Below are 121,896 nucleotides of genomic sequence, written 5' to 3'. Positions count from 1 at the left end.
GAGCTGCCAGGGAAGGTAGTTGAGGCAAGTATAACAACATGTAAAAGATATATGGATAGAAATGTTTTAGAGGGATATGGGCCAAATGCAAGCACGTGGGACTAGTGTAGATGGGGCATCTTGGTCAGGCCAATGGGTCTGTTTCCATGCTGTATAACACTGTGATTGTGCAGGCGTCAAATGAAATGGGAGTGATTAGAATTGGGGAATTATCTAAAATATTACACTGGCTGAATTCTAAAATAAATTAGCTTAGTTCTGAACATTTTTTAGACCTCTAATCAGTTCTGTAGAAGCACAAAGCATCATTGTTGATGAAATAATCTATCCACTGTCTGGAGTGATGGCTATTTCATGATTGTTTCTTCTGATCAGCTTTAATTTAACGTTTCTCCAACTTGGTTCAAGCAAAATTTAATAACAGACAATGGGCACATTTATAAGATGTTGCTCAAACACAGTGAAGATTGTGGATAAAAACTCCGCACTTGAATTCTTGCCCAATATCCTCCAAGTGGAACCTGGGAGTCTCTGGGCAGCATTTATGAGCATCAAACATTGCACTAAACAGCTTTCAAATGAACCTTTATTTACCTCTTGAACATTCCCCCTGCATCGCTTTTCCACCTCAGACGTTGTGACACTTTTGTCCAAGATTCATAGAGCAGACATAGGCCATGGCCCATGCCACACACAATTGACATAGTAACTATTTTACAAACCTTTCCAAAATCTTGGCTTTGCCCCCCCCCCCATCTATCAAGCCCTCACTTTCCACAGCAGTCAAATGGCTCATTTATCACCATTTAAAAACCTCAAGCTTTATTATATTAATTATATTTCTGCAAACGTTCTGCTCAGTCTCTCCCCTAAAATGGCTTGCATTTTTCCCCCGTTTAGTTTATTATTGTCACATGTACTGAGTACAGTGAAAAGCTTTGTTGCATGCTGTCCAGTCAAAGAAAAGACTATACATGATTACAATGAAGCCGTCCACACTGTACAGTACAAATTCCTCGCATGTCGAAAAACATATTTGGCAAATAAAGTATTATGATTAGTGCAAGATAAGGTCCGATAAAGGTAACTCAAAGGTCTCTGATGATGTGGTAGATGGTTTCACTTGATCAAAGGAGCTTATTTGAAATGCAGTTAGTTTGTGAATCACTTTGTGGATCTTTTGTATCTGAAAGTTGGCTGGCTGCCAGACCCCACCCTCAGCTGCTGCACCTGTGACATTTCCTCAGTTACTGAATGTCACAGGTGCCATTTGCGTTTGTGTGAGAACTGTTGCTAAATCTGCCTACGTGTTGCCTTTGTAAGGGAGATGAATATCAAAATTGTGGCCTCGTGGCAATGTCAAGTCAAGTATTAATCGTCATTTGCACATAAAGTGCAGTGAAATGAATTTGCCAGCAGCGGTACAATAAAAAAAAACACACACTACACAATAAAAATTTAACACAAACATCCACCACAGCATTCATCACTGTGGTGGAAGGCACAAAATTTGGTCAGTCCTCCTCCATTTCCCCCCGTGGTCGGGACCACAGTCACTGCTGCGGGCGTCCAGATGTACAGACAAGGTAAGTCCAGGTAAGTCCTGAATCGGTGCCTCCCCACCGGAGACTGCGGCTTCAAGATGGTGTAGGCCGCAGGTCGCAGATCTAAAGTTCCCGCCGCGCCTCAGCAAGAAGCACCGCAGACCGCAGGGCCGGCGGTCGGAGCTCCTCTCCAGGGATCCCCGGCGAGGGATCCCGCTCCGGATGTTAAGCCCCCGCCGAGCTCGCGGTAGAAGTAGGCCGCAGGCCGGCGGTCGGAGCTCTTCTCCTCCGAGGTCCCCAACGAGGGATTCCAGGCTCCGGACGCCGCACCAGTTGGAGCTCCGCAGTCCGCGCGGTCAGCAAACGGAGCGCTCCCCTCCGGCGACCCCCAGCGAGGGTTCGCCCGTTCCGCGTCAAAAGAGTCTTCTCTGCGCCTGCGGCTGAAGCCCCGGGCGCATCTCCGGGATAGGCCGCACCGATCCTCGATGTTAGGCCACGAGGGAGGCGACGTGGAAAAAGTCACCTCTCTGTGGAGGAGGCGAGCGAAGCTTTGAAATCCACAGGATCATTAGGGAACATAACAACACGTGTAGCAGGAAACACCTGATGGGGAGGTAGTTTGTGAAATGGTGTTATCGTCTTCTGTCTGCCTGCCTGCCTGGTAATCTCTTCACGTAATAGAGCTTTTGTATTTCCGGTGGCGCTGGTGCTATCTGCCTCCATCTTCAGTCCGGTATCTTTTTTTAAATTTTTTTATGTTGAAATGCGATTTTTGTGTTTTTTTAATGTCTTTATTTGGGGGAAGAGGGTACGGTAAGGGGGATACCGTCCTTCAGTCGCTTCCTGGAGAGGATGCGACTATTATTCGAGTCGCATCCTCGCCACCCACCCCCCCCCCCCCCCCCCCCCCCCCCCCAGTGTCCTACCTACTGGATTGGCGCGGCCTTCCTGCCGGGACCGACCAGACCTCTAGCAGCAGCAGCGGTGCAGCGTTGGATTCATCGCGGCGATGCCTAACCAGGGACTGCCGTTTGGAGCCCCGGAGTGCTGGGCCTGCTGCACCAACATCGCGGAGCTCCCAACGCGGACGGCGCTGATCAACATCGCGTAGTCCTGCGACTCCGCCCGGCTCGGCCTGTGGACTCGGGAGCCGCGGACTCCAGTGGGAGGTAGCTGAACTGGTGGTCCGGGCCGCTGAGGATGTTCTCTGTCGGGGTTCGGTGTCAGTGTCCCATCATCTCGGCGTGAGGGCCTGAGCATCGGGCCGCCCATGGCGGCGACTGCGGGTGCTCGGGAGGCCCCGACCATGGGTGAACATCTGGGAGGATCAGCGGGGAGGCTGGCTGGACTATGGTACCTTCCTCAACTTTGGTGCCACTGTGTTATGGTTATGTTGTGTCGTGGACTTCTGTGTTTGTGCTTTTGTTTTATTTAATATGTTTTATTTATTTATCTTTTATGATACTTGACTGTAAGGAAAATTCATTTTGTTGTCTCTAATATGAGATAATGACAATAAATTGAATACAATACAATACTTAGACTGAAAAGGCTGTTTTATTTGTCTGGTGTTGTGCATGCAAATAATGTGGCCTGCCCGATACAGCTGACTGTGGAACCATATTGTTTAGTGTCAGGTGTGACGTCTTGATATACGGCCTTTTTCCCAACCAACCAGATGTGCTGTTGTATTGAAGAGTAAATTTCTTCATTGCCATCTGCTGTCATGAGAGGTGGTTTCTGAGGTAGGAGAAGTGGCTCATTTACTTGAATCTTACCATGAATTTTTGTAGAAGGGCTGGGTTGCAGAGCTGATGCTGGTAGGTGCGGTTGGTAAATGGACCTGTAAATTGCAGAAGTTGAATCCTCATTCAGAGGACTCCCCCTACTGACAACCATGAGTCATGGCAGGGTCCTCCTCTACTAATTCCTCCCGGTGGTTGAAGATATTTCTTGAATCAGTGTGTGGATTCCAGCTATTGTGATAACGTGATGGAATTTTTCACCAGCCTCACCAAAGCTTTTGACTGCATCAATCGGGAGAGTCTATTGAGCAGTCCTCAAAATTGGACTCCCCATGGCACTGTCTTTATGTTTGCTTCATGACGCCATACAAACATAGAAAATAAGTGCAGGAGTAGGCCATTCGGCCCTTCGAGCCTGCACCACCATTCAATATGATCATGGCTGATCATCCAACTCAGTATCCTGTACCTGCCTTCTCTCCAGACCCCCGATCCCTTTAGCCACAAGGGCCACATCTAACTCCCTCTTGAAAATAGCCACGATTCAAGCCACAATTCAAACTAATGGGTCACAAACAGAACCAATATGAGTGAAGATTTGTGTCAAACAAGGCTGGCCTGATGTTTTTGTTTCTGATAAATCTTCATGTAAGCTCCAGTGTATTGCAACACAGTGTAATGGGAGAAACATGGAAGAGTGAAACAAACTTTCCCAGTATGACCTCTGTTATGTGAAGAGATTACCAGGTAGGCAGACAGCAGAGGGGGGACACTATCTCAGACAACTTCCCCATCAGGTATCTCCTGCTGCATCTGTGGGGATGAGAGTAATGGGAGAAACATGGTTGAATGTGACGAAGGGTCCTGACGTTTTGTCTTCCATCCATGTTCTCCAGAGATACTACCTGACCGGCTGGGTTACTCCAGCACTTTGTGTCTTTTTTGTTTTTGCAACTAGTGGGGAACTGTTTACTCTACCATGACTACTATCTAGAACCTCATTGGTTCTGCTACAGTGTGCAAGGGAAGATTACGTTAGTGCCTTCGGAGGCAGATTCCAAACAATCAGTAATTTCTTTACTGAAATATGCATGATGTCTGGTAGTTGTTGGCAATAGTCCTATGCTTGAACCATTTATTTAAATACACTGAGGGATGGTACAAAAATAGGTACTATTCGTACAAAAGGATGAATGATTTTAGTTGTAGACTATTATTTGTTTAATCCTGATGTTGAAGGTTATGGTTTAATTACAATGGCCTCGGTGATAAAAGCATAAATGATCGCACTTTACCAATAGATAGATATAGATATGCCATTTATTGTCACTATACATGTACAGTGAAACTGAAAGTTGCTCGTACTCAGTGCATACATACAATTTAGCACAAAAAACAAGAAACAAAAAAACAAAAAACAGAAGGGAGAAGGGGGGGGGGGGGGGGGGTGGGGGATAGGTGCACAATTTCTGCGGCGCTACATACATATATACATATATACAGATGGAAGTCCGGGTGTTGGGCAGTGAAGTCAGTGCATGTGTGAATTTGAATTAATAGTAGTTATAATTCTCGGAAAGCAACTATTTCTGAGTCTATTTGTCCTGGATTTGATGCACCTATAGCGCCTTACAGAGGCGATATGAATATGTTTGCATTTCAAGGCCAATGTATTCCTATGCCACAATACCAAATTAAGGTATTGGACAAAACATCCTAAAGGCAATGTCATAATTGTTAAAATTGTTTCTGAAACTTAAATTATTAAAATGGAAAATAATTCATCAGGTTAACTGTGAATTGCTGCTTTGGATATTTTCCAGCACCAGCCTTTTCACAAAATAGTCTGGTTGTCTTGTTTCAGGATTAATACCAGTCTCTAAAAGCCGGGGTTCATCAAAACAATTTATCATAATGTCAAGTAATTCCATTACTTGCTAAAATAAAAGATTGTTAGCACAAGGCAAGAACAAATGTGCCAGTTAAACTACAATATTTAATAAAAAGCATGTAAATGATTGGAATTGTGTTTGAAAAGTGCAAAGCTTTGACTAAAAAATGATGGCATGAATTGTACTGACAAGGTTGGTATTTATTCCATTTATAACTTGAAAATGAATATAGAATATCAAACAGTACAGCATGGGACCAGGCTCTTGGCATCATGTTCGGCTTGAACGTTGTAGGCATAAGTTAAACTAATCTCCTCTGCCTGACGTGATCCATATCCTACAAATCAATGTGCTATCTAAAAGCCTCTTAAATGCCAATGTCGTATTTGCCTTCATCACCATTCCTAGCAGTGTGTTCCAGGTACACAAAAAATCTCGTCCCGCATATTTCCGTTAAACTTTACCCCTCTCACCTTGAAGCTATGCCCTCCAGACTTTGATATTTCCACTCTGGGAAAAATATTCTGACTGTTTATTTTATATACTTCTATACGGTATCTCCTCAGTCCCTCATGCTCCAGAAAAATCAATAGTTTTCAGGATTCCCCAGCTGTGATTACCACAGCACTACCATTCAAAGAACTTGTGGGGAAAAAAACACCGTATTTCACCCTCAGCCTTCTTACAGAAGCCTCAGCACTTACCCTACAACTCAACACACAACCTCTCCCACATGGTAGCTCCACTGTGCCCTTGTTTCTTATTTACTGCGGTGCTGTTCAGTGAGCCAAACAATGGTTCTTTTTAACATTGTCCTGCCCCTGCTCTTTTCTACTTCTGGGCTGGAAACTGACCATCTCAGCAACTCTGTTTTTAAACGGTCTCATCACTGCTCTTCTCCCAGGCTGGAAACTAACTTTAAAACTAACAAGTCATCTTCAATTTCCCAAAGTCATTCCAATGTTGATTCTCTCACTGCATATTAGGTTAGGAAATTCTGTGATTATCATGAAAAAATGGATGCGTCACTCAGCCCTGTCTATCACCTCAAAACAGTGTCAAAGTATTGCAGAGATTATAAAGTAGTAACAAGGAAATGCTGATGCTGGTTTACCAAGGAAATGTTAGGGAAACTCAACGGGTTAAGCAGTATCCCTGGAGAACATGCAATGTGTTGTTTCGGGTCGACTGAAGAAGGGTCTCATCCTGAAACATCACTATATACGTTCTCCAGGGATGCTGCCTGAACCCCTGAATTACTCTTTCCAGCATTTCTTTCCAAAGATTATAAAGGTCCTTCAAAAATACTGTCCAAGCCACTTAAATATACTCAAACTTAAAAAATTACATTTATGTTTTATTTTTATATCTATTCAGTTAGACAGGTTTCAGATAGTCAAGTTGGCAAATAAGATAATTGAACAACAGGTTTGTTTTCTGTATAATAATGTTTAAGGGCATTAAAACAATGCAAAATCTGTACTCTAAATTTTACAACAAATACATTCCACAGGTTTGGACCAAGCAAAAATCAGCATCGATACACATTTGAGTTGATATTTTGCACTCATGGAATTCCTCAACAAGGATCCATTTACAGCTTTTATTTTATTTTGTATGTAGTTGTATTTAGTTTGCACGAGGAAATCTGTAAACAGATATGACAATTTACCTGAATGAAAACATTCAAAAGTTTCCAAGTACTTTTTCTTGACAGATTGCATACCATACAAGTCTTCATTAGAAGTTGGAACCATTTGGTAATCAATAAAATCGCCAGTATAAATGAGTTTATTTGCCTGTATCCTAACTACAGCATTTTAGAAGCAGTTGATAGTGATTGAAATTACCAAAAAAAAGAACCCTGTAGATTTTATGCATAACTAGGGTTATAAAAGCAAACAGAAAATAAGTGACTAACATATCTAAAATTATTTTTTTCCCGTTTCATAAATATACAGTTCTGTGTAATTTTCTCAATACAGCTTGTAACCATTAAGTACCCTGTAAGATGTCAACATTTATTAATTTAATTGATATCAGAATAATCAGATTCTCAGCTAAACATTGTCCTATTTTTATTCCCTCAGGATTAAAACTTTACAGGCAAAAAAACTGGCAATAGTCTGCATACCGTTGTAACATTTAACTAACCATTTATAAATATATTTTGCTTTTTTTTGCTGGTTAATTTTATCTCCTCCCATTCAATAGCCTCAAATTTAGTCTCTTGAAAATGAAACTCATGTCAGTGCATATTTTATCATCTGCACCTCCACTGAAGTGCTGGAATTGCAATTGAAATGAATAAGCATTCACACCCATTATTATCCTATTTAGCTGGCTAGAATATATTTGTTGGCTCTTTTCCAAATTCAAGGAAATGTGAATTCAAACTTTAAAGCTATAAATATTTAAATCAATGTACACTGACAAATATTTGAAGAGGGTAGCAGATATATATTCTGTTCCTTATCCCTCCATTGATCGGTTGTAATTTCTGGCGCTATTGAGGTCAGTCTGCCAACCAACCAACCATTAATCATCCATTTACTGAAGATTCTACCGCTCATTTTCTCACATGGGGCAATTTAGTGGCAAATTAACATACAAGTCCACATGATCACAGAGACAGACAGTAGTCAACATTGAACCTGGCCGTTCAAGTTGTGCCATGGAGTGTACAGCAAAAGCACAAGGGCAAATCCCATCTATAATGCCAATCTCAAAGTGCAGCCAAAATACCACAATATTACCGTCTCTTTCTTCTGTGCATCTTAGTTACCACCATTACTTATACCATCCCACTCACTTAAATTTACAATTACATAATAATGCAAATTAGATAATCTTAGCTTGAACTGAAGCACAACATAATCTCAGAACAACAGGAAGCATCCAACCTAGGAGTGGATATTTAAGGGAATTCATTCAAAATATCTCAAAAGAGAATGATTGAGTAAACATCATACTCAATTGTCCATTATTCAAGCGTTCCTCTAACACATAAATGTTGGTAGTTCATTTTTTGAAGGAGAAGGGTATTAGCTACATAGTTTCAAGGCAAAATCAGGCTACCTGCCAATACATGAAGCCTTTATAAACATTTATGGAAGAAACTAAACAAACTAGTACACTATGTTTACAATACATTAGCATCCTGTATAATATTCTATTTTTAAAATCACTAAAGATTGTGAGCAATTGCAACAAGCCCTTAGAAAGTATTAAAAGATAAAATAAAATAGCATTTCAACCTTTCTTGATATCAAAACTAGCAAGAGAACTGCAACGGTTAATTGTTTGGGTGAAAACTTAAGTTCAGGAGTTCCAAACTTTAACTCTGGACTGCATCCTTGCAAGTTACATTCATGTGCAAAGTAATGGAAAGGTAAATTCCTTATGCCCACCTAAGTGTGAATAATACATTGTTCTGTATATTGGAGCTAATGCGATATTCATCTTTGGAGCGCATAGGAAGGCCACAACTGTGTGATCTCAGTGCAGGAAAGCGATAGATAGACGAGCCCACGCTCCTCTCCGTAATAAAGAAACACAATCGGTTACTCAGTGGCAGGCTTAACTTCCTCAGTACTATCAGCAAAAGGCCTGAAATGTAAACAAACAAATAATGATCAACTAGAAAATGGACTTGCCAACATTGCCTAGCTGTTATTGTGAAAGTATCTTTACACATACAATTAAAAATATATATTTTTTAATCAAAGTAAGCAATTCCAAAATGTCAATTATTTACAAAGCTATATAATTCGGTAAAAAGATAGAAGAGTTACAAGAGACTGGAGATGCTGGAATCCGAGAGCAAGAAAGAACTCAGTGGGCCAGGCAGCACCAGAGGAAGGAAACGGACATGCACATTCAGGTCAGGACCCTTCATTTGGACTAAGAGTATAGGGGAGACAGAGAGGTGTGGATTCATGTGAGGGGTGATTGGTTAACATAGTACAGCACAGCCCCATCATGCTGAACATTATGCCGTTAAACTAATCTCCTCTGCCTGCATCTAGTCAGGTAGGGGAGGGAAGGGTGGAGATAGCGACAAAGACTGGGAAGGGTTGTGGAGACAGTAAAAGGATCATGGAATCTGATGAGTGGAACTGAATAAATGAGGGATGTCAGGTAGATGGGAATAGCAGGATAGAGAACCCTGTGGGAGGAATGTGTGGGTGATGAGATAGCAGAAAGTAGTTGGATAAGAGTTGGAGAATTTAAAAAGGGATTGTGCAAGAAGACTTGGGTAGATCATAAGGAGGGAGAAAGAGACAAAGGGGGAGTGGTTTACCTGGAACTGGAGATGTAATATTCATGCTACTGTGCTGTAAACTATCCAGGCGGGTTATGAGGTGCAGATGCTCCAGTTTGAGCTGCATCTCACCTGGGTAGTGGAGGAGGCTGAAGATAGACGTGTCTATGGAAGGGAATTAAAATAGCTTGCACTCTATGCTCTATGTGATCCTGGCAAACAAACTGCAGTTGCTTGACAAAGTGGTCACTTAATCTGTGCTTGGTCTCACAATACTGCACCATTGTGTATAAAAACACAGTGTCCTGGAGTAACTCAGCAGGCCAGACAGCATCTCTGGAGAACATGGATAGATGCCTTTTGGGGTCAGGTATATTTTAGGCTGAAAATATTCAATGCAGTATATAAATTTTTCGCACTGTTTTGGATTGACTCTAATCTTGCGCCATTCTGTTTTGCATTCGTCACTGTTTTGATGTATCAATTATGTACGCTGAGCTATGAACTTCATGCGAATCGGGAATGTCATTGCACCCTTGTATAAAGTAACAAATAGAAGTGGAGAACAGGGCTGAAATGATGGAGCGGAGGCAGGGTACGAAGGATGGTACATTTGGATGACGTGATGATAGTGCGGCAACTGTAATTCTTGAAAGGGCAAAAGGAGAATAAAATAGTTTGATTCCAGCGATCTGCAATATATTGAATATATCCATGAAACATATTGAGTGTAACTTGTAACTTGTCTTAATCCAGTTAATATGCCAAACCATTAAATCCACGTCCACAATAGACCTATACTGGATCATCTTCTTACTGGCTATATATGACAAGCACAGCAGGTCATGGATTCATGACAAGGTCGTTTGGAAAGTGGAGTTTTTAATCAGGACATTGGTTATCACTAGAAAAGTATATACTTGGATGCATTTAGATTTTCCAAACTGAATTCGTGCACAAAGAGCTATACTGGAAAAATAGCTTTCACTTTAAGTTAAGACTGGATTACAACAACAATATATTATTTAAGAAGGAACTGCAGATGCTGGAAAATCGAAGGTACACAAAAATGCTGGAGAAACTCAGCGGGTGCAGCAGCATTTATGGAGCGAAGGAAATAGGCAATGTTTCGGGTCTGAAGAAGGATTTCGGCCCAAAACGTTGCCTATTTCCTTCGCTCCATAGATGCTGCTGCACCCGCTGAGTTTCTCCAATATTTTTGTGTGCCTGCAACAACAATATAATTGGATAATGTTCAGAATCATCTTTAATGGGAACTGTTGCTGTACCTTTTTGCTAAGGTTTAGATGTAGGCCTGATAAGATACCCATTTTACTCACCATTACCCCTTTGTTCTAATGGATGTAGCACGCAGGACCCAAGCAAAGAACTATATTAAATCTTATAGAAAATTAGTGCCCCTTATCTCCCATTGAAATCAATTTAACCCCGGACACAACATTCAAATCAAGAATTAAAAATAAATAGTTAAATACTTATGAAATTTAAGCAACAATACTTAATAAATCTATATATTCTTAAATTCAAGTCTATTAAAATAGATGTAAGGATATTTTTATGGACACAGCTTAGAGAGAAGCCATGGGATCAATTGAACTTACCGATGTATTTGCAATGGCCAAGGAGTCTGGGAAGGAGTTGGTAAGCCAGTTGAAGGACTCATCAACATAGCAGTGTATATGTTGGAGGCAACTACAAGGATGCACAACAGTATAGGTCCAATGATTGCACCTTCTAGGCCAAGGTAGTAAGCTCCCCCTGCTACTGCCAAGCCAGTGAGATATGGATGACCACCCCTGTGGGAACAACCAAAGATAACATTTTAGGAGATTAAAATGCTAACATTTTAGTTTTAATGAAACATTTTAGCTTTTTTTTTAAATCTCAGTGATGGGAAGGTGGAAACAGGACTCTGATGAGTTGGGAAGAAGGGTGTGAACAAAAGCCTCAGTAAGTTTGAACAGAGAGTGGGAAGTAGAACCATGCGAGTCAAATGTCAGCCCATTAATATTTCTGAAAAATATTGAATCATAATTTTAATGTGTTCTTTAAATAATATGTCACCCCCTTACTTTTCAAGTTCAAGTTACATTTATTGTCACATGCACCAATTGGTACAGTGAGATTTGAGTTACCATACAGTAGCAATGTTACAAAATTTTGAGATTTTAAAAATCAAGTCTGCAATTTATCCCATCAGATAAAGCATAAAAAGTTTAATTTGACACCTAATTCACTTTGATATCTTCAGTATTAAAAAAGTTATGGCCATTTTCATACTCGCATCTTGTTCCCTATTGCTTTTCCATTGACTTAACACAAAAGCTGTGACCAAGGACAGTCAAAAGCCCATAACTTTCTTAAAAATTAGGAGAACTGAAAGAAATTTTCAGTTATTATTGATTGAAGCATTCTGAAACCAATAGAAAGTCGGAACAATTTTTCTGCAGCAGCTGGCAGGCCGAGACAATATATCTCGGACAGGCAGGAGAAAACTGCATTTTAATCCCACCCCCCCCCCCCCCCCCAAAGGCGCCAAAGCCGCGCACACGGCCAGTGGCAGAACTGCAACGCCGCTGAAGGTAAGTATTGTAACATACAGCCATATGAATAAAAAGAACACAATACACGACAGAATTTAACATGAACATCCCACACAGCGGAATCAACGTTTCCCACTGGGAGGGAAGGCAATAAAGTTCAGTCATCTTCCTCTTTGTTCACCTGTGGTCGGGGCCTTTGCGCCCTCCGCAGTTGCCGCTACGGGCGGCGCGTTGTTCACGCCGGGATGATCGGAGCTCCAGCATCGGAACGGAAGAACACTCTCAGCGGCTCGGAGTTTCCGGATCGGCCACTTCTTATCGGAGACCGTAGCTTCCGAAGTCCACAGGCCAAGCTGGGCGGCGATTCAACACTGGCGACCCTCGGCAAAGGATCCCAGGACTCCGCGATGTTAGAGTCAGCGCCGCCCGCAGCTGGAAGCTCCGCAAACCACAGCTCCACGATGTTAAAGCAGCAGGCCCAACACTCCGGAGATTCAACAGGCGATCCCCGGTAAGGCATCGTCCCGCTCCGCGATGGAATTCAGTGCTGCTTCGCTGTTGAAGCTCTGGCCGGTCTCGGCAGGAAAGGCCGCGCTAATCCAGATGTAGGCCGCAAGGGGGGGAGGGGGGCGAAGATATGACTCAGAGAAAAGTCACATCTCTGACCAGGTAATGACTGGGAAACGGTTTCCTCTGTTCCCTTCTCCCTTCAAGAGGTCCCCCCTCAACCTTCTAAACTCCAGCAAGTACAGACCTAGTGCTGTCAAAAGCTCATCATATGCCAACCCACTTATTCCTCGTAATTCCTAATAATTCACGTAAACATCCTCTGGACCCTCTCCAGAGCCAGTACATCCTTCCTCAGATATAGGGCCCAAATGTGCTCACAGTACTCCAAATGCAGCAATAACCAGCACCTTATAGAGCCTCAACATTACATCTCTTAGCCTTGCATAAGCATTCTTGGAAGGATGTAATGAATTTGGCGATCTGAATTTGGCAAACAGGCAAGCTCAAATACAATAAATGGCAGAATATTGAGAAATGTAGCAGGAAAGAAAGACCTTGTGTTGGTATCCACAGATCCTTTAAGGACCAGATGAGTAAAAATCATACTTTCACTTATTAGCAGAAGCACTGAATAAACGTGCAGAAATGTTACGCTTAAATTACCCGAAGAGCTCTATCTAACTTTTGTTTAAATTAATCCAGTGAATTGGCCTCCACTGCCTTCTGTGGCAGAGAATTCAACAAATTCACAACTATGGGCGAAAAAGTTTTTTCTCATCTCAGTTTTAATTGGCCTCCCCTTTATTCTTAGACTGTGGCCCATGGTTCTGGACTCCCCTAACATTGGGAACATTTTTCCTGCATCTAGAAGATTCAGATTCAATTTTAATTGTCATTGTCAGTGTACAATCTAGCTTGTCCAGTCCTTTTTATAATGTTATATGTTTCTATAAGATCCCCTCTCATCCTTCTAAACTCCAGTGAATACAAGCCCAGTCTTTCCAATCTCTCCTCGTACGATAGTTCCGCCATCCCGGAGATTAACCTCATGAACCTACGCTGCGCTTCCTCAATAGCAAGGATGTCCTTCCTCAAATTAGGAGACCAAAACTGCACATAATACTCCAGATGTGGTCTCTGTGACCAGGGCCCTGTACAACTGCCGAAGGACCTCTACTACTATACTCAAATCCTCTTGTTACGAAGGCTAACATGCCATTAGCCTTCTTCACTGCCTGCTGTACCTGCACATTTACTTTCAGTGACTGGTGTACAAGGACACCCAGGTCCTGTTGCCCTTCCCCTTTTCCTAATCTGACACCATTGAGATAACAATTTGCCTCCTTGTTCCTGCCGCCAATGTGGATAACCTCACATTTATCTACATTATACTGCATCTGCTATGCATTTGCCCACTCACTCAACCTGTCCAAGTCACCCAGTAACCTCCTAGCATCCTCCTCGTAGTTCAGACTGCCACCTAGCTTTGTGTCATCTGCAAATTTGCTAGTGCTACTTTGAATTCCATCATCTAAATCATTAACATATATTGTAAATAGTTGCGGCCCCATCATCGAGCCTTGAGGCACTCCACTTGCCACCGCCTGCCATTCTGGCAGGGACCCGTTTATTCCTACTCTTTGTTTCCTGTCTGCCAACCAATTCTCTATCCACAGCAATACCCTACCCCCAATACCATGTGCGCTAATTTTGCCCACTAATTTGTGTGGGACCTTATCAAAGGCTTTCTAAAAGTCCAGATACACTACATCCACTGGCTCTCCTTCATCCATCATATCCTCACAAAATTCCGGAAGATTAGAAATGCAGGTTTTTCCCTTCATAAATCCATGCTGACTTGGACCAATCATTTTAGATGCATAGTCCTTTATTTAACAAGAAGGATACATCATTTTACCTACATCTCATTTTGAATGAAGAACGCCCAGAAAAACAGATGTGGTAACCAATAATAGTTCTTCAGAAACCTGTTACAATGCAACACCATTTTTGTGTCTTACAATTTCAAAATGTCACAACTCTTTTAACACTCACCCAGAAATATCAGAATAAATGGCTGTGTCCACAAAGTAGGTTGGCAGCAAATGGCAAACGAGGAGCAGGATGGCCATTAGGTTCTCCCCTTGTGTCAGCCAGAGATCTATCACTGCAGGCATTGCAGCCCAATAAGTTCCCAGAAACGGGACTGCCCCAAGAGTAGCCGCGAGTGCTGACAAAAAAGAAAACTTTTTTTTTTAAACAGAATAAAATCAACTTTCCCACTTCAAGTTGTAATCAAATGTGATCCATATCCCAAGGTTGATTATTATTCGTTGCAAAAGTGAAAAACGATAGATACCCAAGGCTTTAAGTAGTGAAAGCCTTTTTAACAGCAGACACTATTTTGAATGTTACAGATGTTTTAAAACTTACACTGCTACTGGTGCAGATGGTATGTCTCTACATAGGATTTGCAAAATGGACATCAATATGTTAATTAAAATGTATTCTTCTTGGGTTCAATGCGGCGAAATTCCAGCTGGTGATAAGAACGACTTCCACACTCACACTACAAGGGGGGGGGGGGGGGAGGGGGAAAGGGGGCAGGGGTCACCAGCAGACCCACAGTAGCTAGCAAATCCATCCTGCCGATCTACCAAACAGTTGTTCATATGTACGGCGGTACAGAGGTATTATCTGGGGATGACCTGTACTTTTCTAAGTTACCAACCTTTTGTGTTTAATGCATCCAAATTTAACCCCAAAATCACATTTCTAGAACTTACAATTTAGCACAATTTTTTTCTTATAAGCATAATCCATGTAACCTCCATATTACAACCATCAGAATATTAGAAATTCATCTCCATGTAATTCATAAATGGATGCCCGTTACTTAGTAAAATTTGATCTTATGAAATTTATGTAGAAAAAAAGACAATTTATTTTTCTTTCAATGCACTTTCCTTGGTACATGTGCATATGAACTGCAAATAATAATAATAATAATAATAATAATAATAATACATTTTATTTATGGGCGCCTTTCAAGAGTCTCAAGGACACCTTACAAAATTTAGCAAATAGAGTAAAAACATGTAAGCGGAATGAAATAAATAGTAAAGACATCACCAGTACACAAATTAAAGACAGGATTCAATCCAAAGACAAAAATCAAAAACACAATATGAAGAGAGAGCAGCGGCAGCTAAAGCGCACCAGCGTCCACTCTCCCTTTCGGCAGCCATCTTGGACACAGATTAAAATAATCATTTACACACAAAAAATCATCCCCCCACAATGGTCACCACTGTGGGGGAAGGCACAATGTCCAGTCCCCATCCCCAGTTCTCCCATAGTCAGGACTATTGAGGCCTCCACAGTTGCCTCTACGGAGGCCTGATGTTCCTGGTCGTTTTCGCCGGGTGGTGTTGCTCCAGCGTCGGGAGAGTCCTCACAGCGGCTGGGATGGTTGGAACGGCCGAATCCCTACCGGAGTCCGTGGCATTCCGAAGTCGACAGGGCCGCGTCGGTTGGTGCACCGAGGCTCCCGATGTTAAAGTCGGCGCCGCCACCCGCGGCTGGCCGCTCCACAGTCCCGCAGCTCGACGGTGTTGATCACGGCAGTCTCAGCATACCGGAGCTCCAGCGCAGCGACCCAGCGCGGCGACCCAGGCAAGGCATCGCCAGCTCCGCTCCGCGATAGCGCTCCAGTGCTGTGCCGCCACCGAAGCTGAAGGTGCTGGGCGGTCCCCGCCAGGAAAACGCCGCTCCACTCCCGCTGGAAGGCCGCAAGGACGGGTCGACGGTGCAGCCCGGGGAAAAAGCTGCCTCACCGACTAGGTAGGGACCTAGAATATAGTTTCCCCCTTCCCCCTCACATAAAAAAAAGTCAAATTCCCCAACAAACATAGGACAAAATTCACTAAAAACTAATTTAAAAAAAAGTGAATTGAACGGACAGCTGCTGTTCCCCAGGATATGGCTCCTCCTCTGATGCCACCACCCCCAATCATGGTAGTTGTTAGTTCAAATAATGAAATATGTATCCATTCTGGTAACATTCTTGTAATTAGACATGTTTCATTCAAGGTGGGTAGTTCCATTGGTTGGCAGGCAGGTTTTTTTCTAAACACCCTTTAACTCCTTAATAACTTTCAGGTGTTTTTTAGCTTCATAGGTTGCTTGCAACCTATTTCAATTTCGTAAGATCTCAATGTGGTATTTCTAAACAGACAAATCAGTCAAGGCGAAGTAATTGATATTTCCCATCTCTCCCACATTACTCAAATTCCAACTAAACTGAAAATACCAGTCACAAAAAGATTGTACTCATTCTAAGGAGTATCAATTTTTGGTTTATTTGGTGGCACATACAAATAATGTTATTACATTTGTCGGAGTCCACTAAAATTATTCTTACTATTCTTTGGCCCAGCCCTAACACTTGGAGCTGTTATTTTATAAAATAATTATTTACAAAGGCATATCCAAGCGTGTGAAAAACTACTGCAGAACTACAAACAGCCCACAAAATGGTAATTTTCAAAACTATCAAAAAACAAGCATACCTGATGGAATGAAGACAATATTGATTCCAAATACAGTATGAGTCAACCAAGTGTAAAGCCCATAAAAGGCAGCCATCTTGAGGGAAGCATCAAACACACCACTGTAGATGATATAGGATTATACATTATTTTGCTCAAAGTCAAATGAAGAAAGTAATTAAAATGTAATTCATAAACCTCTGTGATAACAATGTAAACACAAAATGTCATACTTCTTTTATACATTTCTAAATAGTTTTCAAAAACGACTATACCAGACAAATAGAATAATAGACTAGCAAGTTAATATTTCCCAGTTAGTATTGAGAAGCTTTAGCTTGAAGTCCTGTATATTACAATCCGGTGTAAAGTGTCCATCTTGGAGACCTATTGCAATTCTCTTTACTTGCATGTTGATGGCAGTTTCCAATATACAGCGATTAAAGCCTGACAACTTGCTTGTAAAACAGCTCCCTTCAATGGGTTGTATGTGTATGTGCCACATACACATGTGATTGTTTGTATGTACCGCATTAAACATATTTAAAGATGTGGTGATTTAGTTCCCATTACCCTACATTAGTTGTAATGATTGCACTGCCTGGATAAAATCAATGTCAAGTGTCATTTATAATTTTTTATTGCCAAATTTATTTTGTTTTGAACATTTATATTATAAAAAAATGAGTGTTAAATCAATTGACCTTTGCATGCACTAATTTTCGTCTAACAGTATCATCTGCATGGACTTAATTGGCAAAACTTAATTTGCTTGTTACCATTCTTTCATTACTTATGCACATTAGCCTGCATCTGCAGATGGTGTTGGGTGTATAGTCGGAAGTATATTTATACTTTATTTTTATGAATACATCAAATAAAGTTTGAAAATGGATACTGAAAAGCAATACTTAACTAAAAATGCAATAGGCATTTTTACACATCATTATAATGAAAGTTGACCATAAACAACAAAAATCACACAGCAAAAAAAAAAAAATGTAATTAGGAGGGCAGAAGTCAAAGAGCTGCAGAAAAGCTAGTTTAAGAAACCACACACTTTTATATTGACTAAATCCAAGAAATAAAGGTTTGCTTCTTCCATCCACCTAAATCTTCATAATGTTACTGGAAAACATAACTGCACTGTCCCCTTAGGTATTGGAAATGTGCTGTATTAAATCTAAATTTTGGGTTGCCCCCATTTTGCCCATCATAGGAAGATAAAAGAAAATCTCTAAATTTGTAAATTTAACAAAAAGAAACTGACAATTGTTCCAAACTGAGTTGTTCCTAAAAGAGCTGTTAGTCTGTAAAAAGAGTGAAAATTTATTAGGTTACTAAACATATGTGTCAATGATTGCAAAAGAGAAGTTAAGGCATGTAAAGCCAAGTTCTCATCTGTACAGTATCATTTCATACAATAGAAGACAAGGTGCAGTAATTCTGACAACCAATACTGATATATCAAATCGTAGATGAACTGTCACCTAATGAGAGCTATAAAAAAAGATCCATGCGAAACAAAATTATTAACTGCACTTTGAAATTGTGAACATTAATGTGCAATACCAAAGGTGTTTGCAGATGCACAGAATGCATGTCATATTGCATGGGGATGGATAGAAACTTGGCTTCATGGAAGGAAACAGAGGGTGATGGTGGAAGGTACACAAAAATGCTGGAGAAACTCAGCGGGTGAAACAGCATCTATGGAGCGAAGGAAATAGGTGACGTTTCGGGCCGAAACCCTTCTTCAGACTGATAGGGGGTGGGGGGGGGAAGAAGGAAGGAAAAAGGCAGGAGGAGGAGCCCGAGGGCGGGGGAATAGGAGGAGACAGCTTGAGGGTTAAGGAAGGGGAGGAGACAGCAAGGGCTAGCAAAATTGGGAGAATTCAATGTTCATGCCCTCTGGACGCAGGCTACCCAGGCGGAATATGAGGTGCTGTTCCTCCAATTTCCAGTGTTGCTCACTCTGGCAATGGAGGAGACCCAGGACAGGGAGGTCGGATTGGGAATGGGAGAGGGAGTTGAAGTGCTGAGCCACCGGGAGTTCAGGTAGGTTCTTGCGGACTGAGCGGAGGTGTTCGGCGAAACGATCGCTCAACCTCCGCTTAGTCTCACCGATGTAAATCAGCTGGCATCTAGAGCAGCGGATGCAGTAGATGAAGTTGGAGGAGATACAGGTGAACCTTTGTCGCACCTGGAACGACTGCTTGGGTCCTTGAATGGAGTCGATGGGGGAGGTAAAGGGAGGTGTTGCATTTCTTGCGGTTGCAATGGAAAGTGCCAGAGGAGGGGGTGGTACGGGAGGGAAGGGAAGAATTGACAAGGGAGTTGCGGATGGAGTGATGGTGGAAGGTTGCTTCTCGGACTGGAGGCCTGTAACTAGTGGTGTGCATCAGGGTTCAGTGCTGGGCATGTCAGTGTTGTTATCTATATCAATGATTGTGGTGGAAGATTGGAACCTTCACGTGGTCCGCCCTGTTTTGACAAATGCAATCAACACGGCATACACAATCAAATAAGATCAAATAGAGCAAGTTGTCCAACAATTTTAGGCTGTGCACGCCAAGAAGAAGATATCAATGATTTGGATGAGAACATACTGGCAAGATGAGCAAATTTGCAGATTATACAAAAGTGAGTGGTTTTGCAGATAGTGAAGATGGTTGTGAAAAATTGCAGCAGGATCTTGGCTAAGTGGGCTGAGGAATGGTTAATGGAATTTAATTCAGAAACATGTCAGGTGTTACATTTTGGGAAGTCTAACATGGGCAAGACCTACACAGTGAATGGTAGGGCTTTGAGCAGTGTTGTAGAGCTGAGGAATCTAAGAGTGCAGGCTCATAGCTCCCTGAAGCACCAGTAGACAATATGAATCCTTGAATCTGTTGTACTATTCAATAAAATGATAGCTAATCTGATTTTTGCCTTGGCCACTTTTTTGCCTGATTCCCATAATCCTCAACTTCCCTGCAGTCCAAATATATCTTTTAACCTTGATAGGATCACGTATGGCTCTTCCATGGTACTGAGTGCAGAGCATTCCAAAGCTTTACAACCCTCAGAAATCCATCTATATCTTAATCTTAAATGGACAACTTAAAATGGACAACCAAAAAACAGAAATGCTCAAAATTAGCAAGTTAATCAGGTAATGTAGAAAGAGAAACAGTCAATGTTTTTGGTCTGTGATCCTTCATTATAACTCAATCTCAAATGGACAGTCCCTTATTCTGAAATACATATTGACACCCAGATCCAAATTACCTCACAATATCTTCTCACCATTTACCCTGTTACTTGCACAGAATCTTATTTCAATGAGGTCACCTCCAAACTCTAATTATCCAATCTCCTCTGATGTTCCATGTAAGATATTCCTCCATCATCTCAGGACTAAACATAATGAATGCTCTCATACAAATATATCTCTTCTTAAATAACATGACCAAAGTTGTACACACGAATCTAGGTATTAACCTCCAGCAATAAGGAGGAACATTCTATTAATTGTCCCAATTACATGCTGTGTCTTCATGTTAACTTTGCATTTCCAACACAACGATACCTAGGTCACTCCTTGAAGCAAGTTGAACAACTTTCTGTTTTCACCTATATTTCCCCACATTATACTCAATTTGCCAAAGATACTCCCAGTTATTTATATCACTTTGCAAACTCTTTTTAGCCTCCACACAACTTTCTTTCTCACATTTATATACTTAGTAAATGGTGTCACAATATACTTGTTATTTTAGATTATAAATTATTTAATGCCCTGACACTAATCCTTATTGCACCCCACTATTTTGTGGATAAATATGCCACTAGCACTTGACCTGATATGATAACAAAACCAGTACTGATATTCCAAAGATCACTAGATGACCTAACACTTGCCTCAAAGCTTTATATCCTTAGTAAATCTCAAATGGACCAGACTGATTCCTGGGATGACAGGACTTTCATATGAAGAAAGACTGGATAGACTCGGCTTGTACTCGCTAGAATTTAGAAGATTGAGGGGGGAACTTATAGAAACTTACAACATTCTTAAGGGGTTGGACAGGCTAGATGCAGGAAGATTGTTCCCGATGTTGGGGAAGTCCAGAACAAGGGGTCACAGTTTAAGGATAAGGGGGAAGTATTTTAGGACCGAGATGAGAAAAACATTTTTTACACAGAGAGTGGTGAATCTGTGGAATTCTCTGCCACAGAGGTAGTTGAGGCCAGTTCATTGGCTATATTTAAGAGGGAGTTAGATGTGGCCCTTGTGGCTAAAGGCATTAGGGGGTATGGAGAGAAGGCAGGTACAGGATACTGAGTTGGATGATCAGCCATGATCATAGTGATTGGCGGTGCAGATTTGAAGGGCCGAATGGCCTACTCCTGCACCTATTTTCTATGTTTATCCCACATGGTCAGAAACTCTTATGTAGGGCACTATATTTGTATTTATCATGCAAAGGAATTTAATCTTAAATCTAAATTAAACCTAAAACCTAGTTCTTGAGCTTACACTCTGGAGATGGCAATATATTGCTGAGGTGGCGGTAGGGTTTGGGGAAAATGGGATTGTCTGCCAAGCACAAAACAGAGCTTATTAAACATGCATGATGCATAATGTTTCTTGATTCTGGTACTTCTGAATTTACAATTATACATCACCAGTTAAACATTGATATGGAATATGGAGTCAATTCAAAGAGCAAACTATTTTTGAAAAGAAACTGACATTTGCTGATGGGATGAGAATGTTGATCAGAAGTGATTTAAATTTAAAGAACAATGATGTGGATCTTAACAAAATGGATCTCAAAACACTAATTGAGCAATGAGCATTTATCTATTGCCACAAGATGCAGTCACACCAGTGTGCATGCACTCACATGAAAGTATCACACACATCATGCTGCACGGAGGTTCTCACAACATGCAACTTGGTAGTGTGCAATGCCTCCAATAGAGCAGGCAGAATGGGTACTCTAGGTGAAGAATGAGGTGGGCTTGATCTTTTCAGCCCAAGATACAAAACTACATGCTTATTGACAAGGAAAGGATGTCAAATGAATTTTCACATGCTCATGCAATACATTTAATACTTGACATTGGTTCTATTACAAAAATAATTTCAACAAAGCACACACAACATACTGCTCACAATGTCACAAGATATGCAGTTACACAAATTATCTGAAAATGGCTTATCAATATTTACATATTGTTAAGCAATTGTGATGTCATTACTCCAAGGTCAAGAGAAAACAAATGAAATACTGAATGCTGCCAGACAGGATTGTTAGTTTGTTACAATTTAATAGTTAGAAAAATGGCAGTCTGGCCAATGAAGCCTTTAAAAGGATGAGGTTAATAATTGGGCTTGCCTACCGTATAGCTTCTTCAACAGACTGCCCCACGATGTTGGAGGAAGGGCCTGCCTGGGAAAGTGGTGTCAGACCAATTACCCATTTCACTGGTTTGTAGCATTCATCATTTGAACTTATGAGATAGAAGAGTGTGGTCAAGAAAATGACCTGCAGGGTGGGAATTGTGGGGCAAGGGAGGAAAAAAGAAAATCAGAACTGAACCTTGTGGGGGCATTAAATAAAACATTCCGTAAATTAGGTTCAAATTTAAATCAGGGGAATGGGAAATGAGAGATATAGACAGTGATGTAGAGAGAGATAGTTCTCTATCTCTTTACCTCACTGTCTATCTCTCGTTTCCCTTTCCTGACTAGTCTGAAGAAGGGTTTCGACCTGAAAAATCACCCATTCCTTCTCGCCAGAGATTCTGCCTTTCCCGCTGAGTTACTCCGGTGTTTTGTGTCTATCAATGAGACAATATGCTCTCTGCTGTACACCTGTAGACGTTCAAGAGATTATTTGTAGACAAACCAAAACTCCTCAATTTTCTAAGGAAGTAGAGGCAAAGCTTTATCAAAATGTGCATCAAAATGCTGTCCAGGACAGATGTTCAGAGATATTTAAAGTTTTTGACTCCACCTCCATTCCGACAATGAAGACAGGTTTGTGGATCATGATAAAATAGGCCGAAGTCAGCATGGCTTTGTGAAGTGGAGGCCTTGCTTGACAAATTTCCTGGAATACTTTGAAGATGGTTATATGGTTATGTAAATAGCAGTACAGACAAAGGAGAGTCAGTGGTTGTTGTTTACTTAGATTTTCAGAAAGTTTTTGATAGGGTGCCACACGTGATGCTACTAAGGAAGATGAGATGTCATGGTATCAAAGGGCAGATACAAGCATGGATAGCAGGTTGGCTGGACGGCAGAAGACAAAGTGTGGCAATAAAGGGGAATTTTTCTGGTTGGCTGCCAGTGACTAGTGGAGTTCTGCACGGGTCGGTGCTGGGGTTGCTTCTCTTCACATTGTATATTAATGATTTGGACGAGGGGATTGAAGGCTTGGTGGCCAGGTTTGCGGAAGTTTACGTAAATAGGTGGAGGGGCAGGTAATGTAGAGAAAGCAGGGACTCTGCTGAAGGACCTGGACAGGTTAGGAGAGTGGGCATAGAAGTGGCAGAGCGAATATAGTGCAGCAAAGTGTGGAGTCATGCATTTTGTAGGAATAATGGTGTAGACTATTTTCAAAATGGGGAGAGAATCCAGAAATCGGAGGTGCAAAGGGACTTGGGAGTGCTGGTGCAGGATTCCCAAAAAGTTAATCTGCAAGTTGAATCGGTAGCAAATAAAGCAAACTCAATGCTAGCATTCATTTCAAGTTGGCTTGTATACAAAAACGGGGATGTAATGCTGAAGCTCTATAAGACGCTGGTAAGGACATTTGGAATATTGTGAACAGTTTTGGGCACCATATCGGAGGAAGGATGTTCTAGCTCTGGAGAGGGTCCAGAGGTTTACAGGAATGATTGCAGGAATGAGTAGGTTAACCTATGATGAGCGTTTGTCGGCACTGGGCGTGTATTCACTGGAGTTTAGAAGAATGAGGAGGGACCTCATTGAAACACAGAACAGTGAAAGGCTTGGATAGAGTGGATGTGGAAAGGATGTTTCCACTAGTGGGAGAGTTTAGGACTAGACAATAGACAATATACAATAGGTGCAGGAGTAGGCCATTTGCCCCCTTGAGCCAGCGCCTCCATTTAATGTGATCTTGGCTGATCATCCCCAATCAGTACCCCTTTCCTGCTTTTTCCCCATATCCCCTGACGCCACTATTTTTTAAGAGCCCTATCTAGCTCTCTCTTGAAAGCATCCAGAGAACCTGCCTCCACCACCCTCTGAGGCAGGGAATTCCACAGACTAGAGGTCATAGCCTCAGAATTAAAGGATGTTCTTTTAGGAACGAGGAGGAGAAATGTCTTTAGTCAGAGGGTGGTGAATATGTGGAATTCTTTGCCATAGACGGCTGTGGAAGCCAAGTCAGTGGATATTTTTAAGGCAGAGATAGATAGATTTTTGATTAGTACAGGTGTCAGAGGTTATGGGGGGAAGGCAGAAGAATAGGGTTGGGAGTGAGAGATAGATCAGCCATGATTGAATGGTAGAGTAGACTTGATGGACCGAATGGCCTAATTCTACTCATATCACTTATGACCTTATGAGCCTCGACCTTCCTCTTCCAAAGACAACAATCGTCGGCGAAGTTGAAACTACATTTTGTTTGAACCTCATGATTATATTGTATTGTATTGAGTTGAAACCATGTCAGGATACCGTTATGTGTATAGAGTGAGTAGAGCAGGGGACCAAGCATGCAGCCCTGAGGTGCACTTGTGATGATGGTTATTGAAGAGGAATGTCACTGCCAATCCATGCAGATTGTGGTCTGTTGATGAGGAAGGTGGGATGTGTAGAGACCCAGTTCAATGAGCTTAGTAACCAGTTTGGAGGGGATGCTGGTGTTGAATGCTGAGCTGTAGTCTATGAACAACATCCTGACGTGTGTTTTTATTGTCCAAGTGATCCAGTACAGACTGGAGAGCCACTGAGATAGCAGCCTTCATTGACCTGTTGTGGCAGTAGGCAAATTGGAGTGGGTCTAGGTTCTAGTTGAGGTAGGAATTAATATGTACCATATATGCACCATAACCAACCTCTCAAAGCACCATCACCACAGACCTTAGTACCACCTATCGGTAGTTACTGAAGTACGTCACCTTACTCTTCTTGGGCACTGATATTATTGATGCAGGTGGGAACCTCAGACCACCCGAGTGGAAGATGTCCACAAAAACTCCAGTTGGTCTGTATCAGTTTTAAGAACACAACCATCAAGTCCAGAAGCTTTCCGAGGTTCCACCCTCCTTAAGGATCTTCTGACATTTGCCTCTGTGACTGTAATACCATCAGGGGCAATGGGGACCCTATCAAAGCATGCGTAGAACACATTGAGTTAGTCTGGGATTCATGCTTCGTGGTCGCACGAGCTGCCCCCTTGTTGTGTCACTAGGAAGTGATGGCGTGCAAGACCTGCCGCAGCTGTTGAATGTCTGCATCATTCTCCAGTTTAGAACGAAAATCCCTTTTAGCCATTTTGATGGCCTTATCATGGTCATGCAGGAATTTTCTTTTGCCCTTCCCCACAAGACACTAGGAGAATTCCAACCGAAATATCATAGTTGTTATAAATACTTCAATGCTTTGTCCCAGAAATATCCCCAAATTTCCTCCGGTTGGTGTTTCTCAGGGGTGAAAAAAGTGGAAGGTCAGAAAGGGATACAAGAATCAATGATTTTCCATGGGAATTTTTTTTAAGCAATGTGATGTAATCTCATTGAATCAAAACCTGCAAATAGTGTGATATATATCAGTTTGTGTCCACTATCACTAAAATAAAGCCATCGCCCTAACATACACAGTATCATAAGTATCATAATTGTCTTAGCTAAGTGACATTTTTGGGTTCGGGCAATGATTAACCAAATTTGATTACCATTGTCATTACATTTTCAGCAATGGGTTTAAGTGGCATAATTTAATCACTAAGGAGTGATTCTTGGAGACACTCTTGGAGACACTAACATAAGAAACAGGCATGAATAAAATATACAAAAGACATACTCTCATAATGCAAATTATGAAATTAGATGAACTACACAGCATATAACTAAAAACTGAACGGGATTTTTTTTTTAAAGCATAAAAATGTTTTCAAAATGTAAAGAATGTAACTAATAAACTTAAAGTAAATTGGAGTAGATGTGTTTAAAATATTAAGTCAAGTTTATTGTCACTTGCTCAAGTACAGTGAGGCACAGGTTCAATGAAAAACCTTGCTTGCTGTTCAAAGGCAGGTAGACTCAGACAAACGCACAAACAAATTATACACAAATTCCAACTAAACAACACATAACATTTCTGAAATAAAGACCATAAAACAAGACATTAGACACAAGACAAGCAAAACCATAATTAGAAAAAAGTCAAAACATATTCTTGATTACTCAACTACACAAGCTTTTATCAAAAACCTAAAGCACTCATTATATCTTTGATATTCAACATCTTGCCGGAAATTCTTTTTTCCACGTCATCACAGAACAGTAATTCTGCACATGAAACATGTATGTATATTTTAAATATGGTCCATGAGGAGAAACAACATTTTTGTGCACTAAACTAGATTTACAGCATACAGAAAAATGTAAAAGGGAAGACTGAAAATGGAAATTAATTTGTGCATTTACTTAGTTTATTCTTAATCACGCCTCCTGTAAGACACTGCTAATTAAAACTGAATCTTATGGAACTGACGGAAAATAATTAACCTGGTGAGGAAATTGCTAAGTGGCAGGAGCAGGAAATGCATGGTCTGGGAAGGTACAATGTGACAGATGGCATTCTTTATAGGGTCTGGATCAGGGTCAAATCTAATGACAATATTGATAAATTACTTCTGTAATGGGATAGAGCGCTATAAATCCAAGTTTGCTGATAACATGGATAATACAGGTAATCATAAGATTGTTGCCGCTGGACACAAACTAGAAAGAATAGAGCACTTTCTAAACGATCTAAAGTTAGAAACAAGAAGTCCAGAGATTAGGGGATAGTATGCTGATCTTTATATGTTATGTGTAGGAAGGAACTGCAGATGGTGGTTTAAACCAAAGATAGATACAAAAGGCTGGAGTAACTCAGCGGGACAGACAGCATCTCTGGAGAGAAGGAATGGGTGACTTTCGGGTCAAGAATCTTCTTCCTTAATGTTATGTTATGCCAAACAAATAGAGCATTGGAAGTACTTCAGCGCATCAAACCGTAGGAAGGATACATGTCCTTGGAAAAAGTGTAGCATAGATTTATCAGGATACCTGGATACTAACGATTAAGTAACAATAAGACATTTCACCCATTATATTTGCATTTCTAAGAATGGGAAAAGTTAAGACCATAAGATCTTATTGAAGTATTCAAGAACGGAAAGAAAGATGACCAGAAACTTTATTTTTTCTGGTAGCTAATGTGCTAAGGATTAAGCAGCATAGGCTTGAGATTGGAAACTTCTCTTTCAGAAGTAGAACATTGGAGAACATTTACCACCCTATCCTAGTAATAATAAATAAATAAATGGCACAGGGAACTGTAATAAACAAAAAGAGCACAAATAAACCAATTGGTTGTAAATGTATCATAGTCATATGAAAAAAAGCATCGCCCTCACAGCACCCATGTTATTGGGCATTCTTTCCCAATCTCATGAAATTGTGATACTATTTCAATGTTCTGCACATCGCAGCAAAATCAAGCACAGAATTGAAAGTTTGTGAATATTAAAAACTGAAAATATAGTTTACTATTACTTTTCTGTGATATATAAGAAACATATACAATTTTATTTATTCTAATATTATTGTGTCATAAACAGATCTTCATTAATTTACTCACCAAAGAAAGAATGAAGTTGAGAAGTGCTGTGCCACTGTGAAACAGAACCGTCAGCAATGTGGTGGCAGTTGTGAACAATAAACTCACATTTCGACTCATCACAATCCAGAGAGACTCCAATATCTAAAAAAACGCAAAGATACAAGGTGAGAAATATTTGGTTCATTTCCCTTTATTTCAAACAATTCAATTGATCTCAAATGGCACCAACAGAATTACCGGCAGACTTCCACACAATTGACTGGGCATAGACTATCTATACGTAACTAAACTCTGATCTTGTCCTCTTCCGGTTTGGGGGTTTTTATATTTGCACAAAAACGGTGCGCGATAGCGCTACGATTTTTAGCCAGCTAACTCACCCTTCTGTCCTGTGAGTGCACCAAGTTGCGTTCCGATCAGCAGTATATTGTAAAAGTTATTAAAAAGCGTTAAAAAACGGGCATGCATAGATTGCTGTCGGGACAGCAGACGCGGCTGCACTGATTGGTCAGCGCCCCCGCCTCGCCCGACGTTGCACGGAAGCGGCCGCTGCCCAGCATCCGCGGCCCAGCTTCCCCGTGGCCTGGCTTCCCCAGCTTCCCCGTGGCCCCACAGCAACAGCCGTCGCGGCCCACGGCCTCGCAGCTGCTGCATTGGCACGCAAGGAAGGAAAGGAGCGGCAACCTCGAGATCCTGGGGATGTGAGGAGGGAGGGTGGGTGTGTTGGGGGACCAGGCCATCCGTGTGACAGCGTCCCATTTAGTCTAGTTAAATGATAACAGATGTTGAGGACATTTTTTGTGGACGTTTGGTCTAAAAGATTTAAATCAGCATGTTAATCAGAACAAGTTTCCCCATCAGAGGCCTGACCCAAACGTCGCCTTTCCATTCCCTCCACAGCTTGATCTGCGGAGTTCTTCCAGCGCATTGTGTTTTACTCAAGTTTCCTTGTTATTCCTTTAGTATAACTATCTACTTATATAGAAAAGATTCAAATAACTGTGAGGGTTATCTTAAATGGCATTAAAGTAGTAAAATATGGGCGGCACAGTTTCAATTGTTAGAGCTGCTGCTTCAATGCCAGAGATCCGGTTCAATCCCGACTTTGGGTGCTGTCTGTGTGGAGTTTGCACGTTTCCCCTGTGACTGCATGGGTTTCCTCCGGGTGCTCCACTTTCCTCCTACCAACTCTAAGTAAACCCAGAGTCATTCCTCCGCCTCCTTTGACCAGCTCTGTGCAGCCTTCACCACTGGGGGTGCGCTCTTCAGTCACTGCCTATATGCAGGAAGTAGCAGCACAACCAAGTGATCAGATTTCCAACAGTAAGGGTGAGGGATGGAGTGATCGGCATCTTTGATAGTGGAATAGCAGTGGTCGAAGGTGTTTGATTATCTAAATATGTTCAGAATTGTTATATCCTGTCCTGTTGTGCTGCTAGCAAAATGTCACCAGAGTTGCATGATAAAAACAGGTACTATTTTGGAAAGAAGGCTTTTTTTTTGTACACCTGTGATAGACAGCAATATTTCATACTGTTTGTGTTTTAGTTTGTTTTAGGACCTATTGTCAGCATGAGACATATGCTACATAGGTCTAAGAAATGACATTTTTTCCATTGCTTCCAACCTTGGAGCACTGCCTGGGAAGAAAAATATAAAATTTCCAAACACAATAAGTAATATTTTAATGAAGCAATTAACAGAAAATGCACTTCAATTTCCAACAATTTGTTGTAATTTTGTAAATTTGTTGTAAATTCACAAAATTATAATTGTTTAAACCGCCTATTTGTTAAAATAATTCACAGAAAATGCTATAACAAGTTTGCCTCCAACAAACACCAGAAGGGACAATCAAACTTGCTGACAGATAACAAATAGATTCAATTGTAGCTCATGGTACAGAACCATATCAAAAGTCGACAAAATCATGCAGCACGGAAACAGGCCATTCAGTCCACCATGGGCGTGTCAATCAGTGGAAACCTATATACGTTAATCACATCTTTCAGAACCTGTTACGCATCCTTCTGTGATCACTAAATACTGTTAAACACAACCTTCCCAGGTACCTTCCTCGGTAGCCACAAGAAGAGGTACAGGTACTCTATACATCTTCCGTCGACTGTCCAGGGACCACAATAGACCTTTCAGGTTAGGCAGATGTTCACTCATCCCTTCCCACCCAAACCAGCAGTATGATGTTGATTTCTTAAACTTCAATTAAGACTTGTATCCCCTTCTCTCTCCGTCCCTCCCCCACCCAAGTCAAGTCACTTTTATTTATTTATTTAACACCCAAGTCATTGTACTAGCTCTAAAACAGTCTTGTTGAGTCTCATTGTCTGTAACTTGTTTTGACCCAGCCCACAGCTAACAATGGCCCGTTTCCTTTATCATCGTTACTTTTTACATATCTTTCATTCATTCATTCTATATCTCTCTATATCACCATCTATATCTCTCATTTCCCGTTTCCCTGACTCTCAGTCTGTAGCAGTTCTCAACCCGAAACGTCACCTATTCCTTTTCTCCAGAGATGCTGTCTGACCCGCTGAGTTACTGCAGCTTTTTGTGTCTATCTTTGATTTAAACCAGCATCTGCAGTTCCTTCCTACACACTGCTTAACTGTCAAGACTCTGTTTCCACAAATCTCTCAGAAAGTACAAGAGGCAGTCACCACTAACTGGCTGAATCCCCTCAAAGATCCCCTAATTCTCTCACTCTAAATCTATTTTTTTCTAATATCATCTGTCTCTGATGTGAGGAAATGCAGCATGCAGAAGAGGCGATTGAAGTCAAATCAGCAGATGTTTTTCATTATTCTACCAGCACCTTTTGGTCCTATCTCTCTACAGCTTGATCTCCAATTTGAATATTCAACCATGAAGAAGGGAGATCTTCTATTGATGCAATGTCTTCTGCCACAAAATCATAAGGCAGGTCGTTCCTAGGTATCAAATAAGCAGGTCATGTTTCGAAGCATTTCTTGTTTTTGTGCATAAAAATATTAAGGTACACTTATTAACTGGAAGTCAAATTATTTCCATTCAATTACAATGGAAACATCAGAAAGCACAGAAGCAAAACCAGACAAAATCTGAGAACAAGATAATTGGAAATTTGAAGGTCAAAATAAAATGCATTGCAGTTAAAATCAGATCATGTATTTGAACGGCAAACAGTTCAAATACAAGTGTACAGTTAATGGCAAGACCCTTAACGGCTTTGACGTGCAGAGGGACCTTGGAGTTCAAGTTAGATACAAAATGCTGGAGCGACTCAGCTGGTCAGGCAGCATCAGCGGAGAAAAGTCGACGTTTCGAGTCGAGACCCTTCTTCAGACTGAATCAGGGGAGAGGTATGAAAAGGTACAGAACAACCATAAGGCAAGTCATTCCTAGGTATCTGATAAGTAGGTCATGTTTCAAAAGCAATTCTTGTTTTCCTGCATAAAAATATTAAGATACATTTACTAACTGGAACCTCTTCTCGATAACTGCCTCTTTGTAAGTATGTCAAAGAATCCATGTTCCAGGCTATCTCCGAACTCTATCTCCGCTACATTGAGGACTGCATCGGAGCTACCACCTGTACCCACGCAGATCTCATGGACTTCATTAACTTCACTACCAATTTCCATTCTGCACTCTAATTCACTTGCACCATCTTTGACACCTCCCTCCCCTTTCATGATTTAATCGTCTCCATCACAGGAGATAAACTATCAACTGATGTCTATTACAAACCTATTGATTCCCACACCAATCTAGACTACACTTCTTCCCATCCTGCCTCCTACAAAGACTTTCCCTACTAAATCTTCCGTCTCTGCTGCATCTGTGCTCAAGATGAGATGTCATCATTCTTTAGGGAACAGGGGTTCCTCTTATCTTTGGAAAGAACTGCAAATATTGGTTTAAACAGAAGGTAGACACAAAATGCTGGAGTAACAGCAGGGCAGGCAGTATCTCTGAAGAGAAGGAATAGGTGACATTTCGGGTTGAGACCCTTCTTCAGGCTGAAGTTACCCGCTGAGTTACTCCAGCATTTTGTGTCTACCTCCCTCTCATCTTTCATAGATGAGGCCCTCGCACGTGTGTCCACGGTATCCCGTAGATCCCCCCTTGTTCCCCCTCCTCCCAGTCGCAACAGGGACAGAGATCTCCTGGTCCTCACCTTACCACACCAGCCGTATATAATTTCCTGACACTTTTTCCACCTCCAACGGGATTCCACCACCATGTCTTCCGATCTCCACCCCTTTCTGCTTTCCGCAGTGACCTATCCCTCCACAACTTCCTAGTTTACTCATCCCTTCCCATCCAAACCACCCCCTCCACAGTTACTTTGGATAGATTTGGATTGTTTTCTATGGAATGGTGGAGGTTCTGTAAGATCACCCCTCAGCCTCCTGAGCTTTAAGTAATAAATTACTAACCTGCCCAACCTTTCCTATAACTGGCCCTTGAGCATTGGCAACATCCTCATAAATCTTCTCTGAACCCTTTGGGCTTAATGAAATACTTCCTATAACTGGGTGACTAAAACCGAACATAGTACTCCAACACCAACATATTGTACAACTGTAACATAATGTCCCAACTTATGTATTCAATACACTGACTGACGAATGCCAATGGACCAAAAGCATTTTTTACCATCCTATCTACCCATGATGCCACTTTTAGAGAACTATATAACTGATCCCTAGATCCCATTGGTCTACAACACTCCTCAGGGCTCTACCAATCGCTGTCCTGCCCTGGTTTGACTTCGCAAAATGCAACACCTCACATATATTTGCATTAAACTCCTCGATTGATCAAGATCCTACTCTAATTCTTGATAACCATCATTACCATCTACATTAGTGTCATCTGCACAATTAATAATCTTGCCTTGTACATTCTCATCTAAATCGTTAATACAAACCACAAAGAGCATCAATCCCAGATGCACACCATTAGTTACACTTTCCACCTCCACCCTCTGCCTCCTTCCATTGTCAATTCTGAACTGAGTAATCTCTTCTTGGATCCCATGTGATTTAACCTTCCATAGCCGCATACCATCTGGAACCTTAATCACCTTGCTAAAGAACATATAGACAACGTCTGTGGCCTGCCTTCATCAACCTTTGAGTTTATGAGATGAGTTTAGTTTATGGTTACTTCTTCATAAAACGTAATCAATTTCGTAAGACACGACATCCCTTGTCCAAAACCATGCTGCCTATTCCTAATCAGCCCTAGTCTATCCAAAACACACACAAATATATATTTGTACAATACAAATATATATATATATATATATATATATATATATATATATATATATATATATATATATATATATATATATATATATATATATATATATATATATATATATATATATATGTGTGTGTGTGTATATATATATATATATATATATATATATATATATATATAGGGTCAGGTGACTGGAAGGTGGCTAACATAGTGCCTCCTACTTAAGAAGAGCTGCAAGGAAACCTGGGAACTATAGACCAGCGAGCCTAACATCTGTGGTAGGTAAGTTACTGGAGAGGATATATACTCTCCAGTAACTTACCTACCACAGATCTTGGGCTCGCTGGTCTATAGTTCCCAGGTTTCCTTGCAGCCCTTCTTAAGTCGGAGGCACTATGTTAGCCACCTTCCAGTCACCTGACCCGTCACCCGTGTCTAATGATGATTCATGTTTCTCAACTAGGGTCCTGCAATTTCCTATCTCGCTTATCCTCAGATATATCTGATCAGGCATAGGAAATTTATCTATTAATATATATATATTAATATTGATCTATTATTAATATCACATGCAATATTGGAATTAGCAAAATGAATGTTGCAAAAAAAAGGGGAATAGATGCAATGGAAAAGTATGAGCTGTGCAAATATATTTGTGGAATGCTCAAAAGGCTGTGTTTTTTGCAGATTGCTGACAAATATATCAATGCAAACTTATGGCTGTCAAATTATAATGAAATAATGCAAACTCAATTCCCTTCAGTACTTTTCCATTATTTCCCCTCATCATTTATTGTCTATAAAAGAAAATATCTATTTCATGCAAAATGTAATTATCTGGATTTAGTTTTATAGCATTCCAGATTCTAACAATCTCCTTAGAGGCAAGATTATTTGCACCAATTAAAATGTGCCCAATATATTACCCACATTTAAAATATTGCAATAAATCACAGTTACAACTGTACTGTTAAAGAGTATAATATCAATAAATTAAAAAATAATTTTAATGATGCTTAATGCATTTTAATAGTTTAAATTGAATCAGCCGTTAATCTAATGCACAGCAATTAATTTTTCAACATTGGCAGTCAGCAAATTCAGAGGGTCTAGCTTAGCTAACTATCAAAGTATTTAACTGGCTATTTTGGTGCTCCACCCCAGTCTGAGGTCCTGAACGCTCTGGAGCAGGTTTTCATCAAGGATCTCTCTGTACTTGGCTCCATTCTTCTTTCCCTCGATCCTGACTCATCTTCCAGTTCCTGCCGCTGAAACAAATCCCCACAGCATGATGCTGCCACCACCATGCTTCACCGCAGGTATGGTATTAGTCAGGTGATGAGCGGTGCCTGGTTTCCTCCAGACGTGATGTCTGGAGGAACTCTTTAGCATTAAGGCCAAAGAGTTCAATCCTGGTTTCATCAGACCAGAGAATCTTGTTTCTCATGTCTTTTGACAAACTCCAAGCCGGCTGTCATGTGCCTTTTACTGAGGAGTGGCTTCCGTCTGGCCACTCTACCATAAAGGCCTGATTGGTGGAGTGCTGCAGATATAGTTGTCGTTCTGGAAGGTTCTCCCATCTTCACAGAGGAACTCCACTAGGGCCGCCGCATTGAAGGCAGCCTCTGCCTACAGTGTGTCTGTTTTTTCTATCTTTTTTTAAATTTTAGTTTGTCTTAACAGTACGTTTTGGAGGGTTATTTAGTTTTTCTATGTGGCGGAGGGGGGTAGGGTAAGGGGGAAACCGTTTCCCAGTCACTTCCTGGCGAGGATGCGACTATTCTCCGAGTCGCATTCTCGCCCCCCTCCTCGCAGCCTACCAACTGGATTGGCGGGGACCGGACCAGAGCTTCAGCAGCGGCAGCGCAGCCTACCTGGATCGCCGTTTGAAGCTCTGGAGCATTGGGCCGGCAGCATCAACATCGCGGAGCTGTGGTTCGTAGAGCTCCCAGCGCGGGCGGCGCTGACTTCAAAATTGCAGAGTCCTGGGATCCCTTTGCCGAGGCCTGCCAGCGTGAATCTCCGGCCAGCGCGGCCTGTGGACTCCGGTGGACTCCGGAAGTGGCCGATTCGGAGGTCCAAGCCGCTGAGATTGTCCTCCCGTTCCGACGTTGGAGTCCCATCATCCCGGCAAGCAGGCCTGAGCTGCGGGCCGCCTGTAACGGCGACTGCGGAGGGCTCGGGAGGCCCCGACCACGGGTGAGCATGAAGAACATCAGAGGAAGAGGACTGACTTTGGTGCCTTCCCAAACAGTGTGAAACTTTGTTTCTGCTGTGTGGGGATGTTTTATGTTGGAGTCTATCATGTGTGTGTGTTCTTTTTTTATTTGTATGGCTGTATGGTGACCACACATTTCACTGTACCAACCGGTACATGTGACAAATAAATGTATCTTGTGTCTTGGAGCTCTGTCAGAGTGACCATCGGGTTCTTGGTCACCTCCCTGACCAAGGCCCTTCTCCCCCGATTGCACAGTTTGGCAGGGCCGCCAGCTCTATGAAGAGTCCTGGTGGTTCCAAAGCTCTTGCATTTAAGAATGACGGAGGCCACTGTGCCCTTGGTGACCTGCAATGCTGCAGAAATTGTTTTATACCCTTCCCCAGATCTGTGTCTCGACACAATCCAGTCTCGGAAGTCGACAGCCAATTCCTGCATTTTCATGGCTTTGTTTTTGCTCTGACATGCACTGTCAACCGTGGGACCTTATGTAGACAGGTGTGTGCCTTTCCAAATCCAATCAATTTAATTTACCACTGGAGGACTCCAATCAAGTTGTCGAAACATCTCAAGGATAATCAATGGAAACAGGATGCACCTCTCAATTTGGAGTGTCATAGCAAAGGGTCTGAATATTTATGTAAATGTGATATTTCAGTTATTTCTTTTTAATTACTTTGCAAACATTTCTAAACACCTGTTTTCACTTTTTTATTGGGTATTGTGTGTAGATTGATGATTAAAAAAAAATGAATGTAATCCATTTTAGAATAAGTCTATAACGTAACAAAATGTGGAAAAAGTGAAGGGGTAAGAATACTTTCTGAATGCACTGTAGATCAGCCATGATTGAATGGTGTAGATGATGGCCGAATGGCCTAATTCTGCTTCTATTATTTATGATCTTACAGCGCCAGAGACCTGGGATCAATCCCGACTACGGATGTTTGTCTGTACGTAGTTTGTACATTCCCCCTGTGACCTGCGGTTTCCTCCCACACTCCAAAGACATACGGGTTTGTAGGTTGATTGGCTTTGTAAAATTGTAAATTGTCCCTAGTGCGTGTCGGGTAGTGTTAATGTGTGGATCGCTGGTCGGCACAGACTCGGTGGGCCGAAGAGCCTGTTTCCGCGCTGTATCTCTAGACCAAACACCTCCCCACCACTCAACATCTTGGGGATGATGCCAACATTGTTGCATTGCCAAGGACTCAAACAGTTTGGGAAGGAAGCTCTAGCCACAAGATTTGCAACAGTAAGACACTGATCACCAAATTTGGTGGTTTAATTATCCTCATCATTAACATCTATGTCAAAATGTTTTAACATCTGTTTTTATACTAAGTTTGAATAACAGCCTGGAAAGTGCAGATTTACAGAAGCATCTACAGTGTAGATGCTGCTGAGTGCCCCCCATCCCCCCTGGACTGTCTCCCTCGGATGGTCACGTCACACAGCTTATTTATTTATTTTACTTTTCTTTTACATCGGTTGGAAGCTGCATACTAAATCTCGTTGCACTGATGTGCAATGACAATAAAATATATATTATTATTATTAATCCCTTAAGCACCACAATGTAAAAAAAAATCTATAGCACAAGTCAATCTATAGCTAACTGCTGCACCCTACTGGCACTACTGTCATCAAATGTGAAACAAAACAAATTTGAAATGCAATACCAGTATGGGAGATTCTTCAGTTAAGTAAAAATCAGCCTTTATTGCCAAATTTGAAATATAGTTTTTTATCTTTCATTTTTTTAATGGCAAAAACAAGGGGGAACTTAAATATGATGGAAAAAAATGCAATGCTGACGGGTAACTTAAGAGAAAATCAGTTTGTACTCTGTGTAATGCTAAACCCCAACAGGAGTGGGCGAGTTAACTTAAGGTAAACTGGGGTCATCAAAACAAAAACCTGGCTCAGGGATTACCAAAAAAAGGGTCACCAATGACCCAAAACATAACTGTGGCTACAGAGCTTTCCCCTAATTACAAGTGTGTCTGGTGTACAATAGCATATTCTTCACCCACCTGGATAAGAACTGCTCTGATAACACTTAGCAATCTTTATACCTTTGGAAGTTCAATATGCATAAGGATAAAAAATCCTAATAATTATATATTAGCATACCATTAAAATTAATGTAGTCACAACATAATTGATCGCATCGCTGAAAGCCACGACTTAAATTGCCCTGATCTAAACTGATGACACCATTACCTCCATGCAGTTGTGACACAACACACTGACTTGGAAATGTATCACTGATCTTTCATTATCTCTGCCTTAACATACTGGAACATCCTACTTATTTCTTAGCACAGCTTTTTCACATTAACTGCTGCAGATCAAGGTCTATCCAGATAACCAAAGTGCCTCCTCATTATAATCATTTTTAGCATATCTCTTCTACACCTTCATAAAAGGCTTTATATATCATTCTAAGATTTGATTCCCAGAAATGAACACAATACTACAGCTGTGACAAAACCAGTGACTTATAGGTGTTGGTCATGACTTTGCAGTGCTATTGTACTCCACGCTTCTATTTTTAAAGCAAGGTTCCTGCATGTTTTTTTCAAAAACGATTTTCTCAATGTCACTTTCTCAATGCTGTGTCACTTTCAAGGAGTACAGGGAGTAAAGAAGGGGGCTAAGAATGCATCCTTGTGGAGCACCAATGTTCAGAATTATCATAGAGGATGATTTGTCCACCCCCTATCCTCACAAATTGGGGTTGATCATTAATCAAATTATAACCATATAACCATATAACAATTACAGCACGGAAACAGGCCATCTCGACCCTTCTAGTCCGTGCCACATAATCTCCCCTAGTCCCATATACCTGCGCTCAGACCATAACCCTCCATTCCCTTCCCATCCATATAACTTTCCATTTTATTTTTAAATGATAAAAACGAACCTGCCTCCACCACCTTCACTGGAAGCTCATCCACACAGCTACCACAAATTATCCGAGCCGGAGTCTCATTATTAACACAGACAAAGACACAGAGGGTGGTGAGTTAATGGAATGAGTGCCAGAGGAAGTGGCTAGGAAAGGTTTAGTGAGAGGTCCGACGGGTCTCCCAGAAAGGGCCCCCGGCCACGCCCAGGCATCTTGAACAGCATGGAAGAATTGGGTCAAAGCTCCTGTTTCCGATGTGTATTACTCTATCTGACCTACCATCAATCTGACACATTGGACACAGATGTCTATTTAGCCAACTGTCCAAACATCTGGAAATACATGGTAGAAACATAGAAAATAGATGCAGGTGCAGACCATTTGGCCCTTTGAGCCAGCACCACCATTCAATATAATCATGACTGATCATCCAAAATCAGTACCACGTTCTTGTTTTTTCCCCATATCCCTTGATTCATTTAGCCCCAAGAGCTAAATCTAACTCCCTCTTGAAACCATCCAGTGAATTGGCCCCCACAGATTCGCAACTCTCTGGGTGAAAACATTGTTTCCTCATCTCAGTCCTAAATGTCCTACCTCCTTATTCTTAAACTGTGATCCCTGGTTCTGGACTCCCCCACCATCGGGAAAATTTTTCCTGCATCTAGCCTGTCCAATCCTTTAGTTATTTTATATGTTTCTCCAAGATCCCAGTCTCATCCTCCTAAATTCCAGTGAATACAAGCCCAGTCAATCCATCCTTTCATCATATGTCAATCCCACCATCCTGGGAACTGACCTGGTAACAACTTACAGACATTTAAGTAAACTGTTAAAAAGCTTCAAGTAGAGCTAATAGGACTTGATGTTTCAATCCATGTAGTAAGTCGGAACATTTGATATTGGCAGCGGGATTGGAGTGGTGAAAGGTAGGGCAAGTACGTCATCAGGGTCATCAGGTGGGCACCCTCCTTCTTTGACGTTTCATTGATAAGCCCACAACGTCTCCAGAGGGTTCAACGGTGATACCTGGTGTCCCAGTTCCATACCCTCCTATTTTCATCTTGCGGCCCATTTGTTATCTTTCCTTTTAATCCAAAGCCAAATGCTGCTTTTTTATGATGCATTTGACAATGACGATTGCTTGTTGTCGGAAACGACTCCTCATCCCTATTTTCTTCAATAGATTGGTCATAGATGTAGCAACAAATCCCCTGCATGCCACTTCTACAGGGAAAATCTTAGTCCCAGCCATTCTGGGCAGTTTCTGTTGCCAGTTCAGAGTACCTGGTCTTTTTCCTCTCATAAGTTTCTTCAACACCATCTTCCCATGGAACTGTCAATTCCACAACGTATGGGCTGGAAAGACAACAAATGGGCTTCAAGATGGCGGCGCTGCCTTAGCAGCTGCGGCTCGCCTGCAGTCCGTTTGTTTTTTCTCTTTTTGTTTGTTCTTTTGTCCTGTTTTAGTTCATTTTGGGTTTTATTTTATTATGTTGTGTATGGGTATGGGGGGTGGGAGAAACGTGTTTTTGGTCTCTTCCTTCGGGGGGATGCGACTTCTCTTGTCGTATCCCCCGTGTACGTCTCTGCCTGCGCCGAGGCCTAATGGCGGAGCTGGCGGCCTCGGAGCTGTGGCGTTCCAGCGGCAACATCGGAGCTGTGGCGTTCCAGCGGCAACATCGGAGCTGTGGCGTTCCGGCGGCAACATCGGAGCTGTGGCGTTCCAGCGGCAACATCGGAGCTGTGGCGTTCCGGCGGCAGCGGAAGCGGCAACCCGACAACGGAGCTGTGACGTTCCGGCGGCTGCGGCGACCTGACCTCGGAGGATCGGACACGGGTGGTCAGGAGCTCACAGGTCGCCTCGGAGCAGAGGGAGAACAAGGAGGGAAGAGACAAGGACTTTAAGATTTTTGCCTTCCATCACAGTGAGGAGGTGCCTGGTGAACTCACTGTGGTGGATGTTCAATTTGTGTTTATTGTGTGTTTTTGTCATTTTTGGATATATTGGATCCAAGATGGCGTCGCGTGCACAACGCGAGGCTCTGCGTCCCCGTACTTTTTGCAAAACGCTAAACTGCATTTCGTTGTACCCATACTTGTATCTGTGCAATGAGGTTTATTTGCCGAAACTGTTCGATGGTGAACACATTTATTTCTTTTGGGATCAGCACTCCCCCCCCACTCTTTGCCGGGCTTTGGGGATAACTTGCTTTTCCCACGCAACCCTCATGTTCCTCCGGAGGAATTTCAGAACATTCGGGCATTCTTGTAGACACAATACGGAACACCATTAAGGCCTGGTTCAGAGGCCGTTCTTGCCTTCCTCACTACTTCTTTTACCTCACTCAGCTTGTGAGGGCTGATGTCAAATTGATGTTGTGGGGGTGAGATTGGTGAGATATCAGCGGGGACAAGTATTGGTTCATCTTTTAGCTCATAAATGTGGATGTTTCTGATGAGTGCTTCAACCTTTTTTTGACGCTTTCAGGCATCCGCTTTTCTCTTTCACAAACTTAAGGGGGTCTTTGTAGGTCTGTTCTTGCTTTTTCCTTCTTTTTGCATTGTTTCTTTAAATTCTCCACTCTACGCATTCGAGGGCCTCTGTCAGGTCCTCTTGAAGGAGGTTGATGCCCTCACCATCTTCTGCTGTTGCCTTTTTCCACAACTTTCTCAGGCCTCTTCTTTCTTTAACAAGTCGTTGGATTTCCTGGAGACGACGGGGCTTGGGGGAGGTGAAGGAGGCCTATCTTTCCTGTTGAGTTGTTCCTTTCCTCCAAATTTCTCCTTTCCATAGCTGTAGACTAGATCACCCATCTTCTCCAACTTCTTTTCTGCTGATCCCTTGATTCCACTTAAGATCAGCTCACATCTGCATTAATGGTTTCCCATTCCTTGCTGTTAAACTTTGGCCATTTCACCAACGGCTTACGTCCTTGCACGTTCTCCACTTTATGTTGTGCCTGGTTGTGTCTTGGACTTCTTCCACATCCCGGAGGGTGCTGATGCTCTGCGGACTGTGGATTTCTTCCTGCTGCTGAGTTTCATCTAACTGATTTGACCTTTCTCTTGACAGAATCTGGCCTATGCGGGATCCTGGGTTGGAGATTTTCAAGCATTTCTTCTGTCCCTGATTAATTTTAAGACCATGAGTTGATGTTACTTTAGTCCAGCCACACTTACAGGTCTGGAGAACGTGTCCAGCTGCTCGTTTTTCAAGAGTTTTGCCACTTATTTGATTCAATGTCGTGTCCTTTCCAAGGTTTGTTACCAGATGATCAGTCGATGAGTCATCTCGCAGACTCTGGGGGTATTTTTCTCTTTGAACTTTTTATAGCCAAGTGAGGGTGGCTCTTGTGCCCTAACAAGGTGACAGAGCCTGCTGTTATGGGTAGCCAACCCATAACAGTCCCGTTGGGGTCTATTTCCTCCTGTCAGCTGTCACATGGTCTTTCCCTTGTCGTCATCTGCAATTTCACAGCAGTCACTGGTTTTTCTTCCAGAAGATCAGTAGAGCTAATAGGACTTAATGTTTCAATCCCTGTAGTAAGTCAGCACTCTTGATATTGGCACTGGGATTGGTGAAAGGTAGGGTAGTTACGTACAAACAACTTTACTCCTAAAAAGAGAACTTAAGAAACTGCTGGTTGCACATCTATAATATCATTTATTGTTTTGTCCATGACAGTGAAATAATACTGGAACTAGAGAAGACAAAAAAGGAGTCTGGAACAACCCTGACAATGTCATCATACTCTCAAGACAAAGGGGGAGCTCCATTGTAAAATTTGCTGCACTGATCTCCAATTGCTAGCTTTTTGACACCTCCTTATACCTTCCCCTGGTCCATGACCATTAACTAACACCAGGTTAGCATCTCATAGACCGCTGCAGATCTCACCACATCAAGAGATCTTCTCTCCACAGCCCTGAATCTCAACATGCTGCAACTCCACAGTGCCTGCTATTTTTTAAACTCAAGATCCATAAATAGTACTGCCCTGTTTGCCTGCTCATTCCTCACTGAACGTATATCTTCATGCCTGGATTTCTCCCTCTTTCCCCTGGTCTCATCTTTACCGTGGACCTCAATTTCGATACATCTGTATCCTTCAACAGGACTCTCTTTCTTTCAAACACATTCTCCCAAGCAACATAAATTCTAAATTTCAACAACTAAACAATGAGGAAACTCGCACTTGGAGACCTTAAATGTAAACTGTTTATCCCAGAAATCTGAAGTTCTTTCACTGGTGATCAAATCTCCAAAGATATTCTGAGAGATAAAATCAGAAGCTCCCACTGCTTTGCAACAGCATCCTCACCAGCAGTTCAAGTTACTCATCCTCGTGATCTAAGAACAACACCTCATTAATTAACACCAGGTTAGCATCTCATAGACCGCTGCAGATCTCACCACATCAAGAGATCTTCCCTCCACAGCCTACAAAAAAAACCCCCAAAAAAACTTCTCTTTAAGCTTGGTGTTGGCAGAGAGATCAGAAAGGCAAGGACACAATTTTAAACAATTAGAATGCATGGATACTCACAGAAAGAAAGGTCTCAATGTTCTCATGAATAAAGGAGACAACGTCCTGCCAGTCTAACATGTCTCCCAGCCAACTATTCTGCCGATTGATCATGAATTTGTGCCCTTTATGTCTTCCAGAATGAGTTACGTTCTAAGTAGAGAAATAATATAAATGTAATTTTCTGAAAATGAATTAGCAACATTTACATCTATGTATGGATCTCGCAAATACATGGCAAATTAATATGTGAAGAATTAGTTAACTGGACTATCCAAGGTTGGGTCAGTGACACCTGGGAGGGGGAAAAGGCTCAGAGAACAGATAGAGAAGCTCTGCAAAAGGAGGCAGGATGCCCACTGGAAATGGTAAAGACAAGGATAAGAAAAAGTGACTAAGGAGATGAGCAGTAAAGATCCTAAGAATAAGCAGTAGGAATACCCCAAGGATAATTATTAGGTTAGAATTTTTCAAAAGTAGTAGGCAGTGAAACAAAGAGAAGGCAGTGGAAGGGATTGAGACTATGACAGAGCAAAAGAGGAGAAATACAGTGATCACAGGTGTAGCTTTTATTTTATTATATTTCATCAACTGTATTTAAAAGTACTTAGAGGTAATTACAACAGATATAAATTTTCAGTTTTCAACACTCACCTTTACAAACCAATTTTGATATAACCTATCCCAAAGCTCTAAGACTTGCTTCTCTATAATTGTGGTGTTGTTCATCTTGTCTCCTAACATCTTATGAAGCTAAACAAAATACAAAAATGCTTATCAGCATATAATCAAATTTTATATCAAATACTAGTAGAGGCAGGGTTATTCCAGAGAACTGTCCATAAGCAATTTCTCTACGTCAGAAACGTCTATTTTCTATAGGTGCCCATATCACATCACTCGTTGTACACATGCTAAAATTCTTTCATTTCATTGAATAATTACCTTAATACTAGCCATAATTAAACTATTGGAATATATACTGATTCCAGTCATTAATGAATACCATGAAATATTTAATTATTATTATTGCAGGTCCACCACTGATTTTCCGGCACCCTTGGTTCCAGTGCCTTTATGGATTATTCGTTTTGCCGGACCAAGAGGTCATGGCCTCCCAGGGAAGCGTAAAGGCACCGGAATGGTCCGCTGACGCAGCAGAGGGCTGAGGTACCAGCACGCAAAGTCGACTAAGGGACTACATCTGCCGGCTCCGGTCGGGCCAGTTCCAGAGCCCTGGCTACAGGTGGCAAAAATGATCCGCTGATCAGAGCAGAAGTCCCAATGTGGTTGGGATTGACCACGTTACTGGGCATAGGCGCCACATTTTCAAGGGGGCTTCCGGGGGGATTTCAAGTGCGCTTTCATAATTTTGCCCGGATTAAAGGTGGCGGAAAATCGGTGGTGGACCTGTACCAGCTTGACAAATGGTATGAAAATATAAACAATTCTTATATATATCATACATATACCATTCTTTATCTTGTAGATAGACCTCAAGGCAACACAAAACATAACTGGAGAATTTAGCTAAAGTTGGAATTTTGTAAAGCAGTTCATTTGTAACCGAGAGATCCCGTGTAAAGAATTTAAACATTAGCCTAAACTTTCATGAAGCATCTGAATGCATGTCCCCCCTCCCCCTCAATGACAAGCAAAAGGATTTAAGAAGGGTGAAGGGTTCAAACAATTAAAAACATATTATGGGTGGAGGGGGGGGGGGGAAGAGAGGAAATAATGGATAAATAATAAAACAAAGGGAGATAAGTAAAGCCCCAAAATCTGATGTTTCCTCAGTTTAGAGAGATGCTACACATTGCATAATAACCTTGCATAACTTTAAATCCAAAACCTCATCCATTGAGTTATGTCAAAGTATTTAGAATCTGAAACAGAATCTGTTTTTTTCCTACAGATGCTGATTAACCTGCTGCGTGTTTCTAGCGTTTTCTATTATTATTTAAATTTCCAGCATCTGCACCCCACCCATCATGACTGATTTGTTCACTCTTCCCAAAATAAAGGATTTCTGAAGTCCGTAGGTGAAAGAAAGAACTCCCAATTCCTGATTATCCTTTCACCAAGTTTCCATACATCTTTAAACATTTTCCATTTACAAAAATTTAGCATAAAAAGATTCACATTTAAAGCACATTTACATTGTTTTTTTCCTCCAGCCAAATCATCAATCAGATAACTGTACTTAAATAAAGCCATCTTTCTAGACCACAGGGAAGATACTGCTCTGAAACCAGAAGCCAATTTGTACTAAGATTAGTGATTATGCCTTGGATTAAGATTCAAGAAAAAACTGGGATCAATGAGGGTCGGAAGCAGTCAACTATCCTATCCTTCCAGTCGACTATTCAATCTTTGATGTTGAATGGACTAAAATGAGAGAGGAAAGCTTGGTATAATATAATCCAAGACCTTCAGCCTTAATACTTTATACTTTTGTTGATTATGAAACTTTAGGATAGAGAGATTATACAGTGCCCTTCATAATGTTTGGGACAAAGACCCATCATTTATATATTTTCCTCTGTACACCACAATTTGAGATTTGTAATCAAAAACAATCACATGTGGTTAAAGTGCACATTGTCAGATTTTAATAAAGGCCAATGACTGCTTGAAGTCTGCGATTCATGGACATCACCAGTTGCTGGGTAACTTCTCTGGTAATGCTCTGCCAGGCCTGTATTGCAGCCATCTTAAGCTTATGCTTGTTTTGGGGGCCAGTCCCTTTCAGTTTTTTCTTCAGCATATAAAAGGCATGCTCGATTGGGTGATTGACTTGGCCACTCAAGATTGCCCATTTTATTTAGCTTTGAAAAACTCCTTTGTTGCTTTGGTAGTATGTTGGGGTGGGGGATTGCAACCTTCACGTGGTTCAACGAATGTAACCTGTTTCAACGAATGCAATCAACCTGGCGTGCACAATCAAATAAGATCAAATAGAACAAGTTGTCCAACAACTTTAGGATGTGCACGCCATACGCAGGAAGAAGAAGCAGTATGTTTGGGATCATTGTCTTGCTGTAGAACCGCCGGCCAATTACTTTTGAGGCATTTTGTTTGAACTTGAGCAGATAGGATGTGTCAATACATTTCAGAATTCATTATGCTACTACCATCAGCAGTTGTATCATTAATGAAGATAAGTGAGCCAGTACCTTCAGCAGCCATACATGCCCAGGCCATAACACCCCCCACCTCCGTGTTTCAAAGATGAGGTAGTATGCTTTGGATCTTGGGCAGTTCCTTCTCTTCTCCATACTTTGCTCTTGCCATCACTCTGATATGTTAATCTTCGTCTCATCTGTCCACGCCCTTTTTCCAGAACTGTGGTTCTTTTTTTAAGTACTTGGCAAACTGTAACCTGGCCATCCTATTTTTGCGGCTAACCAGTGGTTTGCATCTTGCAGTGTAGCCTCTGTATTTCTATTTATAAAGTCTTCTGCGGACAGTGGTATTTGACAAACCCACACCTGACTCCTGAAGATTGTTTCTGGTCTGTTAACAGGGAGGTTTTTCTTTACTATAGAGAAAATACTTCTGATACGATATCAGCTGTAGAGGTATTCCTTGGCCTGCCTGTCCCTTTGTGATTAGTAAGCTCACCAGTGCTCTCTTTCTTCGTAATGATGTTCCAAACAGTCAATTTTAGTAAGCCTAATTTGGCTGAGACTCTAACAGTTTTATTCTTGTTTCTCAGTCTCATAATGGCTTCTGTGATTTTAATTGGCACAATGTTGATCCTCATGTTGATAAACAGAAATAAAAGTTTCCAAAGGTGATGGAAAGACTGGACGAAAGACTAGGTGCTGAGAGCTCTCTAATACCTGTATTAAGGAGGCAATTAAACACACTTGAGCAATTACAAATGCCTGTGAAGCCATGTGTCCCAAACATTGGTGCCCTGAAATGGGGGGGGGGACTATGTATAAACACAGCTGTGATTTCTACATGGTGAAACCAAAATGTATAAAAATACCCTTTAATAAAAATCTGACAATGTGCACTTTAACCACATGTGATTTTTTTTCTATTACAAATCTCGAATTGTGGAGTACAGAGGCAAATAAATAAATGATGGGTCTTTGTCCCAAACATTATGGAGGGCACTGTAGCAAGGAAGCAGGCCCTTCAGCCCAGCAAGTTCATGTCAACCATCTATTTTACAATAACCCTACATTATTTCCATTGCTTTCATTCTCCCCACATGCTCATCAACTCCATCAGATTCTATTACTCACCTATACACTATTGGCAATTTACAGTATCCAATTAACCTACCAACATGCACTCCTGAGAATGAGGTGGTGTGGGGTGGACACTGGAACCCTCAGATGAAACCAAAGTTGTATATCAGACCCTTGTTCTGACTGAAGAAACAGTAGTCGTTAGTTTATTTATCCATTTGTTTGCAGACAAAAGTCAGCAAAACAGGTAAACCATTGATATTTATGGCCAATGGAGGCCACAATTAAGACAAATAGGTGGCCTAGATGTTTGCTCTGCTCTTCCCCACCTCTAAAATTCTAATCTGTTTCATTTGGAATCATCATTGACAATAAAGGCAATAAAATAATTTGATATCTCAATTTTTACTTTTGTTTCTCCTTTTTGGGGAATGTGAAGAATGATAAAGGTGCATAGTAACATGAAATTCGAAGAAAATAAAGCTTACTGCAATACTATTCAAGAACTTCATATGGCTATTTATGATTGTACTCCTCAACAGGTTAAGGTTACCTACAGTTCTGCTCTTAAACTGTTCATCGGCTTCCTCTACACCAAATGATCAAAAGTTAAATATCCGTGGTAGGAATCCAAGTTAATACCACCGAGGAATGCTGTTTGTGACAATATTTGATGAAATTAAGCACACATAAAATTCAGATATAAGGAATCAGAATTGCACCTTGTGTGTTATCCACTCTCTCCCATACTGGTACACATTGTTAGCGGCAGAATTTAGTGCCTTCTGTATCACCTGGGCCTCAGGTAGCCAGCTGAAACAAATGAAGGTATCAAAAAGTGACATAAAATTTTTAGAACACTCTTAATACACAAAAATAAAATCACATCACTCAGTGTTGCACACATCCATCAATATTAGCAATTCTAAGGTTCATTATATAATCATATATTATATATCGATTGACCAAATACAAGAAAATTATATAAAGTCAGATGATATCAAGCAAGATTTATTAGTTAAAAAGTTATTTGTTAAAATTACCATCACATCTTACTTTATTTGGGAAATGTGCTCTCAACATTTCCAATATCTCAAAAAAAATTAAAATTTAAATGCACATCTCTTTTTGGTTACTAACTGCCACACAGGCTTTTCATGACTTTTTGGTTACTAACTGCCAAGCAGACAGGCTTTCTCATTTCCTTCACGACTTTCATTCAGTTAATTTCATGTTGTACGCTTGGTGAGACCCTTTACCTTCTCGGTCTCCAAATCTGAGGAAGGACATTATTGCCATAGAGGGACAGAGACGGTCCCAGACTGATTCTCTCATTGTCTTTCACGATACCTCTAAACTCTTGAGAGGGGATCTTATAGAAACTTACAAAATTCTTAAGGGGTTGGACAGGCTAGATGCAGGAAGATTGTTCCCGTTGTTAGGAAAGTCCAGGACAAGGGGTCACAGCTTATAAAGGGGAAATCCTTTAAAACCGATGAGAAGAACTTTTTCACGCAGAGAGTGGTGAATCTCTGGAAACAGAGGGTAGTTCCAATCGGAGTCAAATCTATACTCCAGTCAAAATCCAACCTGATTGGAAGATTTAATAACTTTCTCACTTTGCAGCTAATGCCTCTTATAGATGCTTAGATCATTTTTTATTGCCAATAGGCTATTTTCTTGCATCTCTAAAGCATTATAGTACCTGTACCTTGTACTAAATGTCTATTTTGTTTTCACAATTTAATAACATTTATCAATCATAATTCTTCCTTTGAAGACTCGTGCTACTTATTTACTGAACAAATGGCAGTTTCACACTGAGTTAGAAACTTCAGACATCTTTTTAGTTTAGTTTAGAGGTACAGCGCGGAAACAGGCCCTTCAGCCCACTGGGTTCGCGCCGACCAGCAATCCCCGCACATTAACACCATCCTACACCCCACTAGCGACAATTTTTACATTTACCAAGCCAATTAACCTACAAACATGTACGTCTTTGGAGTGTGGGAGGAAACCAAAGATTTCGGAGAAAACCCATGCAGGTCACGGGGAGAACGTACAAACTCCGTACAGACAGCACCGGTAGTTGGGATCGAACCCGGGTCTCTGGCGCAGCTTTCGCTGTAAGACAACAGCTCTACTCTGCACCATGTTGCTAACAAAGATAATGAAAATTGCAGGCCAATTTGTCGCCCAAATGTTTACCACATTTGCCACTCTGCACCTGTGTCAGAATTCCAACATACAATCTTCTTATGTTTAAGACTATGACAATTTCTTCCCTCACTGCCCCGAGAATCATAATTTGCTCCTGGAGCTTTCATCTTCCTTCAGCTCAACCAACTTGCCAACACGTTATATTTTAGAGACCTTGATAAATTATAAACCCCATCTGTATCTAGGATTATGCTGATGGAATGGAGAGACAGGAAATACACAATTATAAATAACTAAAAAGTGTGTTTGATTTTGTTGTTATTGATTTTATTGCTTACTTTGCCCATTCTGGATGGTTAGCAACAGTCTCATTTATCAGATTGCTGGTGACTTTGATCATGTGAACACTTTCTTCATGAACCTGCAAAAGTATAGTAACTTTCAGAGCCAGAAGTAAATAAAACAAAAATTCAAGATTCTAAAATTAATTGCTAATTACTTTTTCTTATAAATGAAACCATGACCAAATTTGTATTTATTCACTTTGATCACATTTAATGAAAACACTGCCTTAAATTTGATATCTATTTGTTATTGGTATAAACAATTGGTGCTTTCGAGAGTCATTTAAAGTTGAATTCTACTGGCAGATAAAGGTCTTAACATGACCTGGAAACTTGTGAAGAAACCCGTTGCTTAAGATTAAGTTAAAAACACTAGGAAAATTAGGAAGAAGAAATCTCTTTCGTGCATGTAAAACAAAAGGGTTAAATTGGGAAGAATATGTCAAAGCTTATTTAAACAGAAGGTAAAGAGCCATGATAAGACAGCATTAACCTGAGAGACCTAATGGATTATTGGTTTTTCTTTTAGTAAACAGAAACTTGGCAGGACATCACATTGAATATGCCATGTGGGAATCTACAAAACTTCTGGCATGCTGGACACTCACAGGTGCAGTAAATATCTTCTTCTGAAAGAGCTCAAGTTCTAGATTTTGGCTCCCAAGCAGCAGCTAGTATTCAAACAGTGCATCCACAAGGTTGAGTGCCATAGGCAAAGCACATTTCTAGAGGTGGGCATCCCAAAGGAGGCAAAGACAGAATGGGTGACCACTAGATAGTTGATGTAGATGATGTAATACAGGAGTTCTGTATTTCTAACTGGAATTCTGCTTTGAATACTGTGAGGGATATTCTACTCCTTCGGGTGTATAGATAGAACCAGGGCCACAATACCATGGATGGAGGTGGAAGGTTGGGGAAAAGTATTGGAAGGGTCATGAAGGTGATTTGCAAAACAATGAACTGTTCCCAGTTTGACTCCCTGATCCAGTCTTCATTAACACATCAATTTTCATATGACTTTGCCATACGACTGTGGAAGATGCAACACTTAAATTTATATCTTTTTCCCCCCCCATCAACTTTCCAAAGAGAGATGCCTCACAAACACAGTTTCAGCAGATAACCTTTGATACTAGAAGCATTCACAAATGATCCCTTGGTTGTTAAACAGGAGATGCACATTAGAAGTTTGGATATCTTACTAAATTTGCCCCTTACCCTTGAATGTACTATTAAAATACTTCCCCAAATCAACTCACATTATTATCATAAGCTGTTCTTTGCAGATGAAATAAAATGAACATTTGATGTGATAAAATATTAAAAGCACTGCTTAGGGACAAGACAACATCTGACATCATGTGCCATTGGGAACATTTCAGATTGACAGCCTGAATGCTCAGTTATTGAGTACATTCAAAGTGGGGTCAATAGAATTATTGGCTAAGAGAATTAAGGGATGGAAGAATTCAAATGGGGGTCCACATTCAAAACACATCATCTTCAATCTCATTAATTTTTGTGAATTTAACAAAGATGCAGAATAAATTCAACTGGCCAAATGGCCTACTACTATTTCTTATGTTTTCAAGAATTATAGTGGATTGCAAAGCAAGGTTTAGCCAAAGCCTGAAGGGATTTAGACAAAAGGTTGAACATTTTAAGATAGATTGGTTGATAGCCTGATAATCAAGATCAGAGGGATAAAGGCTGGTGGATCAAGATGATGAGGGATTGGATAGTTTTGGGAGCGCTGTTGTTGAAGGATGAATATAGGTTTAAGACAGTATTGGAATAGTTGAGTCAGCAGGTAACAGAATCATAGATCAGGGTTTCATCAGCAAATGACTAAGGTAAGTTATTGGTCAATCTTATGATTGGTTTACTAATTTGATTATGATAGGCAAAATGTGGGAAAATAACTGGTAAACCAATCATAAGAGAGCTTGCCTTGGTCACTTCCTGTGATTTACTTATCCAGGCTGGAGATTTTGTAAGTAAGTTGATCTTTTAAATATTGAGACATACATTAAGATCCAGGATTTCTACCACTACTGTGGATAAAGAAAGAAACAATATTAGAGGAAGAGTTTATATACTTTAGTACAAAAAGGTAGAATGTATATTCAGAATGCCATATAAATAAGGAATAGATTACCAAACTTGTCTTTATTGCACATCCCCTTCTGGATTTACCAAATTCCCCCACCCACTTGGCAATTTGGTTTACATTGTAATCCCTTAAATGGCAATTATCATCTGTTTACACTTTATTCCGATCATTGGTTTAATCAATCACATGTTCAATCGTCCAACCACCCTTGCCCTGCAATCTTATGTCCTTTCCCGGTCCCAGCAGCCTCTCTTCTTCACAAGTAAACACGGCTAATAAATTCCGATTGCGCAATTTATTTTGCATAACTACAAGATTTATCTTGCACGCCCTCAAGGTACATGTGCCACAGTTTAGAAATCTGAGATTTGAAGAATACAATGTTTCCCATGTATTTTTGACAAAGTGCATGTATCTTTACCTTTGCAGTTAAGAGTAGAGCCAAGAGTAATGTTCCCATAACCAGTAAAAAGATGATAAAAATGCTGATCAGTTTATCCAATGATTTCTCGAGGCAAAAAAGAATCTGAAAGAAAAAACAAAGTAATATGATCGGTGACTATTGAGAAACAATTTAAATACTGTTTTTAAAACATGCAGAAACTTGTGCTATAACTATGCAATTTATGTTTGTAGATCATGTAATGAATTGTACAGCCTAAACTCACTATTCCTCTCGGAAATAGATAATGATCAGGGAAGAGCCAATTTTGGATAAAATTTGATGATAACTTTAACAAATGTCGGGTGGCAGTGACACAGCTGATAGAGTGCCAGAGACCCGGATTCAATCCTGACTTCGGGTGCTGTTTGTGTCGAGTTTGCAGGTTCCCTGTGATTGTGTGAGTTTCCTCCAGGTTCCTCGATTTTCTCTCACAACCTAAAGACATGCAGGTTTGTAAATTAATTAGCCTCTCTAAAAATTGCCCCCAGTGTGTAGACAGTGGATGAGAAAATGAGGTGACATAGAACAAGTGTGAATGAGAGATCAATGGTCAGCATGCACTTGGTGGGCCGAAGTGCCTTTTTCCATGCTGTATTTCTAAGCTAAACTAAATGACTAACAAAGCAATGACCTTTGATAGTGATCTTGGGGAAACCAGGCTGATGAAAACAAAATCACACACAAGCTACATATTATACACAAAATCTGTCCTCCATAAAAGGAAAAAAAGACAGTGCTGGAGTAACCCATAATAACTCAGCAGGTAAGGCAGCATTTGTGGAGAACATGGATTGGTGATGTTTTGAACCGGGACCTATCTTCTGACTGATTGAGGTGGGGAGTGAAGATAGCTGGAAGAGAGGAGGGGCACTAGCCTAGCAAGAAATAGGTGGATACAGGTTAAGGGAGTTTTCTTGATTGGCAGATGGTTGGACAAAGGCCAGAGATTAAAAGGCGAAATATGTAAGATAAAGATTGAAGTGTTGCAAATTGTGAAGCCAGCGGAAGGAATGTCTTTGGAAGGGGAGAGGAGAAGGGAGGGATTTTGTTAATTACCTAAAATTGGTTAATTCAATATCACTGACTGGACGACCACAGTATGTCAGGCTACAGAACTGTGTCTCGCACATGGTAGTGAACAACACAGGGGCCCCATAGGGAACGGTCCTCTCTCCCTTCCTGTTCACCATCTACACCATCAGATACAACTCGGTCTCCTGCCACCCCAGAAATTTTTGGATGACTCTGCAATTGTGGGCTGCATCAGTGAGGGGGCCCCTGTCCCCTGTCTTCATCAAGGGTGTGGATGTGCAGTTTACCAAGGAATACAAGTACCTTGGAGTTTACCTGGACAGTAAACTGGACTGGTCCAGGAACACTGAGGCATGTATAAGAAGGGACAGAGCAGTCTGCACTTTCTGAGGAGGCTCCACTCTTTCAACATCTGCCGTAAGATGCTGCAGATGTTCAATCAATTGGTGGTGGCCAGTGCCATCTTCTTCGCTGTCGTGTGCTGGGGTAGCAAGGTGAAGGCCACGAACGCCAACAGAATTAAGAAGCTCATCAGGAAGGCTGGCTCCGTCCTGGGGGTGGAGTTGGATTCATTGGAAATGGTCTCGGAGGGGAGGATGCTTATCAAACTGCGGAGCATCTTGGACAATACAGCTCACCCCCTCCATGACACACTGGGAAACCTGACGAGCACCTTCAACAAAAGACTGTTTCCACCAAGATGCAGCACCAAATGCCACAGGAGATCCCTTTTCCCTGTGGCTATCAAACTATACAACTCCCCCTTCTGTCATGGGGTAGACTGACACTCTTCCCCCACCCCCCCTCACCCTCCTATCTTTGCACATCCCCAATCCTCGTCACTTTAATTTCATGTTTCATGTGTCTTGTTGTGATTTTATGACTGTTGGAAGACCAATTTCCCTCCTGGGATAAATAAAGTTGTATCGTATCGTATTCATACTGTTGGGTTGTAAGCTACGCAAGCGGTATATGAGGTGCGGCTCCTTCAGTTTGTGTGTGGCCTCACTCTGGCAAGACAAAAAGATCATTTAGGCAGGGAATGCAAAGGGGAGTTCAAATGCTTAGCAACTGGGAGATCCAATAAGCCTTGGTGGACTGAGTGCGTGTTTGGTGAGATGGTCACCGAGTTTACGCTTGGTCTCGCCGATGCCAAATTGGGAATCCCGGATATAGTAGCTGAGGTTAGAGGAGGTGTTACTTTTAACAAGTGCTCTTCCATCCGACATACATATCAAGTATATTAACCAAATGAGTGGATATGTTTGCCTTAATGTATTCTAGGATTGTACAACAATGTATCTCCTATATGTAAATGATTCTGAGGCATAAACTAATTTGAGATATATTTTTCAACACCATAATCGACAGTTTCACTTGCTTTTCAAATAGCACAGGTTTCGTCGTGTTGAATCAGTCAGTATCATAAACAAAACAAACTATCACTATTTAAGGCTGCTAGAATGTAAGGGACAAATGTCAACAATTAACAATTAAAGGAAGTAGAACATTCATGCACATCAGCAATGCAAGCAGAAAGTAAAAATTTAAAATCTAAAGTGCATGAAAATAGTCAAATCTATTTCCCTAGCATGGTAACTGTTATTTATTTGAAATAAATCACTGACTCAGTACAGTTCAAATGTGTACTCAACTGATAAAATAGAATACATTACATTCCAGCAAAATTTGCTGAAGTTACATTAGATAAGCATTTAACAGTTAGAGATAAATGTTAGTCTGTTAATATTTGCCCTTCTTGTAGGCAACTAGCCCTTTAATAGCAAGTACTAATTTTCTGGAAATGCTGCTGGATGCATCTGATCTTAAACATTTGCCCAAAAATCTAACAGGAAATACTTATGACTTGATAAAAGAACAATGAGAATATTTTTAAACTGTTCCAACACAAGGATGGGAAAAAATCATGAACAAAGGTGTATCAGTCAAAGTCTTGAACCACCTCTAGCTTAAAACACCTTAAAAAGGCTGTATCATCAAAGACCCATTCACTCTGACCATGCGCTCATTAGGAAGAAGATATAAGTCAGTAAACTGTGACCACAAGGTTCAAGAATAGCTTCCCCCAACAACCATCAGACATTTGAATACTATAGAACACTAACCTCAACTATGAACTTCTATGGTTGCACTAAGGACTTCAGATATGTTTTCACTAATATTGTAGTTATTAATTTATTGAATTTGAATTCATTATATTATCTATTGGTATTACATTTACAGGCCCGTTATGCTGCTGCACCTAAGAATTTCATTGTTCCATTTTTCTTACATATGACAATTAAACACTCTTGACATTAATTTCAGACATTCTACATTTTTCTTTGGTAGAAATATATACATATTAAACCTCCCATGATTTAAATCAAGACAATCTCTTGAAATGTACTTGGAAACTTTGCTGCAAACAATGAAAAAGTACTTGAGTCCAATAAAAATTTCAAATTACACAATCCATGCTTAAATCAATGAGCGAACAAATTGAAGCAGCAAGCGTTGAATCTGATACAGCAGCCTACTAGTTACCTGCTTATTAAGCCAATGCCACAGCTTTTGGAAGAAGAACAAATTGGAGAGTTACTGATTAAAACAATTCACATTACAAAAGACAATTAAGGCAGTTTAGGTCAATGAAAATCTTACCTATTCAACTTGCACAAAAGTATTTTTTGTAATCACTGCAGAAAGGGAGTATTAACCAAGACCAGGCAAGTAGCTCATATAACAAACTAAACGTTGTATGGAGATAATCAGGACAGGTGAGCCCTGTATCTTTCCCATTTCTTTCACATTATATAAACATAATACTTGGGGAAAAAAAGTGGGAGAAGTGATAATCGTCTTTGGTTGCTAAATGTTTCTGGTTAATCCCTTGACATTCAATTCTATTGATATCTGCTACTGCAGAGAATGGAATGGAAAAAATAATCATGAGTCCAACCTCTGGCTAATACTCTTGCTTCCAGTTAACACTTGCAATCAAAGAATGGTTTCTTCCCAAAGGTGGGAATAAAGGAATAGCAACATGCAGTTTGTCTTTTACTATCCCAGTAGTCACATGGTTATAAGAGTTGTAGATAATCCCAGTCAATTAATTTCTAACAAACCTAGCCAAGAAGCAAGTAAATCCCAGGTTCAAAACCACTGTTCATTTCAAACATCTTTGCCTTATATCCACTTAGTTTGACTTGGTAAAGATGTTACCTTGGACTAATGGGAAAACATTTTGGTCTAAGAAATTTACTACACTCACGAAAATGTACCTGTTAAAAAGAGATGTACTTGTCACGTTATGATTTTAGATTGTAGTAACAGTCATGATAACTTGACAAACAGAAATGTAGGAAGATTAATGGCAAGCTTTGTGATGAGGCTGAACCAATAGGTCACTATGAACGGAACTGCAGCAACCTACATTAGTTAAATTCCTTTGCTGGTATGATACTCATGGAGAGAAACTGAAGTGCCTGCAATTGCACCTGATTCTGAAAATCAGAGGTGTGACAAATACAAACACAAAGAAAATAGAGGAAATACATAGGTTGAGACAAGTAACTAATGAATAGGGAAAGTTAGTTAATGTGGAAACATGCACAGCAATTGAACTAAGGAAGGGAAGAAAAGTAGTAGCATCATCTAAATGGTACTAGGTCCTCCAAAATATTCCAAATGGAATTTAAACTGGAGGTGGTGAAGGGAGGGCTTAAGCCAGAAAAGGTTATTGGGAAGAAAGAGCTACTTTAAATTTAGTTGCATCTGGTTGGGTAACTATAGTTGGGTGGAGATTATTCCATGCTTTAATTGTGCGGGGGAAAAACAAATTGCTGTATACATCTGTCTTTGTAGCTGGGATCACAAATTGGATCGAATGCCCTCGTCTGCCCTTAATTGGTTTGGGTTTGGTGTAGGTCTTGTAGTATATGTCGAGCTGACCATTTAACATTTTGTAAAAACAGGTCAAACAGTGAGCTTCACGTCTGTCTTGGAGAGGGTTACAGTTAAAAAAAATAATCAGGAAAGAGTAATTAGAGTATATATCTGAACAAGGCACAGATTTAATCATATTTAGACATTTTCTGTTTATGATATTGGGTGGCATACTATGGTAAAAATATTCACATTTAGAAACAGCACGGGTAACAGCAACTGAGTTCCTTCTTCCTGACAGTTCCTTCTTAAACACTTTGTCTACTCAGTTCCTTTTTCTTCTTCTTTTTTTTGTTTATTTTATTAGAAGTTAATACAGTACAAAACAATACAGTGGTACCTAATTTTAGTGCCAACTATGTCATAATGTAATACATTCTATGTACAACCTCTAGTTTTATGTATTTGAAAAGGAAGTAAAAAAAACAAAAAATAGAAAGAAGAAAAAGAGGAAAAATAGATAGTAGAAAATAGAAAAACGTGAAGTGTGTATATAAGAAAAGAAAAAGTAGAAAGTAGAAATAGGAGAAAAAGACCCTTAAAAAAGAAATTTTCAAATCTTTGTTCGGAGATGTAAATCTATCCACGACCTGACCTAAAATCAGTAATCTTTACGGGACTGCTGCATCACATGATTCCAAAAAGTCAATGAAAGGGGACCAACTCCTTAAGAATAGAAACATAGAAATTAGGTGCAGGAGTATGCCATTCGGCCCTTTGAGCCTGCACCGCCATTCAATATGATCATGGCTGATCATCCAACTCAGTATCCCGTACCTGCTTTCTCTCCATACCCCCTAATCCCCTTAGCCACAAGGGCCACATCTAACTCCCTCTTAAATATAGCCAATGAACTGGCCTCAACTACCCTCTGTGGCAGAGAGTTCCAGAGATTCACCACTCTCTGTGTGAAAAAAGTTCTTCTCATCTCGGTTTTAAAGGATTTCCCCCTTATCCTTAAAGCTGTGACCCCTTGTCCTGGACTTCCCTAACATCGGGAACAATCTTCCTGCATCTAGCCTGTCCAACCCCTTAAGAATTTTGTAAGTTTCTATAAGATCCCCTCTCAATCTCCTAAATTCTAGAGAGTATAAACCAAGTCTATCCAGTCTTTCTTCTCATAAGACAGTCCTGACATCCCAGGAATCAGTCTGGTGAACCGTCTCTGCACTCCCTCTATGGCAATAATGTCCTTCCTCAGATTTGGAGACCAAAACTGTACGCAATACTCCAGGTGTGGTCTCACCAAGACCCTGTACAACTGCAGTAGAACCTCCCTGCTCCTATACTCAAATCCTTTTGCAATGAAAGCTAACATACCATTCGCTTTCTTTACTGCCTGCTGCACCTGCATGCCTACCTTCAATGACTGGTGTACCATGACACCCAGGTCTCGCTGCATCTCCCCCTTTCCCAATCGGCCACCATTTAGATAATAGTCTGCTTTCCCGTTTTTGCCACCAAAATGGATAACCTCACATTTATCCACATTATACTGCATCTGCCAAACATTTGCCCACTCACCCAGCCTAACCAAGTCACCTTGCAGTCTCCTAGCATCCTCCTCACAGCTAACACTGCCCCCCAGCTTAGTGTCATCCGCAAACGTGGAGATATTGCCTTCAATTCCCTCATCCAGATCATTAATAGATATTGTAAATAGCTGGGGTCCCAGCACTGAGCCTTGCGGTACCCCACTAGTCACTGCCTGCCATTGTGAAAAGGACCCGTTTACTCCTACTCTTTGCTTCCTGTTTGCCAGCCAGTTTTCTATCCACATCAATACTGAACCCCCAATGCCGTGTGCTTTAAGTTTGTATACTAATCTCTTATGTGGAACCTTGTGGAAAGCCTTCTGGAAGTCCAGATACACCACATCCACTGGTTCTCCCCTATCCACGCTACTAGTTACATCCTCGAAAAATTCTATAAGATTCGTCAGACATGATTTACATTTCGTAAATCCATGCTGACTTTGTCCAATGATTTCACCACTTTCCAAATGTGCTGCTATCCCATCTTTAATAACTGACTCTGAATATGAATTGGTCATATTTATCTATTAGGCGGAGTCTCATTTCTTCAAGGTGTGCTATGTCCGTCATATTCGTAATCCACATTTTATAGTTGGTATAGCTGTATTTTTCCAAAATTTAAGCATCAATTTCTTTCCAATTATTAACCCATAATTAAAGAATACTTTTTGGTCTCAGTTCCTTCTTAAACACTTTGTCTACTCAGTTCCTTCTTAAGCAACTGAGTAACTACTTGGTTTAAGTTATCCAAGCACTGTGCAGATTAAAAATCAAAAGTTTGTTCACTTTAGAAAAGGAGGCTTAAGGAAGATGTCAATAAACTGAACCTAGAAAATATGCCATCATGACATAAACTTGAAACCAGGGGAGGAAGCGCAAGTTCATAAAAAAAGGAAAATGAGTCTAGCTCAAAGTTAATTAATTTAATTGATTTTCAATTATGAACAATATGGAGGCTGTATAGGAGGTTTTGAGAGACCTGAATGGATCTTCAAGTTAATGGATAACAAAAGGTCAGTAATTATTAAGATAATCCAGGTGAAAGCATAATTTAAGCTAATGATACACAGAAAATAAAGATCTAATATACATCCACATATTGAACTTAGAATGCGCACGTGTGCAATAACATCCTGTGAACGGCTACATTGACTCATCAACAAATGCCCTTCAATAGATATTTTGAATGTTGGAAAGAGAAATCAGAGACAAATATTTAAGCAGAAGTCATTAATTCTTGGCGATAACAGAATGATCGATATACAATCCTATATGCTTTCATCAAAATAGGCTAAGCTATCTATCAATTCTTACTTTAATAAACAATAGAAAGATAAAACTGGGAAGCATATGCCAAACTAAAGTAAACTCTGAAATGCTCACATTATAGTAATTCATATAACCATTTCATTATTGTTCACCAGAGCCTTATATAGATCTTTTACTTTAAAATTAATTTGATTTTGAACCACTTAGACATGATTAAAATCACTTGCAGGTAGAAATGGCAAGTGGTTTAAACCAATCAGGAATTTAGTTCTTGTGCTTAAGTGATTTCCTCTAGAGCAGTAACAGAAACTTCCTACTTGTTCTGGTCAGCCAGGCAAACAGGTTTACAAGCTAAAATATTCTTGTTAGAAGAATACGTTGTGCAAAACGTACCTTACTATCAGCTTTTAGAACAATTCTTCCAAGTCCTCGTATAGGTCCTGGAGCAAGAGCATCTTGTCTGTCTTTAGCAAAGGATGACAGAATCTTCCAATAACTATTAATGTGTCTCTCCGCAAAGTTAATCAATCCAAAATGTAGGATCAATTTCTTAAGCCCCCAAACTATAAAAAAAATGAGAAAACACCATAAACATTACAATGAACATGATAAACAGTATCCAACAATGTCAGTTTTTTTAATATACAAATAGTCTTCTATTTCAATCATAACTGCAATTATAAGGGCAAGGCAACTGGGAGTAAGGAAGCATGGATGACGAGAAAAATTAAGGCTATGGTCAGTGGAAGCATGGCCCAGGTATAGGCAGTCAAGATCATGTGTATCCCTAGAGAATTTAGGGGTCTATGGAGCATATTTAAGGAGGAAATTAGGAGGCCAAATGGGGGCAAGAGATAGCTCTGGCAGATAAGATTAAGGAGAATACAAATATATTTTATGTAAGTGAAAGGTTGCTAGAGAGACTAGGACCCCACAGAAACCAGAGGTCATTATGTGAGGAACCACATGAGATGAGCTATGTCTTCAATGAGTATTTCTCATGAAGACTGGGGAACCTAGGAAATAGAATAGAAATAAGTTGAGGACAGCCTGTATTGTGGCTGAACATCCTATGGTGCATTAAAGTAGATTAATCCCCAGGACCTGATCAGATATAGAAAATGACATCATTGGACGCTAGAAAAGAAAGTGCAGAAGCCCTGACGGACAGAAATTGCAGAAGCCCTGACAATCATTGTTAGACACGGGTGAGGTGTTGGATAACTGGAGGGTAGTTAATGTTATGCCTCTATTTAAGAAGGGCGACAAGGATAAAGCTGGGAACTAGATACCAGTGAGCCTAACATCTGTGGTAAGTAAGTTAATTACTGGAGGGGATTCTAAAGGATAACATGTATACACATTTGGATAGACAGAGGCCGATTAGGGATAGTTATCATAGTAGGCTATGACAGGAATTGGAAGGCCAATGTATTCCGAAGGTGGCAGTCGGCAGTCTTTACATAGGAAACAATGGAAGTTTATCTTTGAGTTAATAGCAAAGAGCAATCAATTGAGCTGGATCTGAAACAACAACTGTGAAATTGATGTGATGATCATAGACTTTTTACTAATTAAATAGAGAAAAATGGGGCTTATCTAGGATGGTTGAAAAGACGGCATGGAAGAATCAAGAAGCTGAAGTAGAGCTAACTGTCACCAGCATTCATATATAATCCATCCCTTTGACTGAATGATGTTGATAAAACACAATATAGATGTGTGATAAGTGTGATAGATGAATATACACCTCCTTGATTGATTCTAGAGATAAAGGTACATGACCAATACAAGGAACATATCGTAAGATACAAATAGCTAAAACTGGAAAAAAGCAAGGAAAATCATGCCTTGCTGGACGAGAGGTACACAAAGTGAAAGGTAGTCAGTCAGATTAAAGAGTACATTTGCAAGAAGAGAGAATTAAAGTGTGACTGTTAAACTCTTCAAGAATTACTTTTTTTGGCTGTGATTCATAGTTGAGCAGGTGGGCAGATTTGGATGCGATAATTTATTCAAGAACAGAGGAAAGGGAGGCCAGAAATGGGATAAAAATAGAGAATGAGAGAAATGTAAAAAAAGATAACTGACTGACAGCTTTATCGATACCTTCCTCTCTGCAAAGATGCTATGTGACTTTCTTCTCTAGCATTTCCTGTTTATTTGCAAGAACTGCTGTATTTTAAGGTTATAAAATGATGTAGTGATACTAGTGATAAAAATATCATTCTGGCCAGCACTGCTCAAATGAACTGAGTCAGAAATCTCCCAAAAAAACTACACACAGTTCGAGATCTTCTTCCAATACTTTTCATGGATTTGCAGACAATGAAGATCACATCCTTGTTCTGTGTGATAATCTGAATCTGCAACGAAGATCTGGAATGATTTTCTCAGCAAGGATAAATCATATCCTTTGGGGAATACAGCAAATTATTATTTTTTCCTGGTGCAGAAAAGCAGGCAATTACTCAACAATTTCCAGTCCATCTTTTTCCTTCAAGGGAAGTGGAGGTTTGGGTATTTTGGGGGTATTTTTTAAGCAAAGATTGACACGTTCTAGATTAATAAGGGTGTCAAATGTTATGGCAAGAGAATGGGGTTAAGAGGGTAAGATAGTTCAGCCATCATTGAATGGTGGAGTAAACTTGATGGGCTGATGGCCTAATTCTGCTTCTATGACTTAAGACTGTAACTAGCATCTCTTCTCTTTATACCAGATTCTGTACCAGTTCTTTTCCTTTAATCTTGTACACCAGCTGGTAAGTCTGGTGCAGCAGCCTTATTGTTCTCAGATTGCATGATGGTGCCTAACGTTTTCATGGACAAATGGCGGGGGGGGGGGCATCAAATAATTAGCAAGAGGCTCTCTGTCAAAGCATTGGGGGATGGATCCTGACTGGTATATGTCACAGTGTCTCAATATCCTTCAATCAGGCCTTGTTTCGCTTAAGTAAAATTGACCACATCTTTGGTTTGGGGTGCTGTCTTAGCAAAGGAAATTGGACTACAAGTGGAACGTAACCAGAAAAGGGTTTGTGCCATGTTTAGAGGTTCTTTTGCTGTTGTATAGGGCTCTGGTAAGACCACATCTGGAGTACTGCGTACAGTTTTGGTCTCCTAATTTGAGGAAAGACATCCTTATGATTGAGGCAGTGCAGCGTAGGTTCACGAGATTGATCCCTGGGATGGCGGGACTGTCATATGAGGAAAGATTGAAAAGACTAGGCCTGTATTCACTGGAGTTTAGAAGGATGAGGGGGAATTTTACAGAAACATATAAAATTATAAAAGGACTGGACAAGCTAGATGCGGGAAAAATGTTCCCAATGTTGGGTAAGTCCAGAACCAGGGGCCACAGTCTTAGAATTAAGGGGAGGCCATTTAAGACAGGTGAGAAAACACTTTTTCACCCAGAGAGTTGTGAATTTGTGGAATTCCCAGCCACAGAGGGCAGTTGAGGCAAAAATCACTGGATGGATTTAAGAGAGAGTTAGATAGAGCTCTAGGGGGCAAGTGGAATCAAGAGATATGGGGAGAAGGCAGGCACGGGTTATTGATTGGGGACGATCAGTCATGATCACAATAAATGGCGGTGCTGGCTCGAAGGGTCGAATGGCCTCCTCCTGCACCTATTTTCTATGTTTCTAACAGTGAAAGTAATCTTCTTAACACGTAATAGCATTACAGAGAGTTTCCACAATACCATTCAGGTGCTCTAGCTAACAATCTAACATCAACCAGTTACCTGGGAGCACACCTAATTTAATTTCAAGAACAACTTAAAATTCCAACAACATTTCATGTTGAATTGTCACTGTCTCGAGAAAAGGGGATTCTATGATGCAGGAGCCTGGAGAACAAAGTACATTACCGATGGTAGAGTGACGAAAAGGTATTTAGAAAGTCAAATTAGAAAAAATAACGGAGACATGATGTGAAATATATTACCAGCAACCGGTACCGGGAGCAGCTCCAATATCCAAAGATTCAGCCAGATCTGCACAACACCAATTGCCCAAACAAGCATCACAAAATAGATGGCACTTGTTTTGTTCTTTTTTGCAAATGACACAGTTCCAGGTCTTGGTATTTCTAATGGAGTGTACATAGTTGAAGATGTGGAGGAAGAAGAGCCCAAGTCTCTAGATTCAACAGACCCTAGAGAGCAAAAAAATATATTATTGCTTGATTGAATTGGCAATCGGAATACCAAAAATGCCTAAAATATAACTACTGAAGCATAGCATGAAAATAACTAAATGAAGAAAAACGTTTGTCAAATTTGCAATTTCAAAATGTGTGAAGAACATTTTGCCGTGAATAGATGAAATTGCATCTTGCCCGTTTAGAGGGGGGCGGGTTTAAAACGCGATTTTCCCTAGGCTGTTCAAATCGAGGATGTTCAGCCTAGTTAATTATTAACGGAAAATCGCTGGAATATTCTGTCGCTTTAGCTATTTTTAGTTTTAAAGGCTTTATATAATTGTTATAGTAGGTTAAAAATTAACCTCTAAACCCCCGACCACATGCAACCGGCAGGGTCTCATACAGCAGACAACAGAAGGTATGCTGTTTATTTTTACATTAAAAAGGGCTTCTTAAGATCCCTTTATACAAAGTTTAAAGTTGTGAGTAGCTCATTTTGGGCCCATTATATCCCGCAGTATTTTTCTGGGCATTTGAGGGCACAAATCTAGCACAATGTGAACGTTCTAAACCAGCGCGTTCACAGGGACCCAGTAGAAAGCTGATTTAAATTGACTTTAATTTACTGCAATTGAACACTAAATTCCTTCCATTTGGCCTATAAATTAATGTAAATGAGATTTAAAAATCATGTTTTATTGTAAATTATTTGTGAATATTATTTGGACACTTAGGCTATTTAAAAATGTTAATCATTTATTAAGAAATAGATAGATGTTTAGATCTAGTAATTGAAGTTTGAAATTAGCTCCAATTGGGTAACTAACTAATTATATGCTTTAATTTCAGATCATCCAAGTAAGATGAATTTATATTTGTTTCAGAATGCTTCAATCTAGGATAACTGAAAATTTCATTCAGTTCTCTTAATTTTTAAGAAAGTTATGGGCTTTTGACTGTCCACGATCACAGCTTTTTTGTTATGTCCATAGAAAATCAATAGGGGACAAGATGCTAAATTCCGAGTATGAAAATGGCCATAACTTTTTAAATACTTGAGATATGAAAGTAAGTTAGGTGTCAAATTAAACTTCTTTTTATGCTTTATCTGATGGGATAAATTGCAGACTTGATTTTTAAAATCTCAAAATTTTATAACATTGCTAGTTATTACAAGTTAAAGTGCTAAATTGTTGCAAAGCCAACTTTAATGGTATTAGACAGGAACGTACAAAAGTTGTTTGGACCAGGTGGCTTGCAGTCACATGGATGTCCAGAAAGTGGGATGCTTTTTCAAGGTATGCATGTTCTTGTTTGAGTGAAATACAAGGCAAGAACACAGGATGAGGAGAGAAATTGTGGCTCAAGTTAGGAAAAAGGAGGTCTGGATCAGCTATGGGCCGCTGGGATCAAGGGTATTGTTGAAGGATTATTGGTGATGGAGGGCATACTTAAAAAGGAAATCAGAAGTGCAAAAAGGGGGAATGGAACAGCTTTGGCAAATAGGATTAAGGAGAATCCAAAGAGATTTTCTAAGTATATTAAGAATAATAAGGTAAATTGAGAGAGAAAACAAACCCGCAGAAACCATGGTGGTCATCTATGTGTGGAGCTGCAGAAGATGGACAAGGTCCTCAATGAATATCTCTCTTTTTTTACCAATGAAGATTAGGAAACAAGGGAAAATTAATGGAGATTAATTTGAGGACAATTTGTATTACAGTCGAGGGGGCGTTAGACACCCTAAGCATATGAAGGTAGATAAACATGCTTGTTCTGATCAGATGCAAGGGCACTGTAGGAAGCTAAAGATATTACCGAAGTCCTGGCTGAGATAGACGAATCATTGTTAGTCATGGTGATGTGCTAAAAGACCAGAGGGAGGCTAATTTTATGTCAGTATTTAAGATAGGCGGCAAAAAAATAAACCTGGGAAATACAGACCAGTAAGACTTACATATCTGGTAGGAAAGTTACTGAAGAGGATTCTGAAGAATAAGATATACATACAAATGTAAAGATAAGGGGTTGATTTGGGAAAGTCAGCATGGTTTTGTGTGTGGGAGATGGTGTCTCACAAATTCAATTCAGTTTTTTGAAGAACCAAGAAGGTTGATAGGGGAAGGCCGCAGATGTAGTCTATATGGACTTTAGCAAAACCTTTGATAATGTTCCGCATGGTAGGCTAGTCTGGAATATTAGATCGCCTGGGATCTAGGGAGAGCAAGCAGCCTGGATACAGAATTGACTTCATGGTAGGAAGTAGAGGGTGGTCATGGAAGGTTGTTTCTTGGATTGTGACTAGTTGTCTGCCTCAGGGATCGGTGCTGGGCCCATTGCCATTCAGGCGAGAGGGCCTGAAACATCGGGCCTCCGCTGCGGCGACGGCGAGGCCTCAAGTAGGCCCCGACCACGGGTGAACATAGTGGAAGAGGATTGAACTTTTTACTGCCTTCCCTCACAGTGGAAAATGTTAATTCTGCTGCGGGGGGAACGTTCATGTTCAATTCTATAGTGTGTTGTGTCTTTTCTTTTTTATTTTGTATGGATGTATGGAAACCCAATTTCTTCCATGTACAGCACTTTGGTTTCAACGCGTTGATTTAAATGTGCTATATAAATTAAAATTACTTACTTACTTACTTACTATTGCTGTTTGTCATCTTTATCAATGATTCAGATGAGAATGTACAAGGCATATTTGCAGTGACACAAAAATAGATGGTTTCATTGACAGTGAAGATGATTATCAAGAATTACAGCAGGAACATGATCATATGGGCAAGTGAGCCGAGGAATGGCACATGGAGTATAATTCAGATAAGTGTGAGGTGCGGAATTTTGGCAAGTCAAACCAGGACAGGATCTTCATAATGAATGGTATGCCCCTAAGGAGTATTGAAATACAATTGAGGATCTTGGAATACAAGTACATAGTTCCTTGAAAGTGACATCATAAATAGATGGGGTATTGAAGGTGGCTTTTGGCCGGCTAACTTTCATCATTCAGGTTACCGAGTATAAAGGTTAGAACATTACATTATATTTGTGCAAGACGTTGGTGAGGACTCGTATAGAATATTGTGTTCAGTCTAGGTCACCCAAGCAAAGGAAAGTTGTCATTAAGCTGTAAAGAGCACAGAGAAAATTTATGAGGATATTGCCAAGAATAGATAGAGTGAATGCACATAATCTTTTTTTAAGGTTAAATGAATCAAGAACTAGAGGAAATCAGTTAGAGGCGAGAGAGAAACGTGTTTGTGGGGCAATTATTTCATACAGAGGGTGGTGGGCATATGGAGGATGGTAGAGGAAGTTGTTGAGGCAGTCAAAATACCCTTTAAAAGACATTTAGGAAAGAACTACAGATGGTGGTTTAAATCGAAGGTAGACACAAAATGCTGGAGTAAGTCAGCGGGACTGGTAGCATCTCTGGAGAGAAGGAGTGGTTGAAATTTCGGGTCAAGACACTTCTTCAGACTGATGCAAGTCTGATCAGTCTGAAGGGTCTCGACCCGAAAAGTCACCCATTCCTTCTCTCCAGAGATGCTGCCTGTCTCGCTAAGTTACTTCAGCATTTTGTGTCTACCTTTAAAAGATATTTGAACAGGTACATGGATAGGAAAGGTTTAGAAACTTATGGGCCAAAATGTAGAATGGGACTTACTTGGATGGGGAAGAAATGATTCTGCAACTTGTCGCATTTTCTATCTACATTTCAAACATGCCGAGTATAGTTAATCACCTGATACTTTTGCTGGATGGTCCTCTTGAGACGAGAATCCTGTCATGGATACTGTCATATTGATGGTACTTGTAACAATTTGAAACATCCGACCAAACAGCTCAAAACCTGCATGACAGAAGGAACAAATCAGAAGCCAACCTGAACATAACACATCATTGGAAACAAGACTGAGTACATTCTGCAAGTTATGAAAGAAAATTAACAACTGTAGCTATCTGTGCACTTACAGGCCATAGAGAGACTGATGTAAAATTTAGGACGTTAAACAATTTTCTATCTGTGTGTAGATTTTCAAAATAAACAAATAATAAAATTACACCCTATCTTCGCATTCTGATTCTACTCTTAAAAACATCAGAGATCATCTTAATGGTGTGGATGTCACTGCTACGAGGGTCACCATCAATAATCACATCCCTCATTCCATACTCCCCAGAGTTTACATCAGCTGAATCTAGAAAGCCAGTTTATAGGTTGGATGGTCCTGTCATCAACTACAGGAGTCCTGTGTAGCAGCTGGTTCTCCACCAATACATGAGGAATAGAGGTAGCAGTGTGGAATTAACCATGAAATTCCACTTGATGCGTCACAGCCTGGTATGGCAACTGTTCTGCCCAAAACCGCAAGAAATTGCAGAAAGTTGTGAACACAAGCAAATCAGGCCCCCCCCCCCCCACCCCCATCAACTACATTTACACCGTGCTGCCTTGAAAAAGCATCCAACTTAATCAATGAACGCTCACACCCCAGTCATTCTATCTGAACAACATCCATTAAAAACGTATGAAAATATTAAGTCACATGAGTTAGTTAAAATAAGACCATATGAAGAATAGACTAAAAGCAATTGCTGGATACAATTGACAGGGTTGGAAACATTTGTGAAAAAAGTAAACCTTTCACATCACTCATCCCTCTTTAGAATATGCTGATTAAAGATTAGCAGCAAAAAATATTTACTCGTTTCTCTCTCCACAGATGCTACCTGATCTGCTGAATACAAACAGAATTTCTGGGGTTTCTTATATTTCAGATATCCAGCATCTTTTTGTTTTGCTCTTTAATACCCAAGAAAAGAAAAAACTGGAGTAACTCAGCGGGATAGGCAGCATCGCTGGAGAGAAGGATTGGATTACGTTTTGGGTTGAGACCCTTCTTCAGAATGAAGTCACGGGAAAGGGAAAGGAGTGATATGGAAGATCAGCGGGTGCAGCAGCATCTATGGAGCGAAGGAAATAGGTGACGTTTCGGGCCGAAACCCTTCTTCAGACTGATGGGGGTTGGAGGGGAGAAGGAAGGAAAAAGGGAGGAGGAGGAGCCCGAGGGCGGGGGGGATGGGAGGAGACAGCTCGAGGGTTAAGGAAGGGGAGGAGACAGCAAGGGCTAGCAAAATTGGGAGAATTCAATATTCATGCCATCCGGACGCAAGCAACCCAGGCGAAATATGAGGTGCTGTTCCTCCAATTTCCGGTGTTGCTCACTCTGGCAATGGAGGAGACCCAGGACAGAGAGATCGGATTGGGAATGGGAGGGGGAGTTGAAGTGCTGAGCCACCGGGAGTTCAGGTAAGTTATTGTATTGTATTGTATTGTATTGTATTCAATTTAGTCTCACTTAGTCTCACCGATGTTATTGCGGACTGAGCAGAGGTGTTCGGCGAAACGATCGCCCAACCTCCGCTTAGTCTCTCCGATGTAAATCATTACATCGGTGAGACTGAGCGGAGGTTGGGCGATCGTTTCGCCGAACACCTCCGCTCAGTCCGCAATAACCTACCTGAAACATCGGCCCGAAACATCACCTATTTCCTTCGCTCCATAGATGCTGCTGCACCCGCTGAGTTTCTCCAGCATTTTTGTGTACCTTCGATCTTCCAGCATCTGCAGTTCCTTCTTGAACACGTGATATGGAAGATGATGTAGAGAGATAAAGATCAGAGGTCGACATTTCTTCCTCAGCCACTGAATTATCCAATTTCCCGGAGCAAGTCCTCACACTTAACAACTCCTTATATCGACTCCTCCCACTTCCTCCAAGTCCAAGGCGTAGCTATGGGCACCCTCATGGGTCCCAGCTATGGCTGCCTCTTTTTAGGGTACCTTGAACAATCCCTGTTCCAGGCATACACTGGCCCCATCCACAAACTCTATCTCTATTACATTAACAACTGCATCGGTGTTACCTCCTGCACCCATGCAGAACTCATGGACTTCATCAACTTCACCACAAATTTCCATCCTGCACTCAAATTTACTTGGCCCATCCACCTCCCTCCTCTTTCTTGATCTCACAGTCTCCATCACAGGAAATAGACTATCAACTAACGTCTATTACAAACCCATAAACTCCCAAACTATTTTGACTACACTTCTTCCCACAAAGAACCTATCCCCTATTCCCAATTCCTCCGTCTACGGCGCATCTGCGTCCAAGATGAGGTGTTCCATACCAGGACATCCGAGATCTCCTAATTCTTTAGGGAATGGGGGTTCCCCTCTCCTATCATAGATGAGAAGGCCCTCACACGTTTCCTCAGTACCCCACAGCTCTGCCCTTGCTCCCCCTCGTCGCAACAGAGAGTCCCCCTAGTCCTTACCTTTCACCCCATCAGCCGTTGCATACAACACATAATCCTCCAAAATTTTCGCCACCAACAGGACCCCAACACTTCACATCCTCCCATCTCCACTCCTTTCAGCAAAGATGGTTCCCTCCGCAACTCCCTGGTTAACTCATCCCTTCCCACTCAACCACCCCTTCCCCAGGTATCTTCCCCTGCAACCGCAGGAGATGCAACAATTGTCCCTGTACCTCCTCCCTCGACTCTGTCCAAGGACCCCCAACAGTCCTTTCAGGTTAGGTAGAGGTTCACTTGCACCTCCTCCAACCTCATCTACTGTATCCATTGTTCGAGATGTGGACTCATATACATCGGCGTGACCAAACCTAGACGGGGTGATTGTTTCGCTGAACACCTTCGCTCAGTCCGCCTGAATCTCATTTTCGCCCAACAAACAGTTAACAATATGTAGGAAGGAACTGCAGATGCACGGTTTTAACACTGTGGAACTGTGGTTTGCAGAGCTTCTAGCTGCGGGCAGCGCTGACTCTAACATAGCGGAGTCCTGGGATCTTTTGCCGAGGGTCGCCCGCGTTGAATCTCCACCCAGCTCAGCCTGTGGACTTCGGGAGCCGCGGTCTCTCGTAAGAAGCGGCCGATTTGGAAACTACAAGTCACAGAGTGTTCTTCCTTTCCGACATCGGAGTTCTGATCATCCCGGCGAGAGGGCCTGAACATCAGGCCGCAGTAGCAGCGACTGCGGAGGGCTCAAAGGCCCCGACCAGAGGTGAACAAAAAGGAAGATGACTGAACTTTATTGCCTTCCCTCACAGTGGGAAACGTTGATTCTGCTGTGTGCGGATGTTCATGTTAAATTCTATCGTGTATTGTGTTCCTTTTATTTGTATGGCTGTATGGTAACTCAAATCTCACTGTACCAATTGGTGCATGTGACAATAAATGTGACTTGAACTTGAACTTGAGATGCTGGTTTAAACTGAAGATTGACATAAAAAGTTGGAGTAACTTTGAGAAAAGGAATGGGTGACGTTTCAGGTCGAGACCCTTCTTCAGACTGGGTTCAAACAGTTAACAATGGCCTGTTCCCTTTTATCGTTGTTACTTTTTTGCATATCTTTCATTCATTGTTCTTTATTTCTCTGCATCATCTTCTATATCTCGTTTCCCTTTTCCGTGACTTTCAATCTGAAGAAGGGTCTCGACCCGAAAAGTCACCCATTCCTTTTCTCCAGAGATGCTGCCTGTCCCGCTGAGATACTCCAGCATTTTGTGTCTATCTTCGGTTTAAACCAGCATCAGCAGTTCCTTCCTACACACGTTTATGAAAAGGGGACCAGCAATTCAACAACATCCAACCCTTTATGCATTTCATGCGTGATGCTCATTTTGCTGACTGCTTCTTTTGAGGCACTCCACTTTTAAAATTATCAATCTGATATAATGTTTAAAAACACAAATGATCACAAAAATGCAGATCATAAGAAGGCATACTTTTTAAAAGCTCACAAATTTAAAGTTCAGCCGATGATTATTCATACCAGTTCAGTAAAACATGCCAATCAAAAACTGAAACGAGAAAGGGCCAGACGTAGACTTATCTATGTAAAAAGATGTGCGTATTCCAAACTTTAAAAAGCAGCATATCAGCTTTTCTGATGTATCTGATAAACATTCTGCTCCCATTGCAAATATTATTTTTTTACAATTTGCTCCATTTTCTGGACCTCTATAGTCCTCGCCTTTCAGCCCACCAGCCTTCCGAATCAAAGAGATTATCCTGTTTTACTTTTGTCACTTTCAACAAGATGCCACCAACAGCAGCCTTTTTTTTGCTCCTCTCCTTTCAGGTTGCCAAAGGAACCATCTCCTCAGTAACTCTCTGGGTTTCTCTTCCATACCTACTACCAACCAGTTCCCTTCTCATGGTTCTTTCCCATATAACCATTGGAGATACAACACCTGTTACTGTTCCCTTCCTACCATCGCGTGACCCAGACTGCCCTTCCAGTGAGGTAGCAATTCGCTCGTCTTCAAAAATGGTGCACCATATTAAGTATGCATGTTGTGATTTCCTTTACTTTGGAGAAACAAAACACAGATTGAATGACCATACTGCAGAATAGCTCTATCCAATCTGTAATGGTGACATGGAATATCCCATAATCTCTCATTTTAATTCTGTATCCCACAAGTATTCTAACACCCTGCCTTTGACCTCCTGTAATGATCCCACAAATATTATAGCTGACTACAAATAATTTAATTTTACACATCATTTGCTATAGTTTCAAAACTGAAAGTAACATTTAAATACATACTCAAGAATATTACTTGTTACAAGGATAAAGGAGAGAATTGTTTTAGAAGGAACTGCAGATGCTGGAAAATCGAAGGTAGACAAAAATGCCGGAGAAACTCAGCGGGTGAGGCAACATCTATGGGGCGAAGGAAATAGGCAACGTTTCGGGTCGAAACCCTTCTTCAGACTGATGTGAAGGGAGGGGGGCTGCGGGAAGAAGAAACAAAGAGGCGGAGACAGTGGGCTGAGGGAGAGCTGAGAAGGAAAAAGCAGGGATTACCTGAAATTAGAGAAGTCAATGGTCATACCGCTGGGGTGTAAACTGCCCAAGCAAAATATGAGGTGCTGCTCCTCCATTTACGGTGGTCCTCTCTCTGGCCATGGAGGAGGCCCAGGACAAAAAGGTCGGATTCGGAATGGGGAGTTGAAGTGCTGAGCCACATGGAAATCAGGTGTTAATGCGAACAGAGCGGAGGTGTTGGGCGAAGCGATCGCCAAGCCTACGCCTGGTCTCACCGATGTAGAGCAGCTGACAGCTAGAGCAGCGGATGCAATAGATCAGGTTGGAGGAGGTACAGGTGAACCTCTGCCGCACCTGGAAAGACTGTTTGGCTTTTTGAATGGAGTCAAGGGGGGAGGTAAATCGAGAAGTGTAGCATTTTCTGCGGTTGCAAGGGAAAGTGCCAGAAGAGGGGGTGGTTTGGGTGGGAAGGGACGAATTGACTAGGGAGTTACAGAGGGAAATAATTGTGTTTTTAAAACATCTGGGTCACAGATTTGCTAAATTGCATTTTTATTTGATGACAACTCTTGATACTTATTCAATACATAATAGAGAACTTCACAAATAAAAATGCAATTTAACTTATTCATTTATGGAAAATCAATCATCCAGATATTTTGTTCATCATGAGCAAAACTACCATTCCAAATAAAGAACAGTACATCCTTTGATCCATCACCAGCAAAGCTATGGAACATACAATTATGTTAATACACAAAACAAAAAGGCGGCACAGTGACGCATCTGGTTGAGCTGCTACCATCCAGCGCCAGAGACCCAAGTTCCATTTTATTTCGGAGTCACGTGAGTGATTCCGTGAAGAAGCCCCGCCAGTTCGCATGAGCGTCATATCGTCGTTCGCAAGGCGAAGCACCGGATGGCAGGGCATCGCTCCTGCCGGCGGTAAGTTTAAAACCTACAGGTACGTTTTTATTACTTACCAGGTTTGATTTTCGTGCAGGAACCTCTCTTCACAGAGGTATCCTGCTAGATTTGTGGCGAAGTCTGGCGAGTGAACCGGCTATGGGCTGTGGGCAGACCCCGGTTCCGACCGCGGAAGCGGATAGTCGGCTGATGTCGGGTTTGCGGTACCAGCCACTGACAAAGTGGTCAGTGGTTTCCAGCCTGCTGTGGTTCCCGGGGACGGGCAAATCAAGCAGGAAGGAGGTATCACCGCCAGAGTCGCTGACAGTGCAGTCAGCGGCTCACAGACATATCGTCGGTCGCAGTGGTCCCCAGTAATGGGGTGGAATCACTGATATATCGATCTGCCCTATTGAACTCGGACAAGTTGGGCTGGAAGGATTCCCCTCTGGTAATAAAAATGTATTTGGAGGGATTCTGTTGTCATTTTAACCCTTCACAGGTGAAGCTCCACACTACAAAATTGAATTTGGACATGCATTCCCCGAGCTGAGGACACCATGCCGGGTTAGGTCATCTCAGACACCGGATCTGTAATAGCGCGGGCCTGGGTCAGGGCTGCTTAATGTCTCCCTGTTGGAAGGGAGACCATCACGGGTCAGTATACTGCTGATGCCAAATCTGTCACAGCGCTGACCTACCGGAGAGCCTGCGCCAGCAGCGCCTAGGACAGGGTTGCTTAATGTGTGACAGCGCCGGCCTGTAGGAGAGGCCGTGCCAGCAGCACCTGGGACAGGGCTGCTTAATGTGTGACAGCGCTGGCCTGTAGGAGAGGCCATGCCAGCAGCGCCTGGGGCAGGGCTGCTTCATGTCTCCCTCTTGGAGGAGGAGAGCATGCCGGGTCAGTGTAATTCTGACGCCGAGTCTGAGGGTATAGCCGTGGAGCATACCTCGAGGGATGAAGGGCACGTGTCAGAGGTACCATTTCCTGACAACAAAGTTTGCCATCCCAACAGAATGTTCCATCCTGGTATAGGTCCATTGGAAGGGCCGTATCAGCGCAGTCATCCTCAGGGGCCTGCGGCAGCACCTGTTTCAGGGCTGCCTACGAATTGCCCTCTCTGAGGAGGGGAGTGCGAAAGGTCAGATGTAACTGACTCCAGATTCTAAAGATGTCGGTGGAACATACTGGAGCACATGCGTGCCGGCAGTGAACAGCGCTATCAGGGGGATATGAGAGCCAGCCGCCAAATCTTCTGTTCTGGTAAGGCCTATTCAACAGGAAAAACCTGGCGGATGAAGCAAAAGCTGTCGGACCAATCAAGGCCAACGGCGGGCAAAGCTTCACCGTTTCAGCGACAACGCACCCCATGCCTTCATCGGCGGTAAGCGGTTCACTGAAGCTGGTGGCAGCATGACAGCTGGGCACAGGTTCCACACACCCTACCAGTCCTACTCAACAAGGTGGGTCTGGCACTCCGAAACATAGGTAAGTGGACCACTCACGTTGGTAATATTTACACTTGTTTGTACAGCACACAAAGGATAAAGGCATTGTCATCTGCTTAGAGGCATCTAGCCATGTAAAACTACAATACTAGCATTCCAAGCAAGTTTGGAATTAGGGCCAGTATTGTCGTTTTCAAGACAGGCTCGGAAATCGGGCCAGAGTTATCATGCGAAGCACCCATGGAATGATGGCAGGAGTGGCCTGTTCATTATGAAAAATGGAGAATGTCGTTTAACTCGCATATGAACTTTCGAATAGGAAACTTCTTTACTGACTACAACGGATTCATAAGGGTCTCAAAGATCCATTCTATGCAGTTCCCATTACAGAGATCATCGGAGACACTGGACATTATCAAAAGGCAATGATAATTGTACTAATAACAGTAAAACATTGCAAAATGGGATAAACTATTTCCCCAGGTTATTTAACTAATTAATAAAATCGGTGTTTGGACTCAGAGTTCGAAAACACTTGTTATGTCTTGTCTGGATATTCTAACGCTGTATTCTGCTAAAAATCACCTGTTTCAGCCAAACTATATTTGAGAAATTGGGTTCATCCATCCAGTTAACTTTAAGTTGTTACCAAATAGACTTGTTGGGCATTGGGATTTACCTTTAACTATTAATTAGCTTATGACTCCACCTTGTGGCACGAGATTGGAGTTAATAGAAACCTGTTATAAAGCTGAATTCTATTCATCAAGAGTAATTGGCAATATAGTAGCTGTGATTCAGCTGTGCAAGTCAGGGAACTGACATTGTGCAAAGTAGCAACCTCTCAAATGACATGTAGGTCATTGTTAACAGGCTTATGCTATGACCAGCTGAAGTTACCTAAGCACATGGCAATCAAGCAAAAGTATCCTGTAATATTTACCTAATTTCCTTTGCCACTGGTGTATCATCAAGTTCAGATTCATGACAACACAGAATAAGTGTTGGATCACAGAATAAGTATTTATGAAAGTATGGTTCAATGGAGCACCGAATATCGACATGTTGGTTCATGCTTTTTCACTGATTGCAAAAATATGTGGCATAACAGTGGTGAGAGATACATTCTCGCTACAAGAAGGAGGAATGTTCTTTTATGTCTTCCTCCATTTTGCCCCATCAGTCGGGTCCTGAAATAAAGTCAGCAAGATCTTGCTTTAGTTTTCGTACTGTCTGACTGGCTATGCAGCCATGCTTCCCACTTCCATCAGGCATAATAATACAACCATATACGGTTATTCTAAAAAACGAAAACTTTGCTGGTTCAAACTGTAGTTCAGGAAACCAGCCTCTGCATAATAAAACAATTATTGGCTTACGCATTCTGAATGGACTGCCTTACGGCTCAGATTGTCACATCAATCCATGGCTGTGTTCACTGCAGAGTGCAGGGATAGCACCAAAAAAGCAGTACATTTCCTATTGAGGAGATCGGAAGCGGTTTGTTTAATGTTAATGTTACATTTTATACGGTACAGATTACTGATGTCTTCCAGTTCATGCTTAAATGGTCTTTTGACAATAATTCAGTTATAGGCCACTAATTGTGCCCAACGTGCCTTCCCATCATATTAGCTGCAGCAAACGGGACCCGCTCTGTCGGGTTTCAACCCCGGATATCGAGTTTGTAAAAGATATCTTTAACACAAGCTTTCCCAGTACAAGTATAGGCAGTGTTGGATATTGACAGTGTGTTAACAGTACTTCACCAGGGGGCTCGAGCTACATCCTTAGTCATATTTCGGCATACCCCACGGACTCACGTCTATGTGTACGGGCAGATTTGCTATATTATATCAAGGCCACCAGAACCCTAAGAGGTGTGGAATTAGCATTGTTTATTAGCCACAAACAAGGTGGCTGAAGCAGGTTCTGGTTTATGCGGGTATTAACACTACCAATTTGACATCTCATTCCACCAGGGCGGCATCAACGCCAGTGGCCAGGGCAATGGACGTTCCCATCGACCATCTCCTCGTGGCCGCAGGATGGTCAAGTAAATAATCTTTTTTTTTTAATTTACCATAGGCCGATTGCCGACCCAGGGCTATTTGCCCATTCAGTTTTGCGTTCAATTTTAGCCTCCCCTGAGATAGATAGGTTGCTATTGATTTATTTATTAACGTAAACCATTAATACGTTTAAATCAATGCCATGGCTAATGCATTGTTGATTACTCACTCATCCCGAGTCATTCGATGCAGTGAGATGCCGGGATTTGAATACGGCATGAAATCACAGAGCTTTGAACTCTTCACAGAATCACTCACGTGACTCCGAAATAAAATAGTAAGATTAAACGAGAACTTACCAGTTTGAAGTTTGATCTTTATTTTATGAGGAGTTGCATTGGTGATTACGTGCCCTCCACTCCCAACCGCTCTCACAAAGGTCATCTGGTAGTTCTCAAGTTTCTGATCTTACTATGTTATTTCAATTACTGTTACCTGTGGTTTCATACCGCTGCTTTGAAGATTGGTGCGCATGCGAACTGGCGGGGCTTCTTCACGTAATCACCAACGCAACTCCTCATAAAATAAAGATAAAACTTCAAACTGGTAAGTTCTCTTTTAATCTCACTATTCTGACCTCGGGTGCAGCCTGTGTGCAGTTTATACATTCTCCCTGTTACCACGTGGGCTTCTTCCCACATCCCAAAGACTTGCAAGTTTGTAATTTAATTGGCTTTGCAATGGCTTTGCCGTTAAGTGCCTGCAATTGTGATGGGACTGGATATGAAAGTGGGCCTGTTCTCATGCTGTATCTCTAAACTAAACTAGAAATAAGCTCAGTATTGGTTAACAACCTTAATTACGTATTTTAACGCATATATAATGGTTACATAAATTTAAATAAAAGCCATTTTGCATAACATGGTGTTTAAGAGCATCAACTCACCAATGCCATTTCCTGTCCCTTCCTGAAATGCCCCCATTACCAGTAGGATGACAATCACCACAAAAACTGGAATTCGCCAAGCTCCAGCAATTGATGCTGCAAGGAAAAATTATTAATAAATAAACTTGAACATTCACTATGGATTCAAGAATATAGGCTTTCATTATGTAAATCCTACAAGACTAATTAAAATATCAGTAGAAAATCTGGGAAGAATGTGAAACAAGATAACAAATTTAATTAGAATTGGGAATACACTTCTTGTGAGTACAATTAGAGACATTAGTCTCTGGAAAATATGCACAGTCTTTGGGCTCATGTTCTAAACTACTGCAATGATTTAGAACCAATAATGTTTGTTAAGTTTACAGAATTTTTTTAAATAGATACAGCAGTTGAGGTCAAGGAAATATACTGTGAAACCAAAGAATAATAAATAAGCAATATTGAAAGTACGTTGTTTGAAATATATAGAAAATGACATTTAAAATATCATGATTATTTATAAAAAAAGCATAATGTGTCACGGTACATCACACCTCAATTAAGGACAAATGTGAAGTGATGGATAATATTTGAATTTGACTTGCGCTACAGAATGTTGCTGTAGAGCTGTGATGAAGCACATAGTTAAAATGTGCAAAACAAAAAAGCAAATGATACTTTTATTATTATCTTTATTTTTATATTGTTTTTAACTATTTGTAACTTAATCCATAAGTATAATTCAAGAAATGCTAACAGATCAATGCACAATAGATTTCCTAAAACTGGATTTCATCATAAAGTTAATTCTGACAAGATGACATTTATCTTACAATACTTAAACATTTCTGAGGTACAGGTACACCACCAATTTTCCGGCATCTGGTGGTCCGGCATCTCCTTTAATCAGGACAAAATTACCAGAGTGCACTTGAAATTCCCCCTGGAAGTCCCCCCTGGAAGTCCCCCCTGAAAAGGTGGCAGCGATCTCGACCTCATCAGGTCTTCCGTACGGCTGGGGGTCTAGAATTCCGGCCCACCCAGAGTAGGTAGATCAGTTCCCATAACTAACTTCTGCAGCCGATTGGCAGGTTGAATTTGCTCCCTACAGCTGGAACTCCGGCCCAGCCGGAGCAAACAGATCCGCTCGCATAGCCGACTTCCGAGGACGACTTTGCGGCCCGATATCTCAGCTCCTCGTCTGCCTGGGCAGACTATTCTGGTACTGTTGGACTCCTCTTGGAGGTTGTGACATCTGTTGGTCTGGCAAAGGGATAATCCAGAAAACCTCTGGAGCCAAGGGTGCCGGAAAATCAGTGGTGGATCTATACTTAAATTTGTAACTTTCAGTATTTTCCAAAAAAAAAGCAATTTCTTGCACAATCTTCTTTCAGAGATGACAAAGATTAATAATTCTTCCCATTTTCCCCATCATTCACACTCAAGAATTACTTGGTTAAACTTGGATTGAGATTGAAGGAGTCTCCACTTGTAAATTTTAAGAAATAAAAATCCTTACCCAAGTAAAAAAGAAGCACTATCCAAACTGGAACAGAGATTGTTTTGAGAAAACGTTCGGTTTTCGTATTCCACTTAAATGAAACTGCCAATACATATCCAACCACAAGAGTCCAGACCTGCATCATGTTGAAAACAATTAATTGTTTGATCTACTTCATTAACATAGCTCAATACAGTCAAAACCAACATTACAGCACCATAACAAAAATTAACTTAATGAATCAAGAAAACTTCAGTCTATAAAATATGGATATATTTTGTCAATAGTGTATTGATTGCAAATAATAGATTACTTAAAAAAAATAAAGTATGAATTATTGACAAAGAGTAATTTTTTATAATACAAAATTTTTTGCAAAATATTTTCTAGTGGATGATGAAGTGCTGAAGTAACAGCCCTACCTAATTTTAATGTATACTAGACCAAGCCCTATCCACTGACTCATAGCCCCCAACTCGCAGGCGTGTCTAGAGAGGGAGGGGGGGGGAAGGGAGGGGGAGGTAGAGAGGGGGGGGGAGAGAGGGGGGGGGGGGAGAGAGAGAGGGGGGGTCACTCGCAGCGCCTGGAATACAGTGCGAGCAGAGCCATTGTGACGTGCCCATCTCGTTTATTTTCAAACATTCGTGAACATTTTCATAAATAACTCAAGAAATAAAGCTTGAAATTTTCAGGTAAGTCGATTTTTGACTTCACCGGATAAAACTCTACTAGAATATGTTAACTTTTTATGGTTAGGGCGTCGTGTTTTCGAGCAGTATGATTATACACACACACATCCAAGATCATAGTTTTATAAGTATAAGGATAGTGGCCAATGATTATTTGAATACACCTGGAAAGACTGATAAGGCAGCCTATACGTAACACAAAATACTGACTTTTCAATACAGCTAAACGTTCAAAGCAATAAAACCATTGCTAAATATAGAAATTGTTCATATCTCTACTAGTCAAATGAAAAAAAATCAAATTCAATAAATTGTGACATTATTATTGATGAAAAACCAAAAAGAAAATGTGAAAAAAACATTTACTATTGATATAACTACATGCAGTCAGAGTATGAAGATTCTATTACAATCTTCATAGTGAAAATGCTCACAATATCCCAATATTCAAAGGTAGATGAAATGAAAATTGTACGTTAATATCTCTCTCTTTCTCCAACCAAGCCAAGTAAACCTCAGCTTACAGCTCTATTCTTTTGGTTTGCCTTCTCACCAACGGGCTAACCACCATCCTCCACCTGTTTCACCATTGAGTTCTTCTTCGGCCACACTTTGCCAGGAACCTACCCCTCAATCTGATTGCCATGGGTGATCCTGCTAGGAGCATAATACCAGATGGTTTAGCTCTTGGTATCTTGGGCACATGCATGCTTCCCCACCACAACAAGATGGCAATATAGAAACATAGAAAATAGATGCAGGAGTAGGCCATTCTGCCCTTCGAGCCTGCACCGCCATTCAATATGATCATGGCTGATTTCTCCAACTCAGTATCCCATCCCTGCCTTCTCTCCATACCCCCTGATCCCTTTAGCTACAAGGGCCACATCTAACTCCCTCTTAAATATAGCCAATGTACTGGCCTCAACTACCTTCTGTGGCAGAGAATTCCACAGATTCACCACTCTCTGTGTAAAAAATGTTTTTCTCATCTCAGTCCTAAAAGACTCCCCTCTTATCCTTAAACTATGACCCCTAGTTCTGGACTTCCCCAACATCGGGAATAATCTTCCTGCATCTAGCCTGTCCAACCTTGGGGAAGAATAAGTCCCTGAATGTAGTCGCTTCATCATTGATCAACATTTCAATTGGTTGCACAATATCCTGCTTGTATATTTATCTAACCCCTTCCCATCGTTCCTTAATAACTAGGGCATGTTATGTAATACTTGCTTTTTTTCCCCATTTGAAACATTCTGACTCTTCTCAAATTATTCTTCCATGTGACACCGCAACTTCCTTTGCATGTTCGACTGCGTTTTACTTGTTGCTCATGTTCCCTTACAACAAATAAACTTTGGCAGAACACCTTCATTGATTGCATTAGTGTGAATTTTCAACCGCAATCTTCCTGTTTTCAGTCTTACATATTACTAGAATGAAGCTTGAACAACATCTCATTTTACAAAAAGGTGTGTTACAAACTCCTGAACTCAACCTTGAATTTAAAAGTTTCACATTAAGATTCTGAAATACCCAGTGAGCCCACCTCTAAATTCATTTTCTGTTTCTTTCCTCATTTCATTTCCATCCACTTTTTCCATGCACTGTCTTTTGCTTTTTTAATCTCTCCTACCTTTATCCTTTCACAGGCCTTGCTTGGCATTCCTTTCTCCAAACTCATTTCTCTGTAGTTATTTGTTTAACACTAATTCATTTTGAACTTTCTCCAATTCAGATGAAAGTTCATTGACCTGAAATATTAACTCCAGGTCTACAGATGCTGTCTTACCTGCTGATTATTTCCAACATTTTCAGCTTTCCAGCATCTGTAGAATTCTGTATTTGTGCTGTACAATGTAGGATTGTATTCCCTGAAATTTAGAAGGGGCAATTTGAAAAAGGTTTTCAAAATATTAACGGAATTAATGGGCTATAAAGACAAATGATACCCACTGATAGCAGAATCAACTACAGGGGACTCTTTCAATTCAAATATTCAAGCAAGGCCTACAGAAGTCCATTTAGAAAAATCTGCTACACACCTAAAAGATGATTGATGCTTCAAAATAACAAGTGCAAAAAACAACTATTTTAAATATGCTGATAGATTTTTGTTAACCAAGGGTAGAGTTGATGCCTTACAGCACCAAAGACCTGGGTTTGATCCTACAGATGCTGTCTGTACGGAGTTTGTACATTCTCCCTGTGAGTTTTCTCCAGGTGCTCCAGTTTCCTCCCATATTCCAAAGATGTGCAGGTTTGTAAGTTAATTGCCTTCTGTAAATTGCCCCTAAGGTGTAGGATAGAACTGGTGTATGGGTGATCATTGGTCAGTATGGAATCGGTGGGTCAAAGGGCCTGTATCACTGAACTAAACTGAGCAGACTCACTCGCCGAGTCATTTTCAGCCAGAAGCAGCTCTTCCCTACCATGCTTGCTCTCCTGTCACAGCCGTCTCTGCGATCCTTTCCCACACATGATTTTGCTAATTTCCAACTGACAAATAGTTTGGGCTACAAATAGTTCTCTGGAAGGAAACCTTGTAGTAACAAGGGGACTGCTTTTACCTGTTTTTATTTTTACAATACAGCACATTTTATTATTAGGTTAATTACCAAAGTAGAGTCCATAATATGATCTCTGTAAAAGGTGTGGTAGCTAGATAGCCCAAATATGTTCTTTTTCCCATTTCTATCCTATTTATTTTACCTCTAATGGTTTGTTATATGCAGTTTCAACAAGTAGCACCTCACAAAGATCATCGTTGAAAACCATTTGTAAATTTTCTATTTTCTGTATTTTATGCACATTTTCAATTTTGTTTAGATTAAATTATCTTTTCATTTATCAAGAATACAGTACAAACTGGTGGCAGTAGCATTATATGACTTTAAGCACTTAAAAGTCAAGATACCTTGCAAAATTTATGTTCTACAGGGAACAAACACTAGAATATATTCATTAAACATTTATTACAGAGTTTTGCATATCTGCTGAAAGACAGATATTGCTTCTGGCATAATATAAACTTCTCTAAAATTGATCTTATATTTAAATGTCTTCTTCTAAAGCAGGATCAGGAGTAAGAATTAGTTGATTCTACTGCAATTTTGTGTGTTCTGAGGTAACGACCAAGGCTAATGTGAGACCCACAGATTCTTCAGCAAATGGGACAGACAGATGGGCGAGGAGATACATATATTCTGCCATTTACATATGGCTTCTATGTGCACCTAATTTATTGATTTTAAATTCTCAATCTGAATGAATCATAGAGTCGAAGACCACAGAAAGAGGGTCTTGGGCCTACCAAGTCAATGCCGACTGCTGCACCTAATTTCCGTGTTTTAAGTCTATGACCTTCGATGCCTTGGCAACTGTTGAGCTGATCATATTGAATGGCGGTGCTGGCTCCACCACTTATTTTCCAGCACCTATTTTCTATGCTATGATAGCATCAGAAAGCATTTGATAAGGTCCCACATAGGAGATTAGTGGGCAAATTAGGGCACATGGTATTGGGGGTAGAGTGCTGACATGGATAGAGAAGTGGTTGGCAGACAGGAAACAAAGAGTAAGGATTAACAGGTCCCTTTCAGAATGGCAGGCAGTGACTAGTGGGGTACCGCAAGGACCGCAGCTATTTACAATCTACATCAATGATTTGGATGAACGGATTCAAAGTAACATTAGCAAATTTGCAGATGACACAAAGCTGGGTGGCAGTGTGAATTGTGAGGAGGATGTTATGAGAATGCAGGGTAACTTGGACAGGTTGGGGGATTGGGCCGACGCATGGCAGATGAAGTTTAATGCGGATAAATGTGAGGTTATCCACTTTGGTAGCAAAAACAGGAAGGCAGATTGAGGAAGTATTATATAATAGAACCGCTCGGATAGTGACTTTTCTATAAGCTAGGTAATTTGCAAAAGAAAAGCTTAAGGTTTTTCCAACTAAATAAAGTACAATGAAACATACACACAGGGAAAGATGAATCAAAACATGGAGACCTGAACCTAAACCTGCATATCTTAGTTTATTGCTTTGGGGCAATTATAACACTGGAGGAAATTGTATTTCATAGGACTTTGTGTTGAAGAATGGATAGCTGAATAGGGGCCTCTTCTTAGGCCAGAGGTCAACTGCTCTTTCTCTATGGCACATTCTTAAGCTGTGAGGGTTATGCTGAGTTTGAGACAGAATTCAAGGTTGAGAGATAATAGACCCTGTAGTTAGTCTTGGCTATGTTAAATTATAATGAGGTTGTGAAAAGGGATGGGTGATTGGAGAGGAAGAGAATTAGATTGATGGATATGTTTATAGGAAGTCGAAGAGATGTAATTCTGATGTAATGGTTTGAGTTGTAAATCTCCCTTGTACATGAGATTGGAAATCCAGCTTCCAGATAGCAGGAAAGGGGCTACAAATTAGAATTGAGTTGTATCCTTGCACCAAACATTTATTAATTAAGTTGACAGATTTACGACCCATGTATGCTTAGTTTGGGAGATGTATATGTGTTTTTAACTTAGAAACTGTAATTCAGCAAACTCATATAATTAATGTTTTAAATACATATGTAATAGTATTGTAAAATGTGTAAAATTGTAGTGAAGCAATTTATGAAATGTATTGTCTTAGTAGGAATGTAAACATTAGACTTATAGAATGTTTAGATTTATAGAAATATCTTTCTTCTTGGTATGGAAAGTGTGTATGACTTGTGTGACCATTGTATTACATATGTATCTTATATTTTGAGGAGTGGTCCTTGATATAGGGGGGGTTGCACGTAACGTCACAGGGTCATAGGGCTTGACACACAAAGCTGTTCAATCCATCTGGAGGACATTGCAGCTTCCGGTATGTTGTTAATACACAAAATGTGTACATTCCTACCTGTTAAAAACCGCCAAAATGTTGAATTTTTCCGCTGTAAAAAATTGTGGAAGTCGGGGTAAGCGTGAGAGACAAGTACCCAACTTCAGAATTCCAAAAGTGAAGTGAATTGAAGGTAAAGAGAAGCCAGAGCTGAAGGGACAATAACAGCTAGAGTGCTTGGCGAACATTGGCCGTGCAGATATCGGAATTGAAAATATTGGGAATTATCGCGTTTGCTCACTGCATTCCACCAACAGAAAGGCAATATCTGTGTTTTTTCTTGATTCCTTTGGTATCTAAAAAGTCTCAGAAGTGATAAATCTGGCTGTAAATTTTGCTTCAGACGCGTTTTCTTTTTGTATGTAAAAACACACTTGAGAACCATGGGCGATTTAAAAATTTTACAGCCAGATTTATCACTTCTGAAACTTTTTAGATGCCAAAGGAATCAAGAAAAAACACAAATAATGCCTGGTGAAATGCAGTGAGCGAACGGCCAATGTTTGCCAACCTCTTTACCTGTTGTTGTCCCTTCAGCTCTCGCTTCTATCTACCATCACTTCTCCTCACTTTTGGATTGAAGTAGGCTAAATGTCTCTCACACTTATCCCGATTTCCACAATTATTTACAGCGCAAAAATTGACAATTTTGGCGCGTTTTAACGGGCCCGCTACGCTGGAAACAATGGTAAGTGCTTACCTGCAGTGCATCGCGTGTACTCCATTTGGCGTAGCATAGTAACAGTATGGGTCATGGGTTGTGACCCGACTGCCGTGAAACCTCCCTATTCCAATTAACATTTTGCATTTCGTGTTCATCGATCTCCTCGACCAAAGATCTTGTAGTGGAGCAAGATGGCCTACTCCTACAAAAAACACGTAGTACGGTCATGGGCAGATTCATGGGTATTTATAGGACCCATTTTAGTAACCAGCTTCGGCCATCTAGCTTCCCGCCCAAAGATAGGATCTTTGCTTCCGCCTCCGCTCTCGTATCTTCACTTTGACCATGCCGTCCACATCTACTACTGTTGCGTACTGCTCTGCTGTAAATTGTTCTAATCGCCAATGTAGGCGACCCGACTTGTTCCCCATTAAGGAGGAAAGGTAAGAGAACATTTATTACTTCTGTGGCATATTGAAATTTTTATTTAGCCTGTTCAATCTCTCACTGCAGTTAGATCATTGAGCTCAGATAGTCGAGTCCCCATAAACATCCATGTAAAAATATTCTCCTCGAGAGCATTTCTTTCTACCTCCGTGTTATTTAATGCAGAATAAGAACATATTGACTCTGTTTTGTACTGATAATTTTATTAAGTCTGCCTGAACTTTCACTATAGTTCAGATCTTAGAGCTGGGTGCTCCCCATTGTTTCCGATACAATCGAGGCCTCATGGCAACATCCTTGTACTGAGAATTTTATTAAGTCTGCCCAAACTCTCACTATAGTTCAGATCTTAGAGCTGGGTGCTCCCCTTTGTCTCAGATACAGTCGAGGCCTCAATAGACAATAGGCGCAGGAGTAGGCCAGTTGGCTCTTCGAGCCAGCACCACCATTCAATGTGATCATGGCTGATCATCCCCAATCAGTACCCCATTCCTGCCTTCTCCCCATATCCCCTGACTCCGCTATTTTTAAGAGCCCTATCTAGCTCTCTCTTGAAAGCATCCAGAGAACCTGCCTCCACAGCCCTCTGAGAATTCCACAGACTCACCACTCTCTGTGAGAAAAAATGTTTTCTCGTCTCCGTTCTAAATGGCTTACTCCTTACTCTTAAACTGTGGCCCCTGGTTCTGGACTCCCCCAACATCAGGAACATGTTTCCTGCCTCTAGTGTGTCCAAGCACTTAACAATCTTATATGTTTCAATACGATCTCCTCTCATCCTTCTAAATTCCAGAGTATACAAGCCCAGCTGCTCCATTACCTGCATGCTTACTTTCATAGACTGATGAACCCCAGATCCCGTTGTACTACACCTTTTGCCAACTTGACGCCATTTAGATAGTGCTGGAATAGGTGCAGGAGTACTAGTTGCCTCATGGCAACATCCTTGTAAAAATCTTCTCAAGAGCATTTTATTTCTACCTCTCTGTTATTTAATGCAGAATAAGAACATATTGACTGCATGATATTTTCTGTAATTTCAGATGTCGACAGTGTGTCCAGAATACTCACCGACATGATCTCCTACACCGAACTGCGGAGTATTTGTCAAATAACTGCCGTCTTATGTACATTGTGTGAAATTGTGATTTGTTAGCTGCGCAAAACAATGCAAATGGCGATTTATTTATTATTGTATCGATGTTGAACGTTTGCTCTTTGGAGTAAGCAGTGGTGGGGCTATCATTATGTTACGTACGTTGAATTGTACATCACTTTCACTGGTTAGCTGATATGCTGAACACTGCAACCCTGTATATGTCGAGCACAGAATAACGTGAATTATGTAAATCTTACTATGCATGTCAGAAATAAAGTGTTAACCATGTTAATGGATTTATATTATGACATTTAAAATTGAGTGGGTTGGTGCAATATTTGTGCCATATGCTGCTAATGTGTCATTATCGGATATTCAGTGTTAAAAAGAGAAATAAATCACAATAAAAGTGAAAAGATGTTCCTTCCACAACGTGCGGGGAGTCTGGCCCGGAGCAGCACGGCTGAGACACCAAAGTGAAGTTGCGGGGAGGTTTACAATGTTTTTTTTTATTTAATGTTGTCCCTTGTCTAGTCTGAAATAAAGTTCATCATTGGATATAAAAATCAGAAGAAATGTAAATGTGTGTGTTATATTATTATATACATCTATATCACATTCATGTATGTGTGTTCTTTCCAGCACAATCTAATCAGTTGTATGCTCGCTGAATAAAACCATCCTTAAGTTATACATCATTTGTAAATCTTGCTTAAACAAATTTAATTTTGCGAAATACTTAATTTAGATAACCTCACCATTACAGACAGATCTCATTCCACTCTCTGGCTATTGGGAAGACCAGACCCATTTTATTGTTGTGAAACAACTCCATAGACACAAAAACATTAAGTAACACTCCAGGGCTAGAGCAACTGGAATCTTCATATTGCTATAGGGGGGTTGCACGCAAGGTCACTGGGTCATAGGGCTTGACGCACGGAGCCGCTCAATCCATCTGGAGGCCATCCGTAACTTCCAGTATATGTTATTAATGCAAGAAACACGTACTTTCCTACCTGTTAAAAACCGCCAAAATGTTGAATTTTTGCACTGTAAAAAATTGGGGAAGTTGGGGTAAGTGTGAGAGACATGTACCCAACTTCAGAATTCCAAAAGTGAAGGGAAATGAAGGTAAAGAGAAGCGAGAGCTGAAGGGACAACAACAGCTAAAGTGCTTGGTGAACATTGGCTGTGCAGATGTCGGAATTAAAAATAGTGGAAATTATCTCGTTTGCTCACTGCATTTCATCAACAGTAAGGCATTATTTGTGTTTTTTCTTGATTCCTTTGGTATCTAAAAAGTCTCAGAAGTGATCATTCTGGCTGTAAATTTTGCTTCAGAAGCGTTTTCTTTTTATATGTAAAAACACACTTGAGAACCATGAGCGATTTAAAAAATTTACAGCCAGATTTATCACTTCTGAAACTTTTTTGATGCCAAAGGAATCAAGAAAAAACACAAATAATGCCTTAGTTGATGAAATGCAGTGAGCAAACGGCCAATGTCCGCTAAGCACACTGGCTGTTGGCCCTTCAGCTCTCGCTTCTATCTACCGTCATTTCTCCTCACTTTTGGAATTCTGAAGTAGGCTAAATGTCTCTCACGCGTATCCCGATTTCCATAATTATTGACAGCGCAAAAATTTACAATTTCGGCGAGTTTTAACGGGCCCTCTACGCTGGAAACAATTGTGAGTGTTTACCTGCAGTTTATTGCGTGTACTCCATTTGGAGTAGCATAGCAACAGCACGGGTCATGGGTCGTGACCCGACTGCCGTGAAACTTCCCTATTATTTTCCCAAATACTGCAGTTGGGAACAGTGTGATTAGATGAATGAATTACAGAGTGCAAGTGTAATACAAAATCAACACAGCATATGAGCCATTTAAAAAAATGATTTAAAAAACATTAAAAAAGAAAATTACCAGTCAAAATTTAAAAACATTTTATTCTTTAACGAGAATGAACAGAATTATGAATCTAACCCTATATCACACACAAAACTGTTCCCCCGCAACGTTGATTACACTGCGAGGAGTCGGTTGGGGTCGGGTAGGTTCCGGTTACTACAAAATCAACTCAAACACAGCTTATGAGCCGTTAAAAAGAAATGATTTAAAATAATCATCGACAACGGAGAATCAAATGATTGGGTGACAACTTTGGGAAGCACCTACAATCTTTCTCCAAAAGGTAACCCAGATATTGTTGTTATCTGCCACTTCAAGATTCATAACAATCAAGTAAGACTCCAGAAACACCAAATCTACACTATTCAAACCATTGTTAACAGTAACGGCAGCTCTTCGATTACAAGACATCCCGATATCCATTTGAAAGTTTTGATGATATAAGACTTTTCCCAACTTACCCACAAGGTATTAAAATACTCCAGTCCCAATGAGATCAGCCGTCCGGTGTTGGTGAGCAGCAACTGCAATCCGACCCAGCTGCTGAAGCAGTACAGGAGATAGAGACTAGGCGCGCCGGTTGCCAACAGGAGCAGTATCTTGCGGTTCAACAACACTTGATTGCCTAACGCTTCCACCCCTCGGTTGACGAAGGAAATAGGCAACATGAGGGTCCCTAAAACGATGGGCGTGCGGGAAACCTCGAGGCCATTCAGCCACTTTCTCACCAGGCTAGTGAGGGTGGTCTTGAAAGGATGAAGGAAGGTGCCACAGAGTACGGCCCAGAGCAACGGACGCAGAAACGCCTCCAGGATAAAGTAAACCAGCACTGCTGCACCGCAAGAGATGGCCACAAATATCAGCGCGCCCGTGTTATAAAACGCCTGTTTAATGTTCTTGTCGAACTTTAGCGGTAGCAGTTGCTGCACTCCTTGCTGGACGCAGTCGGTGAAGAGGTTGACACTCGTTGATCTCACCAGCAGAGGTTTGCCCGCCGCTGCCGCTGCCGCTGCCTCCGCCATGTCTGCCATTGCTTGGTGGCGGGTGGCAAGGCGCGCCGGGAATTGTAGTTTATGCCCGCTCGTGTCAGGTTGCAAAGGGCGGGATGGGTTGGAGAACTACAATTCCCGGTAGTCGGTGCGGGCGGAGTCGCGGTCACACGCGATGAACGTTCCGTTAACGATTCAAATTAGGAATGTGGGAACAACCGACAGATCGGGCAGCATCTCTGGAAAGGGAAAGTGACAGGGCTGGCAACATTGGGTGAGCAATGGCGAGAGAGCGTAGCGACCGGGGGCGGGGGGTGTCCCCCTCCCATAGGTACGGAACTTTTGCATCAGCTTGAAATGCAGTTGTACAGGGTCTTGGTGAGACCACACCTGGAGTACTATGTACAGCTTTGGTCTCCAAATATGAGGAAGGACATTATTGCCATAGAGTAGCAATGTTACAAAATTTTGAGATTTAAAAAATCAAGTCTGCAATTTATCCCATCAGATAAAGCATAACAATAAGTTTAATTTGACACCAAATTCACTTTCATATCTCAAGTATTAAAAAGTTATGACCATTTTCATACTCGGAAATTAGCATCTTGTTCCCTATTGATTTTCAATGGACATTACAAAAATGCTGTGATCTTGGATTGTCAAACGCCCATTTCTTAAGGAAAGATTAACATTTTTAAATAGCCTAAGTGTCCAAAGATTATTCACAAATAATTCACAATATAACATGATTTTTATATCTAATTTACATTAATTTATAGGCCAAATAGAAGGAATTTAGTGTTCAATTGCTGTAAATAAATGCCCATTTAAATCGGCTTTCTAGTGGGTTCATGTGAACGCGCTGGTTTAGAACGTTGACATCGCGCTGGATTAGTGCCCTCAAATGCCGAGAAAAATACTGCGGGATATAAAAAGCCCAAAATGAGCTACTCGCTATAGATAACTTGATATTCAGGGTTATATATATGCCCCATTTAATGTAAAAATAAGGTACATACCTTTAATTGTTTGCTCTATAAAACCCTGGGGCTGCGAGAGGTTGCGGAATCAGACAGTAATTTTAAAACTATTAGAGCTATATTATCGAGGCCTATAAAACTAATAATACCTTTTGCGACCGGGTCTTGCAGCGATTTTTCGTTAATGATTTACTAGGCTGAACATGTGCGATTAGTACAGCCTAGTAAAAATCGCGTTTTGAACCCGCCCCCTCCAAACAGCGCCAAAATCGCCGACATGGCTGAGGGCAGATTCCTAATGACGATTCAGGTAGGTTTTGTAACATACCTACATAGAGGGAGTACAGAGAAGGTTCACCAGACTGATTCCTGGGATGTCAGGACTTTCATATGAAGAAAGACTGGATAGACTCGGCTTGCACTCGTTAGAATTTAGGAGATTGAGGGGGGATCTTATAGAAACTTACAAAATTCTTAAGGGGTTGGTCAGGCTAGATGCAGGAAGATTGTTCCAGATGTTCCCGATACCAAGATAGGTGGTGTTGTGGATAATGAAGTAGATTTTCAAAGTCTACAGAGAGATTTAGGCCAGTTGGAAGAGTGGGCTGAAAGATGGTAGATGGAGTTTAATGCTGATAAGTGTGAGGTGCTACATCTTGGCAGGACAAATCAAAATAGGACGTGCATGGTAAATGGTAGTGAATTGAGGAATGCAGTTGAACAGAGGGATCTAGGAATAACTGTGCACAGTTCCCTGAAGGTGGAATCTCATGTAGATAGGGTGGTAAAGAAAGCTTTTGGTGTGCTGGCCTTTATAAATCAGAGCATTGAGTATAGAAGTTGGGATGTAATGTTAAAATTATACAAGGTATTGGTGAGGCCAATTCTGGAGTATGGTGTACAATTTTGGTCGCCTAATTATAGGAAGGATGTCAACAAAATAGAGAGAGTACAGAGGTGATTTACTAGAATGTTGCCTGGGTTTCAGCAACTAACTACAGAGAAAGGTTGAACAAGTTAGGTCTTTATTCTTTGGAGCACAGAAGGTTAAGGGGGGACGATAGAGGTCTTTAAAATGATGAGAGGGATAGACAGAGTTGACATGGATAAGCATGTCAACTCCAAACATTCAAACAAGAGGACATGACTTGAGAATTAAGGGACAGATGTTTAGGGGCAACATGAGGGGGGACTTCTTTACTCAGAGAGTGGTAGCTGTGTGGAATGAGCTTCCAGTGAAGATGGTGGAGGCAGGTTCGATTTTATCGTTTAAAAATAAATTGGATAGTTATATGGACGGGAAAGGAATGGAGGGTTATGGTCTGATGGGACTAGGGGCGAATACGTGTTTGGCACGGACTAGAAGGGCCGAGATGGCCTGTTTCCGTGCTGTAATTGTTATATGGTTATGTTGGGGAAGTCCAGAACAAGGGGTCACAGTTTAAGGATAGAGGGGAAATCCTTTTAGACCGAGATGAGAAAAACATTTTTCACACAGAGTGGTGAATCTCTGGAACTCTCTGCCACAGAAGGTAGTTGAGGCCAGTTCATTGGCTATATTTAAGAGGGAGTTAGATGTGGCCCTTGTGGTTAAAGGGATCAGGGGGTGATGAAGCCGAATTTTAGTTAAAAATATAAGAAGATATTAAATTGGCTTCTGGGCTAGCTTACAGCTTATATTTAGTGTCAAATTAGGCTTGCCTCAGGTTGCGGTGTGTGTGAGATAATAAATCCTATAACATTGTCTCCCAAGTGAGGAATTGACAGAGGAAGAGAGATATCTTTGAAGTAAGATGCCATAAACCAAATGACCAATGTTTATGGGGAGGAGGCAATAAAGGAAGAGAGAAATAGCCAGTCACATATTTGTAAACAAATGACCTATGTTTATGAGGGACCAAATGACAGAGGAAGCAGCGAAAAGAGCTAGGGTGGTCTATTTGGACCTAAACCAAATGGCCAATGTTTTTAGTATATCTTGTACCATGTAAACAAAAGGTTTGATGTGATGCATTCTGTGGAAACGATTTCCTGTACCTCTGACCATGACTAATGTCTGTGGAATGTGCAAAGGGGACAAAAAAACCCTATTTAAGGCAATGTAATTCTGTTGTTAAGAGAAGGTGGCTGAGCACAGTCAAGTGTCTGTGTTGGTCACTTGACTGGAGTTCTCCCTCCCTTCCATCGGCCGATGTTAAGTAAAGTTTTGAACTGGTCTACCAAACAGGTTGTGTGGTGTCTGTTTATTAAGAAGCGAACCTGGTTTAGTAGTTATAAAAGTAGATTTTTCATTGGCGTAGTTATGCAGGCCTCGCTGGGACCACATCAACGGCTGACTGTGCAAGAGGTTGCGGAGGTTGCCGGGATTGGAAGGGAGATAACTGAGCTCTATCGGCCCCCTTGCACGACCGACTCCCTAGAAACTCCCGGGAACGTCTGTGATCCTTCATCAGAGGTTGATCCGGGTTCCCTGCCGAGGTTCTTAGAAACAGACTAAGGTAAGACCAGTTGGGCTTTCTAGGTTTTTTTTTTAAGAGGGGATTGTGTTTGTATTTTTCAGACAGCATTGTGCGTGTATTTTTTTTTTAAGAAGGGCTTGTGTATATTGTTACGCAGGGCGTGCGTGGTTTCTCTTTCTTTCTCTCTCTCTGTCTATCTCTCGGATATTGAGTTGGATGATCAGCCATGATCATATTGAATGGCGGTGCAGGCTCGAAGGGCCGAATGGCCTACTCCTGCACCTATTTTCTATGTATCTATGTAAATTGTGCAATATGGTGCATACTGAAGCGAGTCTTTTAATTTACACTTGGATGCAATATAAATATGCTTTACATTGGATTAGCTATGAATAAGGTTAGACTAAATTACATTCCTAATTACATTCCCCAGTAGAGCCATCTTCATCCTTTCAAGATCAACAGGTGCAGCACATGAATGATAGTGTATTCATGTATGGAAATCAGGTTATAATCAAACACTTGGCCCATGTTAACCAACCTGGGTCTCACTCCACACCTGGTACTACTCCTGGCCCTGACTCCAGTTGCATACCTTCTCTCATTCCTGTCCCTGAGTCCAGCCTTACACCTGGACCCCTATTCTACCCTGATCTTACCTGCTTGCGTTCCCAGTGCTGAACCCACCCCTGGTACCAGCTTTGGCTGCACACCTAGTACTATTCCAGACCTTGACTCTGGATGCAAACTTGGCCTTGCTCCTAACCCCTTTGCACTGACCCATACATAAAAAACCCATATCTGACCCCCTGGACTTAAACTTTTACGTTCACGTCCACAGGTGATTATCTAATGCAGTAATCCTTTATAGGGCACTTCACAGACCAAATTATGGATAACAAAAGATGGTCTCTTAACAACTCCAGCCAGTTGGTCCGCACAGGTTTTTAGAACATGGCCAGATATACCATCAGGTCCAGGCGCTTTTCGAGGGTTTACCCCCCTGAAGGATTTCCTGACGTCGGCCTCTGTGACTGAGACTGAAATACCATCGCAGCGAATGGGGGCTTGGGAAGGCACATCAGTGTTCTCCCTATCAAAGCATGTGTAAAACGCATTGAGCTCGTCAGGGAGTGATGTTTCGCCGACATTCGAGCTGCCTCCTGATTTCGCCTAGTAGGAGGCGATTGCATTCAGGCCCCGCCACAGCTGCCGAACATCTGCCTCATCCTCCAGTTTGGAGCAAATGTTCCTTTTGGCCTTTTTGATGGCCTTACCAAGGTCGTATCTGGACTTCTTGTAGACCACTGTATCATAAGACATGAATGCCCGGTGTCTGGTCTTCAGAAGAATGCGGATCTCAAAGTTCATCCAAGGTTTCTGATTGGGAAACACTTGGAAGGTTTTTGTAGGGATGCAGTCCTCCACACATTTCTTTATGAAGTCTGTAACGACTGTGGCGTATTCGTTCAAGTCCGTTGGCGAGTCCTTGAACATTGCCCAGTCTACAGACTCCAAACAGTCCTGGAGTTGTTCCTCTGACCCCCCCCCGACAGCTCTGTACAGTCCTCACCTCTGGGGGTGTGCTCTTTAATTGCTGCCTGTAGGCAGGAAGAAGCAGCATCGCGGTATGGTCGGATTTACCGAAGTGAGGGTGAGGGATAGAACGATAGGAATTCTTGATAGTGGTGTAGCAGTGGTCGAGGGTGTTAGGTCCTCTGGTGCAGCAGGAGACATGTTGGTGGAAGTTAGGGAGTGATTTCTTTAGGTTTGCCTTATTGTCCCCAGCAATGGTGGTAAATGCCTCGGGGTAAGACGTCTGGTGTTTGTTGACCACGGCATGCAGCTCCTCCAGTGCCAGACGGACGTCTGCCTGGGGTGGGATGTAGACCGCGGTCAGGATGATGGAGGTGAATTACCTTGGGAGGTAGAAGGGATGGCACTTCATTGCCAGATGTTCGAGGTGTGGAGAGCAGGAGTTGGGCAGGACTGCCACGTCTGAGCACCACCCAGAGTTGACCATGAGGCAGACGCCCCCTCCTTTCCCTTTCCCAGATGCCAGTGTACGGTCCATACGGTGGATGGAGAACCCTTCAGGCTGGACCGCTGAGTCTGGGGAGCTGGGGGTGAGCCATGTCTCTGTGAAACAGAACACAGAGCATTCCCTCAGCTCCCTTTGATAAAGCAGCCTTGCCCTTGTCCTCCACTTTGTTTTCAAGGGACTGTACATTGGCCAGTGGGATAGTAGGGAGAGGGGGCCGAAGTCCCCTGCGCTTCAGTCTGACCTGAAGTCCTGCCCGTCGGCCACGTTTCCGGACTCAATGGAGGCTACCCCTATGTTTCCAGGTACTGTGTTTACTGTACCTGTTGCTTCTGCGAACATGCGCTGGAAAGGGGATTCCTTCACAGATGGCAGCTCCAGCTGTAACAAACGAGGGTGCCTTCAAAGTCGGCAGCTCCAGCTTCATTGTTCCTGGAGGATCCAGCTCGTCGACTCTGGAGGTCATCCTGGAGTTTCCAGGTACAGTACCTGCGTTCCTCTATCGGGTCGGGTGATTTCCAGCGAGCGTGGGAAAGTTTAAAGTCCGGGACTCCCACAGCTGCGGGAGATGGCGAAATTGTAAGAGCCTTGAGGTGCTCAAGCAGCTTGTCCGAAATGGCACCAATTTCTGCCGTTTTCCTGATCCAGGTGAGTTGATGGAAGTTGTATTTAAACCTTTTATGTTCTGGTGCTCCGCAAAAGTCGTCGCAGGCAGGCGCCACCTTGAACTTTTATCACTCTGATACAAGTTAATCTTCGTCTCATCTGCCCACAAGACTTTTTTCCAGAACTGTGGTTGCTCTTTTAAGTACTTCTTGGCAAACTGTAACCTGGCCATGGTATTTTTGCAGCTAACCAATAGTTTGCATCTTGCAGTGTAGCCTATGTATTTCATAGAAAATAGGTGCAGGAGTAGGCCATTCAGTCCTTCGAGCCTGCATCTCCACTCAATATGATCATGGCTGATCATCCAACTCAGTATCCTGTACCTGCCTTCTCTCCATACCCCCTGATACCTTTAGCCACAAGGGCCACATCTAACTCCCTCTTAATATATAGCCAATGAACTGGCCTCAACTACCTTCTGTGGCAGATAATTCCGTTCATTTCTGTTCGTGAAGTCTATTGGGGACAGTGGTCATTGACAAATCCACACCTGAAGACTGTTTCTGACGTCAGGTGTTTGGGAATTTTTCTTTATTATAGAGAGAATTCTTCTGTCATCAGCTGTGGACGTCTTCCTTGGCCTGCCAGTCCCTTTGCGATTAGTAAGCTCACCAGTGCTCTCTTCTTAATCAGTGGTTCTTAACATTTTTGGCACCAGTACGCGCATACATGAACAAAATACTGTATATGGTATGTACCTTTGTTAGGTTCCTAAACATGGGCTCAACAAATTGATATGTTATTTGCATCCCCTTCATGATCCCAGGCCAGGCAAAGCCCAAACGACAATTGGAAGTGACTGCCCAAGGCTCGTTTGTGGGACACCAGCTATTTAGATCTGGATGAGGGAAGTGAAACAGTTAGTCTGACACTAAGCGGGGGGCAGGGCTAGTGGGGAACTGCTAGAGTGACTTGGATAGGCTGGGTGAAAATGTTTGGCAGATGCAGTAGAGGGTCACGACCCCCAGTTTAAGAACCACTGGTAATGGCGTTCCAAACAGTTGATTTTGGAAAACCTAAACTTTGGCTGATGTCTCCAACAGCTTTATTCTTGTTTCGCAGTCTCATAATGGCTTTGTTGACTTTCATTGGCACAACTTTGGTTCCAAAGGTGATGGGAAGACTGGAGGAAAGACTATGTGCTGAGAGCTCTCTTATACCTGCATTACGGAGGCATTTAAACACACCTGAGCAATTACGAACACCTGTGAAGCCATGTGTCCCAAACATTATGGCGCCATGAAATGGGGGGACTATGTATAAACACAGCTATAATTTCTACATGGTGAAACAAAATATATAAAAATACCCTTTAATAAAATCTGACAATGTGCACTTTAACCACATGTGATTTCTATTACAAATATCAAATTGTGGAGTACAGAGGCTCCAACTCCCGTATCTGGTCTGAGCTGGCTCCTCCCTGCCCAACTCTGATATATGTAACACCTACCCATGTATCAAATAACCGCCCCCAAGCGTTCAAAATAATACTGCTAGAAATATCTAGACAAAATAATATAATATGCCAACAGTAACTAGCCTAAGCATGAATGGCTCCTATAGATGCAAATAAATTACGGATCTTTGTCCCAATCATTATGGAGGGCACTGTATTACATCAGGAAACGACTTAATCTTGGATGTCTCTGGGAAGAAAAGCCTGTCTTCCCTTATGCGCCGCGTGGATCAGCTTATCACAAGGGAGCTTGTCAAATGCTATACAAAAGGTCGTAAAGAAAACATCCACTACCCACATCAATTATCTTTGTTACTTTTTCAAAAAACTCAATTAAGTTTTTGAAACATGATCTTCCAAACACAAAACCATCCCTAATAAATCCATGTCTTTGCAGTCCCTAAGAATCTTCTCCAATAATCTCCCCACTGTTGATGTAAGGATCACCTGCCTATAAGTTTCTTGGAATATCCCTGTTGACCTTCCTTAAAATAAATAGAACAATACTGACTATTCCCCAATAGAGTGATACAGTGTGGAAACAGGCCCTTTGGCCCAACCTGCCCACACCGGCAACATGTCCCATCTATCCCTCTAAATTGATCCTATCCATGTACCTATCTAATTGCTTCTTAAATGTTGGGATAGTCCCTGCCTCAACTACCTCCTCTGGCAGCTTGTTCCATACATCCACCACCCTTTGTGTGAAAAGGTTACCCCTCAGATTCCTATTAAATCTTTTCCCCTTCACCTTAAACCTATGTCCTCTGGTCCTCAATTCACCTACTCTGGGCAAGAGTGTCCATCTACCCGATCTATACCTTTCATGATGTTATACACCTCTATAAGATCACACCTCATCCTCCTGTGCTCCAAGGAATGAGTCCAGCCTACTCAACTGCCAATAGCTCAGGCCCTCTACACCTGGCAACATTTAGTTTAGAGATACAGAGCAGAAACAGGCACTTCAGTCCACCGGGTCCGTGCCAACCAGCGACCCCTGCACATTGACATTATCCTACATCCACTCGGGACAATTTTTACATTTGCCAAACCAATTAACATACATCTGTGGAGTGTGGGAGGAAACCAAAAGAGAAAACCCACGGGGAGAACGTACAAACTCCGCACAGACAGCAGCCATAGTCAGGATCGATCCAGCGCTGCATTCGCTGTAAGGCAGGCAACTCTACCGCCCTATCCAGTTTGACAACATCTTTCCTATAACACGGTCCCCAGAACTGAACATGATACTCTAAATGTGGCCTCACCAACGTCTTATACAACTGCAACATGACCTCCCAATTTATATACTCAATACTCTGGCTGACGAAGGCCAATGTCTTTTTGACCACCCGATCTACCTATGACTGCACCTTCAGGGAGCTATGCACCTGCACTCCTTGAAACCTCTGGTCTATAATACCACCTAGAACCTTACCATTCACTGTGTAGGTCCTGCCCATGTTAGACTTCCCAAAATGCAACACCAGACATTATTCTGCATTAACTTCCATCAACCATTCCTCAGCCCACTTGACAATTGATCAAGATCCTGCTGCAAATTTTCACATCCATCCTCACTATTTGCAAAACCACCCACTTTTGTATCATCTGCAAACTTGCTAATCTTGCCATGTATAGAAACATTGAAAATAGCTGCAAGAGTAGGCCATTCGGCCCTTTGAGTCATGGCTGATCATCCAAAATCAGTACCTCGTTCCTGCTTTTTCCCCATATCCTTTGATTCTGTTAGCCCTAAGTGCTAACTCTCTCTTGGAAACATCTAGTGAGTTGGCCTCCACTACCTTCTGTGGCAGAGAATTCCCCAGATTTACAACTCTCTGGGTGAAAATGTTTTTCCTCATCTCAGTCTTAAATTCCTCATCTTATTCTTAAACTGTGACCCCTGGTACTGGACTCCCCCAACATCGGGAACATTTTTCCCGCATCAATCCCTTAAGAATCATATGTTTCTATAAGATACCCCTCTCATCCTTCTAAGTTCCAGTGAATACAAGCCCAGTTGACCCAATTCTTTCACCATATAACATCATATACCAAAGCTGAACATGATACTCTTAGATTTTAGTGCCATCTACATACTTGCCAATCATGCCTTGCACATTCTCATCCAAATCATTGATACAGATGAGAAAAGTTAATGCGCCCAGCACCAAACCCTGAGGCACACCACTCGTCACAGGCCTCCAATCCGAGAAGCAACCTGCCATCATCACCTCTGCTTCCATCCATTAAGCCAATTTTCTATCCATTCGGCTATCTCTCCTTGGATCCCAGGCGATCTAACCTTCCAGAGCCGGCAACCACATGGAACGTTGTTGAATGCTTTACTGAAGTCCACATATATATCTACAGCTCTGCCCTCATCGACCTTTTTGGTTACGTCTTCAAAAAAGTGAATCAGATTTGTGAGACACAACCTCCCACGTACAAAACCATGCTGACTATCCTTAATCAGCCCTTGCCTGACTAAATGCCTGTATATCCTATCCCTCAGAATGCCCTCTAGTAACTTTCCACCCACAGTTGGTAAGCTCACTGGCCTATTGTTCCCAGCATTTTCCCTGCAGCCTTTCTTGAATAAAGGCACAACATTTGCCACCCACCAGTCTTCCGGCACCTCTCCTGTATTTAAAGACGACTCATAAATTTAGCGATCTTCAGGGACATCGCCTGTGCCGAAAGATCTTGGCCAAAACACTAGAAATCTCCAGCCTTGCCTAACTCAGTATCCAGGGATAGATTCCATAGGGTCATGGGGACCTACCCACTCAAGAGACCCATCACCAACTCCTTAATAATAACAACATATCCTTCCCCTACCTCACATCATCCATGCCCTTCTCCTTGGTGCAAAATACTCATTTAATACCTCTACCACTTCCTCTGGTTCCAATAATAAATTCTCTCTTTTGTCCTTGATTGGACCTGCCCATTCTCTAGCTATTCGTTTGTTTATATTAAATGTATAAAATGTCTTGGGGTTTTCCTAAATCCTACTTGCCAAGAACATTTAATTTGCCACTTAATATCTTCCTTATTTCTTCTTTCTTTCCTGCTTCCTTTATATTCATCAACGGCCTTGTTCGATTTCAGCTTCTTAAAGCTGACACTTTTTTTTTTTTACTAAACCTACAACATCACATTTCATTTAAGGTTTGAAATTCCGGGTTCATTGTAGTCATCTCATCGTACATGACATGTTTTTATTCTGAACCAAGAAGCAGCATAAACTAAGCATTTTATTAAAGTCATCATTGGACTTCTTTTATTTTTTTAATAGTGAGGCAGGCTAGGCAAGATCAACAGCCTCAATACTGCCAAAATATAGTACAAAGCAACTTAATCTAATCTTAATTTGTCCAATATCTTGATTTATTCTATTAGAGCTATTCCATTTGTCCTATCCATCCTTCACCTACATTCTCTGCTGCTATGTTTTCTCTCTTCTGATGAAGAGTCCCAGACCTGAAAAGTTAACTATTTCTCTTTCCACGGATACTGCTGGTTTATTCCAACACTTTGGATACCACTAACATTGAAAATTCATTGAAGTGAAAAAACAATCTAAGTAATCAATTAAATTATCAATCCTCAAAATAGCTAGTGGATACATAGCCACAGATAATCAATAAAACATTAAAATTAAAGACTGAAATAAAAACGACTCACACAGGAAATTATACATCTGATGTGGGCACAAGCTTTCAATGAAATACGTAGATCAAGGATAGCTGGACTGAAAGGCCATCAATAAGCAGATGATTACATTCATCAATTTATTAAAAAAGAATGACCTTTGCCAGGAAATTAAAGGATTAATATATTGACATCCCTCACCTAGATATAATCCTTCACACAGTTACTTTTCATTTTGAACTTTCGTGATGAAGAGTAACTAGATACCTAACATGAGTGTTCATTCAATTAAGGTTCCAAGAAAGCATGGACGGATTTCTAAATGAAAAGTATGGATTTTGCAGCAAAGCATCAAGAGCATATTATGAGGGGGTTCCCATGTATGTGCCCAAAGATCCCAGGTACAAGGACCAAATGACTTTTACTCTTCCCAAAATCTGGGATGCAAACAGCATTATCATGCATTATCGATATGATATTGATAAAATTGCAGTGAAGTAGAAATGTAAAAAACTTAAGACGATTTAGATCAAGTATGACATTAAGTTTTAGATATGGAAGAATAACATTTAATGTCTCATGTGATCTGTATCATTTACAGATTTTCTCTGTCCTCTTTGTGTCTTGATATGCAAAATTCCCATCGTTTCTCTAATGCTTTTCAAAATGGCTAAAATTTTGTGATTTTGGACAAAGATATGACATCCTTTGTTGTTCTGGGACCTAAACACTAGACTCTGGGTATAGATTCCACAGCAAGAATTATTACATTTCAATACTGCTACTGATTTTTGTCTCACTCAAAAGTGTAATATTCTTAGATTTTATAATGACATCAGTTGAATCATTCTAATGAGAACCGTTGGGGAAAATCCCCAGAGAAACAATAACATTATGATTGTGATTCGATTGATGATTAGATTAACGTAAATATTTCATTATAGAAATATTCAATTGGTTCTGGATTTTCTTTTACAATTGTTCTGCCGGCTATTTTATCCTTTACATAAGCTAAAAGCTTGGACTATAGTTTACTGCAATTTGAATTCTCTACAAATAAATAGTGATAAAATACTTTTAGTTATTTACACAAAATTAATAAAACTTATTTTGTACAAACATTCTTACATTTTGGGCACAACTCAGTGATTAAAATGACAACATCTGGTACAATAAGTTTTCAACAAACCTTGTAAAACAAAAATATCCTACAAAGTATAAATACAACAATTAAATTAGCAATTACTTAGCATGATAGCTAGGAAATCACGTTCACAGTAACAGTCAGTCTTTCAGGTATGCATTCCTTGGCACATGCAGCACATGATGACAGTGATAGGCAAGGGTGCCCTCATATTCTGTCCAAATAGGGACTCCCTAAGCCGCACCGATCAACCAGTGAACCATGGATTTGAAACTATAATTCCTACTTTTCACAAATAGCTTTTATTTGACCAATTCCTGATTATTATTCCAATATATTGTCATATCATACATTCACGAGGCTCCAATGCTAAATCTATTCTGAAAACAAATTGCATTAATTTCATGATCAAATGTATTTTTATATCAATATTTTTCTGCGACGATTTCATTAAGGAGTCCCCATTAATATGTAGAAAGTCAGAGCAACAATTAAAAGCAGGCAGAAGGGTGAAGAGAAGGTTTGAAAAGCTGCAGAAGGCATGAACACATCTTCATACTTGTAGATGCTGACAACATCTTCAGATACTGGTGGAGAGTCAATGTCATGTCGAGTAATTGAACCTTTCAGGTCAAAATGCAGAAAGGAAACAATTAAAAAATGGGATAGAACTGCACATCATGTTATAAATGCATTTAGTTACATTCAAGGGTATCATCAGGTAACTACATTTGATATTGTCTCTCCAAAGAATTTGAATTAATTTTACACTCTCTGTCATTCTGATCAATCATGAATTAAAAAAAAACCAAGATAATGAAGTGTTTCTCCAGACTCATAGTAAAGTGCCCACTCTATTATTGTAAAATGTCCACTCTATTCAGTGAATAACAAATACTGGACTTGCCAGCAACATCCACATGCCATGAGATTTTTTTTCAATCACTCAGATAACAATTTCTATTAAAGCAGAAAATGCTGGCATGGTTCAGCATGCCAGGTAATAACTGTAGAAAGATAATATAATTAATGTAGATACAAGAGAGTGCAGGTGCTGATATATTGTGCAATAAGAACTGGAAACTGACCGACGACGTTGCTGGGTTGGAAGGTACACAAAAATGCTGGAGAAACTCAGCGGGTGCTGCAGCATCTATGGAGCGAAGGAAATAGACAACATTTCGGGCCAAAACCCTTCTTCAAACGGGCTGGAACCCTTCTTCAGTCTGAAGGCAACTCCTGACCTGAAATATTGGCTGGTCATTCTCTCCACAGACATTGCCTGGCCTGCTGAGTTCCTCTAGGACTTTATTCTTTGTAAAATAATTCATGTTTCAGGTCCAAGCACCTTCATCAGATTGTTGACTGTTTTTCTTTTTGTTTTTTGAGTGTTTTGATAAGGAAAGTAGGATATAATGACTAAATGTTATAGGGTTGCCCAATACTGGCCTTATGCCCTCAATATTTCCCTTAAACAACTAATGCCCTTGTCAGAAATGTTCAATTGATTAGTTGAGACCATTTGATTATAATAGATATTAATAATCTGAAAGCAATGCAGAAATGAATTTATTATGAAATTATTTACGTGATGACGTAATGCTACTGTTCGTTACTTTTTGAAGATTAGTAATTTATCAGTACTTAACTATGGTTTTAAACTATGGTAATATGGGCTTGTCGCTAATACAAGTTGGTGCTAATTTTGTGTGATTATTTTTCATTATGATTATACTGTGGGCAAGCAAAACTAATATGACTAACTAAAAAGGAAGATAAGTAAGTAAGACATTTTTATTTATATAGCACATTTAAATCAACTCGCGTTGAAACCAAAGTGTTGTACATAGAAGAATTTGGGTTTCCATACAACCATGCAAAATAAAAAAGAAAAGACACAACACACTATAGAATTTAAAATGAACGTCCCTCCCGCAGTAGAATCAACATTTTCCACTGTGAGGGAAGGCAGTAAAAAGTTCAGTCCTCTTCCACTATGTTCACCCGTGGTCGGGGCCTCTGCAGTCGCCACAGCATGGGCCGATGTTTCAGACACTCTCGCCGTGATGATAGAGCTCCAGCTTCGGAGAGAACACTCTCAGCGGCATTGGAGTTCTGAATCGGCCGCTTCCTACCGGAGGTCCACAGGCCGCGCTGGGTGGAGATTCACACTGGCGACCTCGGCGAAGGATCCCAGGCTCCGCGATGTTAAAGTCAGCGCCGCCCACAGCTGGACGCTCCGCAACCACAGCTCCGCGATGTTGGATTCGGCGGTCTCAGCACTCCGGAGCTTACCACACGGCGACCCTCGGTAAGGCATCGCCTGCTACGCGATGGTGCTTCAGCGCTGTGCGCTGCCACCAAAGCTGAAGTTCTGGCCAGTCCCGGCAGGAAATGCCGTGCCAGTCCAGGTGGTAGGCCGTGAGCAGAGGGCGAAGATGCAGCTCGGAGCAAAGACACATCTCCGACCAGGTACGGACTGAGAAAAACAGTCCCCCTCCCCATCCCCCACTCCCCACATAAAAGAACTAGAAGACCTCCAACAAAACTTTTGAACACGCTAAAACATATTTAAAAGGGTGAAACGACGGACTGTAGGCAGGGCAGCCATACACAACGGCGCCTCCCCTCCTGCAGTTAGACAAAAATGCTGGAGAAACTCAGCGGGTGAGGCAGCATCTATGGAGAGAAGGAATAGGCGACGTTTCGGATCGAGACCCTCTTCAGAGTGATGTCGGGAAGGGGGGGGAAGAAGAGAGGCGGAGACAGTAGGCTTGTGGGAGAGCTGGGAAAGGGGAGGGAAAGAAGGGAGAAAGCAAGGACTATCGGAAATTGGAGAAGTCAATGTTTATACCGCTGGGGTGTAAACAACCCAAGCGAAATATGAGGTGTTGTTCCTCCAATTTGCGCTGGGCCTCACTCTGGTAATGGAGGAGGCCCAGGAAAGAAACGCCAGATTTGTAATAGGAGGGGGAGTTGAAGTGCTGAGCCACCGGGAGATCAGGTTGGTTAGTGCGAACTGAGCGGAGGTGTTGGGCGAAGCGATCGGCAAGCCTGCGCTTGGTCTCACCGATGTAGAGAGGTTGACACCTGGCACAGCGGATGCAATAGATGTCAAATGTCATGGACAAAACATTCCCGAATCAACCTTTCCAAATGCATATCAAGCTTATTCTAGTAACTTTCCTACCTCAGATGTTAGGCTTACTGGTCTATAGTCCCTAGGTGTTCTTTGCAGACCTTCTTAAATAGCTGGGAACAACATTAGCCAGCCTCCAGTCCTCTGACACTTCGCCCATGTCTAACGATGATTCATATATCTCTATCAGGGTTCCTGCAATTTCTTCTCTAGCTTCCCTCAATGTCTTTGGATATATCTGGTTAAGCCTACGTGAATTATCTACCTTCACCTCCATGACTGTAATATGGCTGGTACTCAAGACATCTATTAACTTTCCTAATCTTCATGTCCTTTTCCGCAGTGAAAGCAGAGAAGAAATATTGAGAAGAAACAGAGAAGAAACCTTGCCCATCTGCACACATAAATGATCTCTTTGTTTTCTGAGAGGCCCAATGTATCTCGAGTTACACTTTTCCCTTAATATACAACCTCTTTAGATTCTCCTTGATCTTATCAGCCTATCTCATGCCCTTTTTGCCCTCCTGATGTTCTTAATTCCTTCTCCAGGAATAAACTTGACATCAGCTGCCTGTACCCAACCCATGTCTCCTTTTTCCTGACAAAAGCCTCAATTTCTCACATCATCCAGGGTTCCTTGAATCTCATTTTCGAGACATCCCTTTTCATAGAAACATAGAAATTAGGTGCAGGAGTAGGCCATTCGGCCCTTCGAGCCTGCACCGCCTTTCAATATGATCATGGCTGATCATCCAACTCAGTATCCCGTACCTGCCTTCTCTCCATACCCCCTGATTCCCTTAGCCACAAGGGCCACATCTAACTCCCTCTTAAATATAGCCAATGAACTGGCCTCAACTACCCTCTGTGGCAGAGAGTTTCAGAGATTTACCACTCTCTGTGTGAAAAAAGTTCTTCTCAACTCGGTTTTAAAGGATTTCCCCCCCTTATCCTTAAGCTGTGACCCCTTGTCTTGGACTTCCCCAACATCGGGAACAATCTTCCTGCATCTAGCCTGTTCAACCCCTTAAGAATTTTGTAAGTTTCTATAAGATCCCCTCTCAATCTCCTAAATTCTAGAGAGTATAAACCAAGTCTATCCAGTCTTTCTTCATAAGACAGTCCTGCCATCCCAGGAATCAGTCTGGTGAACCTTCTCTGCACTCCCTCTATGGCAATAATGTCCTTCCTCAGATTTGGAGACCAAAACTGTACGCAATACTCCAGGTGTGGTCTCACCAAGACCCTGTACAACTGCAGTAGAACCTCCCTGCTCCTATACTCAAATCCTTTTACAATGAAAGCTAACTTACCATTCCCTCAAACAACTTACTCGAATCAACTTTTTCAAATTCCTGTCAAATACCATCCAAGTTGCCCCAATTTAGAAAGTTTAACTTGTAAACCAGCCCTTTCTTATCAATAATTATTTTAAACCTATTGAACTTTAAACTTTAGAGAAATAGCATGGAAACAGACCTTCTGCAGACCAAGTCCACACCGACCAACAATCACCCTGTATACTAACACTATCCTACACACTAATGACAATTTACAATTTTCACCGAAGCTAATTAACCTGGAACCCTGTACATCTTTGGAGGAAACCCATGCGATAACAGAGAGAATGTACAAACTACGTACAGACAGCACTCGTAGTCAGGTTCGAACCCGGGTCACAGGCAATGAAAGGCAGCAACTCTACCGCTATGCCACTGTGCCGCCACTAGGGTTCCTGGTCCCAAAAGACTGGCCACTGACATTTCAGCAATGCTCTGCCCGATTCCTGAAGAGTAGGTCAAACCTCTTCTTTTCCCTTGTCGGGCCTTCTAAATGTTGCATGAGGAAACGTTTATGAACACATTTGACTAATTCCACCCGATCTGAGCCCTTAGCACTATGGCAGCCCCAGTCTATATTGGGAATGTTAAAATCCCCAACCATGACACCCCTCTTGCAGCCTTACACCCCCATCCCCCAGCCCTCGGGCTCCTCCTCCTCTTTTTTTCCCTTCCTTCTCCCTGCCACCCCCTATCAGTCTGAAGAAGGGTTTCGGCCCGAAACTTTACCTATTTCCTTCGCTCCATAGATGCTGCTGCACCCGCTGAGTTTCTACAGCATTTTTGTGTACCTTCGATTGTCCAGCATCTGCAGTTCCTTCTTGAATACCCTTCTTGCAGCTGTCTGCAATCTCCTAACATATTTGTTCCTCTAATCCCCATTGACTATTTGGGGGACTGTAGTACAACCCTCACATGGTGATCATCCCGTTTCTATTTCTCAACTCCATCTAAAGCCTAAACGACCTTCAATAATGTAATTTTGTACTACTGCTGTGATATTTCCTTTAATAAATATAGCAACTACCCATCTGTTATGCCAACCTTTTCATTCTCCCAACTATGCTCCTGCATATTGAACTTGCTGTCATTGCCTCATGTACTCCCACCTGCCTCACTACCATATTGGATCTCTTCCCCCTGCCAATCAAGTGTAAACACTTCTGAGCACCCTCCAGGACATTGGTTCCCCTCCAATTCAGAAGCAACCCGTCCCTTTGCCTTTTACAGTTTACAGTTCACCTTTGCCCCACAAGAGATCCCAATGGTTCAATAATCTAAATCCCTGTCTACTCAGTCTCACATTCACCTGACCTATCTTCCTATTCCAATCTTAACTTGCACTTCTAAACATTGTCACACAGGAAATAATAATCAGTCTATTGGTAAAAATATGAAAATTCGATTTATAAATATACCATTTTGTATTAAAATAGCTGAGAGTGTTTAGTGCTGACAATGATTTTTATATTCAAGTCCCTTGAAAGGATGTAGCCAGAAAGGGGAGTTGAGGTAGAAGCTAAATGATGATCTCATTGAATGTCCTACTCATGTTTCTATTTCTTGTGTTATTGAAATAGCCACTTAGTAACAGCTGATACTGATATTATATTATAGAAGCATTAGTGTCTAACTGGTAATGCATACTATGCCACTGTTGAAATTATTTTTATAAGCAGTACTGCATGAAAGAGTGACAACATTAAAAAATGTAAAACAAATTGAAGAGTAATTAATGCAGTTATGTAGAGTTACAGTTGGAAACAGCAAGATCATTAGGACAAATACCAACGCAGTCATCATTGCTATTAACAAAAATAGTTGCCATTTGTTATATTTGAATGGATAATAAAATCTAAATCCCTTTAAAATGATTTCAGCAGCTTACATGCTATAAAATGAATTCAATGTACTTTTAGCTATAACGTAAAAATATTAAGACACTATAGAATCATTGTTTTAAATCATTTATTAAAACATTCCTACAGCATTTAAAATGTTGACATACCTTGTATGGCAGGACCCCATGCAAATAAATAATACCAGCTCAAGTGAAGGTCAATAATAGTTTCATCTCTGGGAACATACACTGGTCGTTTAAATCGACAAGTCACTCGATTGTCCTCAAAAATACCTTCTTCATCCCTGGCTGGGTTTCTTTTTATTTCTTTTGCCCACTGACCAACATTATAAAAGTGCTGGATTCGAACTCTGCCATTGTCATCATGCACACAGGCCATTACATCATCACCTCCCTAAAAGAAAAAAGAAAAATATTTGCATTAAACTTAGTAGAGATACTACCACTGTAAATTCAGCATTAGATCTATCTGTATGATGTTGATTGAAACATCAGTAATGTTCACATCAAAGTAGGCACAATTTTGTAAGTTGAAATGTAACACAACTTGGGCTGTGATGGCTTTAATAAGAATGCAAAGAATGGAGATAAGAGATGCCAGAACGCTGGAGGATATGCTATATTAAAAAAGGGCAGTAGAGAAAACCCAGCAAACTACAGGCCAATGAGCCTTGTGAGAGTGGTAGGGAAATTGGAGGAAATCTTAAGGAATAGGAATATTGAATAATCAGCATGCCTTTATGCAGGAAAATCCTGCCTCACTAGTTTAATGAAGGTAGTGCAGTTGGTGTTGTCAACATAAACTTGAGCAAGGCATTTGGCAAGATCCCGCATGGTACGTTGGCCAGGAAGGTTAAGACCCATGGGATCATTGGATCCAAAACTGGCTTGATGATAAGAGGCGGAGAGCAGTGGTGGAAGGAGGCAAATCTGATTGGAAATCTGTGACCAGCGGTGTACTGCAAGAATTCATGCTGGAACCCTTGTTGTTTGTGATATATATTAATGACGAATGTGAATGTAGGAGAAACAATTAATAAGTATGTGATGTAATGGATAGCAAGGAGGGTTGTCTAAGGCCACAGCAGAATATAGATCAGATGGAAAGTTGGGCATTTAATCTCAAGGAGTGTGTGGTGATGCATTTTGGGAAGTTAAATAGGGGTAGGACATGTGCGTAAGGTAAGGCACGGCACTGAGAAACGTTGATGAATAGAGGGTCTTTGGAGTTCAAGTGCAGAGTTCTCTGAAAATAGATATTGGTTGTAAAGAAATATTTGATCCTTATCTTTTCATCTCTGGCCTTTATTTAATAATAATAATAATAATCTTTATTTCGGACTCAAGGTCCAGACAAGGGACAACATAACATAAAAATACATTGCATATAAAAACATCATAAAATACATTAAAAATCTTAGTATATCACTTATAAAAGCATCATAAATTATATATTTAAAAAAACACAATACATGATTTAAAATTCAGAATAAAAAAGAAAAGTCAGTGTCCTACAACAAGACCGCGATACCAGTGTCGCCACAACTGGGATTCGTAGCGTGTAGTGCTAAACCTTATGTTTGACAAGGCCACGATAATTACATTTTTAGAGTCATTTATCCTGCAAATGAATTTATACATATGATTTCTTAGGATAGCTGACTCCTGCAGCCACAAACATGTCACTAGCACTACACCATCTAGGTTTCCTTAGCAGTGTACTCATGGCATCATTATAGGCCACCTTTAGTCTCTGCAAACTTGTCTTTCTGTAGTTTGACCACAGGCCCGCAGTATAGAGTGGTGTGCAATATGCTCTAAACAGCGACATCTGTAAACACACCAAACTTATGCAAGAGAATATTCGCCTGTACATACAGCATACGTCGTTGCCTATAAATATCCTCATCATCTGTCATTTGTTCTGTAATAAAATGCCCAAGATATTTTACCTTATTACAGACACTAAGATTATTGTCAGACAATTTAAAATCAGGAAATGTTAGACATTTATCCTCTTTGGTTCTACAGATCGTAACAGCACTCTTACAACCATTATATTTAATATCATGTTCCACACCATACACAGAACATATAGTAAGGAGCTGCTGGAGACCAGCGCTAGATGGACTAAATACTACAAGGTCATCTGCATACATAATATGGTTCACTAAAATATTACCAATCAATCACCCAGTATTACATGCTTCGATTGTTTGAACAGATCATCAATATAAAGATTAAAAATGACTGGGGACAAAATTCCCCCTTGTCTAACACCATTGCTAACCCCAAATGGGGCTGAGACCCTATTGCTCTATTTTATTTGCATAGTCTGGTGGGCATACCAGTAAGCCAGAATTCTCACAATATATTTAGGCACCCCTCTATGACTCATTTTAACAAACAGCTTTCTATGATTAACACGATCAAAGGCTTTGGAAGCATCAATAAAGCACATAATAATTGAAGAGTTTTTGCCTCTATATTTGTTTACAATCTCCTTTAGGGCATATATGCACAAGTCAGTGCCATGTTTAGCTTTAAAGCCAAACTGGTTATCCGTGGAGTTAACAAACTAATTTACTCTATCCAGCAGAACTATTTCTAAAACTTTTGACAATATGCTGGCTAAAGCTATGGGCCTGTAATTATTTAGGCTGCCTACTTTACCAGCTTTGTCCTTAATGACCGGCACTAGCAGAACATATAACATTGAGTCTGGTAACAAGCCAGGAAGCATAAACCCAGTAAAACAAATAGCAAGGAGAGGAGCTATCCTCATACTCGTATACTTAAGATTTTCAGCAGAAATATGATCCAAGCCACTTGCTTTCTTGTTGGACAGCATGGTGATGGCATAGAAACATAGAAAATAGGTGCAGGAGGAGGCCATTTGGCCCTTTGCGCCAGCACCACCATACATTGTGATCATGGCTGATCGTCCCCAATCAATAACCCGTGCCTGCTTTCCCCCCATATCCCTTGATTCCACTAGCCCCAAGAGCTCTATCTAACTCTCTCTTAAATCCACCCAGTGATTTTGCCTCCACTGCCCTCTGTGGCAGGGAATTCCACAAATTCACAACTCTCTGGGTGAAAAAGTTTTTTCTCACCTCAGTCTTAAATGGCCTCCCCTTTATTCCAGGACTGTGCCCCCTGGTTCTGTACTTGTCCAACATTGGGAACATTTTTCCTGCATCTAGTTTGTTCAGTCCTTTTATAATTTTATATTTCTATAAGATCCCCCTCATCCTTCTAAACTCCAGTGGATACAAGCCTAGTCTTTTCAATTTGACTCATATGACAGTCCCACCATCCCAGGAATCAATCTCATGAACCTACGCTGCACTGCCTCAATCACAAGGATGTCCTTCTCAAATTAGGAGACCAAAACTGTACACAATACTCCAGATGTGGTCTTACCAGAGCCCTATAGAACAGCAGAAGAACCTCCTTATTCCTATACTGAAATCCTCTTGTTATATAGGTCAACATACCATTAGCTTTCTTCACCGCCTGCTGTGCCTGTAAGCCAACTTTCAGTGACTTGTGTACAAGGACACCCAGGTCTCTGTACCTCCCCCTTACCTAACCTAACCCCATTGAGACAATAATCTGCCCCCTTGTTTTTGCCGCCAATGTGGATAACCTCACATTTATCTATATTATACTGCATCTGCCACGCATTTTCCCACTCACTCAACCTGTCCAGGTCACCCTGCAACCTCCTAACATCCTCTTCACAGTTCACTGCCACCCAGCTTTGTGTCATCTGCAAACTTACTGGTGTTGTTCCAAATTCCCTCTTCCAAATCATTAATATATATGGTAAACAGTTGCAGCCCCAACACCGAGCCTTGTGGCACTCCACTCGCTACTGCCTGCCATTCTGAAAAGGACCCATTCACTCCTACTCTTTGCTTCCTGTCTGCCACCTAATTTTCTATCCACGACAACACCCTACCCCCAATACCATGTGCTCTAATTTTAGTCACCAGTTTCCCGCGCGGGACCTTATCAAAGGCTTTCTGAATGTCTAGATACACTACATCCATGGTTCCCCTTCATCCATTTTACTTGTCACATCCTCAAAATATTCCAGAAGATTAGTCAAGCATGATTTTCCTTTCATAAATCCATGTTGACTTGGACAAATCCTTTTACTGCTATCCAAATGCCCCATTATTATCTCTTTAATAATTGACTCCAGCATCTTTCGCACCACCGAAATCAGGCTAACTGGTCTGTAATTCCCCGTTTCCTCTCTCACTCATTTCTTGAAAAGTGGGATAACATTTGCTATTCTCCAATCTACAGGACTGATCCTGAATCTATTGAACATTGGAAAATGATCCCCAATGCGTCCACTATTTCCAGAGCCACGTCCCTGAGGACTCTGGGATGCAGACCATCAGGCCCATCCTTTATCATCCTTCAGTCCCATTAGCCTACCCAATACTATTTCTCGCCTAATGAAAATTTATTTCAGTTCCTCTACCCCCTTAGATCCTCTGTCCTCCAGTACTTCTGGGAGATTGTTTGTGTCTTCCTTAGTGAAGACAGATCCGAAGTACCTGTTCAACTCTTCTGCCATTTCTTTGTTCCCCATAATAATTTCACCCGTGTCTGCCTTCAAGGGACCCACATTTGACTTTGCTATTCTTTTTCCCTTAACATATCTAAAGAAGCTTTCACTGTCCTACTTTATATTCCTGGCCAGCTTCCTCTCGTACTTCATCTTTTCAGCCCGTATTGCCAGTTTTGTTTCTTTTTGTTGTCCTATGAAAGTTTCCCAATCCTCTGGCTTCCGGCTACTCTTTGCTGTGTTATACATCTTTTCTTTTAGTTTTATTCTATCCCTAACTTCTCTTGTCAGCCACAGTTGCCTCCTACTTCCCTTAGAATCTTTCTTCCTTTTTGGAATGAAATGATCCTGCGATGATACACCTCATGTGACATAATCACCATTGAGTCATTACTCACAATATTGTCCACCCTATGCAAATCACCGTGGACACAGTTGAATAAACTACTATAATGTTGTTGCCATAACTCCGCGATATTAGCTGTTCCGGAGATTCCATCTACAGTGCATGGTAGAGATGTTTTGCAACTGTTAAGAGCTCTCACTTCTTTCCAAAAATCAGTAGCATTGTTAATTAGCAGCTTCTTAGCCATGGAATCAGCCCTCATAGCTTGCTCATTTTTACAGATGAAGCGAACAGCATACTTATATCTTGCATTAGTGAGCTTCTTGTACTCAACACAAGCCCCTGTCTGGGTCTACCTGCCATAGCCCATGATTTAGTGGCTTCACGGGCTTCAGCATGAAACTCAGCTACATACTTATTCCAGCCCGGCCTGATGCTATGTGTCTTATTTTTATGCTTGCAGTAGGGCTTACTGTCTACACATAAAGAGCTTACTATATCATTATACATGGAGCAGATATCTCCCTATGCTTCATATCCTTACAATTAACATTACTAGACATTATTACATCTTTAGCTAGATGAATATTAAACATAGAACCATAGAAAATAGGTGCAGGAGGAGGCCATTCGGTCCTTCGAGCCAGCACCGCCATTCATGGCGATCATGGCTGATCGTCCCCAATTAATAACCCGTGCCTGCCTTCTCCCCATATCCCTTGATTCCACTAGCCCCTGGAGCTCTATCTAACTCTCTCTTAAATCCATCCATGATTTGGCTTCCGCTGCCCTTTGTGGCAGGGAATTCCACAAATTCACAACTCTCAGTCTTAAATGGCCTCCCCTTTATTCTAAGACTGTGGCCCCTGGTTCTGGACTCGCCCAACATTGGGAACATTTTTCCTGCCTCTAGCTTGTCCAGTTCTTTTACAAAATTATATGTTTTTATAAGATCCCCCCTCATCCTACTGAAACTCCAATGAATACAAGCCTAGTCTTTTCAATCTTTCCTCATATGACAGTCCCGCCATCCCAGGGATCAATCTCGTGAACCTGTGCTGTTGCTTAAGGATTTATCTGTATGGGCATACTAGGCTAAGATGTCTTCCTTTGTGAGGGTTGATCAGTCCAGTTGTTCTGTGTTAAAGCTATTTCTATCTCTGGAAACCACAAGGTGTTCAACGTTTATTGTCATAGCCACAGGTATATGACCAGTCATTGCTGCTCCGTACAAAATGCTCATACCCCCAATGAGGCATGTGCATCAGCTGTGCTAATACAGTGGTCCAGCCATGATGTAGTGTGCCAGGCCTCACTTATATAAGTATAACTATCTGTAGGTAAAAGCACTTTGCTTGACAATATTAATTTATTATCTTTACAGAACTGAGCCATATGATTGGCAAACAATGAGTTCCTATCTGAGATGTCTGCATTCATATCCCCAATGACATATACACTACAATAATTATTGTTTTGAATAAAGGAATAGATGAAAGCAAGTCTATTTAAATATTCATCCTCATTCTGATGGCATTCATAGGATGTATTCACATTGAGGAATGTGTATACACATTCAGGATAACAAATTCCTTGTTGTTGTGAGCAAAGTGTATTGCAATACAGCAATCAGCATCAAGCCGAACCATATTTATTGATGAATCATCTCCCTATTCAAAATGCTCCTCACCTGTATCCACCTATCATTTGCCAGTATTTGTCCTGTACCTCTTCTCTTCCAGCTTTCATCCCCCCCCACTCCCCCCCACCCCCCTCAAATCAGTGTGAAGAAAGGTCTCAACCCAAATTGTAAACTCTCCATGTTCTCCAGCAATGCTGCCTGCTGCCTGACCCACTGAGATACTCTTGCACTTTATATCCTTGTAATAGAAACCAGTTGCTTTCAGAAAATAATGCAGTTAGGAACTCAGTATGCATTGTCTGATTTTCTGATTTCAGGATCTTATTTTGATTTATCAGGGATCTTAAATCAAACTGTTTACTTTTTGAAAAGATAAAATTAAGATTATATTACATCGTTTTAAACCTGTAGAATTAACTCATCCATTTACATTGCTTTATCAATAATGAGAAACTAAAGTCATGTTTATACATTTATTTCGCATAGTACATCCATTTCTATTAAATATGCAGGTGAGTTGGTGGTTTACCATTAGTTTGTCAGATGAAAATCCAACTGCAACCCAGCCATCAGTGTCAGCACTTAGCTCAAATTCAACATCAGCACCTATTCTGCGGTAACTGAGGAAATAATCACACGTGTCTGCATCACAGCCAGGTTTTCCATACCTGCAAAAGGAACAGAGGAATAGACAGTGGAAAAATATAACTTTCACTAAACCGAGACAATTTTTGTGATTCTTGACTCAACACAAATAATATACTTTTCTCTGATTTTTGAAAAATCATTTATAGAGATAAAAGGAATATATAATTTATAAATTGGAATATTTGGTACATTTATATATTTTAAACACATCCTCACATTTCATGACGTGCTAATAATGATTCGTGTAGCTTGAGCACCTATTTACCAGCACACCTGGGTATGACCAATTTTATTCAAAATACACTATTTTAATAACTTAAACATTTCCTTAGGCAGCAAAAATGAATACTAACTTTTTATAATGGATATTATAAAACTCTATGGGGAAACTAAATGTAAATGTTATCTTTCTGTAAAATTGCACAGGATGATTTCATGCATTTAGCGATACTAGGGCAAAGATCATTACTCTTACAAAAATGAACTATTATCCAGATTCTCCAACATGTATCACTTTTTTTCCTCTCTAGTTTGGGAATCCCAACTTATTTTTCTCAAGAGCAGAATGAGTGGAATTTATGAAAGAAGCATTTAATTTATACTTTAAATTAAACAACGTTGTGGAAATTAAATCAAAGTTTATTTTTCTACCACAGAGTGTAATTATTTACATTTAAGGACATTAAAAAAAACAAGAAACCCTGCATTTTAACAAAAGTGCATTACTGGCTATTAGGTGCTGTAACGAAAATCTGCCAGATTTGTGCTCAGAGAACTCAACTAAACCAGCTAAGGAGTAAACTAGTAATGTGCATAATTATAATATGATTAAGTTTTCTCAATCAATTTTATTTTGCCTCAGACTTTCCACCCAAACGGATTTCCACATAAAATTGATCACAGCCATAACTCCAAATCTGAGGACCTACCAGGTGCAGTTATTTGGAGACTCATTTCACAGTGCAATTAGATTTTCAAAGAGCAGCAAGTAATCTGGTGCTAATTTTCAACTGCTTTTCCAAACATATTCTCATTATGAATTCTTTTATATTCCAATTCATATTCTGCTTCTTTTAGTTCACTTAATTTAACTGTTAATAAAAATTAAATTCCTTTCCCAATTGTCGAATGTACTGAGAAGGGAACAGTGACATTTTTACTTGCAGCAGCATAACAGAACTGTAAATACAATGCACATGGATAATATGTAATAAACAGAAAAACAATAAATGAATAACCCTAATACAAGTGCAAAAACAAACTCTATCGCGCAACCAAAGACAGTCTTTAGTTCATAGTTGAGGTTAATGTTTTGGAGTGTTCAAGAGCCTGATGTTTGTTGGGAAGATGCTATTCTTGAACCTGGTGGTCACTGGTTTCAGATTCCTATACCTTCTTCCTGACAGCAGGACTGAAATAAGAGCATGGCCAGCATGGAAACAGGCTATTCAGCCCATCTTGGCCAGGCTGACCAAGATACTCCATCTAAGCTAGCCTCATTTGGCCAGTATCCCTCTCTTTCCTATCCATGTTCCTGTCCAAATGTATTTTAATTGTTATTATTGTACCTGCCTCAACTACCCCCTCTGGCAGCTCATTCCATATGTCTATCACCCTCTGAGTGAAAAGGTCTCTCCTATTGTTGATTAACATATATTTGCAGATGTAGAGAGAATGGGGTTGAAATGGGTTCAAGGAGATGGTGTGGAATAAGGAAAAAAGATTACTGTAAAGTGATGTGATGCAAAAATAATAAATGCTTAACTAATATGGAGCGTTGAATTAATTAAATAAAATGCATTCTGAATGAGTGGCCTTTTTCAAGGGATTGATCCACTGAGTTTTTCCAACATTCTGTGGTTTTTTTTGCTTTGAGATGTTGCTAATCTGCAGGGCATAGAGAGCTCTGGGAAAACTTTTAGCTGTTATTTGTGTAGTTTGAAGGAATTCATTACAGTTAATTTGAGTACTGGTGTAAATTGGTGATTTCTAATCACTGTTTTTAGCTTCATTAGTATGAACCAAAATAAATGTTGCTACAACCTATAGTCACAAAACATATTTTGGAACTTTTGTTATGGTGAATACGTAGCAGAAACATCCCAGTATCCTTTTCTTTTATCTGTATAACTGATTTTTGTGCGTTTATTTTCACATTTATTTGTGAATGGCAGCAAGGCAAAAGGAACAGAATTATAAAAAGACAGTGCAGTAATTTCAGAAGGGGATGAAAATGGGAGACGAAGACGGACATTATTTAATCCGATAGCATTTACAAAATTAACATGCACTTCTGGAACCCACCTAAAGCAGCCTTTAGTCTTTCCACAATCATCTATACGTATTTTTGCAAAAGGATCCACAGGAGGAGGGGATGGGAAAGCATAACCTACAACACAAAATCACCACTAATTTGATGATCAATAAAATATGAGTTATTCAATAACATATTAGGTACAGGTATAATTCTTGCCTGAGAAATATAAATTATTTTTACTTCATCTCACTGTCATGAAACAAGTTATTATAATTGTATACTTATTCACTTGCAATAAAAAAATTGCCTTGAAAACGACTTTCCTAGTGAAAAATCAATGCTCAATTGGTAATCATAATATATTGCTGAACAAACATTTCCCTTTTGCTTTGAAGTTAGAAAACGAAATTCAACCTAACAGGCGACATTAATGAATGGTACTAAACGTTTTGTATGCTATGTTCCAATTTTCTACCAATTGGCAGGATGAGCAAGAAATGGTTGCTTCTGGTGGTTCCATGATTTATTGTTCAGATCTGGAAAGACATATGATTAACTCCACTCAAAAGGCTATCCATGTACATGACTTGGATAATGATAATGATAAAACATGACATGCCCAACAATGCGCAGAGCACAACGGCAGCTGAATTTGTATTTAGAGATGTCATCAAAAATTATAGTGATCAACATGCTCCAGGGATTGGTGAATTTCTGTTTATTAACGTAACTAAGAGGTTAGCACAGGAAGGTGGTGCTGAGGGAAGAGATCATCAATGATCTTATTGATTAACCGAGCAGACAGTAGGGGCCAATTGGTCGACCCCGTGCTTCCATACGTGAAATTCCTTGATACAAATGTAACGACCAGCAAACGATAAATGAACAAGTGGGGAACGAAATAGGGCCTTTTAATTTCAATGATTCTCATCCCCACTGCTGGTACCAACTGGAATGTTTTCCTTATTTCGCATCTTTTCATTCTGTGAACCCGCAAATATGCTTTAGCAAGCACCACGTTTAGAAAGGTACAGTGAGAAACACGGGATACGAGTGATAATTAACAAGATTAACGTGACCGAAATGAAAATTTGACAGAAACCTCGGGGTAAAACGCCCAATCGATGAACAGCGGCTGGTTCAGTAATACATTGTGATGGATGCAAATGTCACTTCCCATGATGCTGAAACAGGGCACCAGTTAAAATCTGCCGAAATAGAACAATTAAGTCCACAGATCACAAGTGGCAACTGCAAATATTGACGCGGGGAATGATATATTCTTTCTTACTCTTCTCCGTTACAATGACAGGACTGCACCAACCTTCATCCCCCCAGTAGCGCGGCTCTAACAATTCCGCCGCGAACGTGCTGTAGGACTCCTGGTGCCTGTCGGCGACGCCGCTCTTCTCCAGCTCTTCCCAGGCCACCCTGCCCGGCTCGTCCAGCTCCTGCTCCCCCGCCACCGCGCTCCCCGGGACGGCATCCTCGCCCGCAGCAGCGCAGGCGACCAGGCACGCGATCAACGCTAACATGGTAACGCCGGGCATCCAGCGGAGGGAGGGACGGCGGGGCAGGCTGGGCGCAGACAACGTTGATGTGAGCATCGTGCAGAGACACTCTTGCCCCGGACTTGTTAAACACCCCATGGCTCGTCCTCGCTGCCCGGAGCCGGCTGCGCACGCGTAGTGCCCATGCCCAGCCTGTAGCACCGTCAGTGCGGTCCCTGCCCACCCTGCCCCCCCCCTCTGTAGCCCCCCTCCCCCCCCTCTCCTCTCTCTCCCCCCCCCTCCTCCCCCCCCTCCCCCCCCCTCCCCCTCCCCCCCCCCCACCCCCCCCCCTCCCCTACACTCCCTCCCTCCCCCCCCCCCCCCCTTCCCCCCCCCCCTCCCTCCACCCCCCTCCCCCCCCCCCCCCTCTCCCTCCCCCCTCCTCTCTCTCTCTTCCCCCCTCTCCCTCCCTCCCCCCCTCCTCCCCCCCCCCCCCCACCCCCCCCTCCCCCCCCCGCCCCTCCCCCCCTCCCTTCCTTCCCCCCTCCCCCCCCCTCCTTCCCCCCCCCTCTCCCTCCACCCTCACCCCCTCTCCCTCCACCCTCCCTCCACCCTCCTCCCCCCCCTCCCCCCCTCCCTCTCCCCCTCTTTCCCCCCTCTCCCTCCACCCTCACCCCCTCTCCCCTCCACCCCCCCTCCCTCCCCCTCCCCCCTCCCTCTCCCCCCCCTCCCCCCCCCCCCCCCCCCCCCCCCCCCCCCCTCTCCCCCCCCCTCCCCCCCTCCCCCCCCCCCCCCCCCCCCCCCCCCCCCCCCCCCCCCCCCCCCCCCCCCCCCCCTCCCTCCCCCCCCCCCTCTCCCTCCCCCCCCCTCCACCCCCCCTCACCCCCTGCAGCGCCGCGCCTCTCTCTTCCCCCTCTCCCCCCTCTCCCTCCCCCCCTCTCCCCTCCCCCCCCCCCCCCACCCCCTCCCTCCCCCTCTCTCTCCCCCCTCTCTCTCTCTCACCGTCCCTCTCTCCCCCCCTCTCTCTCCCCCCCCCTCGCTCTCCCCCTCCCCTCCCCCCCCCCCTCTCTCTCTCCCCCCCTTCTCTCTCTCCCTCTCCCCCTTCCCCCCCCCCCCCCCCCCCCCTCCACCCCCCCTCTTTACCCCCCTTCCCCTCTCTCTCTCATGGGTCGCCAAGCAGGTCAGTTAGAGTTGGTGTCAGCGGCTAGTACAGGGGGACGAGTAAACAACAGACCACTTCAGGTGGACACAAAAAACTGGAGTAACTCAGCAGGTCAGACAGCATCTGTGGAGAAAAGGAATAGGTGACGTTTCGTGTCGAGACCCTTCTTCAGACTGAGAGTCAGGTGAAAGGGAAACGAGAGATATAGAACAAATGAATGAAAGATAGTCAAAAAAAATAAAGATGATAAAGGAAACAGGCCATTGCTAGCTAGGGACTAGGTGAAAACGAGTAACGGGCAATGAGTCTCAACAAGACCACTTTAAAGCTAGTACGATTTGGGTGGGAAAGGGGGGGGGGGGGGGTGCAGGGGTTACTTGAAGTTAGAGAAATCAAACATTATACCGCTGGACAGGCAACATCTCTGGAGAGAAGGAATGGGTGACGTTTCGGGTCGAGACCCTTATTCAGTCTGAAGAAAGGTCACCCATTCCTCCTCTCCAGAGATGCCTCTTGTCCAGCTGAGTTACTCCAGTATTTTGTGTCTATCTTTGATTTAAAACCAGCGTCTGCAGTTCTTTCC

At 41.4% G+C, this 121,896-nt stretch overlaps 2 protein-coding genes across 3 annotated transcripts; both read right to left on the bottom strand.

The window, feature by feature from the left end:
* Positions 1 to 4,745: 4,745 nt before the first annotated feature.
* tmem245 (transmembrane protein 245) lies at positions 4,746 to 90,615 on the bottom strand. Of its 2 annotated transcripts, XM_055657760.1 has the most exons (18): positions 89,901 to 90,615; positions 79,759 to 79,876; positions 78,255 to 78,350; positions 67,817 to 67,924; positions 63,874 to 64,083; positions 60,316 to 60,485; positions 55,718 to 55,741; positions 52,115 to 52,219; positions 49,572 to 49,654; positions 47,796 to 47,886; positions 43,523 to 43,621; positions 42,890 to 43,021; positions 27,949 to 28,071; positions 22,464 to 22,609; positions 17,091 to 17,191; positions 14,575 to 14,749; positions 11,068 to 11,262; positions 4,746 to 8,790 (listed from the first exon to the last, which is right to left on the bottom strand). In XM_055657760.1, the coding sequence occupies exons 1-18, from the start codon at positions 90,468 to 90,470 to the stop codon at positions 8,745 to 8,747; spliced, it is 2,592 nt and encodes an 863-aa protein (XP_055513735.1). In that variant the 5' UTR covers positions 90,471 to 90,615; the 3' UTR covers positions 4,746 to 8,744. The 2 variants fall into 2 exon arrangements, with proteins under 2 accessions (XP_055513735.1, XP_055513743.1); XM_055657768.1 differs by lacking the exon at positions 55,718 to 55,741.
* Positions 90,616 to 102,362: 11,747 nt separating this feature from the next.
* Positions 102,363 to 120,348, bottom strand: LOC129710635 (DOMON domain-containing protein FRRS1L). Its single transcript, XM_055657780.1, has 5 exons — positions 119,986 to 120,348; positions 118,709 to 118,793; positions 116,286 to 116,424; positions 109,328 to 109,574; positions 102,363 to 103,463 (listed from the first exon to the last, which is right to left on the bottom strand). The coding sequence occupies exons 1-5, from the start codon at positions 120,308 to 120,310 to the stop codon at positions 103,291 to 103,293; spliced, it is 969 nt and encodes a 322-aa protein (XP_055513755.1). The 5' UTR covers positions 120,311 to 120,348; the 3' UTR covers positions 102,363 to 103,290.
* Between the last annotated feature and the right edge of the window lie 1,548 nt (positions 120,349 to 121,896).

The sequence above is a fragment of the Leucoraja erinacea genome, chromosome 2, assembly GCF_028641065.1.
Source record: "Leucoraja erinacea ecotype New England chromosome 2, Leri_hhj_1, whole genome shotgun sequence".
NCBI classification, from domain to species: Eukaryota; Metazoa; Chordata; class Chondrichthyes; order Rajiformes; family Rajidae; genus Leucoraja; species Leucoraja erinaceus.
The sequence above is the reverse complement of the archived record's forward strand: the minus strand, read 5'-3'. Positions and strand labels throughout refer to the sequence as shown.

Bases quoted from the DNA above. Each gene is read 5' to 3' on its own strand.
- tmem245 (XM_055657760.1), bottom strand. From the start codon at position 90,470: ATGGCAGACATGGCGGAGGCAGCGGCAGCGGCAGCGGCGGGCAAACCT. The intron at 49,655-52,114 runs GTAAAGATACAT...ATACTTTTGCAG, and splicing joins CTCTACTCTTAACTGCAAAG to GTTCATGAAGAAAGTGTTCA. The intron at 17,192-22,463 runs GTAGGCAAGCCC...TATCATCTACAG, and splicing joins TCTGTTGAAGAAGCTATACG to TGGTGTGTTTGATGCTTCCC.
- LOC129710635 (XM_055657780.1), bottom strand. From the start codon at position 120,310: ATGGGGTGTTTAACAAGTCCGGGGCAAGAGTGTCTCTGCACGATGCTC. The intron at 109,575-116,285 runs GTAAACCACCAA...TTTTTCTTTTAG, and splicing joins TTTCATCTGACAAACTAATG to GGAGGTGATGATGTAATGGC. The intron at 103,464-109,327 runs GTATGTCAACAT...TTGACCTGAAAG, and splicing joins ATGGGGTCCTGCCATACAAG to GTTCAATTACTCGACATGAC.